General features: G+C 41.5%; 4 protein-coding genes across 5 annotated transcripts in view; 3 read left to right on the forward strand and 1 right to left on the reverse strand.

The window, feature by feature from the left end:
* Positions 1-7,053: 7,053 nt before the first annotated feature.
* LOC308086507 (mitochondrial coenzyme A transporter SLC25A42-like) lies at positions 7,054-16,465 on the reverse strand. The gene is made up of 8 exons (XM_080430062.1): positions 16,099-16,465; positions 15,050-15,196; positions 11,656-11,767; positions 11,402-11,427; positions 10,383-10,549; positions 9,514-9,630; positions 8,909-9,060; positions 7,054-8,739 (listed from the first exon to the last, which is right to left on the reverse strand). The coding sequence occupies exons 2-8, from the start codon at positions 15,167-15,169 to the stop codon at positions 8,414-8,416; spliced, it is 1,020 nt and encodes a 339-aa protein (XP_080286188.1). The 5' UTR covers positions 15,170-15,196; positions 16,099-16,465; the 3' UTR covers positions 7,054-8,413.
* A 1,392-nt stretch (positions 16,466-17,857) lies between these two features.
* LOC308087443 (MAU2 chromatid cohesion factor homolog) lies at positions 17,858-30,604 on the forward strand. Its single transcript, XM_080431301.1, has 18 exons — positions 17,858-18,126; positions 20,072-20,155; positions 20,295-20,390; positions 20,853-20,947; positions 23,648-23,675; positions 23,902-24,057; positions 24,389-24,535; positions 25,034-25,124; positions 25,280-25,383; positions 25,665-25,742; positions 25,975-26,040; positions 26,167-26,250; positions 27,356-27,405; positions 27,978-28,055; positions 28,248-28,359; positions 28,655-28,745; positions 28,984-29,111; positions 29,240-30,604. The coding sequence occupies exons 1-18, from the start codon at positions 17,893-17,895 to the stop codon at positions 29,312-29,314; spliced, it is 1,797 nt and encodes a 598-aa protein (XP_080287427.1). The 5' UTR covers positions 17,858-17,892; the 3' UTR covers positions 29,315-30,604.
* A 3,976-nt stretch (positions 30,605-34,580) lies between these two features.
* Positions 34,581-74,170, forward strand: gatad2ab (GATA zinc finger domain containing 2Ab). 2 transcript variants are annotated; one of them, XM_080429810.1, is made up of 11 exons: positions 34,581-34,767; positions 57,032-57,340; positions 65,137-65,260; positions 66,194-66,325; positions 66,673-66,744; positions 67,065-67,181; positions 67,401-67,601; positions 68,203-68,446; positions 69,076-69,530; positions 70,050-70,290; positions 71,310-74,170. In XM_080429810.1, the coding sequence occupies exons 1-11, from the start codon at positions 34,601-34,603 to the stop codon at positions 71,441-71,443; spliced, it is 2,196 nt and encodes a 731-aa protein (XP_080285936.1). In that variant the 5' UTR covers positions 34,581-34,600; the 3' UTR covers positions 71,444-74,170. The 2 variants fall into 2 exon arrangements, with proteins under 2 accessions (XP_080285936.1, XP_080285937.1); XM_080429811.1 differs by lacking the exon at positions 34,581-34,767 and having other exon boundaries at positions 57,039-57,340.
* An 11,997-nt stretch (positions 74,171-86,167) lies between these two features.
* Positions 86,168-144,179, forward strand: part of yjefn3 (YjeF N-terminal domain containing 3) — an 86,724-nt gene continuing 28,712 nt past the window's right edge. Inside the window, exons 1-2 of the mRNA XM_080430352.1 lie at positions 86,168-86,285; positions 94,476-94,557. Coding sequence (XP_080286478.1) covers positions 94,499-94,557 — 59 coding nt within the window. The 5' untranslated portion in view covers positions 86,168-86,285; positions 94,476-94,498. The remainder of the gene's footprint in view (positions 86,286-94,475; positions 94,558-144,179) is intronic.

Consider the following 144,179-nt stretch of genomic DNA (forward strand, 5'->3'; position numbering starts at 1 on the left):
ATACTGGCCAGCACAAACACACAGATTTAAATGTTATTGGCAGAAATCATTCATGCAGTGAGTTGCTGGTTTAAACAAATGTTGTTTAGATCATGTATATAGTTGGGTAAATGAACCATCTTGAGTGCTATGATGCTTAACCTCTAAATCATTCCAAATAAAAAGGTGTTACTGAAAACTTCAAATTGTCTCTCCTTTCTTCTTGTGGTGGAATTTCCATTTGTGTGTGTGTGTGTGTGTGTGTGTGTGTGTGTGTGTGTGTGTGTGTGTGTGTGTGTGTGTGTGTGTGTGTGTGTGTGTGTGTGTGTGTGTGTGTGTGTGTGTGTGTGTGTGTGTGTGTGTGTTACTATATGCGGGCACATAGTGCTCTGTGGAGAGGTCATCTCCCTGGCATCCATGCACTGAACTTGGTGGCCCCCCCACTGGCCCCCAGACACCAAATAAAAAGAGCAACCTCAGTCCAGAGTTTGCACAGAGGAGCAAGTTTAGGGTACGGGGGGCTGTCAGGCGGGGCTTGCAGGGGGAGTCACGACATGGAAGCATGGGGGGGGGGGGGGGTGCAGGGCTTTAGGAACTCGGAGCCCAGTTTGTCATGCTAACCACGGCAGTGGTATTGAATGTGGACACAGGGAGCAGAAGGTTCACAGGACCCCAGCCATTCTCATGCAGAGTCTGGCAGGGCCTCTGCCTCCCCCCCACCCCCACCCCCGCCAGCCTTGACTATACTTCTATGAGAAGACTTACATGCATGTTTATAAATGGACCCCAGATTCATTGAAGCGTGCTTATAATAAGGGCTCACATATAACAACAGGGGGATGCAACAATGTTCTGTGGCCTATTATGTTGAATTCCAAAACTGATTGCCATAAAAGAAATATCACCACTTCTCACACAAGAACATCACTGCATGAAAACAGACTGCACCATGTAAGAGCTATGTGATTATTATTATTATTATCATAATCATAATCATTGTTGTTGTTGTTTTTATTTATTTTAAAACAGAGAACAAAATAGTAGAGTACCAGAGTAGCCTACCCATCACTAAAACGCGCATGCGCAGCTGTCACTCGCATGCTGTCTGTGTCTAGGTACTGATGTAAACCGGTGGAAATGAGGGTTGCCATGTCCGCTTATTATAAGCGACTTTGGGCTTCTATAGTGCAGTTGCTTATTTAGGCTTGCTTCCAAATTTTATTATTATTCAAACCACGTGGTTCTCAAATATTTTCATGAAAATGTTTTGTGCCAGGGAGCATTTGTATTGTTAGAATGTTTCGAAACATATTCCAAATATTCCACATTTTATTGCAAGAGTTTTTGGCCTATAGCTGCTTCTTTTGGGCTTGTTTTCCTAGACCTGGTTGCTTATTTCTGTCACAAAGTATGGCAACACTGGTATAAACGCCCAACTTGCAGGACCCTCAATACTTCCATGTTCTTTCTTGCCCTCCAGGTCAACGATGTCCGATGTGCAGGTGTTTCTTGTTTCAAGGACCCATCAAATAATGGGACGTTAAGTAGAAAAGTTTAAGCTTCTAAAACTAACTCACAGAAGCAGGGCTCTTGAATGAAGCTTTCGTGCAATTCTCTCTCGTGTTCGGCGTGTAAAAGCAGAAGATTAAATTCAACCGTCTAGTCCAGTGTTTCCCAAACAGTGGGTCGGGACCCATTTGTGGGTCGCAGACACATATTTATGGGTCACGAGTAAATTTCAAAACATATTTTTTTTGAAAAAAGCAAAATGTATCATGAATTAAAAACACTAATAATAGAAATAAATAAGTAAAAGAAATCAAAGAAATTCCATAAATTAGAATCAACCCGTTGTCTGCTATTTTCACTATTTGGGGTCCCCGGCAAACGTCTAATTACTCTTTTGGGTCTTGAGCTAAAAGGTTTGGGAACCACTGGTCTAGTCGACCTTAAGTTTATCAGGAAAGTTCATGGTTGGCAGGGAAAAAATGCATATTGAAACATAATATTTCATTCATTTTCGAAATAATGACTCAACTTCTTGTTTGCCAGTGAGACCACCAAAACAGAACACAGATTTGATAGATAACAGGCAGTTCCATGTTCTGGCAGATAATGTGCCAGCCAGGCCTTGTCTTTTATTTATGTATTTTTTAGATATTGAGGAATTAATATAGTTAAAATGAATGGGTACATAACAATTTGGGATTAAATCGTGTGTGTGTGTGTGTGTGTGTGTGTGTGTGTGTGTGTGTGTGTGTGTGTGTGTGTGTGTGTGTGTGTGTGTGCGCGTGCGCGTGCGCGTGCGCCTCGCGCGCATGTGTGTGTGGCATTTTTCTCTCTCGGGTTAAATTAACACTCATTTCCAGGCTGACTGTAATATTCATTTCAGTTCCAATCTGTCACATATGTGCATATGACATGTTCCCACAAACACAAATTCCATTTAAAATTCTATTTTAGGGTCTGTGTTAAATTGATCTTCCTTCCCAGTTGTGCTAGTCTGTTCCTATAATCTCCTCCAGTCACCTATCATCTGTTTCACCTGATCCCCCACAGACTCGGGAGCTACATCTCATTTACGGTTGAGTTTGTTGAAATGCCAGGCGGTGAAAATGTCACCCATGGTACAACCACATACACCTATACATTTGCTCTCTTTTTTTAATGCTTACACTCTATGCAAATGAATGTTTCACCCCTCTAGGCTTGAATGAGTGAAGTATGGGGCTAAGACTGTGTGTGTGTGTGTGTGTGTGTGTGTGTGTGTGTGTGTGTGTGTGTGTGTGTGTGTGTGTGTGTGTGTGTGTGTGTGTGTGTGTGTGTGTGTGTGTGTGTGTGCAAATGCAGGCATTTGCAGACGTGTACATGCCCAGATTTATGTGCTCAGATTTATGTGCCGTAGTATAGTTTCACAACCAGGGAGTGAGAGAGTTTCCATTTGTGTGTGTGTGTGTGTGTGTGTGTGTGTGTGCGTGCGCGTGTGTGCACTTGCTCGTGTGTGTGTGCCCACCCGCCCTCATCTGCGCTTGAAGCTGCCGTTAGGAGCCTGCATTTGATTGAGTGAAGCCCAGTGCAGCTTGAACACTCCCTCTAATGGAAGAGAGGGGCCCAGCAGCTCCGTAATGCACTGACCCCAGAGCTTTTACTACACTGCCAGCTGATAAGTGGCAATATGGTGGATCTTATAAAAATTAACAAGACTGAGCTATGGGAGAATGGGATTGGAGGGTAGACAGGAGACAGAGGATGACGTCCCAGGCCCTTGTAAATATCAGCATGTATTTATACACACACTGTAAACTGTGTTAATCTAACTCTGAGAGTGTACAAAACATTTACCCTAATGGATCTGTTACATTTGTGTACACTCGGTTACAAATGGATAAATTAACATTGAGGATTTTGCATGCACACATGCCCGAGTTACAGCAACACTTGAATAAGAGTTTTATTGTCATCTGTGAGTGATTTGATATTGTTGTCGCTCAATTTTGGGAACATTTTACAGGATGACCTTTACGGGAAGGTTTATGTTAGCCATAATGTCTCTCAAGTCATTTTAATGCTGTTGAATTTATGAAAGCTGCCATAGATACAGGTACTGAACCCTACATGTTTGTCATCAAGATGACAGCAGCAGGGTCCTATCCAGCACAAATATTTATGTACAAATCCATAGACAATGTATGTATGTATGTATGTATGTATGTATGTATGTATGTATGTATGTATGTATGTATGTATGTATGTATGTATGTATGTATGTATGTATGTATGTATGTATGTATGTATGTGTGTGTGTGTGTGTGCGTGTGTGTGTGTGTGTGTGTGTGTGTGTGTGTGTGTGTGTGTGTGTGTGTGTGTGTGTGTGTGTGTGTATGTATGTATGTATGTATGTTTTTATGTGTGTGTGTGTGTGTGTGTGTGTGTGTGTGTGTGTGTGTGTGTGTGTGTGTGTGTGTGTGTGTGTGTGTGTGTGTGTGTGTGTGTGTGTGTGTGTGTGTGTGTGTGCGCGTGCCTGTGCCTGTATGTGTATGTGTATGTGTGTTGTGTGTTCAGAATATACACACTACTGTATGTTCAGTACTCTGTGTATATATACACAGTATATGTGCGTGCGTGCGTGCGTGCGTGCGTGCGTGCGTGCGTGCGTGTGTGTGCGCTTTCCTTTGTTAAGCTTGCTATGTGGCAAGCTCTGTCTACACAGTAAAATACCCAGAGTTCATTTAACTCTGAGAGTGTACAAAATGGACCCAAAGGATTTTACCGAGTACAATATCAGCCCAAAGTCAAAGAACAGTGTCACCCCTTAAACTTGGTTACGTGGCGTTCTATTGTGTTTGAGAAAAATGGACCCTGAGCCAGCCGGGACAGGGTGTTTTGAGGAGCCTTGGACTATCACATGCAAAATTGTATCACGTTGACACGCATCTTCTGTCTTAACGCATCCAAATCACATTCATTCCTGATTCAAGTCATTATTCCTGTGTGCCTCCCAGCACAACCTCCTTCACCTTTCTCACACAGAACCGGGTGCAGATTGTGTGTGTGTGTGTGTGTGTGTGTGTGTGTGTGTGTGTGTGTGTGTGTGTGTGTGTGTGTGTGTGTGTGTGTGTGAGAGTGTGTGCATTTGTGTCTGCTTATGTTAGTGTGTGTGTGTTAGTGTGTGTGTGTGTGTGTGTGTGTGTGTGTGTGTGTGTGTGTGTGTGTGTGTGTTTGTGTGTGTGTGTGTGTGTGTGTGTGTGTGTGTGTGTGTGTGTGTGTGTGTGTGTGTGTGTGTGTGTGTGTGTGTGTGTGTGTGTGTGTGTGCGTGCGTGCGTGTGCGTGTGTGTGTATTTGCACACGGCTACATTTGTTTGTGTGATTGTGTGTGTCTGTGTGCGAACGGCCATTGTCTGCTGCTGTTCCAGCAGGGACTCCAAAGTGAATTATTCATGCAAGATTTGAATACATGCAAATGGCTTACTCTCTGCTCTTGGCACAATTCCAGGTTACCTATGGCAACCGCGCCTTCAAGAAGCATCTTTCCCCTCCTCCTCCTCTTCTTGGGCCCCCGCCCTCCGCCCATGCTATCGCTCTGCCCAATGGTATTGTTTCGATTGTCGCAATACCAGGCTGGGTGGCTGCTCACTGTAGGGTGGCAGGCTATCCCACAATTCATAGTCAAGGTCAAGGGCAGAGGGGAGGAGAGACAGAGGGACAGTTGGAGGCAGAGAGGGCAGGGTGTCTCCATCCTTCCATCAGTCAGTAAGTCAGAGGATGACACTCTCACCACCACTGGTGGGGAAGAGGGGTTGGTGATGGTGGGTGGGTGGTGTACTACAACTCTGAGAAGGCACAAATTACGGGTCCATTTGGTTACATTTGTGCCTTCTCAGAGTTGATATACTGTTACATTTGTATACTCTGTTACAAATGGATCATCACTGTATCATGCATGCACTGCTACTGATTTTTAGTATCTCAGAGTTCATGCGCAGAAACGGACATGGATTCAGAAACAGGATAAGCTTTGTTCTCTTATTTCATCTGTTTCGGTGAGAATCCTGTATACCAAACACCTTTTTATTAAATGTATTTAAATATTCAGTGGAACTTTTATTTTATGAAGCTAATGTATATGGGATATGCTCATATTTATTAGTTTGGGGTTTTCACAAGCGCATCTGTAATACCTATACTTTCAGGAAAGTTACAGAGAATACTTAATGTCAAAATTAGATCATAATGTTTGTGTAAAAGAAAATGTTCTAAAAATGATATATGTATTATAATAAATGAATAAACATTCACCAATGAATAAACATGCGCCAACAATATGACACATTTGTAGAATTATGAAGTTAATGATTGTCATTACAGTGCATAGAAAGTTCAATGAATGTGAAGGAAATGGCAGTAAAACTGCCACAGTGAGAAGCTAGCAGAGGTCAAGTTCAGGGCATGGGGTGCTCAGAGACCTAACTAACCTGCATAATGGGTCTGCTTGCACAGAGAGCTTGACCCAAGCAGCTGCTCACTGCTGCCATCTACTGACACGAGGCAGACAGGTAGAACTCAGCTAAATGCATTCAAACAATTAAATCAAATTTCTATATCACAATTGATCATAAGTTATTTTAGTTACGGTCATTGATTTGTCAAAAGATTTTCAAGTTCACATTTGAAATAAATTAATCTCCACATTTTTATATTTTGGACCCTGGAAATGTTCACATTTCACGTGTGCACAGAACATGCACTCACTCAAAATACATTTTGGCAAATAGTTTGCGAATATATATATACTAGAGGTTCGGGCCACTACGTGGCCCTCATACGTTGCACTGCCGATCCGACCAATATGTCCGAGTCATAATAGCGTTGGGGGCTTGGTCAGAATGTCTGTTGTTCCTGTCTGTGTCCCTTTTGTGGTCATATATGGAGATGTCTGTTTATGTCTGTCTACCAGTGTCCTTTTTATGGCCATATAGAGATATCTGTATCCGTCAGTCTTTACCCCTTTTATGCCCATATATGGAGATCTACTCGATGGCAGGCACCGCACTCCTTCGAGTCCTTGCCGCTGCCCGCGCCGAGTTTGAAGTCTGTCGGTCCCGTATATGCACATGACCATATATGGTCATAGTGGTCGATTCTGTGGCTCTGGACAACTGGATCTCTGTATGTCAGTCCTTGTACCTTTTTAGCCCATATATGGAGATCGCTGATGTCATCAGTATATGCCCATGCCCCCTGTTCTGCCCATATATGGAGCTGACTGATTTGTTTGCAGCTGATGACATGACAACACATTGTTATAGACAACGTAGCTGCATTGGGAACTCCTTATATGGCTATGGCTGAGTCAGAGTGACGTCAGAGGTCCACCGCCCTCCCATTAGCCAATTTTAATATAGGATAGGATATAATATATATTAAACTTTTAAAAAATATATATATTAAACTTTTTTTGGGTATTTTTAAGTCAATACATTTCTATTTGAACAAACAGCAATAATGTGGTGCTGTACCGCTTTGCCATCACATGGCTCCCTCAAGAGGACAAATTAATTCAGTTGAATGTAGTGATAAAACATCTTTATTACAGCAAATTGTCATTTTGCTTTAAAGCAGCACAAAGCAAATAGATCTCTCATTAGAAATATTGTATTTTGATATTTAGGTTTACATTGACAATCATGATTGTTAATACTTTGAATAGCTGAAGTGAGAGCTTTGGCATGTCAAGATTTTCAGGTGAACAGTGCCAGCAAGCAACATCATGAATATCATGGATATGCTCTCTACAACAATATAAGCACAGTAGGAAATACAAACCATATCTCAATATATACAAACTCTCCTACATATTAATTTCTCAAATAGTGGACACATAAGACAAACACGTTGGATTGATATTGTACAACAACAGTACCTCCGCAGCCCCGCTGACAAGATCCCTGACCCAACAATCATTCCAATTCATTCATTCCTCCTTGGCACCTTGATCAAATGGAAAATTAAAACACTTTCCTTCATTTATCTTTGTGCATTGTACAATAAAGCAAATGGGAGCAGTGCACGATCACCGTTTCTCACAGAAAGATATAACAGGTTACTGATTAAATGTTAAGGTATAACAGTCAGCTTGAAAATCCGAGGTCACTATAGGCTATTAAAATAATCAAAAAGACCAAAAGCAGCAATATATGATAATAAAAGGGGGGACGGACAACACAAAGATACAAACATAAAATCCACTTGAAACTTTTTTGATCTGCTCATAGTCAAATTAAAAGGCAGGTGCATTGACTCATTAACCACTGTCAACCTGGTGTCCCTATTTAGGGCATGTATAGCCGATTTACACAAAAATAGTGAGAATAGCCGATCTACGAGCTCAACCCATCGCGCTGCAATGCATTATGAGCTGGTAAACCGGCTATTTTCACAAATTCCGTGCAACGCCATTGTACGAAGTATAAAGAACGGCTTAAGTGGTTACCGCAACACAAATTGTCCTGGGACTATCATGGAACCATCTTCCACAGAATCCACACAAAGTAATTTACTCTTCTTCATCAATTGAATTAGTGTGATTGTACCATTATTTAAAATAATAACTTAGTTTTAAGTCAAGGGCCTTTGAACATTTAACAATCTGAAGCCAGTCTGAAAGTCTTTGTTTTTCCATCCATACACACAACCAATTAGTGTGAAACCTGGCTGTAGTGTCGATGCACGTAGCAGAAGCTGTATATCTGTGTGTACATATAGACCCCTGACCCCACTGTCCATGCATACCCAGTCCAATGTATCCTGTCGAAACAGAGTGCAGCAAAAATACCCCTGCAGTGACCGTCCCTCTATGTATGACTCAACCTCCACTGATACCTATAAGACACAATGGGCTCATGGGTTTTCTTTTCCTCTGGCGCCCTCTGCTGGCTCAGTGAGTGAAGAAGCCCATCTGGTGCAATTTGTGCAGGAGGTTGTGTGTGAGATCAAACGTGGTGAAGCTGACCCCCACGGCAATGGGTCCCTTAAACCAGTTCATACTCAGGCCTTTGTAGAGTCCATGTATTACTCCCTCCTTTGTCACTATCTCAGACATGGTGGACAGAATTGTACCGTAGGACGATCCGGTGACGCCGGCAGTCTGCATACGCCGGCGAACCACATCTAATGGGTAAGAAGAGGACTGCCCAATCAGGCCGGCGCATGCTCCAAAAGCCAGTCGCTCGTGTGTGTACGGTTGGGATCTCTTTGTCTTGTCTAGAAAAGAATGGTGGGAGGAGAAACAATGACAGACGAAGACATTTAACTCGGTGGCGATCACAAAACAATATATGCAATCGTTCAATTTAATAATCTCCTCTCTGGGGCGTTTACAGTAACAATTGAAAATTCCAAGGCACTTGACCAACACTGAATGCAGACATACCTGCGTGTAGTTTTTTCAGGGTCTCGTAGGTGAAAAATGTGATGCCTGCGTATGGAATCACTCCCAGGATGGTGGGGACGAAGCCTCTGTAAAGGGTCTTCACACCCTCTTCTTGAGAGATTCGCACAAATACATGCAGGATATTACTGTACCTGTGGGGAAATACATTTAGAATAAACCAGAGTTGGTGTAGTTATAGTGTATGTAAATTGCATGCCCTGCATTTGTATTTTTTACTGGTCATGATATATGTGAGTGTTTACTCAAAATAAGTTCAATTAGGGTCTATAGATGACAACTGGAGAGGCCCATGCTGACGATGAAGGTTCAATGTTCTTTTATCTCTGGTGACCCACCCATGTCTTTCTTTACAGATTGTGACTTTGTGTTCTTATCACCTTCTACTACACCAACAGTACACAGTAAAGTCCTCAGTGTTTATCTAATTCGGTGTTAAAAAAAAGTCAATTTCGTCAAATGGACCTACAATATACAAATGTATAAACTGACACTGTAGATTTTACTGTGTTACTGTGTGTAGTTTTCCACAAAAAGATAACAGTGGTTGTTTCTGGGAAAGTAACAGTGATTGATTGAGTGCCTACATTTCTCTGGCAGTGACTGCCATCCTGGCTCGCACCATGTCCAAAGGGTACGTTAGCATTGCAGCTGTGGTGCCAGCTAGCGATCCTGCCAGGAAGCGGGGGAAAGGTGGCAGAGCTCTGGAATGGGCACACAGATAACATGTAAACACATGTGCCCTTCATACAATAATAACAACACACAATACAAAAAACGCACAGTTACTGATTTTGCAGTTATATAGCATTCATCTTAAAATCTAATACAAAAACGATTACACTTATAACTATTACAACTTATGACAATGTTAACGATGTAATTTAATATTGTGCATAAATATTAACACATTGAATGCCAGTCGCGTAGATCTACGCGAACCTATTTAAAGCCGCAGCGTGCCAGTCGCGTAGATCTACGCGAACCGCCGATTCCCATTGAAATTGCCCCAGGTGCACTTTCAGAATTTTTTTGATCCATTTCCGTTTCCGGTTTCCGGTCGGAAACAGAATTATTCGGGTTCCGGTTTTTTCGATCGTATCCGCTTCCTGTCTGGGATCCTGTTTAAAACTCGATTTTCTCGGTTGTTGTTTTTCTCCTCGCTGATCACTGTTTAGCGTTGATCCACTGTATCTTCAAGATGGCGGCTCGCATTTGGAAACTATTTTCGCTGGCCGTTTCTCACAGATCCGCTGTGTGTTTAGAACCAAATGAACGCGCACTTTTAACTTATTTAGCGAGGTCTGTGGCGACATGAAAAAAACAAAAAAACAACAATAAAACGCTGGCACTGGTGAGTACATTATGAGATTAAACTCTGGCATGGAATGTGTTAATCTTGCACATTATTATTACCAATATTATTATTATTATTATTATAATGACCACCACTCACTTTCCCTGATAGCCGTAGTAGCTCCCCAGAAGTTTTTTATACTCTTCATGGGAGCTGAACTGGATGGCAGCATAGGGGATGACCCGCACCATGGTGGCAGAGTTGCCCCTCCACAGGCCGAGGAACCCATCTTTCATGTATGAACAGTAGATGAGCCGGAATGCTTCCTAAGTACAATAAAGTTGGGGAAAGGGGAGATTGTCACTTAGCTTTCATGGACATAGTCAAAATGTATGCAGAATATGACCACAATAATCAAATGGGGTGGGGGGAATCCAATGATCAGAAGACAGTGAGTCAGTGAGTGAGTGAATAGCTGTTTGTTGGGCAGGTTGGACTATTGATTGGAAGGCCGACTCATTGTTATTGTGTGTGTGTGTGTGTGTGTGTGTGTGTGTGTGTGTGTGTGTGTGTGTGTGTGTGTGTGTGTGTGTGTGTGTGTGTGTGTGTGTGTGTGTGTTAACATATCCTATCCTATTTGACTATTTGATTATAATCAAATTACAATGATCAGTAGACAGTGTGAAAGGCACTGTGACTGATTGAAACACTGAGTGAGTGAATCTCGTTGTAATCTGGTCATCTCTTCCAGCATTGTTTCTTTTACTTTATTTCTTAGATATGATAGTCTAGACTAGAGAAACACTCGCAGCTCACAAGGAGCACATGGTCTGTGGCTGTGCACTAAATGGCCAAGCCACCAGGCACCACTGGCGGGTGGCAGAAAATGTACAAAGGAAGGCACATCCAAATGATAAACACCAGGTGCTGTACAGCGCATGGGGAAAAAGACAAAAAAAGAAAAAGAAAAAAGGAGTTCTGTACACCAGACAATGCTCCCATGGAAATGTGGTGCTGTATACCAGTGGTTCTTATTGATACTTAAATTATTGGTACTTTTAAAAGTAATACAACAGAAATGTTAATATTGATTAACCTGTGTTTGTGTACTGGCATCTGTTTAGTTGGTACATCAGGATTAAATGAAGTATTCATATGTATAAATGATCTAAACTCACCTTAGCAGAGAACCTCTTTGTGGACACTGTGACAGAACAAGAGAGAAGGCGTTAAACCACATACTTTCCCACAGGCTAAACATCTACTAAGAGGATTAGCAAGTACTCAAAAACAATCACAGCAGTGAGTGCAAACTCCACCTATTACAAATACTGTAAAGACTGTAAATTAGATAGTTATACTTAGTCTATAACAGTTTCAACAATTATGGAATTCTGTGCAAAATACACATATACAAGTGACATGTGCTTGCCTTGGAAAATGATCTTGGTTCGATCCAGGGGAGCAATGATGGTTTTGGCCACAGCTCCGGCAAACGCACCACACACAAGGGTATCCAACACTGTCCATCTTCGCGTAAAGTCCTGCGTAAAGTACGTACACAAGGCACAAGGACAGACATATATTGTATTACTAATACTTAGGATCATTCCATGGACCTGACCACAAGCCTAATTTTAACCCTAAGCCTTATTTATACTCTGTTGCACACATACAGTGTCTCTCATCGTAAATGATGCATTGCTAGCGTGAAAATCAGTCAAAGTCATTTTTGACAAGTGATAGGCTGGCTTCATCCATAAGCCAGCCCTACAGCAAAGGTCGCCGAGATCGGGAGTCGAACCCGCGACACGCTGTAAAACTGCATCACCAGCATATGTGGTATGCGCCTGGACCACTAGGCCAGCGGACGCCCCAAGCCATCCCTATTCTAAACCTTAGAGTACACAGAATATACAGTGTGGAGGAGTTCCCCCATTTTTCTATATTTTATCAGAGAAGACAAAACACATTAACACACATACAAGAAATAAAACAGCAGACCATAATATAAATTAAAGTGTGTGTTTTAGTATAGTGTTAGATGGGGACAGTACCTGCAGGCAATTTATTTTACTGCCAGTGGAACTTGACCTGTTTTAGCACGTAGACATAACCCACTTCCCATTCAACTGCATTAATCAGCTCTTCTGTCAATTTATGGTTCAAAGCCAGTTCCAAAGTTTCTCATTATAGGGCAGCATCATTTGGAGTAATATACACCACTGGTTCTCAACGTGGGGTCCAGGGACCCGCAGGGGACCTTGAAAGGGTTCCAGGGCTAAATGATTGATAGTTACAAACCATGTTAATTGATCATTACAGGTTTGTAACTCAAAGTGTACAAATGGAACAAAAAAGACCCTCACAGCCACCAAGGTCCATTTGATTCCATTTGTACACTCCCAGACTTAGATTTATATTGAGGAGGTCCCAGTATCAAATGGGGGTCTGAGGCCTAATGCATATCAAACTGGGGGTCCTTGAAATGAAAAAGGGTTGAGAATCACTGGTGTACCACACTCAAAAACGACAGCAGCTGGAAAATCTGCACGTGACTCCAAGGTACAGCAACACACCCCTGCTTGTGCCACAAGTGATGACACGTCTCCCACCCGAGGCATCTTCCTTAAGGGTTTGTGCCAGTTGGACCCAATAAACAGGCCCGTTATCTGATAAGAGAGACTTGACACACATTTCAAAAACATGTTGTTTCGTAACTATCGTTATTCGGGACAGCTTGTGCATGACCACAGCCGGAAGTAATGATTCTTTTGTTTTCTTCCACAGCTGACACGACTGGAGGGATGATTTAGGATTGCATTACATTTTATATAGCACGTGCTGTAATGCAGCTTATTATGTTATTGATCGGATCGGTGTCAGTAGAGGTACAGTGAGGTACTGGGTACTCCTTTGCAGCAACACCCTGCCATATGCTCACAAATACAAATTGACCTCAGGTAGCTGCCCAATACATTAGCGGAGCGTTATACACATTATGCACATCAGCAGAGGGGTTAACACATTTAGACCTGAGGCCGATTCTAAAAACGCCTTCTAAATCCTGACCTAAGTTTTCTGAAAAACTTTAAATATTTATTAAAAAATAACAAAAAAATTATATTGCTATATACTGTACATAGCAACAACAACCCCAAAAGGGGTTCCCGGATTGAAAGGTATACAGTAGTTAAGTATGGGGGTTCCCGGTCTAAATGGGTTAAGTGCTAGTCATAGTTTGAGACAAGTAGAACGCACACACCAAGCCAAGATGACCATCCCCCAAAACAAACAGGCAGTGACATCCAGCAATCTAATGGCACCACCAAGCTGTTATGTACTGAATCTAATCTCAAGGCTATTGCTGCCCTTTATGCAACTTTTAGATTTACTCATTATTAAGTAGTTAGATGTCATTAGTTGTGAAATATTCTAAAGTCCTTAGTTGCTGCAGTCATTCACATTCACCCTTAAGAGAACTAAAAGGTCAGCTTTGACCCTATACTGTAAGTGCTTGAGAAAACCTTCTAATCTGCTTTAACCAAAGCTGCCCGTTTCTCCACAAACTGATGATAGACCAGTTGATTATTGGATTATGAAGTACTTCACTGAGTGACAGTTCCAATAATCTAATAAACCATGTCAAAACACATAACATCGCTGTCGGGTGGCAACCTTGTAGTTCCAAAACTGTTACTTTTCAGAAAATGGATCATATCGTTGCTGTCAGGCAGAAACCTCTTATCTCCATGTTTTTGTGTTCTTTCAAAAACAGCAAATTAATGCCCTACTTGACCATTCTACAGCGTCACACAAAAGTAGTAAAAGTAACAACTCTACAAGCTCGAAAAGCTGTGCGAAGCGGCGCGTTTTGAGCTTGTCGATCAGCTACTTTTGCTGTTTTTGAATTTGAATCCTGAAAAGTAACCGTTTTGAACATATGCGGTTTCCACCCGACAGAGACTACATATTATGTAGTTATGAATTAATCACAAGCTCGTTTACACTTTTCATTCGTTTAATATATTATGAAACCCACAGTCAGACTTCCTACTTGGTGAACATTCGCAACAACGTCATACAATGGAGTATAAAGTAATGCAGTTATTAAATTGGTTTCTGCCCGACAGCAACAATATAAGGCTACTAACCCTCTGTGTATACTTTCAGCATGTGCAATACTTAATGTAATGTATTTATCTATCGACCTACGCTACATTGTACATTATATAACTTATATAGTTTCTAGTGCTTGTCTTTATATTTAGAGTAAATTATTGAATTGAAATGTTTATACTGTTGCTTCAGCATAATGCACCAACCTGACCTGAGACAAACCCATTGCATGTGCATTGCGCAAACAATAACTGTCAATAAAAAAATTATTCAGTCACAATAACTGTATAAGTAATTATATCGACATTTTTCAATTTTCAATACTTTTACTTCTACTCCACTACCTCTCAGAGACAAATATTGTACTTTTACTCCACTAATTATTTGATAACTTTAGTTACTAGTTACTTTGTAGATTTTGATTATTATTACAAAACCACTTATACAGTATATATACTTTGGCAATTTGAAAATAGCCGATCTACAAGCTCTTGTAGATCTGCTATTTTCAAAGGATTATTATAAATTTTACACATTTGAAAACTTGTGAAATGTTACCTTCTGCATAATAAGTACTTTTGCTTTTAGTACATTTTGATACCAATACTTTTGAATACCTTACTTTTACAGAGTATTTTTTACATTGCAGCATTGATACTTTTCCTTAAGTAAAACATTTGAGTACTGGTAGAGAGAAATATACTCACTTTTGCTTGACTGGAGGGTGGCAGAGACAGCACTGTGGCTGGAGGTACTGGTAATGCTCTCTGGTGCTCCTGCACACTGTGGGCCATATCATTTGTATGTGCCCTTGACTGTGAACTCATTCAGTCAAACACAACCAGCGCGAACCCCTACACAAAAAAATAGAACAGAACAGAACAGAACAGAACAGAACAAAGAATGAAGACAGAGTGTTTCAACTAACTATTTCCCATCTGATGCTATGCTCACGCACCTTTATATCTCATCTCAGGTCCTGTATGGAAATATGTAGATCATTTGTTTGTTGTATTTGATTGCATCACCTTTGATTGCATCTCCCCCCCCCTCTTTTTGATTGCATCTCCCCCCTCTTTTTTGGGCTATATGTGAGGTTTGGATTTTGCACCCCCCCAACCCTGCGCTGTGATTGGCCACCAGTGTACCCCCCTAACCCTGCACAGTGATTGGCCAATCACAGTCTATTCAGGACTGTGATTGGCTAGTGAAACATGACACATGTGCATAGCCCTATAAATAGGACTATGCACTTAACTTTTTTAAGTTAGGGGTGTACAATGGTTGGTCCACAATATTACTTTTCTTTAAGTGAACTTCCATCACTGTGATGACCACTGTGACCACACCGCCCACTTCACACTGGGTGTGATTTTTTTCTCCTATGTAAATAACAATACGAAAACTAGTTTCACCCACTCTTTTACTTCTGTGACAATAAAGCTGATTCTGATTCCCTAATGGCAGCCCGTCTTGTAAACATGGCATCACATTACAGGTTAAGACACCATTGTTTGCTCTGCATAGTCTACACAGAAACAGGGTAAAGCATTTACTCAGTTGACGAACAGGAGGACAGCTAATCCAAATTGCCCAACTAAAAAAAACGCACTCAAATGAATGGGCTGCTGGGTGGTGATTAATTAAAGCAGATAAATCAAACTGCGCAGCATTGAAAGGATAATCACACAAGAGGCCTTTATATGGTATCACTATACTAAACATTAGATTATTTTGTTGTCTGGACGATCCTTACCTCTTGATTCCGTGCATGGAACAACTGTGTTTACAATCAGTCGTCAGTCATTCAACGGCAGTTTGTTTGCAGACATAGTTGTTTTGTTTGCTTTCTGGAGGCTCGTTAATGTCTGTCTGGCAACACGCTGTGTTGTGTATATATAATAGGCTATATTACCACGTCTTGCACGGTTTTTGGTGGTTTTCTTTTAAGACGTTTTCCTGAAGGTGATCTAAAATGACAGATGTCACCGCGCTGCCACGGGGAAGGTGACCTATATTTAGACGTCCAGTCCACCGCACAACATTTCTGCACGGAGTTGCTGGCTGGCTGGATATTATGAGCACCAGGCAGCTCCAGCTTGTTTTGGTTGGCTTTCAATGGCTTATCGCCAGAACCAGTGTTGCCAGATGTTGTGAGAGAGATAAGCAACCAGGTCTGTGAAAACAAGCCCAAAAGAAGCGACTATGAGCATACCTGTGCAGCTGTACACATCAGCTATTTGAAAATAGCCGATCTACAAGCTGAAATAAAATGTGGAAGATTTGGAACATTCTAACAACTCAAATCTGGTACGGGGCTCCCTGGCACAAAACATCTTCAGCTAAATACATTGTATATTAATGTGTGGGTCCGTGACGAAAATGTTTGAGAACCACTGATTTAAACAACATTTAGGATGGAAGTCCAAATAAACAAGACCCAACTATAGCTACTTTACAGAGTAAAAAGTCGCTTATAAGAAGCTGACATGGCAACACTGATCAGAACGAGGAGCACGTAGGCTTCTGTTTTGGACTACAATGCCCAGGAACAAATGGAGTCGTTATGAACTATCGCGTGGACAACTACAGTCCTGGGTTGCCAGATTGTGGTTGGCGATGAAAGCACAAAGCAGTTATTTATGTTAGAAATAAATACACTATCATTTAAATCCCAGATGTGTTTTCTCACATAACGGTACACGTGAATGGGCACATGTTATTGATGCTGTCAAAGTATGTTTCTGTATTTTTTTTCTATGTACAGTTGCCTTTAAGACATGATTGAAAGTCCTTAAAAAAATCTCAAAAACCCTCGTCAGTCGATTATGTGCACTGCACATATTCAAAATAGAGTCACAATTTCTCCCTTTTTGTTCCGTACATATAAAGTGCTTATCCCATGGCAACGGATGTTAAAATTATGTACGGTTCCTCAGAAATACCCGTGTTTTCCGTATTGTTCAATAAAAAGCATTTTAATCCGATTGGTGGCCATTTTTACCGTATGCTTTTGTCTACGCGACCCTATCAGTTGGGAGGTGTATTGCACTCTGATACATTATAACTCTATGAGAAAATGACCACCAATCGGATTAAAATACTTTTTATTGAACAATACAGAAGATACAAGTACTTCTGGGAGTCCGTACATCATTGTAACATCCGTGAAATTGGGGTGAGCACTTTATATTTGAAATCTAAACGCTTATGTAGATGTCCGGACTAAAAAGGGAGAAAGTGCAAACACTATTTTGAAGATCATCCAAGTCTCGTATCAAGGCTAGTGCACTGCATGTATCCTTCCGTTGTCCCATCCCTTCAAGATGGTGCATGAAGAGATGCACACTGCTTCAAAGAAATCACATTACAGGAAGTAATAATAAAAAAATAAATAATGCAATTATATAATAATAAAAACAATCTCGGTAAGAAAGTTTGCAATAAACGGAGACACCTCTGTTGGGGGGGGTTTATGTACGGAGTCTGGCAACCCTGGCCTGGAAGCTCGCCACAGCACTGAAAACTTGTTGTTATATCGGGGGGGAAAATGGCGTCCAATGTTGAGGCCCCTGAGCCTTGGTACCTCGCCCTTCTAGGTTTCGCAGAGCATTTCCGAACGTCCAGTCCGCCCAAGATCCGACTGTGTGTCCACTGTCTGCAGGCCGTGTTCCAGTTCAAACCCCCGCAGAGGATCGAGGCCAGGACGCACCTCCAGCTGGGCTCGGTTCTCTACCATCACACCAAGAACAGTGAGCTGGCGAGGAGCCACCTGGAGAAAGCGGTGAGGGAGCCTCTCTGGGAAACAGCTAGCTCTGGTCCAGAGCGTTAGCGAGTTCTCGCTAACGCTCTGTTAGGAGCGGGTGCTATTCCCATGGACTGAAAATCCCACTACCGTACGAGGTCTCCAACTTTAGTAAAAAATAACGGAAAATAAAATGTGTCCGCCAGACGGAAATTATTTTATTTACTCACCTGCGCCCTCTACAGATCTGGTCAATGGTAATTTATATTGACCAGATCTGTAGAGGGCGCAGGTGAGTAATTAAAATAATTTCCGACTGGTGGACAGATTTTATTTTCTGCCCAAAACGTGTATTATACAGAGAAGGTGGGGTCCTTTGACGTTTCCCACCGCGGAGAATAGACTTTCAACAACACAAAACTACATTGGTTTTGATGAATAGGGAAATTGTTGTCTTCATTTTTTACTAAAGTTGGAGACCTCGCACGGTAGTGGAATTTTCAGTCCATGGGAATAGCACCCGCTCCTAACAGAGCGTTGGAGAGAACTCGCTAACGCTCTGGACCAGCGCTAGGAAACGGCGAGGATGGAGGGGGCTAACATAGGCCACAAACAAAAACAACAACATCAGTGATGGAACATTTTTTACACGACTGATCCTCTTTTTAAGGGAGAATCTCGATCAGTGTTGCCATGTCTGCTTATTATAAGCTACTTTGGTCTTGTTTTTCCTGTAAAGTTGCTTGTAAATATTGGTGGTTGCTGTTTTTTGGGCTTGTTTATAAAGTGTAGTTGCTTATTTGGGCTGCTTTCCTAAATGTTGTTTAAATGAGTGGTTCTTATACTTTTTCATGTCTATCTTCATGTCAAAGGACCCCCCAAATTAACTTGTACTTGGCCACAGATCTGAAAATATTTCGTGCCAGGGACCCCATACCAGATTTGTGTATTTAAAGGATCTACACCATGAATTTAAAACAAATATTTGATATTTAATATCATATGGTGTATGTCCCTCAAACCTTTTTCAAAAGGTTTGAGCCTAAATCATCACTCAGATATACTCATCCCAAGTCAATTGTCTCTGGCTTATACAGCACTTTCAGCTGCAATACCAAAACGTCCTCTTGGGCAGGGGGGGGCTACTGAGCAATTCTGTTAATAAAAAAATATATATTAAAAAAAATATATATATGGAAAAATTCTGCATAAAAAGAAGCATCTAAGAAAAATACAAAATCGAAAAAAAAACACTTTGAACATTTTTGAACAATTCCACCAAGTGTTTGAGGTGCCTGTTTCACCCACTTCCGGGGGGCGGAGCCAAAATCCGAGCCCGAAGTATTTGTTCGTAGACCCCCACTTAGGGGGGGTAGAAAAAGTTTCGGAGCGATTCGGGCACTTTTCATTTAACATTGGGTTTGCCATCAAAAATGTTTGTGACATCATAAACATTGCCATTCTGAGATCGCCTGTTCAGACACGCCCATTCTGGAAATCCATGAAATGAGAAGGAATGACTGAATTTAAAAAAAAAACATTTTTTTGGGTACAAGAGACACTGGGGACCCCAAAAAATACAAAAAAACAAGAAAAAAGTGATTTTCATGGTGTAGACCCTTTAAAATGTTTCAAAACAAATGTTTCTTGGCGTTGTGAGCTTGTAGATCGGATATTTTCAATTGGCTGATTCAAAGTGTTCATGTGGCTTCTTTTGGGCTTGTTTTCATAGACCTGGTTGCTTATTTCTGCCACAAAATCTGGCAACACTGATCTCGATGCAAAATACATTAGTCAGCTAGCTTTTTTTGTAGAGCTGTTTGCAAAACAATACTGTCTCTCACTTACAGTTCAACTAACACTGCCCTAATGGCTAAAGCAGTTGTAGAAAAAGTTGTGATGACAGAAGTAGAAAATGAATGCCTTTGTGTTTTGACAATGATATAATGCAACTAATGAATTGTCTGTCTTCTCTGTTTTGCAGTGGTTCATATCACAACAGCTCCCACAGTTTGAAGATGTCAAATTTGAGGCTGCCAGTATTCTATCAGAACTCTTTTGTCAACAGGTAAACCAGTCTGTAAATATTGCACACACACAGCTTCCCCTAACACTGTTGGTGACGTAAGGGGTTGTTCATTTTGACTTTTTATTGTGTTTCCTACACATACTGATTAGATTCATATTTAATGTTTGTTCATTTTCAGAATCTGGTGGATTCTGCAAAGCCTCTCCTGCGCAAGGCCATACAAATTTCTCAACAAACACCTTATTGGCACTGCAGGCTGCTGTTCCAGTTAGCGGTATGCAACTACAATTAATTTATGTGAAGAGATTCTGGGAGGTGAAACATAAGACATTTCCAGAGCGTAGGAGTGACAGGACTGACTGAGCATTAGTCCTTTCCTTGTGCTTTACTGTCTTCATGAAGCAATCAACAAATACCTTTATTTGTGTTTCACTTCCCAGAATTCTTGCAAATACTATGTTCTATTCTGGAGCCCTGATTTACTCATTTAGTTTTAGTGTACTTGCATGTATCCATGCAGTGCTTTAGTAACTAAAGAAAAGCACTGCACGGGTACAATCCACTCAAGTTTAGTGGACTTTAAATAAATCGATGTTCTTGACAACAAAGTCTCACTGTAAGTTTATTGAAAAATTATTGAATTGCAGGTTTTTTTGATTTGAAAGTTAAGACTCAAACGACCAAAGAGAAGATCCATCGTCATTATTTGAATTCAAATCCTCCATGTCTATTACAGCAACTTCATACACTGGAGAAAGACCTGGTATCAGCATGTGACCTGCTTGGGGTTGGAGCCGAGTATGCCAGAGTGGTGGGCTCAGAATACACCAGGTGATTGATTTGTATTATTGATTGTTGTTTTAGCCCTGCTAATGGCAGGGCTCTAAGGAGGCAATGTGAGATCTGTCTGTCCGCCAGTTCCACCACACGTTGGTCCCAAACAAGATGTCTCTAAAACTACCTGCTAGATTGCCATGGAATTTGTAGAGTGACTTCATGCTCTCCAGTGGATAAGCTCTACTGGTTTTGGTGACCTGGCCTTTCCTCTAGTTCCACAGGAAAAGTAGCCACACACTTTTAGCTCTGATGCAATAATGTATTAGGCCGTGTGCAACCCTTAGTAAAAACTTTTCACATGCACAGAATATATATAAAAAATCTAAGAAGCCAATTACTATGAAACTTACAGAAACACGACCTCTAGCATGGCAGTTAGACTCTTACTCTTGTTTTATGTTGTGATTATTAGTGCATGTCATTACAAAATGCTATATCACCATTCCACGTGTGAGACTGACGGATGGTCTGACTGACCAACATTGTTCATCATTACTAAAATGTTTAGGGGATCCAATTTTTACATCCTGTGACAAAAGTCGAATTATTTGTTTTATGGTATAAATTGATTCTAATAGTAGCCTGTTTTTTCCAATGTTTGACATATCACTTTGGAATAAATCAGTCACTGCTGACATTATACGTTGCTGTTGGGCTGCTTTCATTTTCAATGAGAAATGAAAATGAAAAATCACCATAAACATGTTTTGCAACGCTACATGTCAGTATTTAAAATTATTGCTCTCTTGACTGCTTTTCATTGCAGTATGAGCTTGTCAGCACTCTAAACTTGCACATTTTGTTAGAGTTAGGCCAGAGAAAAGATAGGAAAATTAGGTCCAGGTTGACATTTTAGCCACTGCTAAACGGTAAACACATGTTTCTGCAGCAATGCTGCAAGTTGTGTGCAATGGCTGTTATGGCAACTGACGTAGACAAACCGCAATGGGGTAAAATACAAATTATATCTTATTATTTTAAATCTGACTACTTCCTTCTTATTTTTTATTCTTGAATACTAGCTGTATCTCTGTACTCTTACCTGCATCTGTTTCATGCCTGCTGCAGTTCTGCTTTGACACCTGAATTTCCCTCATGGGATGATCAATAAATGTCTGCCTTTGCTGCATTCTTCAGATTTGAACATTTAGTGCCCACATTTGACAGAGATTGGGTAAAAAGGAAAACTTCCAATTATTTTAGCCAGGATTGCATGAATTTCTTTTAATTCTTGTGATCACAGAATTCTCGATGGATTGATACATTGTCTTAATTTTCACAAATACATCACAAGGACAAGGTATTAATGTAGAGGACGGTTGCTTACTCTTACTAAACTGCTCAAAAAAAGTTCGGAAACTTAACTTCGGTCAATAATATCCCCTCTTTAATAATACCAATTGGTAGCGTGTTTTATATCATTGTTATCGTTGATTAGTCACCTTTACAACAAGGTACAGCTTGTAAGGATCAGGCATTCGTGGAATGAGCAACACAGCTGAATGAGTGGGTAGCGCCTCCAAAAAATGTGCCAAAATCACCCAATATGCTTCTGTTGGTAATCGCTCTTGTTTTGAGCAACCTGCCAGCACACACCTGCTGAGAGGTGTGTGCCAGTAGTCACAGGTGTGTGACTGCCTCACAGGTGAGTGACTGGCACCTGAACATGGGTTCTGCACCTTTTGTTGAGTTGGAGTGTGTATGCTCCAAGCAGCAACACTGCCCCATGGAAAGATGCCACGTTTGTCCCTTCAGGATGAGGCCTGTGCAATAGGGCAAGTGAAGCTGGTGTTCCGTTATCCAGAGTGACAGCATTATTTGGTGTCAGCCCTGGTACCATTTGCAAACTTAGGACCAAGTTCTGTGAGACTGGTGAAGTCAACAAGGAAGACAACAATCCAAGACCCCTTGCTTCACTGAGGAACCATAGATTTAGAATCAGAATCAGTTTTATTGTCACATCACAGGTTTACAAGGTAAAAAAGTGGGTGAAATTCGTTTTTGTACATCGTTCCCATCGTTTGTACATCGTTCCCATTTACAGGCCAGATTTGCACAACGGAACCGAAGACGGATCTCAAAGTTGCAGGGCCCATGCTCAGGGGCCAGTCACACCTGTGACTGGCACACACCTGCCTGCAAACGGTACCAGGGCTGACATCAAATAATGCGTAATCTGCGTAACGGAACACCAGCTTCACTTGCCCTATTGCACGGGCCTTATCCTGAAGGGACAAACGTGGCATCTTTCCATGGGGGCAGTGTTGCTGCTTGGAGCATACACACTCCAACTCAACAAAGGTGCAGAACCCATGTTCAGGTGCCAGTCACTCACCTGTGAGGCAGTCACACACCTGTGACTACTGGCACACACCTCTCAGCAGGTGTGTGCTGGCAGGTTGCTCAAAACAAGAGCGATTACCAACAGAAGCATATTGGGTGATTTTGGCAAATCTTTTGGAGGCGCTACCCGCACGTTTAGCTGTGTTGCTCATTCCACGAATGCCCGATCCTTACAAGCTGTACCTCCTTGTAAAGGTGACTAATCAACGATAAAAATGATATAAAACACAATACCAATTGGTATTATTAAAGGGGAGATATAATTGACCGAAGTTAAGTTTCCAAACTTTTTTTGAGCAGTTTATTTGTTTTACATGGATAAAGTTCCTAATGTCTCTTCTGCTTCAACAGGGCATTGTTTCTCCTCAGTAAAGGAATGGTGAGTAACCTATAAAGTTTTTGGGGCAGTGAAGTAGTGTTGAGCATGCTTTGTTAGGCCAATCAATGTTTTATTGTTAACAGTGAATGCCCATGGATAGCGCATTACATGTGTGCAATACAATGGAAATACAAACATTTCCACCTCTCACAGTACATTAGAATAATAACTAACTAAACACTTTAATAAGTAATAATGATAGTGCGTGCTATGTTCTTGTTTTCAGCTGCTGTTGATGGAGAGGAAGCTAGGTGAAGTGCACCCTCTGCTCACATTGTGTGGAACCATTGTGGACACCTGGCAGGGAAGCTCAATCCAGAAGGAGTCCCTCAGGGTCTTCTTCCTGGTCCTACAGGTCTCACACTACCTGGATGCTGGACAGGTAATGAATTGTTTCATTACAACGTGTCCTGTTAAGGACAGGGAATTAAGGACGAATTGACAATTTAAACAGCTTATAGCGACATTTTTACAAGGACATTAGACCTGAAATGTAATGCAACAGGACATGAAAATAGAGGTTTGTTATTTTGTAGTATATACAGTATATTTCTATACTGTATAACAAACAAACACACGCGCACATGCACACACACAGTATCGTGTATGTTTGTTTACATTCCGTATTTGAACATTATGGCCTATAGTATTAATGTCCCTGCAGGAGGAAGTGTGTTATGATCATTTCCTGTCATCTGTGTGTGTGTTCTCAGGTGAAGAGTGTGAAGCCATGTCTGAAGCAGTTGCAGCAGTGCATTCAGACCATCTCTACACTCCACGATGATGAGATCCTGCCCAGCAACCCAGCAGACCTCTTCCACTGGCTCCCTAAGGAGCACATGTGTGTCCTCGTATACCTGGTAATCAGAACTTCCTATTCATGTGTGTCCTTGTATGCCTGCCCGGTAATCCCATTTTCCTATTCATGTGTGCCCTTGTATACCTGATAATCCCTATTTACTATTCTGTACTGCTTGTGTGCACAGAATGAATGGATTTTGTGTCTTTACTTACTGCTTCACAAGGAGGTGGATTATTAGTTTGGAGAAGAAACCCTTTATTATGCTTAGTCATACGATGGTGTCAACTAAGCTCACAACATGACGCATTGCGTCGCGTGGGCTTGTGAGCTTGTAGATCTGCTATTTTCCGTATTAGTTTGGAGAAGAAACCCTGTATTATGCTTAGTCATACGATGGTGTCAACTAAGCTCACAACATGACGCATTGCGTCGCGTGGGCTTGTGAGCTTGTAGATCTGCTATTTTCCGCATGCAACACCATCATATGACGGTGTATAAATTAGGCAGTACTCTGCCATATGGCTGTCATTACTAAATGTATTTTACTATTCTACAGGTGACGGTCATGCACTCAATGCAAGCTGGCTATTTGGAGAAGGCACAGAAGTACACAGACAAGGCCCTCATGCAGCTTGAGAAACTAAAAAGTGAGTTGCATTGAATTTGTTTCTGTCATTATCTCCTTATCCAAAACAAATCATTTAAGAGGCTTGAACATTGGAGCTGTTGATTTAGAGCTTAAATGATATCCATTTGACACCCTTCATCATAAGCTTTGATCACAACATTCCTGCTGTTCTAGTGTTGGACTGCAGCCCCATCCTATCGACCTTCCAAGTCATTCTACTGGAGCACATCATCATGTGTCGACTAGTCACCGGTCACAAGGCTACAGCATTACAAGAGGTATTACGACTATCCATCTTCATTTTGGGAAGATTATTTGTTTTCCCTTTTTGGTTGATTATGTAGCCATCTGTGAACGGCCATATTTCAGTGTGTGAAGCCTGTACACAGTAAAATGTGTTAATTCATTTAACCCAGAAGAGTTAACCAAATGGACCTGTACGTACTGAGAATTTGTACGACTTCAACCAAACCGCTTTTCTTCCATCATGTTACAAAGAATAAAAATGCAGGAACAGCACATGAAAACATTGCTGACCTTTTGTCCCCTTCATCTCTAGATCTCCCAAGTGTGTCAGTTGTGCCAGCAGTCTCCCCGTTTATTCACCAACCATGCTTCCCAGCTTCACACGCTGCTAGTGAGTACTTTGAACCTACCACTAGCACAGATGACACAGCATATCCACGTCCATGTGTGCAGTTGCATGCATTTGACAGGATGTTGTTTATACACACCATAAGGCTGAAAAAACAGCAGTGTCTCTGTACACATGAATGGGGCATCTACAGTATGAATCCAAATAACTAAAGTACTAAAAAGATCATCAACATAAGCGACATGTCTTATCTTCCTCTCCGTCCAATTTCTAGGGTCTGTATTGTATCTCGGTAAACTGTATGGACAACGCAGAGGCACAGTTTACCACAGCTTTACGGGTGAGTGTCTTGTTGGGTCTGTTCAACTGACCGGGATTTCCAAGTTTATTTCATACAGTAGGACATTTTTGATGAGGGATTATTTTTGTATGTGTGTCTGTTCATACATTGATATTTGTGTTCCAGCTCACGACACACCAAGAACTTTGGACGTTTATTGTTACCAACTTGGCGAGTGTCTATATCAGAGAAGGAACCCGACATCAGGAGGTTAGTCTGCTAATACTGACTCACAGCTACAAAGTAAAACAATGAAGAAGTAGTGTAATATGAATGGACCATATAGTAAATGCACTTAAATGCAATTTTCTTTCAGTTACATTTTATTTTATGTAAAACCATATCTAAGAAATGACTTGCAGATTACCACAGAAGACTGATGAAAATGTAAAATAAGATCAAAATACATTTAAATTGGTTGGTTATGTATACTTTACATAACTTCTGACAATGTTTTCAAAGCACATTATCTTTTTCTTTTTAGATTTTGAATGTTTTTCTTACCTTCCAGGAAGCCATTGGTTTCCATTCATTTCAGTACAGTATGAAAATCAACTTGCAGAGGCTTGAAACTTGCTTGATATAGGTAATAAAGAGTGAACTCTGTGTCACCTTCATTTTTAGTTAATTACATTATCAAGGCACTGATTCATTTTTAAAGTCTAGGCATGGCAAGTTTATTTGTATAGCACATTTAATCAAAAGCAAGTCAGAAGTATTTTGGCCTTAAACCAATGAGTGGTCAAAGACCTTTTCTGTTATGTCGACAAAACATTCAGTTTTCGTCAGCAGCAAAAAGGTATCATGGAATTATTTCAGATATCTGTGTCTTCTCAGTAGCTGTCACTGTAAACTCACACAGTAGATTCACAGACCTCACAGTTGCGCAGCGCCACAGCAAGCCAGTCGTTGTATAGCACGTCAAAACTCTTCTTAAAACATTTAGGATTACAACCTGGAGAATTGTTGAATATCGTAGCCATTTTGGACATGCATTGTAGAACTTAATTAATCACATGTCAAGTTGGCTTGTAACCTGACAGCATTACCGGTCCCGCCACCATTAATTTTCACCTGCACTTGGTGGGTTGACGTGGCTCCTGTGGTTTGCCAGCATGTGTGAGGCCAAGGGTGTGTGTGTATAGGGAATGGGATGGTGGTGAGTGAGTGTGTGTGTGTGGGTGAAAGGGCATATGGGTGTTTTCAATTCTGGCATTTACCCACAAAGAAATGGCGTTAACAGTAAAACTGATGCCGTTGCAATATTCTATGAATCTAACTTAAGGTGCAAATTTTCCCCCTATTTGTTCTCCAGCTCTACAGTCTTCTAGAAAGAATAAACCCAGACCAAAACTTCCCAGTCAGGTAAAATTAATAAGAGCATATCAAGTACATTTTATTTATCAGTGTGTCATTTTCTTCCTTTATTTCTGACATACTTTCAACACGATACACTCAGATCTCTGCAGGCAGGTACTTAAGACTAGCATACATAATGCAGTAGCACAATCTTCTGTCCACGGCAACAGTATGCGTTAAACATTTTAACTCGCGACGCCTAAGAGGCACCCTGGTGGCACAACCAGTTAATGTGCATAGCACATTTTCTTGCTTTCCTGGTTTCTAGTCTGAGTGCCCTAACTTGAAGCTGAAGCTTGCAGTCTTTATAGACAGATGACTGAGATCTTGCGAGATCTGCTTCTTAGTAAGGTTACAGAGGCCCAGGGCCTCGCGATGACAAGTGAGGTAGATTATTTTCTATTTATTTTTTATTCAAAACCTTATTTTCTTTACTGTCAAATCTTGGTTTATTTTTTTATATTTGACTATTATGTTCGAATTTGGAATATTTGTTGACAGCCTATCATGCATGCTTTGTTAAAAACATTAAGAAATGTACAATGCAAGTTGAACCTGTCTTGTGTTTTCCATCCAAGCTCCCACTGTCTCCGTGCTGCAGCCTTCTATGTCAGAGGACTCCTGTCATTCTTCCAAGGACGCTACAATGAGGCCAAGTATGGACTCACCAGTCACCACATCCTATATTATTGTTCCTCTCACGCAAACCAAAGATATAACTCGAAATTTGTTCACATTAAATCCTCCTTCATTTAAAACGGCAATCAATAAATAGTTACTGTAGCCAACATGCTGAATGCACCCAATGTTCTTGGATTTTTCTGCATCGCATCGTGCTTATGTTGCAGACGATTCCTGAGAGAAACACTGAAGATGTCTAATGCAGAGGACCTAAACAGACTGACTGCCTGTTCTCTGGTTCTGTTGGGTCATATCTTCTACGTTCTGGGGAACCACAGAGTAAGACTATATACACATCATTGTACACTGATTTTACATGAATTGGCTCGGCTATAAACTTCAGGTGACCTCTGGCACAAATTGATAAAATGTCAAACAATTATAGAACAGTTCTGTTATTGACTTCAATTAACCCTTTCAACTAAATTATCTGTTAAGATAAATACTGTATCTCTTTGCGATCAATCATACTGTTCTTTTTACCTCTCGATTTGCAACACACAGCAGATCTATTGCATCTGTGATGTTCCCTACCAAGTTTTCCCCCTGATAAGATATGTTTTCTTCTATCCAGGAAAGCAACAACATGGTTGTTCCAGCTATGCAGCTGGCCAGTAAAATACCCGACATGTCCGTCCAGCTGTGGTCCTCAGCACTGCTTAAAGGTGGACTATTAACCCATTATTTTCTTACAGACTTCTAATTGACTCATTTTGTATATCTTTCTCAGTTGTGTAACACTGGCTTGTCTCTGTCAATATCCTAATTACCAGCACTTATGGAAATGTTGTTCAGATTATACTTGCGTTTCTTTGCCACAAATTCCTGTTTTCCACCACTGAATCTAGCAAGAGAAATTGGCTTTAGATAAGGACAGATTTTAACCATGTTTTGTCTGCACAGATTTAAATAAAGCCCTGGGGAACAACATGGATGCTCATGAAGCAGCTCAGATGCACCAGAACTTTTCTCAGCAGCTGCTGCAAGACCACATCGCTGCCTGTAGCCTCCCAGAGCACAACCTTATCAGTGTATGTACAAGACTTGCTTCCTTTCCATTTGAATAGTTATTGCTTACCTTTTCCTTTCTTTTTTTTTCACTCAATAGTCTGACTGGATGGCTGAATTTCTTAATGAGTATATTTCTCTTGTGTTACAGTGGACGGACGGCCCTCCTCCTGTCCAGTTCCAAGCCCAGAATGGCCCTACCACCAGTCTTGCCAGCCTGCTATGAGGGGATACTTCTGCCTCATGCATGACCCTAGCTGGTACCTTAACACCACACAGATGGATGCCTAATAACCTGCTATCTGGACCTGATATCTGAAAGGATTCAATCAAAGGATCTTAACATAGTTCAGGCGTACACTTTATATACAGGCTTCTCAAAATGGCTTTCTGATCATTTCAGAATTATTCTAAAAGAATTGTCACTACTGTTCTGTACCTATTCCCTCGTCTCGGTTGTCCATTAATGCTTATTTTGTGAAGGGGCAGGGGCAGACAGTCGATTGGAATGGCGAGGGACATGCAACACATTCAAGGGCTCCTTTGCGTCAGATCTTGAGAATTGTGTTGGACTGGGTTTCTTTCCTTTCATTGGAAAATAAATGGTGTAGTTAGATGGACAGTAGAAGAAATTGTAGCCGTCATATAATTAATTTATTCATGTTGATATTTTTTTAACTGATGGTAAATATTTTACATGTTGGCTTTTCTTTGTATGAATGCAGTTTTTTCTTCATGCATGGATGTTACTGATGTTGACTGCCCTATACAATTTTTGATAACCCAATTTGCTATAGAATTTCACCCTTACTAAATAATTACTTGCACATGGTCAGCATGAATTCGATATGTTGGAAATATGATGACTTTATTTTCACACAAATACTGGTACATTACGTGCAGTTCTTTAAGGAACCAGACGATGTCTCTGTTGAGTCATCTATTACTATGAACTATATTTATATTCTTTATATCATGGCCACTGTGAGAGAGCCAATGTGCCCCTTAAATACACATCAACTCATGTATAATTATTTTTAGAGTTCTACAATATATTAATTCCTATCAACACATTCAGTTTTACAGATATTCACACTTGAGCTTTGGAGCTTACAGTAATCTTCAGATATACAAAAGTGGATTTTATTTTGTAAAACTTTGTCTTAACTTGTTAAATGTCTTTCTTTACATGTATAGATTTGCGACTTGCTAAACCTTTATTGTACAGTGACATTTTATAAAGTCAGTTTAGTAAAGTGTGAAAGGTATTTTTAGCTATCCTATGTAGAACTCAAACTCAGTGATTGATATTTAAGGCACACTGTAAGTGTAAAGACACAGTTTAAGCTTGAATACTGGCATATTCTATCCAGTTACTATGTTTTTATCACTTACATTGTTTTCAACAATTTTCCAATATATATATTTTTTAATTACACATTGGTGTGTGAACCTTCTGTTAATATGCTGTTATTTTGTTATTTGCCTCATTTCAATAAAAAAAATGAAATATGGATTACCATGTGATGACTAAAGTATTTTTCATACTAGACAGATTATACTAATCAGAAAACAGTGATGTACACATCTCTGAGCACGAACACATTCATTTGTAAACGAGCATGTTTACTGAAGTAGGGAAATATTAGTATGGTAAATAACTGACTGATTTGATTGTGAATAAATATATTGCATGGCACTATTTGTGCCTGTAGTACAAAATATAAAAATAACACAACATCAAGTAAATCAAAGTGGGTATGTGCACAACTAAAAGTTAGTGTCTTACCGGGTGCGCAGTCTAGGAAGATTCTTTTACCGGCAGGATTTGCAATCAGATTATTTTATTCAGTAGTATCTGAATAGGCTAACAAAGGCAGCAATGACAACAGGAAAAGCTTTTAGGCTTTGTTCTGAAATGCATATGTTGGGGGTGTTTACTGCCCATGCCTATTAAATAAAAGTACATGAAGGACATTTCCATGAGAGCTTGCAATGTCTTTGACCACACCATACTCCATACTCTTAATTATAAATTGGTAGAGAATATATTGCAAGAAAAAGTGACTCACAACATCAATCTCGATCAATGACCTCTCAAGGTGTACAGCAAGGTGAACTGTAAAGATCTATTGCTACAATGTTGCTGTGTCTAGTTTGGTTAGCGAATAATTTTATTCTGATACAAGAAAAAGTAGCTGTAGTATCAAATATTTAGTTTCATTGGCAAAGTCAAATGTAATGGTATTGCATAATGCATACAATCTGTATTCACTTCCCACTACCTGACCAGACTGTGTTAATGCATTATGTGAGCATTCTTGACCTGGTAACCTGGTAGATAACTTAAAGCAAAATGCCCATATTTACTTTACCTGGGTTCTTAGATTAGTTCATTAGCCTATTTAGATGTACTCTTTGAAAATGTTAAACAATAAAAAGGCCAAAACAATACATATAAGGATTGTTGTGGAAATCCATATTTTCAAAATGTTAAACTTCTCAATTGTTTTGATTTGACCAATACATGATCTGACAAAGGTAACAAAGGTACATTATTTGGAGGAGGTATAGGTGCAGTGGTTGGAACAAAGTAAAATCTGTGTTCATTTAACTCTGAGATTGTACAAATGGACCTGGGTCCATGGTCCACAAGGTGGCATTGGGGTTACTGGGATGTCCTGTCATGGAATTGGGGCCTTTTTTATTGTATTACCGTATTAGTCCTGCGGGGGAAGTTCAGTTTTCAGCTTCACCCAGCCATAGGCAGATTTTGCGACAAAGGGCCCCTGGACACAGACTTGTAAAAGGCCCCCCAGCAGGTACAATGACTTGCAGTCAACACCACAATAACTATTTTCAACTGCAAGGGGATCTACGACGCACATGCACGTGCATAGGCTACACTGAATGCCAACACCATATTAACACACCTGGCTGCATCTGAACAGGATGTTACAGCTTCCAATGCTGTTTTGCACTTGTTTTTTGCATGCCCCTCTAAAGTCCTATAGACAAACTGGCAGGATAAATATGGACTAAAAAGGTATTATGATGGTTTGTGTATTTTGTGTATTTATTCGGATCCCCATTAGCTGTGCCCTAAAGAACCGCTAGTCTTGCTGGGGTCCACATATAAAAACATTACATACATTTAAAACATAAATTTAAAAGACAAAACATAAAGAAAAAAATACATTAAACTTTAGAACACATATAAGACATGCATTAAAAACAATCTAGAACATCCTACAAAAAATATTTTCCCAGGTTTACTAGCTTTTTGAATAGTGATTTCTGTGTCACTTCGGTCATTAACAGTGGTAAAGAGTTCCATGTTTCCATTTCTCTGTATTCTACTGTGCGCTTTAAATAATTTGTGTTCGCCTTGGGAAGTGAAAACCGGCCTTGTGTTGCCTGTCTGGTGGCATATGTATGTGACTCTAAATTGTGTTTCAGCTGACTGTGCCGAAATTATGGGGTTTTGGATTGTAAAACCTTCCATGTTGAGAGTAGCAGTGCAGCAGTCATTTTGTCTTGAACCTTTAGCCATTCTAAATGGAAGTGCATGGTTTCTTTCTTGTGATGTCAATGTCAATGTTTAGGGTATTCCTTCAGTTTTTCAGTAGGACTTTTGGGGCTCTGTGATTGACATGAATGACTAACCCTGTTGAAAAAAAAAAAGCAAAGCTAATAACAGCGACAATTCGGCCCTGAGTTCTTGGGCCACTGGGCCTGGGCCCGGTAGGCCCATGCGGTAATCCACCCCTGCACCCAGCTGATGGCTGCTCAGATGGTTATGATGAGTGCTCAGGGGGGAGCAGTTAGGAGTTAGTTTCTTGCACTTAAGAACCACTTAACCAGCTCAGTGGCCTTGTGAATAGTATCCATCCTGATGATTTGTTTTTCCATGTGGCACTCTGAGATTCCTTGTGAATGAAAAGTGCTTTACAAATAAAATGTATTATTATTATTATTACCTGATCCGAAGGAAGCCCGGAGCCATCTTCTGGAGCCAGGCCCAGAAGAAGGGCTCATCAGCTCGTCAGAAAGCGCCACAGCCTGAAGAAGTAACGTGGCCACTTCTCTGTCTTGTGGATCCACCACTCACTGGAAGGGGGTCGGGTATTCTGCTTCTCTATGTGAAAAAATGAAGCCTCCAGGGGCCAATGAATATTGTATAATAAAGAGACTACAATACCCAGAATCCCTTTGTATGCTGCTTAGCTGTTTCCAATGTTCATTTGATAGCTGCATAGGTTCTTCTCAGTTTGGGGGTAGCGTCTCTGTCTGTAGGTCACAAGGTCCCCGGTTCGAGCCTTACCATATGCAGGCTTCATTTAAATTGCCACACACAAAACATGACGTATCAATTAATGCATGCATACTTTTTAAAGATAACATGAAATGCTACTTTGAGGGTATTTATTTAATTATAAGGAACACAATACAGAGATACAATATCCACAATACCTTAGCACTCTGCTCAGCTGTTTAGAATGCTCATTTGTTAAATGTACAGGCTCCTTTCTCTCATGTTCAATCCATTCTGTTTCTATGGCTTGTTGCATAATTCCATTTTCACATTTCCTGTTGCATTCCTTGGCCCCCGTATCGCTACTTGCAGCTATATTTATTATTAATTTTTTTCACATATAGCCTATGGGCATATCTGGGGTCCGGAGGTGCCACATGCGCAAATCGGTGTTGTTAGGCAACGGTTTCTGTTGTGTCTGACATAAAAGGGGCACACGCCTCGACAATGGCCTGCGTTGTTAGGCAACGGTTTGTGTCTTCTGACAAAAGTGCATGTTGTTCACCGACCATCAGGGGCCCATATATGGAGAACTATGATGTCATCATTTGAAGTAAACGTACGGATGTCATAGTCTGGCCTGGACTCCATATTTGGGCATGGCTAACACGGAACTCCATAGCCTATATGGGCATAAAAGGGACAGTGTGCGCCTTTTATGAAACCATTGCCTAACAACACAGATTTGCGCATCTTTCACATGCTTAGAAGGTGCATCAGTGAACTGACCGCGGATGTCACAAATATAACTTATATATAATATATAAGTTATATTTGTGACATCCGCGGTCAGTTCACTGATGCACCTTCTAAGCATGTGAAAGATGCGCAAATCTGTGTTGTTAGGCAATGGTTTCTGTTTGTGTCTGACATCAGTGCATGTTGTCCACCGGCCGGCCCACCCACCCATTAGGTGATTTTAGGACTGAGGAAAAGCATTTTCTGTTTCTGCTTTGGACCACTTGGAAACCATTGGCTGTAAACCATATCAAGTATTTTAGTAATATAATGATTATGTTTTCATGCCTTATCTCCTTGCCTTCGCTTTTCTATTTCTATGGTGGAAACTGGAAAAGTGGGAAACAGAGTGAGCCGCCTCTAAAAATTCCTAGTTCAAAGAACGCAACATTCGCCACCGAGCCTGTTGTACCGGAAACTTCCCAGTTGTGATGTGGATTGAACGCAGCATGACGCCGCATGTGTGTTAGTGGCTCATTATCTGGCAACCGAAGTGGCAGCGGACAGACAGAGAGGGGATCCCCGGGATTTTTACACCGAATTACGGGTGTAGCTAGCAAAATAATACATCAAAACAATTGGAAAAAAAACTCGGGGGAACCCTGGTCAAGCTGCGCCTACACGCTGTAAGTTAACACATCCAATAACGCCTTTGAAAACCAATGTTTATCTTTGGGATATTTTGATTTAATTAAAGACACGACGACGGGAAGTTTCCCCCCTGTCGATGTTAGCGCTGCTACAAGATGCTAGCACAGCGTAGCTAATGGCTAACATTAAAGGCTAATCCATGTACTTTAATGATCGGGCGACCCTTTTTCGCTCGACAACAATGACGTATTTTCAACTTTAAAAAAAAAAGTTTGTACGTGAGAGTCGCGTCGACACTCAACTTTAGTTGGAAATATTCATTTTTTTAAATTATCGAATGACACTTGTTATTGAAGGGGTCGCGCAACGAAGTAACGTTAGAAATGAAGCTTCACTCAGTTGTGGTTTGTGTTTCGGATAAACCGCCTCAAAAAGTACTGCAGAAATGCTATAACTCCAAACTTTTGCTCACGTAACTTGGCAGAGGGGATGCTTCAAAACACTTAAGATGGAAATGTACTTTTGGTTGAGCTGCTTTTAGATATATGAACCGATGCCAAAACAATCGGCTTGTTGTATTAATTATAGTATTATAGTAAAGTCCTGATGATGTGTGTGAATCCTAACAGACATTCTATCGGCGAGATGAGTGTCCCAAGGAGTTAACGTTAGCTCGCTAACGTCGTTAACGTTAGCAGTGGTGTAAAGTAACTAAGTACATTTACTCAAGTACTGTACTTAAGTACAATTTTGAGGTATTTTGTTTACTTTACTGGAGTATTTCCAATTTTCAGTACTTTTACTTCTACTCCACTACATCTCAGAGGCAAATATTGTACTTTTACTCCACTACATTTATTTGAAAACTTAAGTTACTAGTTACTTTGTAGATTTAGATTATGATCACAAAACATACATTAACTACTTCAGCCCTATATACACTTCAGCCATTTGAAAATAGCCGATCTACAAGATCGCGACTCATTGTGAGCTTGTAGATCGGCTATTTTCAAAAGATTTTTAATACATTTTATACATTTGACAACTTGTGAAATGGGACATTCTGCGTAAAGAATATATACTTTTGGTACTTTAAGTGTATTTTGATGCCAATACCTTTGTACTTTCACTCAAGTACATTTTGAATACCGGACTTTTATTGTAACAGAGTATTTCTACATTGCAGTATCGTTACTTTTACTTAAGTAAAAACACTTGAGTACTTTTTCCACCACTGAACGTTAGCCGGCTAACTGAGCTAGCTCGCTCTAGCCAGCGACTCATCGATATATATGGCATCGGTTTAATTGTCTGCTGTACTTGTGTATCGCAATTTGGTCTCTTATGATGATCCCAACTTGGCTGAATGTTGTTTGTTGTCATGCGGCGTAGATGCATGTGTACATGCTTTTTGTCATGATCTTTGTGCTGTTAACCCACTGTCAGCAGTCAGTGCTGATTTACCTAGCGTTGTTAGCTCCAGGCTTTTAGTAGACTAGACAGGTTGTTGATGGCAAGCCAAGTTAGCTTGAGATAGCTTGTTGTTTATGGGTTAGTTCAAAGAAGTGTTACTCATGACGAAGTTGCACCACAGAAGTTCATGGATTTTGTAATCCACCCTAGGTGCAGGGTTATTGCAAACACGAGTATTTCTCGTTGACTATAGAAGATGCTCTGCGACTTGGCGAGAGACCCTGATCTCAGAAATTGGTCAGATTAGCTCAACCATGAAAAGCCTTTTTAATGGAGGCGTAATGGTGGACGACGGCTATGTTCCCAGTGGTGTGTAAATGAGCGAGTGAGGACTTTGCACCGTGCATATCCCAGACGGGGCCAGCGGTTATCATCCACCCACAGACATTGGGCTGTTAAGCGTCCACCCGGTTTAAATGATCCAAAAATACTAAATCATTGTAGGTAGTGATACCAATTACACTATTGTAACTAATACTCAACTATTGAAACATAACTAAATATATTTGTATATAAGCAGTAGTTTTAGAAATATCTTTGGGATCAATAATCTTATCTATAATCATCACTCAATTTCTTAATTAATCTAGGCCTTTCAGTAATATTACAATAGCCACTGTCTTATTGTAGAGCTAATATACTATAATAGAACAACCCACAGAACATTCAGGTGTATTTTGGCCCTAACCACAGTGTTCCATCTTATCTGCCAAGAAACTACCCTACATTGAGCCCAAGCAGGTAGTGTACACCCTATGCGGGTGACAGGGGACACATGTCGCTTTGCATAATTTCATGATGGGCATTGGAGCTGCATAAGGATTGTGAAAACCCCTCCTGAGAGACAGCGATGTGACCAGACATGCATTGATACTGACTTGATCCACTTACTGTAGGTGCTACTGCATGGCTCTGCAAAAGGCCAGCGGTGTATGATAGGGTTTGTGGGTGTCTGCCCGGAGCTAATCTTGCTGATACGTTTATGCTTTTTGAAACATTGAACTTTTATTTGGTAATGGAAGTCAATGGGGCTGTGAGTGTGATCGCTCTAAAACATTGCCCAAATTTGGAGTCATACATAGTAGTTATAGATGACAGATGTGATGTCACTAGGCTGGTCACATGAAGTCCGAGCCAAGTGCAAGATCCACATTTAATTGATCTGTTTGTTAGTGGATCTGTTCTCTATCACCAGTTAAGAACGTTAATTTTTTTTTAAACCAGAAAGTGACAAGTATTTTGTGCTTCTATTCTTAATGTTCATCTTTCAAGCTTCCTTTATACAATGTGATTTATACCAAATTATGTATTTATTTATCTATTTTAAATAACATGTTAGACTTGTTGAGCCAAAAAAGAAATATAGATTTCACACATGCTGAGGAGCCAAACCTAACCCGGTTCACCTGGAATTTAATAGCTGAGAAGCCAGATATTTCATGGATATGTTTCGGCTTTTCACCTTTTATAATGCTTCACACTGAAATCTGGATTTAACAGTCAGAGGCCAAAGGTCGCCACAGAGGAGTATGCTGTAGTAGTTATTGTTTCCATCCATCCATGTCTGACTCTGAAGTGTTATCATAATAACATCTCTGCAGTGAGTGTCTGTATTCCACCATGAGCCCAAGCCTAGAATAAAGATACCAAGGATTTGTCTGCAATGTCACAACTACGCTTCATCTTGTGGCAATACTTAAGACTCATGCCGCAAAATTACACCATCATCAGGTTAACCCATTTTTAGACTTGAGCAAAAAAGCATTATTTTACACACAAAAATAGAGCAGATATACAAGCTCGTAGTGCGGCACCGAGGGCCGCGCTACGAGCTTGTAGATCTGCTATTTTTGAAAAATCTAGAAAATGTGTGCAAATCTTTGAATATACGGTATATATATATTTTTAAGCGAACATTTGTAACTCAAATCTTTGCTTCTGGGGGTCCCTGTAACAAAATATTTTGAGATGGGGGTCCGCGGCCAAATACATATCATTTTGGGGGTCCTTGACATGAAAAAGTTTGAGAACCGCTGAGCACATAGCAACATACGTTTTTTCAAAAAACTGTTAAAGAGACATTTTGTAGAATTGAAACCTCAGGCCTTAATCGGTTAAGGCTTACTTTATATTTATCGTGACATTTAACTGAAAGTGGCCATTGTTTTGAAATGGTCACCAACCAAGTATAAATTAAGACTTGTTATTATCAAGTCAAGGCCTCATGAAACTACAGGCTAAATACACACTTTTGACTGTTTGTCATATATCATCACTGTCCTGTCTGGCATTTTAATTCGTAGAGCAGCAGGTCACAGCTCTGCTGTGCAGGGTCCGCCATTAAGGTTTTTTCCTACTTGCCCTGCAGGTCAAGTAGAAATGTATATAAGGGCTAAGTAACTGCCTAGGGAGTACTGTTGACTCAGATGCTCGAATGTTTGCTTGTAGATATTTGTTTGTGTGTCTCGTGTGTGTGTGTGTGCCGATGTACTGTATGATCCTGATCATTGCACGCAACTTGACCAAATGAGCGCATCAGAATGACAACCTTGTTGTCACATGACTGGTTTACAGGTGTAAAGAAGTGGGTGAAACAAATTTGTTTTTGTGTAAGCTCCATCATTTTTGTTGATTTCCAGAAAGGGAGGAGAAGAAAAAGGAGGGGGAGGGGCGGAGCAAAATGTCAAACAAATAAGCAGGCCAAAGAGAACATAAAAAGATCAAGAAGATATCTACGTATTATATACACAGCATAAGACCAGCAGATACAGTTTGTACATGAGATTAAGCATAAGGTGAGAACGTGGCAACACATTGGTATAGCGGCATGTCTATTGCATGTGAGGCAATTCAATTGAATTCTGAAACTTTATTGGACAATGGATATATAGTGGCCTGAAATTCATTTTTCAAAATGAAAAGAGGGGAATTTCCCCTATGCTTCACATAGGGGAGATTTATACACTTTGAGATTGTACTTGTGAGGATAACTTAAGGTCTTGTGTTGTCTTATCTACTTTTTCCTCTGGATCTGCCCTGTGTTCTAACTGCTGTGCTGTCTCTGTCTCTCTCTCTCTGTCTCTCTTTGTCACTTTGTTCAAATTTAAGGGGTTCTTCTAACTAGTACTGAACGATATGGAAAGAAATGTATATCTCGACATTTATGGCAAATATTGATACAATATTCGATATTACCGTTCCAATTCATTTCATATTTGATATTTTAAGTGTTGCAACAGTGAAAACTAAGCATTCTTCAAAAAACAGCATATAATCAAGTCAATATCACTCATAATTTTAAGTACTATTGGGTTCGCACACTTGTTATTTTATATTCTAAGTGTAGCATCAGTGAAAAGTAAACATTCTTCAAAAAAGAGTGGGAAGAATTTATATCGCCCATATCGTTGCCTTTTGAAATATTGATATCCCGCATGTTCACAGATAACGATATGATAACCAATGATATATCGTTCAGCCCTACTTCTAACTACTGTAGTTTTCTCCATGTTCTATTCTTGTACTCTGTCTCCTCTGCTTTGTGTTTCTCTTTGTCTCTCTCCTGTGCTTGGGTCTTTCCTCTTAACAACATTTTTAAGTTAAGATTTTTTATGCTCTGTCAAAAGTACGACAAAGTATGATTTGGAAGGAGGATTAACAATGTTATTGACAAAACTGGTCCTGTTATTAGCACCAATGCTTTTGGAGTCGGTGTTTTTTTCAGAACTGTCTTGGCAGATAGTTGTTGTACTTCTTGAAGATACCGATACGCAGAACGACCGAATGCTCAGTTAATTGGTAAATTGATTTAATCAAGTAATTTTTTTATCGGCAATTCATCAATAATCAATAGTCAATTGATTGTTAACGTCACTACACCATACCATACACAACATACACATGTACAAGTGTTTTATTGGTGAACATGCAGCAGGGACAGACCAGCCTAATGATCAGTGCAATCACACAAATGCAATCTTGTGCAATGTTAACATACGCACTTATTTTGGTCGCAGTGTAGAGCCCTGCTCAGGCAGAGAGGTTCAGAAAAGGCAGACGATGGCAGCCCGTAACTGATAGACAGGTTTCACTTGACTAGAGATTTTTTTCTCCTTACCTCTGGAAATCAGGCACCCGTTATGTTGGACCCTGCCATGGGGTCACCAGAAGTAGGGTTTATCCTGCAGACTACCTGTTGAGCCCATTTCCCACTGGAATATCGTAATATTAATAAAACAAATTGCAGACATAGGCAGTGGATAGTCATCCCCACAACCCTCAATGCCCTCGGCCTCCTTTAATGGTGGTGACTGTTAACACATTGGATGAATGTAACACGTGTATGCCTTTTGCACCTGAAAATGTTGCACACCATGTAGGGCTGCATGGTCATTGCCAAAATGATTATCACGATTATTTTGATCAATATTGGGATCCCAATTATTTATCACGATTATTTATACATTTTGTGTGGCAAAAATATTTTTTATTGTTGTGAGGTTGGCGGTGCGCATTAAACCGGCTTTCGAGACCAGCGCGTATTCCCACAGGATTTAAATTACAGGATAGAAATTAGCAGTAGAATACTTGCTGTACATGCCATTTCCCCATGCTCATTGGTTTGAATATATAAGACAGAGCATTGAGCATAATGATGAGTTTTTGGGTAGTGAGAAGTGATGTAATTTTGGGATGGGTGATATGGCACAAAATAATATAGACAGACAGATGGATAGATACATACTGTAGATGGACATCTATTAGATACAGATCTACATTAATGCATACATATACTGTAGATAGATACATACTATAGATAAATATGTAAGCTATTCGTTTTTATGCTGCTGTTCTATCATGTGACATTCGGTGTAGGCTACAGCTGTGTTGGAAAAATATTTGCGAGTGAGTAACTTGTAGGAAGACTACTGAACAACTATTTTGAGCAGTCTCATGAAACCCCAATTTTCAACGGTTTTACTTTTACCATACAAACGCTCAGTTGCCTGTTTCCAGCTATTACCTTTCTCAAATACCGTTTAGGCTGTGTGCTACAGCTGTTCTGTTATTTAGGGACCAACTCCTCTGTGTGTCTGTCTGTCCATTGATTGATTGCTACTGCCGCTGCGCTACTAACAGCAGACAGCTTTAAGGGGGAGGGACCTCTGGATGGACGCATGAGCAAAAAGAACAGAAGTGTTTTTTAAGAACGGCACCGTCGTGCGATGGAGTTTAAGTTATGCTATACAACTGCAACTCATAGAATGTGCACTCGCTGTATCACAGTGTATATGATCTCTCTGAAAAGGCAGATCGTGGGGACATTGTAATCGTTCACGTTTTTTTATCGTCATATCGCACACCACTACTTATAATCTTATAATGGTTGTAAACTGTCATCATTACCAAATGGATTACCCATTTCAGCTTTACCTGTTATCATTTTGAATCAATTAAAGTGACGTGTGATCCAACAAGTTGTGTACATTCAGTACAACATTCTACCGAGTCAGGGTTTGTCTGCGGTGAAGTGTCTGTGGATAGTGGGGGAGGGGCATAACTTGAAGCTGTAGTTTGCTGTTTCTCAGACTGATGGTGCAGTGATGTCAGCAGCAGCTCAGCAGCTGTCATGTGGACTGGGCTTCCTAAAAGTCTTAAATCAATGGTCTCAAAGGACAATTTTAAATCTTCACACAAAAGATGGCTGAATGATAGCAGGACCTATTCATAACTATGCCCTAATTGTAACATCATCTAGATATATCACTTTTATATATATATTACTGTTGTGTATTGAACCATCTTTGAAAGGACCACAATGGGAATAAGCTGCTTTGTAAATATACAGGGCCTCATGAGAACTTGCATATTATTTTCTAAATTAAGTAAATACGTTTTACAGTCTGTTTCTTTTTAATATTCAAATATAAATTTCAACTTGTATTGTTGGGGACAGAGTTTCTGGACGGATGGTTTGAGAGGCTCACCAAATGACCTTACAGCAAGCTCTCTGGTGAGCAGGGCAATACAAAAAAGAAGGGTATCTATGGATGGAAGGAAGTGACCTTTTAAATTGCGAAATAAAAAATGTTTTAAAACTAAAACATTGTGGCTGAGTGCCTGCTAGTTGTTAATGTCCTGTGCCGGGGCTTGTCAGTATATGCCATCATTGTCAAGAAGTTAACAGGAAATGGCAGCGGGACTGTAAGGGTTGACTTAGTCCAATCAGTCACAAGGCTACATTTGCCGGCATGCATCTGGCCTTATTGTCTGAAACTGAAGATATGAAGCCTATTGCAAGCTTGAGTCAGCAGGGAAGATATGTGAGCTTTCTGTGTGGCGCTGAATAAAGCCACTGGATCACTGTGTAGATTAATAAATATGAGACATTCTCTTGGTGAATGATATGCTTTCTGTGACTGGGAAGCCTCGTTATAAGATCAATTTGGTCAGTCACCCACTCAGAATGTCTGAGATAGAGACATGCATTGTAGTCATAGCATAGAGCTGCCTGATTGTCAAATTAGATGCAAAATTGAAAGTTTCATTGCTCTATGAAGGAAGCAGTGGGTGGAAAAGGAGTGGACCCTTATTATAAAGGCCATACCAAATTTCAACATAGTCTCACTTGTAAACAGTTTTGTTGGTGGATGAAATTCACATGTATTCAGTTCATTTTCATTATGGAAATGCCTATTCATCTTAAAGGGGAATTTTGGACCACGGTTTTCTTACCTTTTCTATGATGTTATGATATCTTAGGATGAATGGTACAGTAGAAAAATGTCATAACTCCATCACAGGTCCGCCACAGCTTAAAACGTGCGCCAATAGTCCTTGCGCTAGATCGCATATTTTAATAGCTTTTTTTTTTTTTTTTTTTGATCTGACGTTCATAGTAACAGAACACTATGCAAAAAAAAATCTCGTCTAGCGAGACTTCTGTTTTTTTTCTCGTTTTTTTTTTGTTACATTTATGCTTAAGAAAATATACATTATTTGAAAGCATATTTAGGCTCAACATTGCAGAACAGCAATGTATGTAGACTTAATACAGAAATAGTTTTAGCCTACTTCAGATGACGTAAAAAATGTTGACAGGTTTTTCAGTAAATCTTACCCTACATTTGATTTCGTTCATGGATAAAAGCGTCTGCTAAATGACTGTAATGTAATGTAATGTTCATAAAATATCAGTTTGTTGATGTGGTCTGGGAGCCGTCTGATATCCTGTTGACCCTGAAGTAGGCAGCTGAGAACACCCACAGAGGGAGCAGATACACAGTAGCGTCTTGCCAGTGCTATCAGATGGAGAAAATGGCGTTGACTTAACACCAATAGGGTTGTGTCCAGGGAAATTTCTCTCATGCAATGTTGGAACTAATTTTTACTGGGTGAGAAAACTCATAGCTCTGGGCATTATCTCTACTTGGCCGATGCCCGTTGGGAAACATGCCAGTTGAGAACGATGCCTGGTTATGCAATACCTGTTGTACCCATTGTCATTACTTTGAGGCCAGTCTATGAGATCAGTACTATGATGTCAGTACTATGATGCCATATTGATGACATCAGGGATCTCCATACATGGGCATAAAAGGGACACAGACAGACAGAGATCTCAGTACATGGGCATGGGCCACCCGCCCCCTTGGCCTGAAAGAAATAAATGTACAAATGTTAAAACCCAAGGTCTGTACCTCTGAACCCTAATAAAAAGCTTTGAGGCCAGCTCTACTGTGTTAATAGCAGGATAGTAGGACTGTTGGTAGTTGAGCTGGTCACAGGATCCCACCCTAAGGCTGTTGTTGTTCTCAGGTGTAGAGAAGGCGGAAGCCTCCAGTGTTTGACTGACTGAACAATTTCTTGTTTACCTCTTTGGACTTAATATTGACTCAAATGTGGGCACCATGTTTACAGTTAGGCTAACCAGTGTTGAGATAATTGGAGGTGTGTGTGCAGTCTACATGTGCGTTTGGATAAATAGGCAGTTGGATGAGAGTCTAACCTCTGCAAAGGGTGTAACTGTACTCCACAAAAAGAAGTGCATTTGTGTTGAGGCCCATACTTCAAAGTCTGCTGGTCACAGCACCATTAACACCCTCTCCAAAATCGTGATGTTTGTTATAGCCTGAAGTCCAACAGCCAGCTAAATAGTATTCAAACGGCTTTCCTTTTTGTGTAACTATTATTTGGCTAATGAGACTGCTTGCTTTCAACATGGAGCTGTGAGTCTGCTGGCCATAATGTCATTGTATAGGTCTTGTTTGGTATTCCTTTGGGAAATAGCCACCTGTTGACCAGGTCCACCACATGGTTTATAATGAGGTGACCCTTCTAAGAAAAAGGTGACAATGGTTATTGAGTGAGTACCCTATTTATTGAGTAATTACTTTTGAGGTACATTAATTACTCTCTCTGACTTGGGGATAATATATTCACCTTTCACTTTGAGCTTTGCAGTTGAGAGGGTAAGTTTAATAATATACTATGCGTCATGAGGCTAGGCTTATTTGCATTCAAACTATTGAATGAATAACTGATCACATACCACAGTAATTAGTATTAGTGTGAATACGCTGGCACATAAGCCAAGGCTCCAGACTGAAATATATATATATATATAGATATATATAGATATATATAGATATATATAGATATATATAGATAGATGTCTATCGTAAGCGATAGCCGCATATCTTCTGCATCCAGAAGCCCAGAAAGTACAGTAGGACTATCAGCTATTTTCCTGTTGCACATATTCAAGGTTTTTAACTATAGTCTTAACTCATTCAGTGCCACAGCCAAAGTTCATTGTAAAAAAAAGTGCTTAGGAGCCGAGATACAGCCTTTTTCAGTAAGAAGTTAAACAAAGAGTGAATGGAGCAGAATATTTTCAAATCATGATATCTTGGGTTCTGAACATTTTTTTCCAAAACAATACAAAATAAAACAAAATAATTTCGTTTTATTTAACACATATGCTAGTATTATGCTTACAATGCTTACAAGAAGAGTCTTTTGAATGAGCTCAGGCCACAGTGCATTCAGAGGACAACAGACATCACCTTGGTTACACTTCGACGCAGTAGGCTAATGATATTTTATTATTGAAATTCTTTATTAGGAATAGCCCCTTATGTAGCATCTCGTTTTTGAGGGGATCCTAGGTACATGATACACTTTATACAGATTTAAAAAAAAAAAAAAACGAGGGAAGAAATAATTAAACAACAAAAAGCAATTACAACAACCAAATCAACAAACAATATCAGATATGACAAAACAAGTAAACAACAAGACGGATGACAGGATACACAACAGAACAAACAGACAAGACAACAGAACACATAAAACAGAACATGTAAAGTATAAAAATGGATCATTAAATCAACACAGAAAGATCAATGTCATGAATGTCAAAAATGTCATGATAGTATACAGTATATTTAGAGTTATTATTAAAGGTTAAATGACAATGTTATAGTTATTAATTAGTTATAGACATGTACATACACTCTCAAAATAATATATATTATATATATATTCTCATTTATTAATCTGATGGTGTTGCTCGCCAAAAATGATCTACTGCGTCTCCCGCACAACGTCGTGATGCTTGTAGATCGGCCATAGCTGAATGGGTAGAGGTGCTGCTTGGGTCCCAGTTTCGATTCCCGGCCCCGAAAATATGTTGAGGTGTCCCTGAGCAAGACACTTGAGGTCTACTGCTCCCCTCTCTTCCCTCAAGTCTGACCACTTGGGCAGCAATAAGCTGGGTGAAGCTGAAAACAGAATTTCCCTCCGCAGGATCAAATGGGTCTTCTTTATAGAAGCCCCCACCCCCCAAACCTTCAAAACCGATTAATCGTTCAGACTTAGCATGGAGTACTGCGAAACAGGCATATATTCAAGTCCATCCTTTCCACAACAACAGTCTTGGCGGTCTGTATTGTCATATCATGTGTGCAGTCTAATTGAGACCGTGTGGAATTTCAACTGAATTCTATTGGGCTCTTCCATACTTTAAGAGGTCAGGGGCATAATGGTATGGCCTAGATAAAATCCTGGTTATGAAAGCCTTATATGAAAGTTCTAACTAACCACAACCCTGAATGTCAGGGGATTGACCCATTTGTTGTGTTATTCAGCAGCAGTCAGCAATTATGTTGTCTTGATACACTGTATCAAGACACTGTATCAAGACTGTTTTCCTTTGCACCATTTGGGATCCCCCCCCCCCTGCTTTTCTGGTCACTTCCTGCTTCTGTCCAATTCCAAGAAATGCAATCTGATAGGAGTCTTCATGTGTCCTGGCCCACCAATTTGTTTGTGGGTATGGAGTTCTGGTTTGAGAGGATTTTGTGTGATAGGCATTTGGAAGCAATTTCACTGAAATGGGAGATTATGCCTGTCAAGGATAGTTGGAGAAGTTTAGCTATTGCTTTACTTCTGTCAAGTCAAACATTATGTTTGAAAGCCTATCCCATGATTTTGAGATTAGAGGGTCAAAAACACAGAAGTTGTAATTTAATGTTTAATGTTTATTATGATCTTTAAAAGGCTACATACTTGCCGTCCTGAATCCTATCGTTCTGTTGCCACTTGCCAGGAATTTGTGAAAATCTGACATAACTTCACAATTCTTTATCTCGTGAGCTTGCACATTTTCACCTTCTCACAATAGAATGCTCAGATTGGGGTTGACAATCAGTGAAGTTGCCCTTTAAGCTTGATTTTGTTTTCAGTTGATGGAAGACTGTTGAAGTTCCCCAATTCTATTTGTTTCTATATTTCCATCTATATTTCCAGTATCTTTCCAGTATCCTTACTTTGATATAGTCATCACAGACAGTGATGTTGATAATGATGGTTTATTTAAAGTTATGTTGAACTTTGGTTGAACCTTAGGCTGTATAGAAGTCAAAATAGGTTAAATGCATTGAATTGACAAAAATAAATAGAACAATTGTGATTTGCCATAGCTGTGATGTAATTATTTTGAGACATAAAAATCACAAAACCAATGTTACAGCTGCTAAGCTTGCCTTCGTCAGGGCAGGTTTTGTGACTTGAGTTATAGGATGTGTATGTGTCATTGCAGTGGAGTGATGAGTGTACACAAATATTTCTCTATAGGTAGCTGGCCATAATGTATGTCCAAATATGATCGTCTGTTGTTCCTTTATTCTGTGAGCGAGGAACAGAAATAGTTTTCTCCCCCGCTTACCTTTTAATCATATGTAACAGAAACTGATCCAAAATCATACTTTCAGCACATAAAAAAACAGAATCTTCCCAAAAATGGTCCAGTTACATTCCCCCCTGTCTGTTTTGACTACTCGGCCGTAGCTGAATGGGTAGAGAGGCTGTCTGGTAATCAGAATCAGAAGGTCGCAGTGACTCACCGATTCACCTCCCAGCCTGTGTCAAAGTGTCCCTGAGCAAGACATTTTACCGTAACAGCTTCCCCCAAGCGCTCATCATGATCATCTGAGCAGCCATCAGCTGGGTGAAGCTGAAACAGAATTTCTAGAGCTCAGATCATGAAATGTTAGTTGACGATTAATTGTCTTAGAAATAATTTTGATTAATAATTGTATTGTGTTTTTGGCATTGCACACTGGAACTTGTAAATAAAGTTTGCCTTTTAGGCTTTGTAAACAAAAAATGCTCAGGGCAGATATGACAAATAACTTAAATGTACAAAACCTATTACTGAACTATACAAAGCTTACTGAAATATACAAGCACATGGATGCTTGTGTTTTTGTCCCTAAATAGAGATGCCAGGTTGAACATTGTTAAGAGATATCGATGTGGAAATAATGATGGAAATATGATATTGCTATTAATTTCATCAGGCAGTTTTTATACAGATGAATGGAAACGATTCTAACCATTATGCTAAATAATAGCCATTTGCTCAAATACTTGAGATCGGGTAATTAAGTAATAATTGTGACAGACTTTTCCCAACAGGATTAACAAATGCCCCCCCCCCCCCCACCCCTCACTGGTAAGCGAACATTACTGTCCTCGTCACTCATGTTACACAGACATTGAGGACCGATCGATCTGGCTCTGGGGGTCTTCTTTCAATTTCAAATGGTAATATAACATTCATACATACACCCATTTAACTTTGCCCCAAATTAATTGGCAGGACAGAATCCAATTCCTTTGAATTCATTTATATAATATAGTGTGACTTTGAGACCGGTGTCATCATCCAATAACGGTCAATGCAGAGCGACTAAAACACAGTTCTGTGTTCCCCACTAAGACTGTGCAGAAGTAACTGGCATAGATGATTGACAATATTTGGACTCATGTCATATCAGGCCCACTTAGTTATACACACCCCAGCGCTTCTGCCAAAGTTTAATATAAAACTACTACTTGGACAGTTAAATTTGTTCATGGAAATGATGGTGCAATATAACTGTCGGCTGCACTTAATTTATCTATATCTACTAAGATGACGACTAAAGTTAAGTTTTAAAATGTCAGTGAGTGAGGTAGGCCCTGTGCTTCTGTGTGTTAGCTTGGTTCATGTGGACGAGTATGCGTGAGCGAGCATGTTGGCGTGTGTGCTCGTGCATGTGCCTGTTTTATGTGACCGTCTGTGTGTGTGCGTGTGTGTGTGCGTGTGCGTATTTATGCATTCCTGTGTGCTCACGTGCAATGGCCTGGCTTGCACTTCCTGGGCTTGCTGCTGTTGTCGTTGTCACGTTGCTGAGGGGGAATCCAGGTGGAGCCACATAGACACAGAGGCAGACTGGCAGATTCAGGGTTAAATGCTTCCATTTTGTTAGGTAACACCCTAATGGTCTGATCTGTCAGTGGCGTTAAAATGGCAGGGGCTTAACCCTTGGCGTTCAGGACACAACCAGTAGGGGCACAGTCTCTACGCTGGCCTGGACAGCAGAAGAAGAACTGAGGGTGGATTGGGGGGGGGGAGCGGGGTGAATGAGTGAGTGAGGGTAGAAGGAGGAGAGAGAGAAAGAACCAAGAGACAGAGTTAATGAGTGAGCAAGGGAGGGGTAGAGGGAAGGAGGGGGGTGAGTGAGCGAGTGAGTGAGAGAGAAGAGGAGGAAGAATATTTTACAGTTGGGCACAGTAAGATATGGCTCGCCAATCCACGCTCCTCTTTCCGCCCCTGTTCCCTCCCCCAACCATGGCACCTCGTCAGCTGGTTCCCCACCCCCACTCCCAGCATGGTGAACACAGATTAGGAATAGGTAGTATGTTCTCCCAAAGGAAAAGAATTAGATGAGTGTCTTCTTCATTTGATAGCTTGCCTATTTTGTGTAGGAGATTACATTGTGCCAATTATGAATAATGCAGGAGGAGTAGCCCTTTCTTAATGTATAGGAAATAATCATGTGGACTTATTGTTGTTATTATTTAATATAATTTTGTTCTGTTCCCCTGAAGGGAATTTTGCCGGGTTTAGCCAAGAGGTCAACACCAGGGCACATTAGCAACATAAGCAAAAGGGTCATCGCCTCCTTGTTTTTTTTTTATTAGGCAGCAATAATCCATAGCTCTATTGCTTTTATTGGACAGCATGTTGTTTCCTCTCTCATTGAACCCCATGGATGTTGTTGAAATGCCTCAGTGTGATATAATTGTTGTTAATGTGTTGGCAGCCTGGGTCCAGTCCCAGTGGAGAGATCATTACAGTGCAGCAGATGAGAGGCTAGTAGTAGTAGTACGCTACCTGAAAGGGATGAGATTTGGCCATTGATCTGCTTTTCTCTATGAACAACTATGAGACTACTGGACTGACTGGTTGGGAATACAGGGCTTGACCTTGCCATTTGCCCAGTGGCCTGATGTTGTCAGTGCTCTGGCAAATAATTGTTTTTACTGGTCCATTAGGCCAGTGAAAAAAAGCATAACAAAAATGTATCTTCTGCTAAAAAACGGTAACTAACTTTACTGAAATGTGTTCCACTATGAAATTAAATGTTATTTGTACTCGCTCTGTAAGCATTTTCATTTTTGCGCATACTTTTTTTGTGTTGAATTGTACTTGTGGTTTGAATAAGGCCACCAGACTGTACTAGTATTAGCAATATCATACTTCAGCATAGTTACTTCTAAATCCATGTTTTCCAGCTCTCATGTTTTCAGCCATGTAGTACAATCGCTGATGTGACTTCGGTAGGGTTGCCGCCTAAAAGTCGAAGATTTTGAGTCTTCGACTTTCTTTTTTTCTTTTTGACATTATTTAAAACGCTTTGCCTATGACATCCCCAAATAAGGATTGATTATTTTATTAATGTATCAATTCTTTTTAATAATGAATGAAATTGATTAGTTCAATTAACCTTTGCACCCCTATGCTGAATTCATACTAGCAGCATTATTCCGCTTCCGCATTATGAGAAAGTAGGGAGGTTCCATGCTTTGTCTATGGAGAAGAATGACCGCCGCATTCCCTGCTACAGCAGGAGCCCAAAAAAACTGCGTTGCGTCAAAGTGGAGGAAAGTTACACTTGTCAACTGCCGCTTAGACTGCCCCAACGCTCCTGATTTCGTGTATAGAGGGGCGGGTGTATAGAGCCGGCGAGAGATTGCGCCTGATCCCATTGGTTCACCGATCTGTCCGTCAACCCCCGCCCCGTTAACACAACATTACGAGCGACGCCCACTGCACTCTGGTTGGTTGGGAAATGAAACACTTCCTCATACCGAGTACACCGACTCGCTGGGCCAGGCTTGTATTTTTTAGCAAAACTAAACAATAAAAGCCTGGAGATCGAGGCTAACTGCCGCTCTGCAGCGAGATAAATTGATCAACCAGAATTGCGTCGGGTCTGAAACGGTTGTTGTGATGTGGGTTTTTCAGATGTTTTGTACACAACCATTTGGTGTGTGAAATTGGCGTTAGACCCTCAGGCAGGGCCTTCCAAAGCCTAGGTGCCTGGGCTGCAAAAGCTTGATACTGCCGCTATTGCCAGGTAATGAGTTTCAGAGCAGGAAAAGGCTGATAGCCGATTAATCTGCACCTAGCCTATATGCCAATGGCAATCGCTGTAATTTGAATGCTGCAGGAAATAGATATTACATCGGTTTTTTTTTGGGGGGGGGCTTCATCTTTTCTCAAATGCATATTTATAGCATTTTTCTTAATTATTTATAGCATTGTTCTTAGGAAGTAATTATGTAATTACAATATAAATCAATTTAGGAATGATTCAGCAGATGTAATGCCAAAGAGTTGAAATTTGTTATCAGAATCAGTCAATCATGAGGACATAAAACATGAAAAAATAATCAATTACAATTCACTGTTGATTTCTGACTGAAAATGCTAAATTGGCACGTTGACCTAAATTTTAACTCTGGGAATACACACCATGATGTCAATCCAGCAGATTGTTTCTATCCCATTTTAAGCAAGTTCATCCTTTCCTTTAAGGGAAAACCAGCAGATTGTTTCTATCCCATTTTAGACAAGTTCATCCTTTCCTTTAAGGGAATGAGATATAAGGCTCCATTCTAATTTGTTACTGGCTGAACACAAATGGACTGTACGAGTGTCCTGTATGATACACACAAAGGAAAGCAATGTATTGATTCACAGAAAGCCTGAGATGAAATGTTTTTTGTTGTGATTATGATTTGGAACAGTGGATGCTTATTCCAAAGGAAAATACAGTTTTTGCATGAATGTGAAGGTGTGTAATGGACATTAGACATTTGTTTCTCTCTTAACATGTAACCCTCTTACTTTCTCTCTCGCCAATCTCTGTTTCTGTTCCCTATGCCCCCCACCCACTCTTTCAAGCTCTAGAACTGTTCTGCCCTCAGGTCTTATTATTCTGAGCAAAAGGAGGAGAGGACATGTATCTAGTCCTCCTCTGTAGTCTCTGGAGAGAACACGCAAAGACCAGTAATCTCAAGATAGTGTTCTCTTCTCTTCTCTCTGCATTTCTCTCCATGTAAAGCAGTGATGTATCTTTGAGACTTCATGATTAGAGTCCTTCAATGAATTATATTGTGTAACTCCAGCATTAGGCAAATGTGTGGATGTAAATGTCTGATAATGGCTGTTGCGTAGATGTGGACCCGTCGAGCCAATGCTATCTAGTAAGATGAGAAGTGTGTAGGCTATTGTGTTTCACATTCAGTGCCAAGGTTAGTTGAAGAGTATATATTAGATGTACATGGTAAAATCCTCAGTGTTCATTTATCCATTTATAACTCTCTACTGGTCCATACATTAGTTGCAAAGGTAAATTAACGCTCAGGATTTTACGGTGTAGCAATGCAACTCTCCTAATGCAGTTTGCCACCTGCTGTGTGCCACCTCTTCACTAACCTGACAAGTGGCACACCTCCCTTCTTGTGAAATGGAGATGATTGTCGCCTTGCTCTCACATGAGATGATGGGCTGTGTGTGTAGCATGAATCAGAGAGTTGTGATGTGACAAGACTGGCGGGCTTGTTGGTCTGAAATGGATAGTAGAGTGGGCTCACGGACGGTCAAGCCTCGTTGAGCACAGCTTGCTGATCCAGGATCACAGGATCACGTGCCCCGTCCACTGCGTCCACCATCTTCTTCATTATAATCTCAAATGCAGAACTGATTGTAGAACAACTGTCACTCCTGAACTGCTGAAATCCCAACCTCTGTGGTCCTTTTAGCCCTTCTCCCAGTGGAGGTGCTGATGGACAGGCCATACATATTGGTCAGATTGGTGTGTCAGTCTAACTAGATCTTTCACAGGCTGGATGGATGGAGTTGAAGCTACATTGGTGCAGTCAGGAATGCCACTAGCTACGAGTGATTTTCAAAGTAGGCTACCTGATCTTTCTGTCTGGACAGGTTTCAGTTTAACTGAAGGCCTGGCCTACTGAGTAAAACAAGTCTTTCATAGACTTCACGTCTCAGGACTATTTTTAGGCGAGGGGAAAAGGGCCCACTCTTTTATCATAACATGTTTTCACTTTGAGCGCTCTAGACCTGTGTTTTCCATGTGAGTTCTCTGGACCTGTGTTTTTCCTGCTTGTCTCTCCTCAGTCTCCTGCCATCATCTATACTCTGAGATGTCTCTCCTACACTTATCTCTCAGCCACTGACAGCTTGAAGTATTGATGCCATGTTGGGTTTTTTTCTGCCATCCATCCCTCTCAAGTGTCACTGTGGCCAGGCTTGGATAGGCTCCCATGTAACCATTATATCTTCTCCAGCTGGGTCTCCTACATGCTTCTCATCTCCACTTGTCATGTAGTGCTCAATGTTAGCCTCTCACATGTACAGTAGCCCAGAGGTTACAAATGGCCCCATATTGTACAGCAGGTCTTGGTCAATCATGTTGCACAGACTTGCCAATGACTAGAAATTGTAGAAAATGGGCGCCAATGCGCTGGTGCCTCACGGAAGGCCAAGTGAGATGGAGAGTGATGGACCAATTTAGGACAGATGCATGCATCCCTGTTTTCCCCTTTGAGTACACTCACACGGCGCACACACTAGTTCTGTTTGGTTTCTTCCCTACTGTTGCTTAGCAGCAGGTCATACAGCACATTGAATGTTGGATCTTCATGATACCAGCCATCTCTCCTGGGACACCAGTAGCCATGTGCCTGGAGACACGCACACAAGCACAGGTAGCTCCTCTAAACAAGAAATTGCCTCTTAGAGATGATTACTCGAGGTGTTCTCAGGAGAGAAACCGGCACCCATTGCAGCTCTGGTATGTTGCATCAGGAATATTAACCAGGGTTGGGCAATAATCTGAAGTCACCACCAGTATGCAATCAGATTGGCACTTGGGTAGGGGTTGGGGGAAAAAATCAATACTGCGATATGTTGTCGTATTTTCCCTATGGGAACGTGCTATTGCTGATTTCCATGGTGCGCAAATTCATGGCACAAGACCACTGCACGAGAGCTATTGATCATCCTTTGTCACTGGTATGACTTGTAAACATGCTGTGCTATTTGAAGAGGATAAACACAGCACAAAAAGATGGAGAACAGACATTCCAATAAGCCCTGCAACAATTAATCGATTACGGTAAATAGATTAAAATCGATTTATTTAAAGGTAGGGTAAGTGATATTTTTGGGTTAAAACAAAAAGTATTTTTTTTAAAGGTTAAAGCACTATATTCTGATAGTAATCATTGCTATAGAGTGTTTGTTCAGTAACAGGAGTCTCCCCGTCTCTCCAGCTCTATAATAAACAGAAAATACATTTTCCGGTAGGTGTCAAAATCTCAGCCAATCAGGAGAAAGTACCACTTTTTAAGCTTAATTTTTATAGTGTTCCAGTTCCAATTTTGCCTGCTCATTTCTTAGTGTCATCACTTCCAATTTCACTTGTTTAATCTATATCCTGATTGAGTTCTCTATCCTGATTGGATAAAATTGGAAATGAAACAAACGAAAATGCATTTTCTGTTTTATAAAGAGCTGGAGAGACATGGAGACTCCTTATATGGACAGGACACTCTATAGTAGCGAGCACTATCAGAACATAGACCCATTTTGCAATTATTTGAATAATTGCAAATCACTTACCCTACCTTTTTAATAATGGTTTTAGTAATCACAAGACAGCTACCGTATGTCTATAGCTGCGTGCAGGATTATAGAATCGAGAACACAAAATATGGCTTGAATTTTAATTTTTTAAATGACATATTTGAGTTTAACCCTTTAGCCTGACACATGTGTATTTGGTCTGGTCAGGTGAAGATAATAATTGTACCACGTTTCCACTTCTAGTGCTAGCTGACACCAAGAAGTAGTAGTGTTAAGGCTGGTGGTGCTCACTGTAATGACATAGAACCAGAGCATTCCGCACTCACCAGTCTTGCAGTCCAAAGTAGTGTGCAAACTGGTTTCTAACTAACGAGTAGGAGCTTTGTGTGCAATGCGGGGCATCATCTACGCATATGCATCTCTCTCTCACACACACACACACACACACACACACACACACACACACACACACACACACACACACACACACACACACACACACACACACACACACACACACGCGCACGCTGTCATCCTTCTCAGATAGATGGCCTTTGTGCTCAGGGATGGTACAGCAGGGCACGTCTGTCCTTGTTATGTACCACACCGAGTGTCTCTGGGGCCCTGCACACTCACTGGGCTTCCTCACTATAACACCTGACCCAGCTCGACACATATACTCCAAGTCTAGGTGTTTTGGTTGTGTTACGTCTGTTACATTTTGGATTTGCCATGGTTTTAGTTATTGCCACAACATTACAAATCCTACAAAGACCTCTGAAAAAATGATCTTGGTGTAAGCTAAATGAGTGCGTGGATGATGATTTAGTTCACACTGCAGCCGTACTACAGATGCTGAGGTGGAGAACAAGCTCTATGTTTGTTTTTGTTGTATGGATTGTATCTTTATAGCGAGTGAAACATTCGGATAAGCTTAATGATCATTTGGGGCCCCATGAATGGCAGTACAGATGTTTTAAAACCTCTGTGATGTCAGGTCTTGACCTGGCAGAAGTTAGTCATGTCAGTGATGCTTAAGGTATGTTTTGGAATGTCCAGCAACGGCTCTTTTTCTCCCCCTTCGCTCCTTTGCCCCCTCCCCCCCTGTGTTTGAAGTGGCTGTGGCCTTCCCCTCTTCTTTCTTCCGTCCCCTTCTGCCAGTCTGTCTCTCCAGGGGTTAAACCTGCCCCAGCCTTCGCTCAACCGCAGACCGGTTTAAACCGGTTTTCAGGGAAGTGCTTTGTGTGTCCCATGGAATCTTGGGAAGGGTCATGTGGAGCTGTGGTGACGTCACAGTGTGGACTAAAAAGACCTTGAGTCAGCTCTCTGAATCAGAAATACAAGATGGTGTGTGGCGTGCACGACACGTGCATGTGTGTGTGAGATGGGATGTGTGAACGCACATGCACGCAGGCACGTAGAGTGCCTGCGTCTATCTCGGTTAGACTGTCGTTGAGCCCAAATCCTCCTTTAGACTTCCATAACTGTCTCCGAGCATTTGTTTGTTTTTAAAGGTGCAGGAACTGATACAAATTAAGTTGTATTTATCAAATAAAAAAAGAAAATGCAAATAAAAACACTGCAAGTTCATAAGGTGACGTGCACACCCCCTTCCATCACCCCCACCAACCAAGGACATACAGCTCTAAACTTAGATTTAAGCGTATACTCACAGTATTTATGTCGGTGTCCTAATACAGAGGTGCCTCTTTACTTTCTCTGTATGAATCCTGCATTGGTGTATTTTGGTCGTTATGTTTGCACTTTCTTGGCTCTATCTTTCTGCTGTGTAATAGGTTTCCCAACAAGTTAAGTGGGTCTCTCCATCCTGTGCTATTACTGTAATGAGTGGGATTTAGGTCAGCATCTAGGGAGCTAGGAGAAGCCTATACACCACTGGGTTGTCCCTCTTACTGTTGGACCTACTCATTTAATGAGACGGTGTGTGTTGTATAGTGTTACCTGGTTTTTATGCCTGTTTTTACATGAATAATGATGCAAATGTAGGAATCTAACAACAGCCACCGGACAAAATCTTGTAAAGCTTTGGCTTGTGTACTTTATCTGGCCTGAAAGCCACCGTCCATTACTGAGCATTATTTGGAGATGCTTTTGGACTTGAAACATCAAGTTGGGTGTTGAATAGTGATTGTGCCCAGTGAACAAAAAACATCTTGTATATTTTCTGCAGCAGTGACCTTATACCTAGATCTAGTGTGTGGTGTGACACAGGTCCTGTACCTTACTGTGTGCTTAGATATGTTAACATGTTTATGTATGTATCCTTAACCCGCCATTTCCCTCTTGCCTTATTACAGGGAGAGCACAGCCATGTCGGAGGAGGCGGTGCGTCAGACGCGCAGCCAGAAGCGGGCTCTGGAGAGGGACCATGGGGACCCTGCCGAGTCCATGGAGGAACTGGACAATAAGAGGGTGAAGCTGGAGAAAGGCGACTCGACAGCAGATCCCCTGTCGTTGGAAGGCTCTGAAACTGGGGGAGTGATGGTGAAGAGTGAGGAGGCTGCTAAGGTAGCAGCCAGTATCATGAAGACCGGGGAGGTGAAGGCCACTATCAAGGTGGAAGTACAGACCAGAGAAGAGCCTGTCGACATGAGCAAAACCAAGAGGTAAGATGAGGTTCCCCCCCAGAAATTCATGATCAGTTTGTCTGCTTAGTTCACATGAAAACAGAAAACATGGGGAGGGGACTTGCTGCAGGGCATTAGATCTGTTGGCCTTCCAGACCAATTGTTGAACAGTGATTTGAGTGTTTTATTAATATTGGTCACTATTACATTTGGGGTATTGACACTGATCCTAGATCAGCAATTAAATGCAACTTTTGCCTCAATATTATGCATCTTACTAATTATATGGCAGGGGAGAACAGTGCAAGACTATCACTTTTAAATGACCATGGTCTGTCATTAGTTATTTTCCTTATTCAAATATACCAGCATGGACGTCTTTCTTGACACACATTCACTGTGAAGACAGTAGAGAACATCAGGGAAACATTTTCTTTTAATATTGAGGAGTAGGTGAGTACAAATCTGAAGACAATTGAGCAACTGTATAGCCTAACACTGTGCTGTTTCCCCCAGCACATCTACACATCTACATGCTCACAATGCGTCTCATTACGATGCGTTTAAAGCTTGCATGCTCAAATTAGGGAGGCCAGATTGAAAGTGACAAAAAATCGGGACACATCGGCTGCATAATTGCTGATACCGATGTCAAAATATCTGTCTGGCTCTCGAAACACCACTAGCATTAGGCTAATGCTACTGGTGTTTCAATGCCTAGTTTTGCTCTAGCTAGTGGTCTGATGGAGGAGTTGTACAGGAAGTCATTGTGTGGTTGGTGGTAGTTGTCAGTCACTGCCCCATTTTGAGAAGTTTGGCTCCAGAGGCCTGAGTTTCATTTTCTCAGCAGCACCTGAACTTGGCCTCACACAAAATGAAGGCTATATGTCACAAACTGGTTCCAACTAGCTGTTGCCATGGTTTCCACGTTGCAAGAAGCAGTTGGAGGAGGGAGGGGCAGGCAAGATCGGTGGGTGTGACACATGACCACACAGAAAAATGTGTGATGTCATGTGACGTGTTTGGAAGCAGTGGTGGAAAAAGTACTCACATTTTTTACTTAAGTAAAAGTATCAACACTGCAATGTAGAAATACTCTGTTACAAGTAAAAGTCCGGAATTCAAAATTTACTTGAGTACAAAAAGAACAAAAGTATTGGTACCAAAAGTAGAAAGTACTCATTAGGCTGAATGTCCCGTTTCACAAGTTTTCAAATGTATAAAATGTATAAAAATCTGATCTACAAGCTCACAATCGTGACACATAGTGAGCTTGTAGATCGGCTATTTTCAAATGGCCGAAATGAACTGTATATAGGGCTGAAAGGGTTAATGTATGTTTTGTAATAATCAAAATTACAAAGTAAGTAGTAACTAAAGTTTTCAAATAATTGTAGTGGAGTAAAAAGTACAATATTTGCCTTTGAAACGTACTGGAATAGAAGTAAAAGTACTGAAAATTGGAAATACTCTAGTAAAGTAAAAATACCTCAAAATTGTACTTAAGTACAGTGCTTGAGTAAATGTACTTAGTGACTTTACACCACTGTTTGGGATAGTGATGATTTAGACACATACTGTGGTGATGGAAGGAGGGAGATGACTCAAAGTGTGGACTGTGGATCAGTTTGATTTCAGTGTTGATATATCACAAGTTCGCCCAAGTGTGACCTTTGCTCCTGTGTAACCTTTGGCATGTCGCGCTTACTAACTCTTACCAGGGATGTTGTTGGCCAAACGACTGACTGTCGAGTGTCGACGGGTTCTCCATGCCGACACAAAATATATTCCTTTTTTTAGGCTTTATACCAGGGCCGAGAAATAATACTTGAATTTATCAAATATAATTTGATTGTTCATATATTTTGCATTGAAAGTGATACACGTAATGCAGGTAAAATAATGGCTCACTGTGTTGTCCACCAGTCAAACTCTACAATAGGGCTGCATGATTCTTGCTAAAATGTGAATCATAATTTTCTCCCTAAGAATTGAGATTACAATTCTCACACGATTCTTCTTCTTATTTTTAAACTTAAATTACACAGCACTTACGTAAGTAAAAAATGCATCTCAGACGCTTGCTGTTAAGACGGGGCTTTAAACTGACAACATGGTAAAAAAATAATAATAATGATAATAGTTGGGTCAAATGTTTGTCTTGTGTGTCAATTTGTTTAGAACTACCTTCATTCTTTTAAGCGTTAATTGAAGTTAAAATTATTAGCGTTTAAAACAGTAAAATGTGTTCGTTCTGGAATTTCTCATAAATTTGCAGCAGAAGAAAAAAAGAGCTAAAAGAAATAAAAGTAAAAACAAATCTGTTTACTACTTTTGCTGTCGATACAGAGAAACTATCAACAGTCTGTCTTTTTATCGACTCATTTAGCGAACCTGAAGCGAACATTGTTCTTGTGAAGCTGTTTTGTTCTTAGACATGAAGTATTTATAAAGATTGTTAAAGCCACAATCCGGAACTTATTTGAATGAATACAATTTTAATTTGAATGAATACAATTTTATTTAACCAATCTGTATCGTAGAGTATGTTAATACAATACCTAGTACATCTATGGTTGGAGATGGTCTCCCTACTCCACTACTTCCATTGAGAAATGTAGACCCTGGTGTTGGGTAGGCACCTATTGTTTTACAAGTAGTACTGTCTCCCAAGGCCAAGTGGGGGATTGCCTCTTGCATGAGAGATAATTGGTCTCTCACGTGGGAGGCCCGGGTTTGAATCCCGGGTAGGACATAAAGCTTACGAATTGCTGCTTTTAAGTGTAATTTGGCCAAAGGAGATAACTTGACCCCAGACAGTAACTCCCATACAACATTAGCCGAAACAACCACAAGCTGCCTGTGGCAGTTAAAATGGCAACAAGTTAATCAATGAGTGCTCTGTATGCATGCACACTGGACATGGAGTGAGATGGGCTTGTGGAACTGATCACTGTTGTCTTCGAAAACGAGCCCAAAAGAAGCGATTAGGCCACATGAGCACTACTTTACTGTATTATTATTTGAAAATAGCAGATCTACAAGCTCAGGATGGGACACGTTGTGAGCTTGTAGATCTGCTATTTTCAAAAGATATTGGGGGGTGGGGGGGAATGACAAATATATGCAATATCTTTGAAACACTTTAAATACAAAAATCTTATATGGGGGTTCCGTGGCACAAAATATTTTTTAGTTCGTGGACAAATGCATATTAACTCATTGACTGCCAGAGTTAAAACCTCGTTCATAGCAGCCCTTGCCAGCGATTTTCGTGTTTTTTTGTTTCGTTATTTTGTTATTTAATTCACATCTAGAAATTCTGGCTTGACACTTGAATCGTTTTGATCGTTCCACCACTAGAGTGCAGCACATACCAAGCTTGATCGCCTCTCGATCACACTCGCCCCCTCCCAGACCCACTCACACAGTGAAACACATGAACCGGAAGTGAAATGTCTCAGATTCTGTTATCGGCGAAAATTACTTTGTGATACACAACGGGGATGACTGTTCGTCACCCAGACCATAGATTATAGGAGGGGAGGTCTCCGATCGTTTTTCATAGCGTGTGAAAAACCATTTGTTTCCCTATTATGGTCGAAAATGACTGGGGGGAAAAATGTAAAACCGAAAACGGAACCCAAGTCATGGAACCGGATGCAGTGGTGGTTGAAGTAAGTGGAACCCGAAACTTAGCCTGATTCATAACAGAATAGCGTGATCAGAGCATAAAGATCAATAAAGACCATAGATCGCATTAACGCGATCCTGGCGGCCAAGCGCGCTATTTATTAGATCGCGTTAATGCGATAATGGCGGCCAATGAGTTAATTTAGGTGGTCCGTGACATGAAACTGTTTGAGAACCACTGTTTTAAACTTTAAAAAAGTTGGAAGCCCAAATAAGCAACTACACTTTGAAAACAAGCCCAAAAAAACGCAACCCCGCAACTACCGATATTTACAAGAGACTTTACAGTAAAACAAGCCCAAAGTCGCTTATAATAAGCAGACATGGCAACACTGGAACTGATCCCCTTTTTCCACCTCAAGTCTATTTTTTCCACAAACCGCTCTCGTTTTTCACAGAACTGCACAGTAGAATAGTGTACACTGTAGATGGTTATTATAGCATCGAACAACTTAATCTTCTATTCAGCTTCTTTATAATAGGCATAGTTTTCTTAAGCTTCTTAAGCTAACCTAGGGATGGGACAATATTCGTTATCGTTTGTCATGATAAAAAACTCTCACAATAATCATATCTTGTAGATTTTAATTTATCGTGAAATTGTCAGTCATACACTGGACCTGTGCTGGCTCTGTACTTGGAGCTCTTTGCCAAAAATAGCAGATCAACAAGCTCACAATGCATCGCAATGCATTGTGTGCTTGTAGATCTGCTATTTAGCGTCTGATAGCCTAGTGAAAGTAAATTAAATTCGCTCTGGTCAAACCCCATTCAGCAGTTAATTCATTCTGCAGTTTTAGTGGCCTTGTAAAATAAAACCAGCAGAATAAACATCCTACATTCTGTCTTACCGTTCGTCAGTAGAGCTTAATTCCATACATTGCATTTATTAGATACATACATGATACACAGACACAGAAAGCACAATGCATTTTCGTCCAGGGGTTTCAGTGCTCCTTGTGTAGGATAGGCCACTCTTCCATAATTAATTGCACGACTTTGGGTCAACTATTTTAACTAAAAGTTCTGGCAGAAAACATGTATTTAGTCAAATATCTCCACTGTTCCATGATATTCACTCGGACAATATTGGTACGGGATCACACGATAACAATTACAATGCTGCCGAGATAATCTCTCCATGAAAATGCATTAAGTGTTCATATGGCTGTGCATGGAAGACATGTACCGGTAATAATATCGTGCTGTATTGCAGCCTTATCAATCACTAGAAAAACGATCCGACATTCATCTTGAGTAGCCTACTGCTGGTGATTATAGAGTGGGAAATTAGACTGGAGCAAGTGTCAGATAAATTATAGAAGTTGTAGTTGTAACTTGTAACTACTAGAAACTATTCACATGAATCACATCCCACACAAATGTAGGCTTTTGATAGGGAAGAATACACCCTTTGCCATGCACCTGTTACCATGCATATAGGCTCACATCCACATTCAAAAATTTCATTCATATTTATTGAAGTAATTCACATTTTAATGCTATTCATAACATACGCAATGTAATGTTTTCATATTGGTCAAGGTGTGCTCTCACAATGTTTTCATATTACCTCTGCATGTTTTTATAGTGTATGCGTGCGCGTGTCCGTGCGCAATGTGCGTGCACGTGAATGCATGTGCGCTCGCATGTGTGTTATAGGGGTGCTCCCCCACTTCTAAAAGTAGCACTACAACACTGCTGTCATGATACAGATTCCTGGTAAATTGAGAGGGGGTCATTTGGTCACTTGCACCAAATTCTAGCAGAAAATGTATAATTTTAGTGGGCCAATAATGCGGCCTAAGTCAAACACGATATTATCAAATATTGGCCAAAGTCTAAGCAGTCCCTCTTCGCCGGTGTCTTTGAAAAGAATGTCTGCACTGTGTCTTGAATGGAGTAGCCATTGTATAAATATCTGATTCATCATTACTGTATAGTCTATGTGATGCTTTGAACTTGGAAGTTGAGGCATGCAGAAACACTGGACCTTACATAACCACACTGGTGCGTGTTGTTGTGATGCTTGTATAAGCTGCTGTCAGCTGAGCAGTAGGTCACACCACATCTCAATGAAAGGCTAGTGCCTCTCAGTTTAGGAGAAAAAACGTCAAGTTTATTAAGTGTTGCTGGGACATCTAGGCTCAGGTCAGCTGTGGTTAGTTTATCCTCTTTGTTAAAGAATTATAGCCTGATTGTACAGTAGCTTCTAACTCTGCCATTGTTTCTGGTATGGGTGGCCAATACATTTTATAACCCTCATTCCCAGAGTGACTGCAACATTTTCTCTTACAGCTTTATTTGAAACTGTCCTGAACCCCTGTTGTCCCCCCATGATCAGTATCTGGGAGCATTATGCTTGCTGATGTCTGTGTGCCTGTCAAAGTACTTCCCACTGATCAGTGCAATGTATCATTTTTAATAGTTTGTTGTCAGCTGCTCATAGCTGAAGAATCACTAAATACTGTAAATCTAGTGAGTATTAGTTTAAAGCATTTTAAGTGGTTTAGCAGGCGCATTTCTCTGATCTCAGTATTCTGTCAACATCTACATTTGAGTGAGCAACTGAGCGCCAGGGACATTCTGTCTAGGAAGTTGTAGCTTAATTGCGGTGTCTCGTAGATAAATGGCATTTTAAAGAAGTATGGAAAACAACATTGTGCCAAAGTTTATTGGGATTTGTCCTTACTATAGCTTGAACTTTTATGTTGAAATTGTTGTTTGGCATCATATAAATTATTATGTAAACATCGGATAAGTATCGCTGGTGTCGTTGGTTTGATAATTTGCTAATTCCAGCATGCTAGTAGAGTCCAACCTTTTGTTTGTTTTCCCTATTCTATCCTCTTCACAAGTCACATAACGGTGTGTGTGCGTATGCGTTTGCATATATGTAGGAGGAGAGTATAGCAAAGATGAGTGAGCGAGGAGGACGTTGCTTATGGTGGTGGAGGAGGGTGAAGAATTGAGTGAGCAAGTTAGGGAATAAAAGGTGAAAGAGTGAGAGAGGCGGGAAGGGAGGGGGGGGTGCAAAGTGGCGACTGACTCAGTGGGTGAACGAGTGAATGTGTACACAATAGGTTGGCTCCTGGCCATGTATTCCCCTCCCCCACCCTGTCACCCTCTCCAGTGTGTCCTGCGGACTCCTGCTCCACTCTGCTCTGTGACTCTGGTGTCAGCCGCCGGGAGGGAGGGAAGAGCCGAGGCCCAGGCTGAGCCGATCTCACTAGGCCCTAGGTCCTTTTCTGGAAGGGAGGGGTGGAGGCCCTGCCTGGGTGGTAGACTAGGCCTTAAGCAGAGTTCTGACGCCCCTGGCTTTACAGGCCCTGGACAATTACATAACGGCTCCATGTTACTAAATGCACGCATACATAACAACTCCCAACATACATGTAGTCATGAACCCACTGAACCCAACATACATAAAGCCATGAACCCCCTGAACCCAACAAAACTTGTATGCAGCTTTAGCTTATCTTGTACCTCTCTCAAATGACAAAAAATGCTACCATAGCCTACCTAACCCGTCTCCCCACCATGGGACTCTACTTTTGACAAGAACAGTTATAGAGGTGAACTCATTTCTGTCATTTCACCACCACTATAGAACCTACACACCACCTCTACATAATGATGCATATAGTCTCCTCAAACTGTAGGAAAAAACACTGGAAAGCTACCAGTCTTGATTTTATCAAGGATTTGTACTCGTCTTTACTACTCCCGTTTAAAGAGCAACTCCCCTTTGGCCTCGTCTTGAACGCAGTTCGTGACTATGATCTTGCTATCTGTAGCGGAGGAGAGGGAGTGGGAGGGCTGTCTGTGTTGCCCTTTGCTGAAGATAAGGAGGAGAAGCACGGTAGTGTGGCTCTCACTCCCCACGCCGCCATTACAGCACTATTGATCTCTTTAGATCTGCCCTCCTCATGTGTCCCACTCTGCATCTGTCCCACGATTGTGCAGAAATATTTATCTAACGCCATCTACTGGACAAAGTACAAAACTGCAAGTTGCTGCATGGGAGTAGCACACGTGTATACAACTTTGAAGTCTCATTTAGTTGCACGTTGGGTGGGAAGATTAACTCAAAATGAAGCTGGTGATAATAGTAGTAATGATTTTGGTTTGTTTCTCCTCAGTGACGTAAAAAGAGAACGGCAGCCCCCGTCACCAGATGATGTGATTGTGCTGTCCGACAACGAACCTTCTAGTCCGCTCATGAATGGGCACTGCTTCATGAAGACTGACACAGATAAACTTATGGTAAGACCGTTGAATGTACACACAACTAATCTAAACACACACATCAGTCATATCTCTTATACGTCACAAAATCACGTGTTATCCCAAGCCTTATTTTATGATTGGTGAAATGCAGAAGCAGAATAAATACAAAAATGTCTGCCACACTCGCAAATTAAGTGCTCAAAATACTGGTGCTGTTTTGTTGACTGTCAGTACAGTACAACACGGGCACAAACAGAAAGTAGATGTTTTTTGTCATCTTGTTATATGGTATTGTTAACCTTTTCTGTACATGGCAACATGTAAAATAAGATAAATGTCATTTTTGGCAACATCTATCTCTTAGTTGCAACAGTTAACCTTACGTTTATCTCATCACAGGCTCATAATTGAGATTTCAACCTGAGAGTTAACCCAACATTGTGCTTGTTTCCTTATGAGATTTTAAAGGTTATTTAAACATTAACATTCTTCTTTACGTGCACATTTGTATGGGCTGACGTTATTATCAGGATGAATGCGTCCTCGGCACACAATGGCTGCTGATGAATTTTGATCTATTAGTCTGTTGCTAAAAGGTCAACCAGCTCCATCAATAAGAATTAAAATCTGTTTCACTGAAACTTCTTTCTTCTTTTGTTCTCTAATCGGTCTTTCTCTATTCTAACTCTTCTTTGTAACTGCAAATGTTGAGAGCTTGCACAAAAAAAGAATTTCACCCACTCCTCCACCTGTAATCATGTGATGTGACAGTTGATTCTGATTCTGAACTTCATGTGTGTCTGATAGACACCACATTGAGGAATCGAGCTGTCGGAAGGAGAAATACATAAAAATAGACCGACAGACACCTTGGATAAATCGGACAGCCCCCAGCCAACCTGAACATCCTATCTGTTGTGTGTGTGTGTGTGTGTGTGTGTGTGTGTGTTCGTGTGTGTGTGCACACAGAAGAGCAGTCCTGAGGAGAGGGAGCGCATTATCAAACAGCTTAAGGAGGAGCTGAGACTCCAAGAGGCCAAGCTGGTGCTGCTGAAGAAACTACGACAGAGCCAGATCCAGAAGGACAGCACAGTACAGAAGGTACATGCAGACACGTACAGAACAGGGTAGGAGTTTGATTATACCCGTTTTTAAGGAGTGATTCTAGATCAGCACCTGGATTAGCACTATGGATGAGTGTGATGAGCTGAAAGGTGACTCAACCTGAGATGAGGCCTGTCGTACTTTTATTTGTTACTGCGGGTCCTTTTACCGCGTTTGAAGATAAGACTGGGGTTATTTGGCCTTACGGGGGTACCACCTGCCCCGAGTCCCACCCTGTTGATTTGGTTTGAGCCGCTGTGAAATGTATTGGCATCGAACAACCCTTGTGTGTGTATAGAATGAACAAGTTGTTAACTCTTCATATTTGTTTTCTTGTTTTCCAGTCGACTGGCTCTGTGGCTACTCCTCCTCCTCTGGTGAGAGGTAGCATCACATCAGGCAAAGGACCCCTCCAGGTGACACCTACTTACCACTACAGCTGCTTATTGTCCCTGCAAACTCTCCCACACGGGACCATTTTAGTTACAATATTCAATAGTAGATTCTCTAGTTGTGGCATTCAAGTAAAAGCACGGATTAAGTTATGTGGTGATTTAATCTACATAGGCATTTGTACCTGTCTTCCTTTCTGACCTGAATATGTCTATTAATAAAACAAGAGGAGAGAAATTGAGGTGTAATAACTCTGCTACTTGCAGTTTTCTGTTGCATCAGCTTGGAGGATGTGTTTATTGTTTTGTTTTGGGAGTAATGTGATGTGATGTTATGTTTTCAGGTGTCAGGCCGTAGCTCAGGCACAGTGATCCCGCCACCATTGGTGCGGGGTGGGCAGCATGTCCCGTCCAAACAGACTAACCAGGTTGTCATGCCTCCCCTGGTCAGAGGGGCACAGGTTGGTGTCAGCTGATAATAATTGTTATATGGAAATTGTAATAACGGCACTAATGTCAGATTTTCTTTATTTGTGTTCCAATTCCACTTCAATTTTCATCCTTTAATAACATCTTTGGATAATGTTCATTGATTACAGAAAGTGATAAAGTTGACTTACTGTTTATCGCCCTGCCCTTTTTACCACTGCTATCTCATCTTGCTTTTGCTTCTTTGTCAGCCCATTGCGGTGACACCTCAGCAGATTGCCAGTCTGCGCCAGCATCAACATCAGCACAGTGGCTCTGGCCCTCCGCCCCTGCTGTTGGCTCCCAGGGCCTCTGTGCCCAACGTCCAGGTGCAGGGCCAGAGGATCATCCAGCAGGGTCTTATCAGGGTGGCTAATGTGGCTAACACCAATGTCATGGTTAACATCCCTCAGGTAAGAACACAACTAGTACCCTTGTGGAACACCATTTTCATTGCTAAAGCAGCCTGAAGACTATTAGTCTGGCTCAGTGGTTCTTCTCAATCTTTTCATCCGGTGAAATGTTTACACAACTAGCAGAGTTAAAACAAAACAATTTACTACTAATTATCAATTAACTCATTCACTGCCACAATTATTGCTGGCCGCGTTTGCCCACTGCCAGAGATTTTTCATTGAAAAAAAAAAAGTACTCAGGAGCCGAGATACAGAATTTTTAAGTTAACAAGGAAGTGGATGGGAGTCTAAATCTTCGAAAAATCATATCTCCTTGGTCTTTGGGTCAAATCTAAAAAAAAACAAAACAAAACAAAAAACGTCAGTGGCAGTATTGGTAAACGGGAATAATTACGTCAATTACGTCAGTGCCAGTGAATGAGTTAAAAGAAACTCTGGTGCTTTTCGTAGACTAGCTATTTTACCTAACCGCTGTTTCCCTGGTAGTTATGTTGTTTGTACTGCATTTGCAATAAAAAGCCCCCTGTACAATTTTTAAATCCCCTCCTTTTGTCTGTATAACCAGATAAGAAAAATATTATGTGTGCTTTATGTCTAGGCCTCTCCAACCAACCTAAAGGGCTCGTCACTGTCGTCCAACTCCAATGAGTCGCCAGCCAGCCGACAAGCAGCTGCCAAACTGGCTCTGCGTAAACAGCTGGAGAAGACCCTACTGGAAATCCCTCCTCCTAAACCGTCTGCCCCAGAGTTTAACTTCCTCCCATCGGCAGCCAATAATGAGTTCATCTACTTGTTGGGGCTGGAAGAGGTGGTACAAAAACTGCTGGAGATTCATGGCAGAGGTGGGTTGAGCCCCTTCACTCTAACAAACATCCCAGGGTTGTAGTAATTGGAAAGGCCTGTCTTCAGTTTGGGATTTTCAAGCCAAGGACCCCTTAGCTGAGAGAGAGATGAAGCAGTGACCCCCACTACACATTGTATGAAATAGTGTTACAGATTCAACTTTTTCATAGATTTCATAGATGGCTTCATAGACTTGTTTGACAGCGCTATCATCAGTGTTGTGTTAAATTAATGTTTATTTGTTTATACATTATCTTTTCTATTAATATGTTGGATTCATGTTAATGTGTAAACCTTCAATGCTTAGTAAACCTTACCTTTGGCTCTGTACTTGGTCAACTATTTTTGTCCCTGTACACCAAATCCCTTTGCATGAAATAGCCGATCTACAAGCTCACAACACGCGTTGTGAGATTGTAGATCAGCTATTTTCAGCAAATGTCCCTCCCAGAATACAGATGCTAGGGTTCAAGTGGTAAAGTAAAAATTGAAAATTTGGCGGCCTCCCCTGTAGTAATTCTGAAGACCGGGGTCCCGGACCCCCTGTTGAAGACCTATGCTCTAATGGAATCTGAGTTTAAGCTGCTTCTCCAATGAGCTCCTTTTTTTTTATTTTCTCATCACACAGGTAATGTGGGCCTGGCTACAGCATTGGCCAGCACTCCCCCCAAAGAGCCACACACCTGCGCTCAGTGCAAGACAGACTTTACCTCCCGCTGGCGACAAGAGAAGGCCGGGGCCATCCTTTGTGACCAGTGCATGTCGTCCAATCAGAAGAAAGCCCTGAAAGCTGAGCACACTAATAGGCTGAAGGCAGCCTTTGTTAAGGCCCTCCAACAGGAGCAGGAGATAGAGCAGCGCATCCTTCAACAGGCTGCCTCCTCTTCATCCCCTTCCGTCTCCAAAACCACCTCCTCCCCCTCAATGTCCAAGAGCGAGCAGCAGGCGCTGGTGTCCCAGCAGTACAAACAAGTCAGGGCTGCCATGCAGCAGCAGCACCAGCAGCAGCAGCAGCAGCAGCAGCATCAGCAACTGCAGCATAGAGGAACGCCTGTTTCACGCCACCACTCCACAATCAAACAGGTGAGTGCTGCCCTCAATACTCGAGTCAACAATTCAATCGGAATGATTTTTTTCTGAGGACAAACCTCCTGTGATTTAAGCGCTCGGGTGGCGCAGTGGTAAGGTCTCTGCCCACCATCACGGAGGTTGTGGGTTCGAATCCACCGTGGTGCATCCGGCTTTGTCGGGCGTCTATAAAAACACAATTGGCCCGTGTTCGGGGGAGGGAAGCCAGGCGGGGAAGGCGATATTAGTCATTGCATGTAATCCTACGGACTGGGGTGGCAGCTGGCACCTGTCAGCAGGGAGTGTTTGGCGGGAGGAGTAGGACGTAGGTTCTACGTCCTCCTGGTGGGGGCTCCTCACTGGCAGGTGAGTCAGTAGGATATGACAGCAGTGACAACACACACATGTGGCATAACAACTACATTGGGGAGAAAAAGGGGGTAAACTTAATTGGCTATTCTAAATAAAATAAAATAAAACTCCTGTTATTGAATGAACTTAATTTCCTGTCCCTTTCTCTCTCCCTCCCTCCAGAGTCCTGGTCAGCTGTCCCGTAGCATCCAGTCTGTGGTGAGCTCTCGTGGTACGGCCCACTCCTTCTCCTCCTCCTCCCAGCTGCAGAGCGCCGTGTCAGCGGCCGCGCTGGTCAGCAGGCCAGGTAAGCATGCCGCAGCACGCCCGCTGCAGCAGGGGGCAAAGGTCAGCGCCACCAGCAGCAGTAACCAGGGCAACATGAACATGGCTGCCTGGAGGAAGCAGAGCGGCGGGAACACAGGTAGATAAATGTGAGACCAGGCTAGCCTGAGAACACTCTCCACTCCGCCACCAGTTCACTCCTTCCGTCTCCCTCATGGGGCTGTCTGTCGCTTCCTGTCACAGCACCTTAAGGTGGCTTCCTTTTTGCTCTAATTTTCCCAGTCACCTCTCGTTCACCAATCCCTTTGCTCTTTCTTACGTCAGTATCAATGTAGTTTCAGATTGTACTGTATGTCTTTGTTTTTGATGTCCTAAACTCAGAAGCCGGGAGCGGTAATGGCATGTTTTTATTCTGGGGTGACATCTTTCTATGGATCTTTCAATCAGTAGAGACTACACCATCTCTCTCCACCATCTCTTTTCCATCGTCCTTTACACAGTAATGTGTGTCAGTTGTAGTGGTGTACCACCAATTACGTTTTTTTCACACCATATACGGTTTCTTTGCAGGGAAGAAATGCACAACAATTTTTTATAATCAACACATGCTCTTCTATAATCTCTTGTGCATAGAGTCCGATGAACTAGCTTTCTGTGGCAACACATTATTAATCGAAGCCACTGCATTTTATGAGTGTTTGCTGTGATCTCACCTATAAAAATGCTATCACTATCTCAGCCTTGTGTTCGGTAGTTATCTTTGTTTTGGTTCTCTTCTGTAAACTCTTCTCTTTTCTATGGTTAGGGGGTGTCGTTTTGTTTCCTTCAGTTTGGGCCTGCAAACCTGTTTCAGACTGTAACTGTCATTAACGGCTATACAAGCAAACTTGACCTCTGGAATACTACATCTGGGTGTATCGTCCCCCCATCTTTGGGAGCTTTTTATCTGCAATCATGCAAACAGCCTGTCCAACAAATGAGAGAGATGAAAGGTTTCAGGGCTTCGAAATTGCGCCCTTAGTTTTGGGTTAATGTTCATAGTATTTTCATATCGGACTTTTGCGAAAAAAGCCTTTTTAGAAAGAACCTCTGTCACTGTTAATTAGAGAGCTTATAATGGAAAGGTATTGACCCTCTAATGTGCTTCTTCTCTGTCAGGTGTGACCATGGCCTATGTGAATCCCAGCCTGTCTGCGCACAAGACCACCTCCGCTGTGGAGCGTCAACGAGAGTACCTGCTGGACATGATTCCTTCCCGCTCCATCTCCCAGACAGCCAACACATGGAAATAATACAACCTGATTCCTTATTCCCACCATTAACCGTCACCCCTCCCATTATTAATAATATCAATAATAGTCATTCTCATTATCAACCTAACGAACACTGCATCCTGCCAAAACTATGCTGGGGAGGATCGACTTTTTGACCAATGATTAAAAGAAAGAAAGAAAAGGAGAAAGAAATAAGTCTCTCCACCTCTCCCTTGCTCTTTCCGCCACCATCTTTCTTTTTATTCTTCTTCTGAGCCTTTCCTCCCAATATGGAGGCATATTGAGACAACTCAGGCCTCTGGGATACAAGGATTACTGTATGTCCTAAGGACTGAGGGTAACTGGAAGGCTTGACATGGACACATATAGTACATTCTCAGACCTCAATAGTGTTGCCACTCCTTCCTTCCCTCCCGGTATGTCAGTTTAACTTTGTTTGCACCAAGAGTTGTTGCAGGGTCACTGCCCTTCCCTGTCTCTGGTTCAGACAGGTAGAGGGTCACTATCACACACACCGTGAATGATTCGCCTTACTTCCTACTCCTCTCCAGTCTGAGATGGCTAGACTCAGGCCCAAAACGGTGGCAGGACCGAACTTAACTTAAGACCTCATGGCAGGGATTGTGGTGGAGCTTTGAGGACCATCCACGAAATACTAAGAACTGCTTCAGCTTTGCAAAAATGAATATAATCAAATGACTGTAAAAAAAATATTCTCTATCCGCACACAGATGGCCTCTTCTCTTTAACCTATGGTGTGTTAAAGTAGAGAAGCAGGCTTGGTGTGTCGGGTAATTTTGTATGGCTGAATGTTAGAATTTTTGTCTTCTTTCTTCTGTAAGTCATATACTGTGTTGAGATATTGTGCTCCCTGATATTTTGGAAGTGGCCTCTTGTTGAGGCCTGAATTGAAAGGCTAATGTTACTGTTGAGGTGGTTTTACATCTGCTGGGTTACGTGTTTTAGCCTAGTTTTAAAGAGTTTTCTAAGATGAGTTAAAATACAGATTATGGGTTCACTGACTAATGTAAAAAAACACAATAAAACACGGCCATATGTTTGGAGGAGTATTCTTCTTGAATATTGTAAAAACCTTCCAAAGAACTAGTGGAGCCCAAATGGAATCCCTTCTACTAGAAGGTTTCTAGTTTATTTTAACCCTCTCTGGATATAAAGATGAATTCATGCTAAACAGAGAGGGTGTAAGGAATGTCATATTTTATGACATTGATTTGCTTTTAGTCATAGGTTGTGGTGCATTATTTTTCTTCTATAGACAAACTCTGTCTCTGGGTTTATTTATAGGGTCACGTTAGTTAAGATATACGCTTATGCCCTAAGTTTGAATGGATCTTCACTTTAGACTTTGTTTTTCTTGTGTGTCCAGTTGTTCCTAAGCACCCTTTAATTGGTCTAAAAGAAGCTGGACAGCTTTCAGAATGTAGTTATGCAAAAACCCCTATAGCAACACATGACATGGATTTATTAGTCTTTCTTTTACATTGAAGTGTGTATGATTTTTGTCAGATCCTTAAAATGAGCTATCTATGCCGTTTCATGTAAGCTGTGGTTCTATAAGCAGCAGCACAGGATAAGCTAGTGGTGAAAATAAAATCTCTAATATATAGCAGTGACATACTCTATGCCTACAGAACTTCCTTTCTTCTTTTTTTTAGAACAGAGTATTGTCTTCTTAATGAGTTCAGATGTCATAGAGGATGTTCAGTTGCTGTATTCCCAACCACTTTCACACTACACTGACTTTTTCTCTCAAAGAAAAGCGATGGCCTAGCAGGAATAAAAGTCAAATTAATTGGTAATTATAAAATTTGTGTTGTAAATCAAGTTCTTAAACAGGCATTGTTCCGCTAAAACGTCTGGAGTTGTGTGATTGTCCAAATTTCAGATACAGCCATTAATTGTACTGACAGGGGACATTGTCAGTATGGAAGGTGTCTGCAGTTTATTTTTAATTGCACCAAGCTATATTCCATCTCTTTTACATTCAAACAATCATGCTGATCATCACCCATTATTTTATGACCAGAAACTTGATGTCTTTTTCTCCCAATGTCCCATTCCTTATGTTGTAACCGATACAATTTCACAAAGAACTGGGGCCCTACTTGTCTGCAGTGCTTGTAGCATTAAGGGCCATTCACACCAAGCACTATGTCATTCACCTCGGATGTTATAGTTGTGGTGTGGACTCAGCCATCCACTTGAGTTAGAGCAATTTTTAAAACAATATGTTTATAGTTATAGTGCTTGGTGTGGACGGCCCATTAGGCTCGCTACTAAGACACGATACACTGTAGGTATATATTCTTTCAAGTCCTGTGGTTTAACTCTCAATAAACCAGGGTTACATTGAGGATGGTGCAGCAGTGTACATTCTCAATAGAAATATGTTTATGTGAACGGAGATTGGATGAATTCAGCCATCTGTGCACTAGTTAAGTCTTTCTTTATGAAAGTGGTATCTGCAATATTCCAGATGATCTGTATATTGCATATTGTCTGCAATCCTACAATGCTGTGCCCTGCTTAATGTAACCCTGTGCTTTTCTGACTACTGCCTGTTGCTGCTGTCTGACAACAAGAACACCATTCCGTTTTCTTGGGGTGCCAGCACTGTCAAATGCAATTGCAACCCTGTTGAAAAAGAAAGTGTACAAGAAATGTTTGTTTTGGTTTTTTTCTGCTCTATCAAGTAATAATAATAAAACTAATTCTAACCCCTTACTTGTGTCTGCTCCATATGCATTGCTTTATAGCTTTTGTCTTCATGCCCACATTTCCTAACATTATCTTTGTTTCTGAGTCACAGGAGATATCGCAGCTTCCGGTCACATGCAAGATCAACCTCTGCAAGCCAGGGCTATGTTATGACGATGATGAACAATACATTTAAGGCCCCCTTATTATCTTTCAATTCATGAATTCATCTCATTGCTCTTTCATCGATGATGGAAGTAAATAAAATGTCACTGTTTGAAAACCGGTAGAATTTCAAAATCAAATGTCTACTTGGTGTCTAGAACGTCTCAACAGTGCAAGTTGTTTTTGTCCAGTAGTTTTACTGGCCATCCTGTTCGGTCCTATGTTCAGATGTTGGACAATGGACATGCTTTGACACTTTGGTCTCTATACAGTTTATCAATGCCAATATAGTAACTTGCCCTTTAGGCTTAATTTCAGAGGCTGACTATCTTTAAGTGCTCAGCATTTTTCAAAGTTCAAGACCGTTGGGCAAGCTCAACAAATCTTATTGAAACATATACAGTTGATCCAGTTGTTAAAGGTAGGGTAAGTGATATTTTTGGGTTAAAACAAAAAGTATTTTGTTAAAAGGTTAAAGCACTATATTCTGATAGTAATCATTGCTATAGAGTGTTTGTTCAGTAACAGGAGTCTCCCCGTTTCTCCAGCTCTTTAATAAACAGAAAATACATTTTCCGGTAGGTGTCAATCAGGAGAAAGTACCCATTTTTAAGCTTCATTTTTATAGAGTTCCAGTTCCAATTTTGCCAGCTCATTTCTTAGTGTCATCACTTCCAATTTCACTTGTTTAATCTATATCCTGATTGAGTTCTCTATCCTGATTGGATAAAATTGGAAATGAAACTGAAACTGAAACGAAAATGTATTTTCTGTTTTATAAAGAACTGGAGAGACAAGGAGTCTCCTTTTACTGAACAAACACTCTATAGCAATGAGTACTATCAGAATATAGAGCTATTTAACACTTATTTTAACCAAAGAAAATCATTTCAAATTACCTATTAATTATAGCTACTATTTAAGGTTGTTTTCCATTCAGGTCAGGGTGCTGCTATTGTGCATGTTGGCTAAATGGAAAGGCTCTGCTACACTGGATCAGAGTCTTAATATTAGTATCATTGGTAACACCTGTACAGGACATAACATTCCCATACTATTTATGTGGCTGCCCACACTGAACAACCAACAGGCTAGCTGCAGCATGTTTTATTGATTAATTGCTAGGCCTATTAATTACTGTTTCATCCCAGAGTAATAGAAAGGAGATTAAATGACCACTTCACCAATTTTCAAACGACCTTCATATAATTGCTACTCACTAATACTCATGCGCCTTTAGATGGCGCCATTTCTGTTTACTCGCTCTGTCTCAGCTAGGAGCCGGAGGGCTGTGGAAACCTACCAATTCCCCCTTTCCCCACAGAACAATGGCTTCTATTTCAGATAACTTTCCAGGAGGAGAAAGGCTGTTAATTTTTTTATTTTTTAAAAGATGTTTATTAGCTTGGTATCCCCATTTATGATGTCATTGATAGGCACTAGCAGGTTATTTTTTTCTGAACTGAACCCATGAGACGAGTGAGTAGAATAGAGTAGAGGGAAATTGTGCCATGATGAGTAGAGCAATGGTTAGGTTAATAACAAGGTTGAAAATGGATGAAGTGAAATTATGGATACACGTACACCACAGGCCTGCGCTGGGTATCTGTAATTCTGGTGATCTCCAAGCCATAACCATAAGTCATATGGAGAACAGAACCACTGACTGTACTAGGAGCACATTTTCACAGGTCGGTGTGGACGATATTGTTGAGTGAAAATGGCACACAGTGAACATGTGGGTAATCAATCAACGTCTTGGCTTCTTCCACTGGAATGACGTTGACTTCCTGGATCCTGGATCCTCTGGACAGGTCAGTTGCGCTCCATTGTTACAACTAGAAGTTCGGGCCGCTGCGCGGCCCTCACATCTAGCGTGACGCGTCGTACACTTCGCATCGCAGATCCACCTTACAGCCACCTCACAGTGTGAGCGAGAGTATTGCGTGAAAGTAGGGCAAAGTCGCTTATAATCAGAGTGTCCTGTGCTCCCCTCTGTCTCTGTCCCTGTGTGTTTGTCCCCCTGTCTGTCCAATAAGGTTCGGTCCCACATAAAATTGCCTAGTTGGGTTCCACCTAGGGCCCAGGTAGAACCCACCTAAAGCCCACATGGGCAACCCAGTTGGGACCCACCTCGGTCCCACATATAATTTCCTAGGTGGGGCCCACCTAAGGCCCAGGTAGAACCCACGTATAGCCCACACGGGAAAGCCCAAGTGGGCCCATATAGTTCAGCCCACCTTGAAACCATATGGGTCCCATGTCAGCCCCACATAAATTGCCAAATTGGGGCCCACCTAGGGCCCAGGTAGTACCCACTTAAAGCCCACATGGGCAAACCCAGTTAGGACCCACCTGAGTCCCACATAGAGTTGCCTAGTTGGGGCCCACCTAGTGCCCAGGTAGGACCCACCTATAGCCCACATGGGCAACCCAGTTAGGACCCACCTTGGTCCCACATAGAATTGCCTAGGTGGGACCCACCTAAGGCCCAGATAGAACCCACTTATATCCCACATGGGCATCCCAGTTGGGACCCAAGTGGATCCCGCTGACATTGCCGACATGGGGCCCATATGGTTTAGCCCACCTTGAAACCATATGGGACGCAATGGGCGTGCTGGCTGGGTAGGCTGGCGTGAAAGTGTATAATATTTAGAGAAATTGAAAGTTTCAAATAGGGAAGTAGTAGTAGAAGTAGTGAATTAGCAAACTGGAGATTTAGTGATTTAGACAGAATGTTTCCTTTAGCCTCATTGTGTGCTAATGCACGCAAATGTTAAGGCAGGTTTAATTTTTGTTGTCTCATAACATCCTTTGTCCGTAAACAACATAGGCGACCCGTCTGTGCCTTGACTTCACCCGGCCCCCCGCCCCTTTGCCTGCAGTGTGTGTGTCTCTCTCTCACACACACACACACACACACATACACACACACACACAACACGGAGAAGTTCTACAGAGTTCGAATGAATTAATAAGATAATATAACAGCGTATCCGCGCGCCTGGTGTAGCCGGTATCATTGATAATCACTTGGATCTAAACAAACGCGCTGTGCGCACCACGCATACGCTCGCTATGAAAAGTCTGGTGTAGATCGATCGGCCGTGTTGTGCCCCCCCCCCACCCCCCGAGTTTTTTTTTCTCTCCGTGTCTCTGTCTCTCTCTTTTGTAAATCGAATGCTAAAATTGCCATTTGAATGTAGTTTAAAAAAAAAGATATATATTTTTTAATGTAATTTTAATTGTATTATAGTATTATAATTTTTTTCCTGACCTACCAATGCGAAAACAAATGCTTTCATCATGTTTCCCCCTATAAACGTCACTTGAAAGTTACGTTTTAGAAACTTTAATAGTTATCACAACAGCGAACGCTGAAAATCAGCTGTGCAGCCTGTGCTTCTCCCGTCTGTCTGTCTGTGCAGTCATTGCGCACAGCTGTGTGTTGTTCCTTCATCATCTCTCTCTCCCCCTCCCTCCCTCTCTCCCTCCCTCCCTCTCTCTCTCTCTCGCGCTCTCTCTCTCACACACACACACACACACACACACACACAAACACACACACACACACACATGCTCTCCTTGTCTCTCCCCCTCCCCCTCCCTCCCTCCCTCCCTCCCTCTCTCTCTCTCTCTCTCTCACCCCTCCCTCTCTCTCTCGCGCTCTCTCTCTCACACACACACACACACACACACACACACACACACACACACACACACACATGCTCTCCTTGTCGCTCTCTCTCCCCCTCCCCCTCCCTCCCTCCCTCCCTCCCTCCCTCACTCTCTCTCTCGCGCTCTCTCTCTCACCCCTCTCTCTCTCTCTCTCTCTCCCCCTCTCCGTGCTCACTATCTCGCAGATGATTGGCTGTTCAAAACGGAACACCCGGAAGTAAATTGCGAGATGAAATATAGAGCACTTTATGATTATTATAAAAGGAGACACATGTGAAGGTGGAAAATAAAATAGAAGTACTTCTATACTTTTGCATGAGCGATTTTTGTAGCAAGTTGGGAGAGAAGTGGATCAGTGCTTTGGCCGTGAGTAGTACCTAAGAGGTTGAGGTTCCAAAAGGGACACCTCTCCATTTGTGTTGTGAGATGAATTGAATGTAGGTAGGCTACAGTTTGTACAGTACACCAAAGACCAGTGGTGGAAAAAGTACTCAAAGTAGCAATACTGCAATGTAGAAATACTCTGTTAAAGTACCATAAGCAGAAAGTACTTATTATGCAGAATGTCCCATATTTCACAAGTTTTCAAATGTATTGAAATCTTTTGAAAATTAGCAGATCTGCAAGCTCATAACGCGTCGCGATGCGTTGTGAGCTTGTAGATCTGCTATTTTCAAACGTTTTTTTAATACATTTTAGACTTATGATAATTGTGAAACGGAACATTCAGCATAATGGGTACTTTACTTTTGGTACTTCAAGTATATTTTGATGCCCATACTTTTGTACTTTTACTCAAGTACATTTTGATTACCGGACTTAATCTTAGAGTATTTCTATATTGCAGTATGGATACTTTTACTTAAGTAAAACATAATTATGAGAACTTTTTCCACCATCACTACTCAGTGCCCACTCTTCCTCAGGGCCCACTCTTTCTGTGACCGTAAAGGTGCGTGCAGCCGTGCACCGTGCGCGCGTCTCGCTTCCTGAGGGACGCTGCGCGCATTTACGCACGACAGAAGAAAGTTCTGACACTAGTTAGCAGACTCTCAATGTAAGAATGGAATGCGGAAGTGCTCTGTCTATCTCAATGAGATAGTTCCAATGTTTGGAACTACAGCCCATAGCGGCCCGCTTTGCGGCGAGATCAGAGCGTGACGGAACTCTCTTCTACACTGCATGCGCACGACTACCAGCAGGGAGAGCCCCACACACACACACCGCAGTGTTTGTTAAAGTTTGTAAAGACTCTTATTATAGTGAACTAAACAACTCATACTGTAACATTACTCCACATGGACGTCGAGTAGAGTTAACAGTGTTAACCAGGGAGGTGAAAGTTGCAAAAACACAAAAACAAGAGAATTATCCCCAAACAGGTGAGTTTTCTACAGGTGGTGTTAACTTGGCTTGGCTAATTAAGTGCTTAGAATTAAAGCAATTGATGGAATTGCGTGTAATTTCACGTTTATGTTACTTGGTTAAAAGCAACAACTATTCAGGATGCAGCATTGTTTGATGTGAAGTGAATATATATGTATTTTATTGAGATGTGTTTGTTTGTGATGGTGACACACACAGGCCTAGTCAGTGCTGGAAAGTAACAGAGTAGGCTACATGTACTCAAGTACTGTACTTTGAGTACAATTTTGAGTTTTTTTTTTACTTTACTGGAGTATTTCCAATTTGCAGTACTTTTACTTCTACTCCACTACATCTCAGAGACAAATATTGTACTTTTACTCCACTACAATTATTTGAAAACTTTTGTACTAGTTACTTTGTAGATTTTAATTATTTTTAAAATAGCAGATCTACAAGTTCACAATGCGGCGCCGCATTGCGAGCTTGTAGATCTGCTATTTTAAAAAGATTTGTATACATTTGAGAACTTGTGAAACAGGACATTTTGCATAATGAGTACTTTCTACTTTGGTACTTAAAGTACATTTTGATACCAATACTTTGTGGTGTGTGACAAAACACACACACACACACACACACACACACAGCTGAGTCAAATGAGCAATTGACATCACCAGCTGGATTGGAAGTGACAGATCAATTGTGTTGTGTTGCATGTTTCCTCTGTGTACATATGACATTTTAAACTAGTAACACACAAGGAATATATATATATATATCTGTATATATGTATATATATATGTATATATATTATTTGTATATATATATATATTATTTGTATATATATATATATTATTTGTATATATATTTATTTTTTGCTTTATTGTTAAATTATTTGTACTTTTTCTGTAAAGCACTTGTACTTTATTCTTGCTCTGTAAAGCTCTATAAGCTGCATTTCATGTCATGAAAGGTGCTATACAAATAAAGTTTATTATTATTAGATGTACCGGTACTTAAAATGGAGAATTGGAGATGGCGGGAGACGCCGCTGGAAGACTCAACCCGGGGGATGGCCTTAGAGATGGAGATCTGGAGATCTCGTTCTATCCATGGATTTGTCTGCATTCCTCAGCGCTGCTGACCCTGGTGGTCTTCGGTGGACATCCACTGTGGCTCGATTGCTGAGTGATCCAGACTTCCACGTGTGTATTCACACGTGTGTCTGGTCGCCCAACGGTGGTCTCCACTGGTGGTCTCCGCCAAAGACCTTGGCCCGCCGGGGGTTTCCTCTGAAGACACCTCAAAGTAGGAACCTCTTTATTAGGGCTGTCACGATTATGACGTTTAACTTGACGCTTGATTAATTGTCGCTCAAATAATTGCGATTAACAATTTAATTGTGTCATACTAACTTTATGAATAAAACTTTGTCTGGCTTTTTTAGGCTTTGTAAACAAAGCTGCACAGGGCAGATATGATGCAGATATATTGCATAATTCAATAATTTTATACTTAAACAAAAAAACATGAATTGTGGAAATAGCCGATCTGAGCTTGTAGATTGGCTATTTCCAAATGTTTGAAAATATGACACATTTTCAACATGGAAACGATTATGACGATTATGACTATTATCCCCCAGAAAGTATTGCGACTATCTCAAATACTTTTAGGCGATTATGTAATAATTGTGACGGGCCTAATTTTTCCTTTTCCTTTGCTGGATGCTGCAGCTGCTTCATGCTGCAGTTTGTTGGATGCTGCGTGCTTGTGGTGTTTGGTGTTGGATGCTGATTGTGTCGTATGTGTGCTGATGTGGTTAAAGATGTTGCTCTGCTGCTTTTTTTCCCAGCTTTTTTTTTCAGGTTGTGAAATCGAACGCCGACGTTGAATCTACGACTGTGTTGTTAGTGTAGGTTTTGTTTTCAGGTTGAATCTACGACTTAACGACTATGTTGGTAGTGTAGTTTACTAGTTTTTGTTTTCAGGTTGAATCTACAATAGTGTAGTTTACTAGTTTTAGTTTTCAGGTTGAATCTACGACTATGTTGGTAGTGTAGTTTACTAGTTTTTGTTTTCAGGTTAAATCTACGACTATAGTGTAGTTTATTAGTTTTAGTTTTCAGGTTGAATCTACGACTATGTTGGTAGTGTAGTTTTTGTTTTCAGGTTGAATCTACAAGGTCGTTTTTTTCAGGTTGTAGTACGACTATAGTATCATTCATAGTCGGACGTAACTACGTAACGAGCGCCGGCGCTCCTTACGTTGTCGTTTTTGTCTCCCCCTCCGTCACTTACGGCTCCAGGATTTCCTTCCGTGCAGTCGACATTCACCGGCAGGCCGACGTGCACGTTGACTGTAGTACCACTGGCGCCCGTTGGCAGTATAAGGGGAAAAAAGTTTCCCTCTGCCCCTCTTTCTCCACGTTGGTGGAAGTACTTGAGTAAATGTACTTAATTACAAAAATACCGTCGATCCATGGTCTGTGACAAAATTAACCCAGCCATAGCCATTCCCTAAAGTTAAACACACACACACACACACAAATAATATAGAGCACAGTGCAGTAGGGGTCGAAACTCACGTTTTGTAGACAACCATTGTTTTTGTCTAGTTTGTGGACAGCTCTGAAACTTTTATTGCGTTGTTTTGGCTAGATGCTACAATGGTAGCTTCATGTTGTTAGCTGCGCTGCGCTGTTGCCAGGTTTTGTGAGAGAAATAAGCAACCAGGTCTATGAAAACAAGCCCAAAAGAATCGACTATGCCACATCACATGAAAATAGCAGATCTACAATATATGTTTGAGAATCACTGGTTTAAATAATAATTGGCCCAAATAAGCAACTACATTTTAGAAACAAGCCCAAATAAAACCGCAACCACCAATAAAAAATTCCTTGTTTGTTTACAAGCAACTTTACAGAAAAATAAGCCCAAAGTTATTAACATTATTGGTACGTACATAGTCTCGCAACTGCCTAGTTGCGATTAATAGGTGTATTACGCCTGTACACTTTAAAATAAATAAAATAACCCCTAAATAACGTGAGCGACTATGCATGTGTCCGTAAAGAACGGACGGAATCCCTCACCCCGTGACGCACGTTACAGACCCATCTAGGGACTTTGAACGGGCCTTTAGTTGGTAGTGTTGTGGCTGTTATTTTGTGTGTGTGTGTGTGAGAGAGAGAGAATTTGCATTCAATATGTTTTTAGACATAAGCCTCTGTAAATCCAGGCCTGGACCTGGTCATTTCAAAAGGTCCAAAAGACCTGGTCATTTGAAAGGTAACTTTTTGGTAGGTCACAAAAGGTCACTTTTTTCTGGTGTAAAGTCTGGATGGGGGGAACTGTTTAAATCCGGGCTTGGACCTTGTCATCTGAAAGGTCACGTTTTGGTATGTACCAAAATGGGGGGGTTCTCACTAAACACATGACGCTGCTACATTTTAATCAAGACAATCTACGTTTTTCATTTAAAAGTTAAATTTCTTGCCCGAAGAAGAACAAGATCAAGATCATCATGTCGATGTGTTTCAACATACCTGAACTGAGCACCTGATTCGGATGCTATCAATGCATTGAATGGGACATTATCACCTTTTATTAGACCATTGAATGGGCGAAGTAGGCAACATACTGACCTACCCGCGATTTATCAGACCATTCATTGGGTGTTATCAAGACATACTGACCTACCAACGGAGATGACTTAAATAGTTCAGTTTCGGTTTTGGTTTTGGTTTCAGACCATGACAGAGGCTCGCAGTCTCAGGCGAACTGTCACCCCGTGAAGAACCACCGAGGGAGCTAAAGCGACCGAGTTGCTGTCCTGAACGGTGTGACGTTCGCCTGAGCCTACTCAGCGCCGTTGGAGTTATGTACCGATAGGCACAGAATCGTAAATATTGTTGTGGGGACTGCTCCGCCTCCAAGTAGGTCTGACAAATCGCGGGTAGGTCCGTATATCGCCTACTCGCCCATTCAATGGTCTGATAAAACGTGATAATCTCCCATTCAATGCATCGATAGCATTTGAAGCCGGTCAACTGAGTCAACGAGATGCACATTTTGAATGGACAATTTCTAACCAATGGAGCAACTATTTTTGATTGCTCACCCACCTTTGGAGTTACATCATGGCAAGGTACAATCCAAAATCAGAATGTGGTACTTATGATCATATTATTTTATGACATCATGGCAAGGTACAATCCAAAATCAGAATGTGGTACTTATGATCATATTATTTTATGAACAATCTAATAAGCATTTTTCTTTCTTTCTTGACCCCGATCTTAAACACAAAAGCCAACACCAGAGTAGGCACCTGAAACGTCCGAATACTGTTCCAGTGTGGTCGTATGGACCAGGTGCTGAAGACGATGAGAGATTATCGCCTCGACATACTAGGCGTTAGTGAGATGAGATGGACTGGGTAGGGGCGTACCACAAAAGGCATACCACACATTCACACACTGATGGGGGTTGGCAGCGGAAACCATGCAAAGCACCAAATCGGGAGTAGTTTAGGTTTAGTGCCTTGCTCAAGGACACTTCAACACTAACACAGGGGGAGTCAGGGATTGAAGTTGCTGCTCTACCTCCTAAAGACCACTGCTGCCCTCCGGAGGATTTTCTGATACGGAGATAACCCACACAGGCAATCAATTTCTCCATTTAATTGCTGTGCATTCATTAGTGTGTAATGTAAAAGGGCTTATAATGATTGCATAGAAGAATTTGAGTTTCCCAGTAAGAAAAAAAAACCTTTTCTATTCAATAGAGGTGGCATTTTTATTTAACTTTTTTTATTTTATGTCAGACGGGCATATAAAAGACAAACCACTTAAATACTAATTCTGGAGTCCCCAAGGGTCCTACCCCCCTCTACTACAGTGGTTCTCAATCTGTGGGTCGGCACATGACAGTAAAGTGACAATTTAAGGATTTTTACTGCATCAAAAGTAATCAACAAACGACTAACTGGTAAAACTTTGGTCAAAGAGGCAAAAAGTTTGAAAAAGCTGATCTACAAGCGCACAACGCCTTGCGTTGCGAGACGTTGTGAGCTTGTAGATCGGCTATTTTCAAATATTTATCTGTGGAACTTAATCAAACTAAATGTAATGCCTCAACTCCTACGATTCCAAGTGCTTGTTAGGGCGGGGGGTCCCCAGTTCAAATATGATTATTTTGGGCAACATATTGCAACAACTTATAGATCTGCTATTTTCAGCAAATGTTTACCCCAAATTAGGGACACTAGGGTTCAGTTGGTTAAATGCCTATAGTTTGTGATGCTTGAAATGCTTCAAAAGTAATTCTAGCACAATACTGTCATCGTTCTACCCCCTTGAAGAAGGCCTTGGTGTCCCAAAACGTTCTCTTGTACTGTGTAAGTCGGGCAGTGTGCGGGTGCCTTTATTGTTCTTCCATTGTGTGCTTCACCGCCTACGCACCTGTCACAAAGACAAAGTACCTTGTGAAAGAAAGCCTTGCAACAGTAATGTCCTGTATACAAAATAAAGCATGGACTGGCATGCACTTTCACAATGAAGACAATAGAGAACATTATGGAAACGCCACACCAAAGGCCCCACACACTCTAGGCCTAGGATCACCCCTCATGGAATATGAATTAAGACCTGTTTCATGCTCGTTGTAACATAACAAGGATATGCCTTCTCAGACCACCGCTGACCCACTACCAAACCAGCCATACTGGATGATTTTACAGGCAGCCGATGGGTTCTCCAGACTTTGTATCATGCCTGTCACATGTGCTCTCATCTGTGAGGAGAACGGGGCAACACCCCCGCTGCTGTGAAGAGAACGGCGCCAATGGCGAACCTGCCAATTCTGTACAGGTCCCACTAGAGGACGTCAGGCGCTCATGCCACCCTCATGGAGTCTGAATAAGCAGATTATAATGCATGCATAAAGTATGTTTATGCATTATAGACAGGGACTTCATAGAAAGTGTAGCCAAACTATCAAACTGGGCAGTGCTGATCAAATATTAATAAAGATTCTGTTGTACTGGCAATTTCTCGCCTAAAATATTTTCATAAATATATGGGTACTGTTTAGCTATGAAATGGGATCGTTTGTAATGCAGCAGCGACATTGGATACAGCACTACTCCCTGGTGTCTGTTATAGCCTGGTAAACCCTCCCTCCAGAAATATGAGATTTCTGGAGGGAGGGTTTACCAGGCTAGGTGTCTGTAGCACAAGGCCTACTATGAATGTGTGGAAGATTGATTGACTGGTGGATTTTATATTATTAGTTGAAATTGGTTGGCATGTGTTGGCGTAAACATGCTGACATGAGTTCTTGCTGTGTTTTATAGGAAGAAATTATGCTCGGATTTTGTTTTATATGAAAATACACGAAAAAATGATAAAATAAATGGCCATATAATGCATATATTAAAGTGTACAATATGATCTAATGTGATCTAAAAGGGCTAATAACAAATGTTTCATTTTAGCTCGACTTTAATAGCCAACGTTTTCATCAGGGTTTGTGGCATACAATCCACACAAGCACAAGATTTATTGAGTTCATTCAGGTGTTCTCAATCAGCTGTGAATTAGCGTTCACACCCATCAATTACATCATCATTCAGTATCCATCAAAGAAGCACTATTTTCCGCATCTCACTGTCACAATTTACACATAAGTATCCATCCATTTTGTTTGCACTGTTGGCCTGGGGATGCTGTAGAGTGGACTACCAGAGTCACCGGCTACATCTTTTCTCCTGACAGCAAGGAGTTTCACCAGGAGAACAGACACTCTGACAAGGACAGAATTCCATGGCTTCCCATCCAAACAACACCAACTGTGTTCGTTGGTGCACCTGGCTAAGCCAGAGGCATCGCTTCCAGGAATCAAATTCAGGACTCTGTGCATGGTAAGACTCATTAGACATCAGTTGGACAAAATTCAACATTTAATCTCTTAAACCCTATTGATTGGGCTCCCCCAGGGGTCTATACTTGGGCCAGTTGTTTTTTCCCCTCTACACCAAATTTCTTACGCGTAGCATTGTGAGCATTCGCCAAATGTTTGACCCAGAATAGGGATGCAAAATTTCATGTGGTTAAGCCACAAGGAGTAAAAGTTTCAAGAATAAGAATCGAGTGGACATGCATGCCTTCTCAGTGACAAATTATCTATTGTTTGCCTCCCTCCTTGGGACTTCTTTCATGTCTATCATAAAATTAAGCTTCTATGAAATGAGCAGGAACAGGTTTAACAGTACACACTACAGTAGTGTTGCCATTCTCTTCCTGATTTCAGGCAGTATTTTTTATTTTATTTTCCAATATGTATTTATTGTAATGTCATCATGACAATAGGTTTGGATGTACTTTGATCACTTGCTGCTGCACATGTATCGTCAGATCGTAACCTAATGTGCCATCATTGCCCCATGTGCATAAAGACACATTGGGAAGGAGGTTGGTGAAAAGCAGAAGTACCCTTGTCACGACAGCATCAGGAGGGCAGCTTGACTGCAAGGTGATATGGGTAGACACATTTCATAAACTTTTACATTTAGGGAGTGTGAATGATTCATTCTGTTAAAAGTGCAGAGAAGGGTGGACCGGATGACTCTTGTGTAGCTCAAATATACCACTTTGTGTGGAACATGAATTGATGGCTATCATTTTTGTGAGGTTTTTTACCTATACACATAAATACACATACACATGTTCAATATTTAGACATGCTCAAGCCTCAAATTTTGAGGATGTTTGTGTTGAACATGCAGTGTTCTATTTCACTGTGCGCACACTTCACATTTATATTTATCAGCCTGTATGGGAGATGGAGTGTGTGATTTGATTTCTTGGATGATTGGATTGCTTGCAATTAATCATCATCATTGGATTGCTTGCAATTAATCATTGGTGATGGTGATTATTAGTATACTGATCTATACAGTATAGAACCAACAGATCAAAATAAACGATTAAGAGCCGACAGCTGCCTCCTTCTGCCTTCATAAAACAACCAGGCCTGTAAACTGAAGTGTTACGAAAGACCAGCATGGCCAGAGTTTATAAACTGAATAAAATAGAAATTATTTCAAGAAAGTGCCGATAAAATATTCTTCACAGTAATGTAACTAGATAAAAATGAACCTAATTTTATTTTACAACTGCATACTCTAAAGGTTCTGAAAAGATATAGACTACTGTATTATTTACAGTTCTCTTAGATATAAAAGAATAAATAGGTCATAAAAGAATAAATAGGTCATAAGCACCCTATGTCCATGTTCACTGCCTTCAAAACAAACACAAACCTGTTTGAGGCCTCCATGGACTGATTAATTATTCTGTTTGTCACGGAAGCACAATGTTGCTATGAATGGATTACAATGTTTATTGTACACATTTATGTCTATGGTTTAGGCATTGAGAAAGTACAGGTAGGTCTCCTGAGGAGACTGGGGATGGGCATAATTGTTACTGAGAAGGGAATAACTGGATTTATTTTCTTAACACTATTACTCCTCATGGTTTAAATAGGGCTGCATAACTTGAGGGCCTACTATAATGACACCATGTCACCATTATCGTAGTGGTGTGGACTCTGCCATCCACTTGACTTGGAGCGATTTTTAATACTATACATTCATGTTAAAGTTATAGATAGTGCTTGGTGTGGGCGGCCCTTTAGGCTTATTGAAAGTAATAGAAAATCATGATTCTAGGTTGCATAACTATGTAATCATGAAACTTGCTAATTCATACAACTTAATGGGTCAGCTGTTTGTACCCATTAACTATGCCGAACAGCTCAGCACGGGCACTCGCTCACCTAGGGGCTCGCTGTGGCAGGACTCACTGTCGAGGCACCCGCCTTGTTGTCAAGTGATGTAAATATCACAGTGATGGGGGCATGCTTTTGTTGAACTGGGGAATATAGGACAGTAAGGACACTATATAGCCTAATAAATGTAAGGGATGTTAAAAAAAGAGGTAAAAAATAAATCATCTGGGTGGCATAAACATAAAACACTCCACTGCAGAGACCAGTAACAAAGTATACACCCCGGTCAAACTATACCCGAGGTTAAAGTGGGCTAGCCTGTTTTATACCCAAGGGTATATTCTTCTGGGCTAGTCCAGTTTATACCTGGGGTATAAAACAGGCTAGCCAAAAATATACCCCTCTAGCCCAAACTATACCCCCCTTGTGTTTTTCATTTATTATGTTTACATCATAATTATTTTAGTAATGCATTATTAAGTCAAATCTCTATAACCCAGACTATACCCCCTTGTGTTTTTCATAAATAAGGCGCAGAACTGGAATTAATAATATACTGGATTTAGAGTTAAGCAATACCCCTTTAGTCCAGATCAGAACATATCCAGCTTCCCCAACCCTTTTTGTTAACTTATAGGTGAATAATACACTAGATTTAGTATTAAGTAGTACCTCTCTTGTCCATATCATTCCCCCCTTGTGTTTTGTCATGAATAAATCTGTGTTTCAATGTCCAGAGGTACCCCCCATCAAAATATATATTTTAGGTTTAAACCAGATATCTCTCCTGTCCAGTTTATACCTCCTTGTGTGTTTCATGAATAAGGTAATTTGAGTGAATAATGTGCTGAATTTCTACTTCTCTAGTCCAGGTTATACCTCCTTGTGTATTTAATATTTTTTCTACACATCATAATTATTTAAGCAATGCATTAATAGGTTACATCTCTCTAGTCCAGATCCCCCCTCGTGTTTTTCATAAATACATCTGTATTTCAATGTCCAGAGTACTGTAATATAATTATGATATACTATCAAGATAATATATTATCAAATAATAAACCTTTAGTCCAGACTAAATAAGGTGCAGTAACTGGAATGTAACTGGAATGAATAATATACTGGATTTCAAGTTAAGTAATACCCCACTAGTACAGTACTCTGGACATATTACCGTAATTTTCGCACTATAAGCCGCACCTGAATATAAGCCGCAGCAGCTAAATTGAATGATTTGTGCATATATAAGCCGCACTGGACTATAAGCCGCGGGTGTAAAATCCATAGATTTAGGAGGTCCCCTAGTGGCCATTAGCTGTAAAAATCCATAGATAAGCCGCACCGTTATATAAGCCGCAGGGTCGAAAAATGGGAAAAAAGTCGCAGCTTATAGTCCGAAATTTACGGTAATACAGATGTATTTATGAAAAACACAAGGGGTATAATCTAGACTAGAGATTGTGTTTAACGTGTTACTAAAATAATAAACACAAGGGTGGTATGGTTTGGGCTATAGGGGTATATTTGGGGCTAGCCTATTTTATACCCCGGGGTATAAACTGGACTAGCCCACTTTAAACCTGGGTATGGTTTGGCCGGGGGTAAACTTTGGGCTGTTACACCGGATAAATTACCCAGCAGTGGTGCCCCCGGCTTGTCCGGGCATACCAACGCACACAATTGGTAGTGTTTGCGGGTGGGAAGTGGTGAGGGATCATGTGATCATGTCTCTTTTGCTGCACTAGCCCTATACTGGTTGGTTGAAGTTTCTTTTCAGTGGAGAGGAGAACTGGGCAAAAGACATGGTTTGTAACTGTATTGGAGGAGGCACATGTTACTTTACCTTTTCTAGACCAAAACAGTATAGGGGTTGACCGCAATGGGGGCATCCCTATGTTTCCAGGGCCCTATGTTCCCCAGTTCTGACAAAGGGTCCTATGATCCTAGGGTCCTACTGTATGTTCCCCAGTTAAGGCCTTTGCAGACAGGGTACGATTTAACCAGCAGTTTTAACCGCATGCGAAAAGACGCACAAATCGAACTGGGTTCTATTGAAAAAAATAGGCACAGCAAATTCGGAGCCGGTGTGCATGAGGTCATAGAGAACCATGTGTTCTTTAAAAAAATTATATTGTCCGTTTATTCCGTGCGAAAAATCGCACCCTGTCTGCAAAGGCCTTTACATAACCAGTCCCCCATCACTGTGATTTTTACAAAACCTGGCAGAAGTGGAAATAATTCATGAGTTTTAGGAATACAAGATATTGGGAGTTGCTCAATGTCAAGAGAAAGAGTGGGTCCTGCCAAGTTAAAGGGATGGTTCAGCCAAATATGAATGACCTATTCCTTTTTCACACGACACACAAATGAGTTTGCCAGCAAAAAGCCATAGCTTTCTCCAAAACCACTGAGTTCTCTGGGCATTGACCAGGTAACAATCTCACTGCAACGTGTGCCTTTTCAACCAAAAATTTCAAGGAACTCAAGGAACTTTTACCTAGGGACTGCAGGGTTCTTGAATTTCTTTATTCCTGTATTTTGTTTGTGTTGCCTTTCGACTGCAGTTCAAGAGCTGTGAAGAAAGGTTTAAGTAACTCATACATTTGCAATAGTCAGGCTTGAGATACAAAAAAGGTGTTTATTTACTGTTGCGTGACTGTGATATTTGAATAATCTCCATTGCTAGGTTATCCATTATGCGCTTCCATAATTTATATATATCCTACTTAGCGAAATGTAATACAGCACATTCAGTGCTTGCCTGCAGTGTGTGTGAATGATTGCTTGTTTTTTATTAGTGTCAAGGTACTATACACAGTGATCTAAACTTAAATGAAATGTAATTTGTATACTATACACAATTTATATTCACATTTGTCCCCTCCAGGAGATGTACAATATTGAATAATAGAAGTCAACTTCAAACAATTACTGCCTCTGCCAAGGATGTCATGTTTTTGCTCCAATCTGTTGGTCCATCTGTCTGTTTGCAGGATATCTCAAGCCGTTATGAACAGATTTGTTCCACTTTGGTGGAAAGTTTGGTTGTGGTCCAATGAATCATGTTGATTGGCCAAAAGTACTAGTGGGCATGGCTTGTTGCATAAATGGACATATTGTACTGTACCTTCTGAGCAGATTCATTTAACCACACCACAATACTTTAAAAAAAGGTTTATCAAGGTTTATAAAAGGTTTATTTTTCCTTATAGACAAACTGCAATCCTCTGATACACATGAATGTGTGTGGTTTTCACCTTACAGTGAGGAGTTTCGCCAGGAGGGCTTTATGCATGACGAGAAACACAAGCTAGTTCTTCTCTCTGCTGAACAGGCACCCTGACCACACTGTAGTGCAGCAACAGAAATCACTCTCCCCTGCTGGCTTTCCACCCTCAGACATGCTCAATTGTGTTCAATGGAGCGCCCGGCCAAGCCGGATGCACCACAGAGGATTAGGATCCCTAGTCTCTGTGGTGAAGGGCAAGAAATGTTCCCCTGCACTACCCAGGATTCAGATATCTTTTGATACAATTCCTCATTTCGGTCTCGTCTCCTCCAATGCAAAGTAGCGATTGTACCTTTTATTGGGAAAAATGCATATACTGTATATGAACATATATTTGTATCTGTCAAAGGGATAAAACGCAATTAAGTTTGAGAGCTTGCGATCAGTGCAACATTTGCAGCTGCTGTTTTCCGGGTGGGAAATTATAAAACATTTTCTCTCACACCTTACTGGTCAAATATCTACTGCCACAAAAACCCTAATGGGCCTAATCCAAAGGCAAACCACAGGTTTCTATGGTTTCCTCTCCATAGAAACCTGGAGTGTTTCCTCTCCATAGAAACCTGTTGTAAAGAAACAGCTTATCGTGGCTAAACAGGACTAAATCAATGACTTACTGTAGGAACACACACTTTCTCTGATTCCTCCTTACTGGTCATACATTGGTGGTCATAGGTTATTGTTTTGGTACATTTAAGCCACATTTTAAAGTGTCCCTCTCAATCTTCTGTTTGTCCATCTAAACATGGCACGTGCATGTAATAAGGTTTCTTGTCAAATAAGTCCTAGTTCTAGAACCATTGTCTAAAGGGGGTTATTCCTACCTCGAGAGCAGACTTGTTATGCCCCATGCAGAAACTATGCCCCTTAAACCAAAATTGAGTTTGATTCCTGCTGTTGAAAAGAAAAAAATATACATTTCAGGGAAAGTTCCTTAGAACTGGAGAAGATCCTGCGGTCAAACCGGCTGTGACACTCCCAAATATAAACACAGAGTCATAGACACTGTACAGTACACACACAAAGAGCTCTCTCATGAGTCTGCAAAACGTCTATAAACAAGACTTTAATAATGGAATGACTTCATGTGACCAGTCCATAACCTCAGTGATCTATGATGTCAGTCGTCTCCATATTTGGAGCCCGGTTTGACTGAAATTGATTGCCATGCATACATTTTTAGTTTAAAAAGTTAAATATATACTGTATATATAAAAAACTAAATTTAAAAGAAGTTCCTTCCTTTGCCTACTGGCAGCATGCACAAGGAAATGTGGCTCTAATCGGTCCAGAAATTAGGCCCGGATAGACAGACAGGCTCTCAGCTGAGTCTGTCTGAGATGGCTCAGCCCCTAGGTGCCACGTGGTAAAATGTTAAGTGCTTGCTAAATATGTCAGATTTGTAATTCAACGTTATTTTTGGTTTGTGTGTGCCATTGTTCAGGCCTACTTATCTTCCTAATTAACGCTTAATTAGCTAATTAATTTGTAAATGCACTCTTGGTAATAAAGTAAAGTAATAAAGGTAACTGTCTTACTAATTAAGTTGAATGTTATTTTGATGTTAAATCAACTTACATCAAACTGAGCCTTTGTTTGTATCCCTTAATAGTAAATGGTTTCCATTCAGAATCTTTCAATTTCTCTTTGTGTAGGACCAGTTTTACATTCACTAGCTGTCGGTGGCAATGATTCTGTAAGACCTCTAGGTGGCATATTGGACCAACAGTACTTAACTGTATGCTTTATCTTTTTGTGCAATATGTGATTGTCTGTCCATAATATAGGAATTCGGCTACCAAACATGTTGGTTCACATAGCCCAGCAACTTAGAAATCATGCAAAATATGTTAATATTATCAGCAATGCCATGGTGTGCATTACCCTGCTGCCATAAATACAAAATAGAGAATTGTAATGAGTTGTCATGATGGAACCTTTGATTCTGGCTACTCATACTTGAATACACTGCTGAGTATCCTGGAATGTGGATTGAGAGAGTAGAGGGGGAAAACCTGAATAAAAAACTGACCTTTATAGAAGAATGTGAGCTATTGTTTGTCAGCACGACTCATTTAAGAATTCCTTGGCAGCATCTAACTGTGCCTGTGATATCATTTTGTGTGTGTGTGTGCGCGAGTGTGTGCGTGTTGTGTGTGTGTGCGTGTGTGCATGTGGATTTATGACTCATTGTGCATTCATGATTATGCAGGAGCCTTTTTTCCTTTCATCTTTTTCTCAGCTGTACAGTTCATTATATAGATCCTAATTATTTTTAGTAAATTCCAATAATTCCAATCCCATTTATGTTACAGCACCGTGCGTGCATATCCTTAATAATTTCATAAAAAACTAATCTTGGGCACATATTTTGTGCCCAAGATTTGTTTGTAGTGTTAATATCTGTCATTTACCTCTCCTGACGATCAAAGGTGTTGCTGTTTGGTCTTTCTACTCTGTGATTTGTTGAAGCAACAAGGGGATGTGTGTGTGTGTGTGTGTGTGTGTGTGTGTGTGTGCGCGCTGTATGTCTGTGTGTGTGTGTGTGTGTGTGTGTGTGTGTGTGTGCGCGCTGTATGTCTGTGTGTGTGTATGTGTGCGCTGTATGTCTGTGTGAGTGTTTGAGGAGTGGGGCGCACCCCTGCTGACTGAGTTGTTGTGATCATGGCTGAGCCAATCAGCTGGCTAGCACCATGACTCCCTGCTCCTTAATTGGCTGGTTTTCCTGGCGAGGGCTGCTGATACACAGAGCCAGACGGTTTTATCAGGGAATGAGCCAGAGCCACGGGGAGAGAGAGATAGAGAAAGGGAAATATTGAGGAAAAACTCTGAGTGGGAAACAGTCAAAAGCCACCACCTAGGGTTTGCATCAATAGAGAGAGAGCGAGAGAGAGAGGGAGAGAGAAAGGTCATTATTATTCACAGTACATTCTAGAGCAGACAGAGACAGTGTGCCTTCAGTCAGAGAGGAAACGAGTGTTTTTGCAGAGAGACAGTACAGCTCATCCTTCTCCCGTTTGCTGAATCCAGTGCCCTGAAAACAGACGACCAAGATGAACCACAGCTCCACTGAAGCAGAAGCAGTGACTGCTGAACCGCTGCGTTACCTCAGGTAAACTCACAGTTTCAAACTGTTGAATTCTGATGTGTTGTACTGTGCTGTTGCACTCAGACCTCTTGTTGGTCTCTATTCAATCATGTTGTTCTGTTATCCTCTGCCCTGTTTGGATTTGTTCTGTTCTGTTCTGTGACCTGTAGGATGCAACTCAATGTGCATTATCCGCTCCACTCTCCATGTATCTGATTGCATCTGAGTGTTTGTGTAGAGAGAGAGAGAGGGAGAGAGAGAGAGCCAGAGAGAGAGACAGAAAAAGAGTTATGAAAGAGGGGGCAGAAAGTGGTTTAAAATCAGGTGGTTATAATAAAACGCCAGACACCATGTGAGTGGTGATGATGATGGTGCTTGTTGTTATTATGGTGATGGGGATGATATGGGCATAATTGACCCTAAGTAATTGTTGGCATTCTTATCCATGCTTTCAGTGTCTTTCTGTGGTCTTTTCTCTGCGAAGAGAGATTTTAATTACATATATGATTCATCAATGTTATTTGAAGTATAATTTGATGTTATCAGGACCCAGGTTGACGGCTGCTGCAGACATTGTGTGTGAGTGTTGTACTGTATATTAGAGGCTTCATCAGAGGTTTGTTCCCCCGGGAACCTGTCTTGGGAGACCTACAGCATTAGATGTTATTTTCAGAGAGACAGACGGCAAGATCAATAATAAATGAATGAATCTCCGGATTTTACCGTGCCAGAGAGAGAGGGAGAGAGACAGAGAGACAGACAGAGAGACAGACAGAGAGACAGACAGAGATAGAGAGAGAGAATTTCACTGGGTGTTTGGCATGTATGCGTAGTTGCGTACTATATAAAAAGGCACACTTTTCTTTCTTGGACACAGGTACAAACACCAATGCACACAGAGTACACACCATGCACTTGTAAAATCTTCTATATAGTGTGAGCTGAACTCATCATCATCCAGGCATAATGTACGGATGCTGGCTGGATTGTGGTCCTCTGTATCTCTGCTGTCACTCAGTGGCCAGCAGCATTGATGGGCAGTCTGTGCTCCTTTGTTCCTTGCATTTTAATTTCCAGACTGGTGAAACTACTTCGGGGACCACACAAGTTCGGAATGATGTAAGTGGGGAATGATGCAAGTTGGGAATGTATTCCCCACACGGTTATACAATACCCATTGTACCCGTTATCAAAGTACTCTCTGTGCCCGTTGTTAGAGTACCCAGTGCAGTACCCACGGGAACCGGCCTACTCTGGAAAGTTGGGAATGCATGCCCCACCTGTTTATGCAATGCAATTGTCCTTGTTGATAACCTGTTGTACCCGTTCTCTGAGTACCCCGTGCGGTACCCATGGACTACCGTACGGCCGATCGACTAAATATGGAGATGGGGGAACCCTTATGTCGTCAGAAACTGCTGACGTCATGTTGATGACATACATGAGCATACGTGAATGGAGTTCCATTGTACATGCTTCCATGCTTCCATCCACACACAAGTTTGAAGTCATTTGTTCGGATGGTTCAGACAGACAGACAGACATACCACAGAACAGACAGAGATTCTGTGAATTTATAGATAGTGTTGGACCACACCATAACTTTGTATTATTTGTTTGGATCTTTCAATAGGTAAACAATTCCCTAAGCCCCTTTATTTCATTGCCTTTGCAGTACACACTTTTAGGTTAAATGTGGAAAATGTGTATACATTTGCCATTAAAAATACAAACATATTTGTATATACTGCATATATTTATTTACAGTTACAGTACATATACATTTTCCACGGTTACTGTAACATAATAGTACATCCTCATCTGTGTTAAATGTCAGTCAACTTTCATCTTTCCATCCGGCTGGTTTACTGTAAGCAAGGCTTGGCAATATGTGAACCTGGAAAGATTAGATGAGATTATATCTAATCTTGCTCAGTAATAGTAATGGATTATATAAAGCACACTTATTTATGTACAATGAAATTGTGATAATAAACATGAGATTAAATCACCTAAGTCATCCACATTGAAAATTTCCATAATGACTTGATTGGATTATACAGAACCTCTGGGTAATGCATATGGCTTAAGGAAACAGAATGTTATAAGTTATTGTAATTCATCCTCTGTAAATGGGACATCCCCCATGGCTGGCTGAAGTTGCATGCTCACACGCAGTCTGTGTACTTGTGACAACAATAGGTTCACAGATCACATCATGTATTTCACTCCAAATATAGCATAGATCTGCTATACTTGCTGTTTTCTTCTTTCTTCAAACATTGCTTGAAGAAAATGTTTCTTCAAAAATGTTGTAGTGAAAAAATGGTCTGTCTGTTGGTTTTTATAAATATTGAATCAATGAAAAGCATTAACAAGAGCTTGTGAATAAATGATAACTACATTGGATCGATTGGAACATACGGTAGGTTCTTCTTTTCCATTTTCTGAAAAGTAACAGTTTTGGACATGCAATGATATGAAGGGTGCAATGTTCTTGTGACATGTACAGTATAAATGGAAGGTTGGACCAACTGTACTGTACGTTTGACATTATGGGTTTGAGTCTTGTTTACGATATATCCACCCCGCTCTTGTTCTGACCCTCCACCCTCCATTGGTAACTTTGGCCACAATACAATGTACTGTATGTTTGTTGGGAAATGTCCTTGCTTTGGTGATTTTAAGTAGATGCCACTTCCAGTGGTGGACAGTAACAAAGTACATTTACTGGAGTAATGTACTTAAGTAAATTCTTTGAGTTAGTATTTTTAGATACTTAAGACTTTCGCTCACCTACATTTCAAAGACAAATATTGTACCTAATAAGGTACATTATGAATTAACCACTTAAAGGGGTAGACCACTCATTTTCAACATTGAACTATGTCTTTAATACACCTTAGAGCTGTTGTGTGGAAATAAGGAAAAAGTCTCTATGTTGCCTAAAACTGGATAATTGATTGAGGTCATGTGATCACTGACATATGCAGGGTGTACTTTTGACTGAGGGGGCGGAGCCAAAAGTACACCCTGCGTATGTCACTGATCACATAGCCTCGGAAACCCAGGCTTTTTTTTTTGTTACAAAAGAAAAAAAGCCTGGGGGAGCGATGCAGGAACGATGGTCTTGGACCTTGTTATCTCCTAACCAATCAGAGTGCAGAGGGGCGTCGCTCTAAATTTGGTGACGTCAGCGTGCTCCGTGCACAGGCCGAGGGGGGGAGGGGAGGGGAGGCGGGGACATAGATTGGTGAAGCAATAGGAAGCCACGCACAAATCCGGGCGGCTGTGTTTGGGTCCGCCCTTCAAGACCATGGATTGAGCTCGTAGCCTCAGGCTACTGATCACATGATCTCAATCAATTATCCTTTTCTAGGCAACACAGAAGGGGGGGGGGACTTTTTCTTTTTCTTTTCTTATTTCCACACAACAGCTCTAAGGTGTATTAAAGATATAGTTCAATGTTGAAAATGAGTGGTCTTCCCCTTTAAGCCGTATTTCAAATATATTGAAAATGGCATATCTGACGCATTGTGAGCTTGTAGACCTTGGAATATGAAAAAACGTACTGATCCGTCTTGATCAAATAACTACAGATAATGTGTACCGATTTCTGTGATGTTTGGACAGAATCTGGCCTGGCCGAGACAAAAAATAAAGTGTTGAAAGAATTGAGTTCTCTAGCTGCAGTAACAGCTACTGTAGGTCAGAGTATTTCTTCCTGTGCCATGGAGAAACCACAAATGGATCAGATTTGATCTCTCACTGTCTCTATCTCTTTTCTCTCATCTCATTCTGGGGCTCTTACCCAGAGCAGTGTAATAAAACATGCTAGATGTGGGGCTCAATTGAATTGATTTAAAACACATTAAATCACACGGACCCGGCCTAGATACTGTTCCCAGAGTTAAAGCAAAACATGTTGCAGCATTTAGTTATTATATGACACAATTGGAACAGACTTGCGCCAACTCTGACAACTTTTAAATCCGGGTTGAATGCTTTTATAAAAATAAAAAAACTTTTGACAATATATTTTTATGCAAAATGGTGAGATTAAAGTTGTGAGTACAAAATGGTGAAATTTAGGGTTGTGAATTGAATGTATTGTGCTGTAGGAAGAAAGGAAATAAAGAAACATGCATAGTAAAGGACTTTGGGCCATCAATACATTCAGGGTGAGTGTAAAGTGCCGAGGGGACACTAGAACATTCAAGTAATATTCTAGTCATCCACAAGCTCTGTTCAGAGTGGGTTTGTAAAAACCTTGGGGTCTGGGACTCCAAATAATGTTCTGGGAACATGTTAGTGTTGAACACAAAACAAGTAATGACATCTTGGTAAGTGGTGGCTGAGTAAATGTAAATGTTCTGCAATAATTCTGACGAATACATTTTATTGCTGATAGTATACGACTTGTCTGAGTAGTTGAGCAAGAACAACTATAATTGCACTTTGACCTTCTTTTCTTCTATAATTTTTTCTTTGCCTTTTTATGCCTAGCTGTATTTAAGGTGACATTGTCAACCTTAGAGCCCCATGCTCCCTAGTGGGGCTACAAATGAAAAAAGGGGAAAATTAGAAATTATTATTAGCAGTTAGCATTATGGGGTACTTTCCAAACCCCAATGCTGAACTCTGTGCAGCATTATGGAGTATACAATTCAATTCAATTCAATTCAATTCAATTTTATTAAAGTGTCAAATCACAACAAGTTGTCTCAAGACACTTTACATGTAGAGAAGAGACCCGACATCCCACCCTGAGCAAGCAATTTTGCGACAGTGGCAACGAAAAACTCCCTCTTAACTGGAAGAAACGTCAGGCAGACCCTAGGCTCTAGGGTGGCGGCCTTCTGCCTCGACCGTGTCGGGGGAAAGAAGAGAGAGAGAGGGAGAGACAGACAGAGGAGAGACAGAAAGAGATACAGTGCAAGTAGTAACAATAACAATAGTAGCAAGTATAATAGTGTAAGATAGTATATGATAATATAATATAGTACAGCAATAGTGTGTATGCAGTATATAATGGTATAATAAAAGAATGTTAAGATAATATACAGTATAGTGTAGTGGTATAGTGTAATGTAGTAGAAATCCACGGTCGTGCTCCATGGCAGATAGCCTCTAGTATTTTAAGTGCAGTCATTGTTCAGCCACACTAGCTGTAGTGTCTGAATTTGTGAACGGAAAGTAGATAGCCATAAATGTCAGCGGTACTTCTGAGCTAAAGGTCAGTGCTCTTTAGTCAACCAGCTGTTGCCAGAGATTTGTCCCAACTCACAATGTAGATGTGAGATGAAGGCACTTACAGTAGCTGCTGAAACGTATTTCTTCCCTTTTTTCCCTTCTTTCATTAATGTCCTAATAAATTATTGCATTGGAGCTATGAGGTTGTGGCTATACTTTTATATATTGTTATACTTCTTTGTTGGCTGGCACTGCATCACTACAGGTGAGCGTTACTGCGTTTCATCTGTTTGGACTTTTCCTTTCTCACAATAACATTTTTTTTGTCGTCTTGTATCGTTTTTTTACCCCCAACTTACCATTGCTGCAGAAAATTGGAAATACAACTCTTTACTGTCCCAAGACGGACATTTGGTGTCTAGACATGGGTTAAAATCACACATTAACTTACAAAGCATATACTTTATGAACAAGCAAAATAAAAGGATACCATTATAGGACATCAGGCGGAGCCACAACATACCCTATACAAAGAAGAAACAAGGCTTTATATAAGAGAATGGTATTTTTCCAGGGATTGATTATATTTAGCATGTTAAATTGAATTAACCTAAGCGACATGCCATTCTCATGTCTTTATCTCATTTCCTGGCTGTTCCTCTCACTCCCTCCGTCTCCTCTGGCACAGTTTCTGTTCTCCACCCACCATCACCCTTTCATCCACAACTCCTTTCTGCCTACCATTGGTTCTTTCCGTCTGTTGTTTTTTTCTGTTGTCTTTGTCTGTTGTCTGTGTCTATTGCCTGTCTCATAAATGTTTCTGCTTGCCTCTCTGTCTGACCATCTGCCTCTCTGTTTGTTGGTCTGTTAACTGTTTACATGTCTGTCTGTTCATCATCCATTCTTTTGGCAGTCTGTCCCCACGGCTGTCCGTGTCCCTAACTTCTTGTCCTTCCCTGGCTGTAATACCCTTGGCTTATTGCTATTCCTCTGGCTTGCCTCCTTCAACCCAGATCCCTGCCACCCTTCCCACTCTGGCACCTCCATTTAGCCGTGTGACAGCAGAGACACTTGTATATAGGCCATCTATAATGATGAAAGCAGAAAAGAAGAAGGGCGGAGAGCGAACACGAACACAGAGAAGATTTGTTCCCAGGCAATGGTTCGATCCGCACAGTTACTCCGCTATCAAAGTCCGATTAGCCATGAGAGCTCTCAATTTGCCATGTTTGGAGTGGGTGTGCGTGTGTGTGGGTGACAGAGGGGCAAAGTGAGGTGGGCTCAATTGAATTATGGGCTCTCAGCTCGACATCTTTTATATTTTTTTATGCTGCTTTACATGGATGTGATGAGGAGGATACAGACAAACAGTGATAACACGCCCATGCGTAAAAGCACACATGCAGGCACATTACGTGTGTATGGGTGGGTTCCAATAAGAGAGCTGATGGAACACACACACACATGCACATGTACATGTAGTTATTCAAGGCAGTGTCCCTAGTTTTTTGGCTGTCTTTCTGCTGAGCTGCGAGCTTTACTTTTTATTGCGTGGTAGTCTTTGATAGCTCTTTTATTCTCACTCTGACACAGCTCTGCTGACTCATGATTAAATTAGCCTTCCACAAGGAGCTTGTCCGTGCTTTGTTTCTTGAGGCCAATTTGAGAAAGGATTAGAGACCATTGTATAGAGAGTTATATCCTCATTATATTCCCAGTCGTGATGTTGTTCATTTGCAATATTTATACTAGGCGTGGTACATTTTAGAAGAGCTTCTCAAGACTAGTTTTGCTTTCCCATAACTCTGAATCAAGATAATTAACAAACAAAACAACGTGTTTACCCAGTAGTCAAGAATAACTTTTCATTTTATAAATAGCACATATACATACATTTGACATAATACAAAAAAATAAAATAAAATAAAAAATGATATGATTACAAAAATGTCATTTGATATTCTGGTTGATTGATTAATTCATTAGTATTGTTTAACCCTGTGTTTATAATTTGTGTGTTGTGTTTGTGCTTATTTGCTGTCTCAGTCAGTATCCTCAAAAGGCATCTGTCATGGTTCTGTACTATTCTGTACATCCCAGTAGCCTGCAAGGATCCCAGAGTCAGTAATCCAAAGAAAGGAACATGTTGTATCCGGGTCAAGCTTGGGTTGTGGAGCCTGATGGCTACTGACACAAAGGACTGACCAAGTTGCTTTGTGGTGTGCCGTGGGGTATTAGCCTCATCCCTACTTGCACGTCATAGAGGGGAGAAGAGGAGTTCATCAGGATAGTGTCTAGCTTCCTCCTCATCCTTCCCTCTGGAACCACCTCTAGGCTGTCCAGTTCAACTCCAACTACTACGGAGCTAGCCTTCCTCACCATTTTATTCAGTTGGATGGCTTTGTGTTGATGTTACACCCCCCCCCCCCCCACCAAACAAACTGTGTGTGTGTGTGTGTGTGTGTGTGTGTGTGTGTGTGTGTGTGTGTGTGTGTGTGTGTGTGTGTGTGTGTGTGTGTGTGTGTGTGTGTGTGTGTGTGTGTGTGTGTGTGTGTGTGTGTGTGTGTGTGTGTGTGTGTGTGTGTGTGTGTGTGTGTGTGCGGATCCCCATATCTCCCTTAAGTATGTGTAATGAGTGTTTGCTTCACAGAGACCTGGATAATGATGACGACGAGCATGTATGTGTGTGCGTGCGTGCATGTATGCGCATGTTTCTGTGTGTGAAGACTGTTGAACCCTGGCTGTTGCTGTGTTTATGTATTTTTTATCTTTTATTTATTATTAAGTTATTTAGTGAATAAACCAGCAGCTTTTGTGCACACTGCACTTCACATCCTCAGAAAGTGAATGTGATTGAGATGAACTTCAGAGAATATACTGTACCTACTCTCTCCTATATTCATCTTCACCATTCTCTGTTCCATTGTTAGCACACCACTTCCTTTACAACCCACTCCCTCTTCAACTCACCGGGCTCTCTTCATTCTCCATTCTGTTTAGTATAGAGAAGGAAAGAGGAATCTATAATGGAAGGATCCTCTCTGGACTCTTACGTCCTTTGAAGGTTCCTTTAACAAACAAACAAACAAACAAACAAGACTGAGGGACCTATTTTTGCGGGTGAGGGTGTGCAGTGGACGGACAATGTGGTGTGTTCTTCCCTGCCTGCATGTGTTTGGTATTGGCAAGACTTGCCGTGTGTAGGAGGAGAGGCACAGTAGGGGCTGTGTCCATTGCAAATAAGAATCGCAATGCAATTTTGGTGTCAACAAGGATCACAATTTGCACTACCCGCCATCCTCATTGGACCATGTGCCAGACATTATCACTGCATTTACAATTTAGGCATTTAGCAGACGCTCTTATCCAGAGCCACTTACAATAAGCAAGGTAATCACATACATAAAATGCAGAGACAGTAGTGCCTCAGTAAACTAGGATTGCAGGTAAGCCAGGAATCTATAGCATCATCTAAACAATATACTGTCAAAATAATATGAGACTATAGGATACCAGGTAAATAATGAACATACTGTAGCATGTTGCTATGTAAATATATATTTTTTAACATGGTGGTCAAGAAAAACAAGCTTAAACAAAAATTGTCATATCTAGGTCAGTCGCTAGCATCAATCAAACAGAAGGTGACAGGAAGGGGTACGGGGAGAGTTAAGTGCTCCCCGTTCGTTTCAGAATTGATCTTAAGATTTTATTGTTTGTTTTTAAATCACTGAATGGTCTGGCATCTCAGTATTTCTCTGAACTTCTAGAAGTCTATACTCCCCCAAGGTCATTGCGGTCTGCGGATCAGTTGAAACTTATCATTCCAATGACATGTTTAAAGACCAGAGGTGACCGAGTCTTTTCAGTAGTAGCCCCCAAATTATGGAATGAGCTCCCCTCCCATATCAAACTGGGCCCCACCGTTGATCTTGCCTTTAGTCTCTTTTTGTTTCTTATTTTACTGTGCGTATTTTTTTGTATGTAGTGTATGTAGTGTATTTACCTTTTTTAGATTTTCTGTGCAGCACTTTGGTAACCTTGAGTTGTAAAATGTGCTATATCAATAAAGTGGATTGGATTGGATAAGGGCTGAGGTGGAGTCTGAAGTGGTGAATTATGTCAATTAGTTGTACGAGCTCTTGTCTTATTGGATCTTGTTTATTCGATACACTTATTTGTTTTAGCTCTTGCTCATTTGATTTTCCTATTTGTCTCATCTGTTTAAGAAAGTAGGTAGCTGATATATTGCACTTTTACCTTAGCGCTAGGTATACTCTTGGCGGCTTGTTTTAGAAGAGAATGCACTTAATACTTCTGGTGATTAGTGGTTTCCTTGCCTACCTTCTGTATGTTGAATGCACTTACTGTAAGTCGCTTTGGATAAAAGCGTCTGCTAAATGACTGTAATGTAATGTGAGTGTAAAATTTTTATTTTCTCGCAACATCTTACTCTTGGCTGTCTGTTAGAGGTGCCGTAGATTTGTTGTTGACAATTCTGCGCCTCCTGCGCAAAGACATCTGTTTGCTCTTGGGAGAAATTATGTTTCAGAGGCTTTTCTTCCATGACACTTACCAGTACACAGTTGCACTGAGCACATTGCAATACTTCACTTGTAAAGACCACACCTTCAAACAATAACATTGATTCTAGTTGTTTATTTATTTAAAATGAAAAGCTTATGTGGTGATGACTTGAATACAGTGAAATGGAGAGAGTGAAGGGATGAGGTAAATGGATGATGAATGAATGAAGTGGTGAGAAGTGATGAGCAGATAGAATGCTGTCAGGTGATGGGTAAGAGATATCAGATAGATTGGTGTCAGCCTCGAATGAGTGGGAGAGGAGTTATTAGGTGAGATTAGGTTAGCAGGGGAGGAAATGTTATCACATGAGATATTGTTATCAGGTATGGGCTTAGATCCTGAACATACATTACTCCAACTATATAAAGGTAATGAAAAGCATTTATTTGATTGGTCATGATGATAGAATCCCCCTGCAACACTTCACTGATGATAATATATTCAGCCTAAAATCCAATCCACCTTGGCACTTTTCTGCAGGTAGTAATGAAGGCTCTGCTCCATTCTGGTCAAACAGAGTCAGGGTGCTGATATTGTGCAATTTGGCTCACTGGAAACAAAGTATGGTACAGGTACCCTCATGGTTCCTTGAGGGGGTTCCAAATAAGAGGCGTGTAACTCAGAGTGTACAAATGGAACCAACTTACGGGTTCATTTGGTTCCATTTGTACACTCAGAGTTATGGGGGTCATTGAAATTAAATAGTTTGAGAACCACTGTGTTTCACTAAATGAAACAGAGCTTTAATTAGTATAATTGATAAGACCTGTGAAGGAAGTAAAGAAGAGGCCCAATTTCTTTCCAATAAGGCTGCTGTGCATAGAGCCTATTGCCTGTTTTTCAAAAATAGGGCGCATAGAGTAGAGGCGCCAGTGCCACTAACAGCCCCATGCTACTCTTTACACCCAACTGAAAATGTTGGCTGAAGAGTGGTACTAGAGGAAAGGCCAAGGGATCACCAAAATCTGTAGCGTAATCTTCTGCCAATTACATTGTTATTGTGAAACTTAATTTATTTTTTATTAAAGGTATTTTATTTTTTATAAATTGTGACAATCATCAGACAACTACACAATAACAATACTAACACTGACAGTAACCAAGATTACACAAGACCCAACAATTAAGGTGCACAATATATAAAAATGACAGTAACACAAATAACTACAACTATAGACCTTCTTGCCATGCTATGACACCAGCCATAATGCTAAATCAGTGTGTATGGTGAAATGACAGTGGAGTATGGTGAACCTTTACTGGAAATAGTTTTTGATAGTTGGAAACCCTTTTCTCATCTCGACTACCTGTAAAGTTTTGTGACTGCATCTTGCACCGTCTCTACCACAGACATACACCTTGTGTGTGTGTGTGTGTGTGTGTGTGTGTGTGTGTGTGTGTGTGTGTGTGTGTGTGTGTGTGTGTGTGTGTGTGTGTGTGTGTGTGTGTGTGTGTGTGTGTGTGTGTGTGTGTGTGTGTGTGTGTGTGTGTGTGTGTGTGTGTGTGTGTGTGTGTGTGTGTGTGTGTGTGTGTGTGTGTGTGTGTGTGTGTGTGTGTGTGTGTGTGTGTGTGTGTGCGCGCGCGCGTGCATGTGTGACAGAATTGTCTGAGCAGTGATGCTGGCTGAATGCACAGCAAGCTCTTATAAACCTTAAAAGTAAAATAATTGGGGGATATTTTTATGCTTTACAGAAACTTTAAAGGGGTGCTCCACAGAGCGCATATCTCCGCCAGGCTGGGTGGCCTACCCAGGGCTGTGTAAGTCCTAGGTTGTGGCCCTCAGGACCCAAGGAAGCTGCAGGGGGATATAACGTTTTTATGACACATTGATCAACTTTTCTCATATGTGGTGCCCCTTATGTGCCATAGTGAAATCACTTTTGGAGGTGTGCTCTATAGAGTGCCCCTCAACATGCCATTCCAATTTGGGGTAGATTGGATGTTGTGTTAATAATGTGGCATTTATTGCAAAAAAAACTAAAGTATGATCTCCATGCTGGCTTTGACATACAGCTTCAATTGTAAACAAAGTTGACTTTTGAAACATCCTAGAAAATTGGTGACCCTTTTCTCTTCTTTTCTTTTCTTGGGTACCCTGGTGCTGTATTAGGAATGCCACAAAACATGACTCATACACAGGGGTCATGAGGACCTGAGGCTCAAATGAAATGTGGAGGTTGACAGAATGGGGACGCCGGCCTCTCCTCTCAGCACATCTGCTCTGCACGAAAATGAAAAATGTATGTGGGGGCAGAGAAATGCAGAGGATGCTGGGAAGTAGTGGATAGTAAGAAAGGTTGATGTGTGAGCTTCTATTACTCTTTTGTCAACTGTCAAGATGAGTCACCATGGAAACCAAACATATAGGTCTGTTACCCGGGGAACTAGGAATATCAACCCACTCAAGTGTAATGACTGTAGATATGCTGTACTTCTGCTTGTTTAACCTTAGTACACAGTAAAATCCTCCTGTTAATTTGACTCTGGGAAGTGTACCCTTACGGGTCCATTTGGTTACATTTGTGCATTCTTAGAATTACAAATGGATGCATTAACACTGAGGATTTTAATACTTAGGGGTTCATCACTGATTTGAATTTGCTCTCATTTCGAGTATTATGCTGATGAAAGCAACAGTACAACTTTTTTGGACTACAGAGTTCTATGGCTTTTGAATATGAGGTATATCTGGTGTTGGCTAATTGAAGTTTGAGCCACACATCTGTATTAACTACTTGGACCCTAGCAACCCTATTTTGGTAGCGAACTGACAAAAATAGCACTATGTGCTGTGAGCTTGTAGATTGTCTATTTTCCGCTAAGATATTTTGTGAAGAGCAAAAACAGGATGGGACTCCGCAGAACTCCAGTAAATAAAGTATAATGCAGTTAGTGACAGTGTATCTTGTTTTGTAAGGTGATCAGAAAGGGGGAGCATCTTCCAAAATATAAAAAAACAATAAAAAGGTAGCTGGTACCACCAGAAGGCAGAGTTTTACAACAAAAGAAATTATATCACTCCTACAGATTTTGCTGATTTCCGAACATTGCTGCCCGATGTTATCCTACCTGACCTGGCGGAGACCTTTGCTTAGGCCTGTCACAATTATTTTGCATAATCGTCTAATCGTTTCCATGTTGAAAAATGTTCATACATTTTCCAAAAATAGCAGAAATAACAGATCTACAAGCTTACACTCAACTATTTCCGCGATTGTAAAAAAAAATTAAGTATAAAATCATAAAATAATGTCAGTTATTTCTAAAAGGCAAACAGAAATTACATTTATATTCATATGTTCCAATATTCAATGCCAAAAACACAACTAAATCGTTAATCGCAATTATTTGTGTGACAATTGATATGTCAACTTAAATGTGTAGTCGTGACAGCCCTAGCTGTGCTCCGAGGAGCACTTTTTCGAGTTATGTTATGTTTTCACTCATGTGAGTCTGTCCGACCGTCCGTCTGCCCGTCTGGTTGATTGTTGTTTATTGTTTGCCAGTGGTGTAAACAAGGATGCTGATAATGGTTTTGACATATCTCTCGCAAGAATACTGTTGATCCATCTTATACAGTAGGTGTATGCTCTATAATATCTATGGGAAATTACACTAGATGCTATAGGTGCATGTATTTAAGTTTATTTAATTGCCTGGCTACAATGCTTGTGCATGCATGAATACCCATTTGTGCATGTAATTTGCGAAGGGGTTTATATGAGACAGGGTGTGTACCCTTGGGCATTATCATTTGTTTGTTACTGTGTTTGTGGGTGTCTGCAAGTGCAAAACAGAAAGGCTTTCCCTGGTAATTGGGTTCACTCTCTTGCTCCACTGAGCACTGATGGTCTGTTTGGTTCCTGTCCAAGGAATACCATTGCTGAATTATGCAACAGAACAATGAATGATTATGTAAATGAATGTCCTGTCTTTCATATCGCATTCTTATTCCCAAGATCACTCTGGTTGTATGGCATCACTGTTAAATGCCGCTATGCTCTTTTCACAGGTAGATTAAAGTGGATAAAAGTTATTTGTTTTCCATGCTAATGTGTCTAAAGAGATATATTCACATTGACACAGTACAGACTCATTTAAACCCATACCAAGGAATTAAATGTGGTGGTGCGGGGGAATTCTAATCTCCTGGATGCTTTGATTGACAGTTTCTGAGGTCAGAGACCCCCACTGGCCAATGAGGCTGGAGTGATGGTGATGTGGTAAGACAGACAGAGAGACAAGAGACACAACACAATCTAGTCACTTAGTTAGGATTCCAATCAACCCACTTGGAAAAGACAAACAATCACGCACTCTGGCAAGGAGTAGAAGAGAGCTAGGTGGTAGTGATGGTTGGGCAGAAAAGGGGAAATAGAAAAAGCTGTAGAAAGAAGAAAGAGGTAGAGGTGAAATGAAAGTAACCAAAAGAGACAAGAGCTTAGTTTATATGTTGTCACACAACGGAAAACATGTTCGGTGGGCAGACAAGCCACATTTAAAAGAAAAATAAATTGGCTGAACTGATCTGAACTTGCTCACGGCCATTGACCATTAGCATATGCAGACAACGACGACGCCTGTTTTCCACTTTCCTCAAAATGCGAGCTGTTTATTAGCATTTCTGTGTAAACACCGGAGATTCTGAGTTTGGAGCTCGCCAATCAGAGGCAGTAACGTAGGACGCGCAGCTTGTCAGTCACAACGCGGGGAGGCGGGACATGGGAAGTGGAGCAGAGTGTGAGAGAGGAGCTTAAGTTTTACTAAATTATAAAAAATGTTAAACGGCATCTCCGATCCGTGCAGATTAATGCAGCTTTCTGGCGCGCTACTACTGCAGCTCTGGGTACCTTTGAGAAATTTCTGCAACTTCTAAGCGACGAGATATTTGCCCGAGACCAGACAGTGGTAGCCGCGAGTACGAGAGAGAGTGGTTTGAGCATCAAGGGACCCTGGATACCGCCTTCCCAAATACAAAAAAGGTAAACAGGGTCCCGAAAGGGGCTAACAGCCTTTTATGAGCGGAGATCCGCTTTGGATATCATTTTCCATAGCACTCTCATCCAGATTGACATGTGCAATGTGCGAATGAACGTCGTCGTCGTGTCATTACTTAGCACAAATAGCTTAGCTGAAACAACATAAACATTACATGGACTCTTCTCATCAGGTAAAAATTGCCATTGTAGGATTCAAGTCGGCTAACACCTTCTTGGTCTATTCAATATCAATATGAACAACGCGTCAAATGTGTCCATTTATTTCAAAGGAGTGTCAGAGACAGAGAGAACGAGTGAGCTGTTTTGTTTGTCAGTGACTAAATGAGCACCTACTGTGTCCTTGACCAGTACTTCTCTTGTAAAGCTTCCCAATTGCCTTGGTGATATCTATTGTTGTGATTTTGGTTGACCAACCATATGGTCACTTAAGAGTCTCCCTCTAACTATGGGTGGTGAGTGATGTTTCAGCTGAGTCGCGTGCGCGGAGAACAAGATGACACCAGGCAGTATCACACGGCAAGCTCTGAAGTTTAATACACACGTAGGGAAATCTATATACACAGTATTGGACAGTGGACACATGATGTGACCAGAAGATATGGACAAGGGCAAGAACAGAATGGTTAGGAATAGAACATGAATGATATGAGATGCATGTTCTATTAGTAGTTCTAAGTAGTTGATGGTCATCGTATCGCGGGTATCAATTATGCTTATGTGATTCACCACGAGTGTACTGGGTCAAGCAGATAAAGGTCATAATTCATGTCCTCTATAATTGTTAGGATTTAATAATAATTTAATAATAATAATAGTAATAATGGTGATATCTATGGGCTTCAAATGCAGTCTCATCCTCAGTGTGGGCTTCACAATATATGAATCAATATTTGACCTTGCTCTGAAATGTACCAGTCAACATCATGGACAGTGTAAGGGATAGACTCAGAGCAGAAGAAGGCGGAATAAGTAAGCACAAGTACTATAAGGAGCCAGCCATGTGGCCTAGAGGTCATGAGTAGCGGCAACAGGCCCAGCGCCAGGATGAAATGATTGCGGGGGCAGTTGAAAATGACGAGGGATAATTTGTATATTGTAAAACAATATGTTATCAGTTTGTTATTCCTGTTCATTGATTTAACAACACAATAGCCCCTGAAAAGCTAATCTAGAAAGACAACTATTTAATTCACAGTGAAGAAGCCATAAATCTGAGTCTTCTCATCCTATCCTTATATTAAAATTGACTAATGGGAGGGCGTGCCAGCGCATCAAACGTCAGGTTTGATGTTCCTCTCCTCCACAAGTTGAAATGGATTACTTACTCTACGCAGCTGTGTGTGTGTGTGTGTGTGTGTGTGTGTGTGTGTGTGTGTGTGTGTGTGTGTGTGTGTGTGTGTGTGTGTGTGTGTGTGTGTGTGTGTGTGTGTGTGTGTGTGTGTGTGTGTGTGTGTGTGTGTGTGTGTGTGTGTGTGTGTGTGTGTGTGTGTGTGTGTGGACACCGACTGCCCTTAACCTTGAGTGAACTGATCGATTGACTGCCAGAAGCTATCTGTGGTACTGTAGAAATCTGGCTTCAGCTTCCTCCTCCTGTCGCTATGACTACATCCATCAGCCTCTCTGCTGCGCACCGGTCTCTGGATAGTACATGTCCAGTAGCATTAAAGTCTGATTTATTTATTTTCGGCAGCAAAGTGTCGTGCAACGTTTCACTAGCCAAAAAGAACAGCTTTTCAACAGAAAGTAGTGCTACCATAACCTTAATGGCAGTGTTGCACAAATGGACAAATAGAAAGAGCTTAAAGGAAAACGTTGCAGATTTTTCAACCTAAATCCCATTGTTCTGACGTGAGGAGAGATCAATATGTAGTGTGGCAAAACAAATGGCCTATCTCTGTGTATGTCTTGTGTGTATTTCTCTGTGAAAAACTGACTTTACGAAAAAATAAAATATGTCAAATGCACCGTTTCACACCATCAGGTGCAAGAAATGTACGAAAATGGATGGGCCGATTTTCTTGAAAGTTGAGGTTAACACATTCCATGCCAGAGTTTAATATCATAATGTACTCACCAGTGCCAGCGTTTTATTGTTGTTTTTTTCATGTCGCCACAGACCTCGCTAAATCCGTTAAAAGTGCGCGTTCATTTGGTTCTAAACACACAGGGGATCTGTGTGAGACGAGCAGTGAAGACCGCTTTCTCTTCCAGAACCTGGCAACTCGGTGTTGCCAGGGAGAGAAACAAGCAACCAGCGTTAGCTCGTTCGGCATTAGCGTTAGCTTGTCAGGGACTTTCAGTGCATGTTTGAGTATCATGAGACTCTACAATGAGCAGTAGTAGAGAAAAAAATAACTTTGCATCGGTTATAATAGATGAATTTCACTCATACACGGGCTCCCATTATGCCAACGGAGGGGGTCGAAAAAATGACGACAGGGGAATCGCTGGAAAAACTCAACGCCACTTTCTACGTCGGTGAGTGACTAACGACACATCAAAGATAACACTTAAAATGTCCGGATCTCTCCTTTAACATTTTATAAGCCCAGCCAATCCAAGGAACGTGTCTGAAAGTGGTTGCAACCCCATGCTGAAGTGCTTAGAGAGCAAGGCAGGGCTCGGACACACACACACACACACACACACACACACACACACACACACACACACACACACACACACACACACACACACACACACACACACACACACACACACACACACACACACTCTCACACTCGACCCTGACATCCTTCATGTACACCCTACCTGGCTGTCTGAGTATTTAAGGTTTTGACATTCTTGCATGGGAAATGCCATGTGCATACATTATAGCTAAAGTTATCAGGCTGCTTCTGTGAATACACGCAGTGCTCTGTTAGGGGGAGGAAAAGCAATGTGTGTAAAGGTCGGTGGTAGCCTGAAGTTAAGGTTAACCACATCTTCAACAAACAAACGCTTGTCATTGGAAAGTGGTGCTGAGGTGTTGCACAGCTCATTGGCATTTCAATATCATTTTTTGTAGTCCTGAGGCTTTTACTAGAGCTTTACAAGGTTACTTGTAAAGGCTGATTAAATGCGTCCCCTTAAATTAATTCTTCACAGTCTCCATCCCAAACTTTTCGACCGTCTCTCTATCAAGGGGTGAATCCGGATTTATACATGGTGTCGCACACCAGAAATAGTCTTAGCACGCAACCAAGTATAAATCATGGGTAACAATGTTATTGGTGTGTCATACCCAGTGTTGTGCTAGTTACTGAAAACCAGTAACAAGTTACCATTACTAGTTACTTCATTTAAAAGTAACTCAGTTACTTTACTAGTTACTTACACCAAAAGGTAATGCGTTACTGTGAAAAGTAACTTTTTAGTTACTTTAAAAAAAAAAAGGGCTCCCATTATTGCCCTTATAGCCTTCATTTCAGTACTGTTATTGCATTGGAGAATAATACAATCTGTTGATCAACTTCGACATGCATTTGCATCACTGAACTCTGCTAAGCAATGTGGTCTATACCAGGGGTCTCGCTATAGGATTGTAATCTGCTGGTCCCAATGTCCGGAATGATTCAAATTTATCAGACATCTGATAAAAAATACCGGTCATAATTATGTTTAAGCATTAATTACAAGCAGGTGCGTAAATACAGCCTAACACTTAGGCCTACAGCATTATATTTTGGATTGAGCTATTTGAACATGATGAACGAGTAATATACACATTTTATATACAGTAGCAGGGTCATCTTCTTGCACAAATACATTAATTACCTACACTACCATTTGCGCCTGGCAATCTCTGCTTCTCACCCATTGACTTGCATGTTAAATGATGGCTTTTCCCCTTAAAAATAATCGATCATTTCAGGAGCAAGAGCTTCAAAATCTCTTCTAAATCTAGTCAACAAGGCCAGTAGGCTATGAACTGGACATGTGCATGACATTATTTTAATAAACTAAAAACAAGGGAAATGTTAGAGGGAGTAATAGCCATGGATACACGACGGTCGACTGTCACGACCGTCATGGATGAACTTCAACCTGGTGTTTGCGCTTTCTCCATTTATGGCCCATACATCTACTGTACATAAACGTTCATATTTCAAATATAAAGTGCTTATCCCATGGCCACGGATGTTACATGTATACGGGCTCTCAGAAGTACCTGTATCATCCGTATTGTTCAATAAAAAGCATTTTAATCTGATCGGTGGCCATTTTCTCCATATGCTTTCAACTGAGTGACCCTATCGGTTCGTAGGTGTATTGCACTCCAATACATTATGAGAAAATGGCCACTGATCGGATTAAAATGCTTTTCATTGAACAATACAGAATATACAGGTACTTTTGAGAGTCCCGTGCATAATTTTAACATCTGTGGCCATGGGGTAAGCACTTTATATTTGAAATCTGAACGTTTATATAGATGTACGGACCGTAAATGGAGAAAGTGCAAACACCAGGTTGAAGGTGATCCTTGACTGTAACAGGAGTTTTCATGTACCGCAGGGACTGCAGTAGCAGTTAATAAATAGACGAACAAATGAATTAATATACTTTAACGTGCGGAATCCGAAACAGGCAGAGCTGTGATTCTGAATTTTGTTACGATTACGGTGATTAGTAGCCTATTATTGACACCGTTAAGCTGTGTGTGTTCAACAACACAGCCATGAAGCCTTGCAGTTTAAGTGCAGATTTCAGCTTGGGAAAAGCAGCCTCCAACGGGTTTGTGTACGTGGTTCATAGTCACCATTGTGTTATCGTGGTATTCCTAGTCCCAGAAACACACACAGCGCGTCTCCGCATGTGACACAGACTGGTGTAAAGTAAATAAGTACATTTACTCAAGTACTGTACTTAAGTACAATTCTCAGTCACTGTTCGCCTCGCTGTATATATAAATACTATATAAAAAATAACGGAGTAACGCACCATGTAGTAACGGTAACTGAGTTACTGAATTAAAAAAAGAATGCGTTAGAGTACTAGTTACTGAAAAAAATAACGGCGTTACAGTAATGCGTTACTTGTAACGTGTTAGTCCCAACACTGGTCATACCAGACACAAAACACTGGATATCTCACAAGTTACTGGTTTGAAACTTTTCTCCCTCTCTCTCTTTCTCGCTCTTGCTACAATTTACAATTTAGGCATTTAGCAGACGCTCTTAATCCAGTGCGATTCACAGTAAACAAGTAAATACGAGGTAATACTTCAAATGCATAGAAATAGTAATCTAGGATCATAGGTGAACTAGAGGTTACGAATGTAACCCCGGTTTTAGTAGGTTCGGAGTTTACTACTCACTATGGGATATCAGCGCCCTCAGGCGATGAGACAGAGCAACACACACGCTCCCGGTGCCAATACTGATTGGCTAAGGGTATGTCACGAGTCCGGAAGACCCGGGAGTATAAAGCTCCCTCGTGACGTAGGCTCTTCCTCTTAACATTCTCCTCTCTGCATGCCAAATGCGCACAGAAAGGGGTGTCTGGTGAGTAGTAAACTCCGAACCTACTAAAACCGGGGTTACATTCGTAACCTCTAGTTTTACCACGGTTCTCCGTTTACTACTCACTATGGGATTCATAAACCCCCCTTGAGGTAATGAGCCACACAACCCTGACAACCCCGCACGCCCCTCAGCCCCTAGGTCACGTCCCCCCTGGACGTGACCTAAGACCCCCAGGCCATAGGTCGACGACCTTACGGCCCCTGGGCGCCCACCGGGCTGGGGTGCGGGATAGATAATAAGAGTAGGCCCTGACAGACTCTAGAGTCTGCCTTATTCTCTAACAGGCAGACACAGTCCGCCTCATAATAATGAGGAGCAGGGCCCTATCCCCAAGACACAGCCCTGCTGGTCCCAAGGAAACCTAAAGAGGAAGTCGAAAGATATGGAGAAAAGGCCCCAAGCCTACTCCCTATCCTCCACTGACCTGGAGGCAGCAGCCACACCCAGGACAGCGTGCGCCATTGATGACGCCGCCACGTCCAGACTGTAAAAGGCCGCAAAAGTCGATGGTGACGACCAATTTGCAGCCGCACAAATCTCCTGGATCGAAGCTCCCTTGTAGAGAGCCCAGGAGGTAGCCATGCCTCTAGTAGAGTGGGCCCTCAGACCCCCCGGGACTGGGACACCACTGCTCACATAAGCCAGCTTAATGGCATCACGGATCCATCTAGAAAGCGTCGCTTTGGTGACCGCCTTCCTCTGAACCCCCACGCCAAAAGAGACAAAGAGTTGTGTCGATGAGCGACTGGCCGCCGTCCTCTGGCAATAGAGCTTCAAAGCTCTCACCGAGCAGAGGCAATGTAACCGCCTGTCCTCCGCCGAAGCGAAGGGAGGCGGATGAAACGCCACCAATTCAACCGGATCTGGGGCCACCACCCCGGTCTTTGTAACGAACGCCAGGTTTGGTTTAAGCAAAACCCTCCTGTCGTTGTTCAGAAAATTCATGCACTCCGGGCTCACCGAGAGCGCATGCAAGTCACTGACCCGTTTAGCCGTGGACAGGGCCACCAAAAGGACCGTTTTTAGACTAATGACCTTCAGATCCATAGACTCAAAAGGCTCGAACGGGTGACGGCACAGTGCATCCAGCACCACCGTCAAATCCCAGACTGGGAACAGTGGCCTGTTGACCGGTCTAGCTCTTCTGGCGCCGTTCATAAATCGGCGCACGAAGTTATGCTGACCCACCGTCTTGCCATCGTCGAAACCTAGGTGGCAAGCCGAAATGGCCGCCAAATACACTTTCACCGTCGAGAAGGATAAACCCTGATTTAGCCTTCCCTGTAGAAAAGTAAGAATGCTGCCCACCGGGGCCTGGACAGCCACCACCACTGGTGACTGCTCCAGACACCAAGATGCGAACATATTCCATCTGACCTCGTAAGCTTCCCTTGTGGACATGGCCCTCGCACCCTGGATGGTAGCCACCACGTCAGGGGGGAGGCCACATGAAGTGAAATTCGCCCTCTCACGGGCCAAACCCATAGGTCTAGGTCCTGAGGGCGCTCGTGGAACAGCTCGTTCCCTCCCTGCCTCACCAGGTCTGCCCTGGGAGGGAGGGCCAGAGGCGCATCGTAAAGGAGCGGAGCTATCTCCGACCTCCACGTGCCCCATGCTGGAGCCACCAGCAACACCGACAACCCCTGGAGCCTGACCCTCTCCAAGGTGGGGAGGATCAACTCCATTGGCGGGAAGGCATAAAGCAGTTCGCTCGGCCAACTGTGTGCCAAGGCGTCCATGCCCATGGAACGGTCCCCCCTCTTCACTGAGAAGAACCGATAACACTTCGCGTTCTCTTCGGAGGCAAACAAATCGACCTGTGGGCGACCGAATCTGTGCCAGATATGTGTGCAGCGGCGGAAGGCGGCGTCAGCGTCGTCGCCGCTAGCCACTTCATCTTCGGCGTCGGCACCGGTGGGGGTCCCATGAGTGTCTTCTCGGGCGGCACTCCTGGGGTCCCTGTGCCGGTGGCGGCGGAAGCTCCGGCTGAGTCGTTCCTGACCCAGCGGACCAGGGTCTCTACCCTGTCCAGCCGGGCGTCGAGCTGCTGGCTTGTGAAGGACGAGCACCCTGGGCACTCGTCCCTCTCGCCCTGGCGCTCCTTAGCGGTGAGCGCATGGTCGACCCCCAGGCAGTAGATACAGACGCGGTGGGGGTCGTCTGCGGCGACGAGGAGGTCGCAGCTCGGTCGTCCGCAGGTCCTCGGTGGTTCCATTCCTGGTCTGGAAAAACAGCGGCCTAACTTTGGCTAGTAGCACCTAGCTAGCTGCTACCAGTAGCCTAGCTGCTGAATGAATGAAAAAAGCTACCGGCGATTTTCAAGGACCAGGAAAAGGGAAAACTGAGAGGATAGGTAATAATAATACTTAATAATAAGTTCCGGGAGAAACTGATTTGCAAGGATTTTCCCGTGGGGAGATACTCCGTATTCCCTCGTTGGGTTTAAGTTGAAAAATTTCTTGCTTCTTGTGTGTGAATTTCTGCGCATTCGCTTGCAGAGTGGAGAAAAGAGAAAGAGCCTACGTCACGAGGGAGCTTTATACTCCCGGTCTTCCGGACTCGTGACATACCCTTAGCCAATCAGTATTGGCACCGGGAGCGTGTGTGTTGCTCTGTCTCATCGCCTGAGGGCGCTGATATCCCATAGTGAGTAGTAAACGGAGAACCGTGGTAAAACCAAGAACCTATCATCAAGGAACACGGCCTCTGTTGTTCGACTCTCATTGCCATTGCTTTTACATTATGCAGCCCGGGTTAATATTGTCTTTGTCACCAGCCTTGTTCTCTGTGCAGCTCTCGCCCACCACTTGCTACCACATCAACACATGCAGGAACAGAACACACACACACACACACTCGCGCACGCACACAAACAGTGAAACTGTGAAAGGTTGTCAGTGTGGGAGTTGGTAGATGTGAGGTATCCCTGGGTATTCTCATGACCACCACCCCCCACCCCAGTGCTGCATCCATCAATTATGTACACTACAGGCACTAGTTTGCCTGCACCTGGTGTGTGTGTGTGTGTGTGTGTGTGTGTGTGTGTGTGTGTGTGTGTGTGTGTGTGTGTGTGTGTGTGTGTGTGTGTGTGTGTGTGTGTGTGTGTGTGTGTGTGTGTGTGTGTGTGTGTGTGTGTGTGTGTGTGTGTGTGTGTGGGGGTGGATGCTGCTGTGTGTGTATTGTAAGAAACAAAGTGTGTGTGGCCTTATGGGTGTGAGGACTTGTGGCTGAAGTCAAGGACGGAACAACAGGCGTGTGGGTGTGATGCATGTTAATGCATCATAATCTTGTCTTTTAGTTTTGATTGATTAAAATAATATTTGACAAAAGGATAAAACAGCTTGAGAGCTTATTTCCGCAACTTTAATGCCACCTTTAAGATGGCCGACATCAGTGGCATCAGTAACAAGCTGTGTCAACATCAGTGGTGTTAATGCAGTTGTTAGAGGAATTAACTGGTTGTATTGATTAAAAAAAGGGGGGAAAATGCAGTGGGAATATTTATTGACGTATTGACGTTTTGATAAAAATGACCATGAGATACTACTAAAATGGAAGAATATAGTGTCAGAGGGGTGGCTTTTGATTGGCTGAAAACCCAGTGGACCGTACACCAATATCACCAAATTCCTGTTTCTTTCATGTAACATGGTGTGATAATAGGCGGTTAGGACATTTTTTGTATTTTTAGCCGCACTACTGAGAATGCAGATTTAGAAGGCCAGTTCGAACCACTTTAGTCTGGTTGGATGTAAGGGATGTAAGGGTTGACAAGTAATGCAATTTACTCTTCAACAATTTAAGCTACACTTGAAATGCTGTTGTCTAAAAATGACATGATTGTGAGTTACTATGTCTGGAATTTAGGAAATCTAGGATCTACTGTTTTGTAATTTATTTTATAGGTGAATGTGGAGATGAATCTTCTACCTCAAATTCAAACTCTGAGATCTATCTCTGCTCACTTTTACTTTAACCTTTAACATTGCCTTTATTAGAATCAGCCTACTTAATTTTCGTAGAGTGGCGTGACGAATGATGTCCAATCACAATCGTATATGCAAAAACAGATGATACTAATCTAATTGCTTCACACAATGATTTCATTACTTGAATAGAATGTGTTAATGATGAGCTGTCTGTTGTTTTTAAATAGTTTCAATTGAATAAGCTTACTCTCAATATTCATGATCTTTAGTAACATAAACAAACCATCACTCAAAGATATACGTATTTAGAATATTTGTTAATGGTTCAGAAATTTGCCAAATACCTCATACTAAAGTTGTGGGTGTTATTATAGATAAAAAAACATTGTAATATTGTTTAGTCTGCTGCACTAGCCTCTAAGATATTTAGTGGGTTGGCTTCCTGAAGTGGGGCTACCTCTGTTGGGCTGGGGCTGAGTGTTTACCTCAAACCGAGCGAAAAAATGTATCCAGCTCACAGAGGAGGGACATAGCGGGGCTCTCTACACAGCACAGTTGGTTCTCTCTGAAATGTGTTATTGTCTGTTGCCTCACCACATACTCCTCACATCCTTACTCCTCACAGTTGAACTGATCTTCCACTCTATTCATGTACTCCCACTTGGCCTGTATGATGGTTCTACTTTGTAACAGAGGTCAGAGCGGGATTTCAAATAATCCGTTGTATGAGCTCAGATAGAGCTCAACTGATGGCATAGGCCTACGTACACTGTCTGTACACCAAAGGGATCGTGTAGTTAATGTGAAGAATTTTAGAGAGAACCGAGTAGAGCATGGCACATTTTGCATTATTATGAAAATGCAAATGATGTTATGCACCTATCTTTAGCTTAGCTCTGAGAAAAAGAGGAAAAGATAGGCTTAAAGAGGGCACATATTTTATTATGGATTTGCATTCTCACAGTAGCCTGTGCCTCAGGATCAGAATGTGGTCCATGTACTTAATGTTTTCTGATGAACACATTAATAACTTGTGCATTAAACATTTTGACTGTAATGTTACGTTACTCTGTTATCCAATATCAATGTAAAAAAGATACAAGACAATTGAGTCTATTTATGGTGCGGCCTCCACCTCTCCGTCGTGTTCTGAAAGCGACTGGCTTCTCATTCCTATTACTGCATTTCTTTTGTTCGTTTACTGCAATAATATTTAGTTTACTAGCTAAAAGACCCTATTTTGTATGCTTTAAAACACAGATTAATTGTTCTTCACAGACAAACGTGTCTCTATGGAATTCCTTTGTTCATTAAGTATGCATCCCAACAATAAATGAGACTTGCTGTGAATACTGTACCATCCTTCATAATGAGGATTGATTATGTCTCATTATTAATCATTGTCAGGACTCGCTGAGCTGTGAATTTAGATTAGCTTATCTCCCTGTGAGTGGGGGATGTTTGTATTGTTTAAGCAAGATGATCAAGTACAAGTCTGATACGAAGTGAGTATGCAGGTATGAATGATTACTGAATGATTTGATGAGCTTGGCTGTAAATAAACCCTATACTGTAGACTGCCCAGTCACCAAATCACAAATCGATGATTGGAAATTCTAGTTCTGCACCTGCGACAGTGAATTCAAGTCCTGCAAACTGTTGTTGTATCACTGACATCCCCAAACAAACAGCATTGATTTACGCTTGGACATTGTGTGAAGTCCACAAGATGGTCACACATTTCTGCAGGTCACCAATTTCACCATAACACTGCGATGCTGGAGGACAGGGGACGGAGGATTTTAGTGTTGGGATCTGGCTACAGAGTGTTACAGCTTCGGCTGGCCGGTTAGCCTAACAATGAACTAGCCAATCGCAGAGCAATCATCGCTCCAGGCTATGGTATGTACCGTAGTCTATCCTCGGTTGCGTAACAACAAACTAGCCATTCACAGAGCAATCATCTCTCCGGGCTACAGCATGTGATGTAGTCTATCCTCGGTAGGCCTAACAATGAACCTGCCAAAGGCTTTGGGATAAAAAAAGGCTTGTGCCAAAATAACAATGGCAGCTTGTCTGGATACCATCTCTATTTCACCTACAGTCTAATAAAAACAGATTTCTGATTAAAGTTGAAGTGAGAAATAGGCCATGTAGTTGCTCAACCTTGATTAATTTCACATCTACAACAGCTAGTTTAAAAGTTTGTTCCCAACAAACTTTTAAACTAGCTGTTGTAGATGTGAAATTAATCAAGGTAAGGTAATCAAGGTATTCCTGTATCTCCATACAGGAAACAGTTGCTGCCCAGACCGAGTGGCCTAGTGTTGCCACTTCCTGTATCCATCATGTAAAATGAAAAGCCCCCCAGCATTTCATAGACGTGTTTCTTGTATACAAAGATTGCTGAGTTTGCGCACATTTAAAGGGCAAAACTGCTTTGCCTGCTGCTCACTTTTGCTCATTTTGGAAAAAGTTAATTTGGACTTTCTGTAGATTTATAGGCAGACTTCAAAATAACTTGAAAAAGAAAGAAGCAAGCACTCATCAGACATGTAGTTCAAAGTACAAAAAAGGGTGCACGGTTCAGGCAGAAACAGTTTCTTTGAAAAGACTACCAGCACTCACTTTCATCTATTTAGGATCTTGTTTTAATTGAAGTCTTATCGCCCCGAGCAGCACTCATTTACCGGACGTTTCGGCCTCACACCGAGGTCCCCTTTATAAGGTGACACTATTGTGTATGCTTCACACACGCTAAGGAAGGCCTGTGAGGCCGAAAGACTTCAATAAAAACAACTAACAATAAAAGTGAGTGCTGGTAGTCTTTTCAAAGAGACTTCAAAATAAGACATGCATGGATTAATAATTTGTGAAACTTGCAATTTATGATTAGCTAATCAGTCTGAAAGTCCACAAAGTCTCTCTTTCTTAAGGGTACGATCACATATTATGCACAAATTAAATATTCACCTTCTGTTCAGAGCTTCTGTTTGCTAAGTAAATTCACATCTACTGTCAGTCTGCAGGGTCATGTGAGGGGGGTGGCCAGGGGTGCTATTTTCTTTATGTCTATGGCGTCCATGGCGATTGCAATTGGATGCTTCCCTTCATAGGATAATCATAGTACCGTCCAGAGGGGTGTGGCGAGCGTGTGCAATGCACCAAAGAGCAAACGGAGCAAACAGGTACTCACAGAACCATAACACACACTGATTGAGTGAAAACTGTGAAGAATGTGGTTTCTGAGTGTTTGAGTGACATGACTGTCAGGTCAAGTCTTTGCAATGACTGTGTGATTGTGCCTTCGCTGGTAGACTACTCTGGACAAGAGTATCCAACATGTACCTGCATATAACAAAAAACAAGGTTGTACACACAGGGTGAACTAATATTCATTTGAATGCATTTCAGAAGATACAAATGGAAATGATGTTCGTAAATTAACTGATATCAGAGCGCTTACATTACTGAGCATATGTTACAAGTGTAGGTGCATGAAGAAATTATGGAGGTCAAGCTATATTTCAATAACACATCATTATCAAGCAACACCAGCAGGGTGTAACTGTTGGGTACTTTAAGAAAAAAAAAATCTCTACTTACCATTGGTTCCAGGCTTCTTCATGGCTGAGGGGTTCGTAGAATAATTTTTGTGACTAGCCTTTATGGTTGCGATTTGGACTAAATGATTTTATTATTGGGTCAGAAAGAGGAAAGAATTCTGTATCCACCAGTGAAAAAGTAAGTTGATATCTTTTTTCATTTAAGAGATTTTAAGTTTGGAATCCTATGATTACCCTGGCTTAGTGAGTATATGCAAATGTGTGCCAATGTCTAACTGTCAAAATCAAAGTTTTTGTCAACAGATTTTTTTTCTTCACAGACCATTTCTATTAAGTCAACAGAACAACATAAAAGTCCTAAGAAATCCTAGTTGCGGAAATATGTTAATTACCACCAATCCAAGATGTCCACCAATTATTGTCAAAAATCCATATAAAATTATGGTGAGTCCAATTTTTTGAGGTGAGGAATTTAGATAAAATACAATACTGAAGTGCAAGGCTTTTGTTTTGGCATGTGCATCTCTGGCTTCTTGACAATAATTGGTGGACATTTTGGATTGATGCCAATTAAACATATTATTTCCGCAACTAGGATTTCTTAGGACTTTTAGTGTGTTTAGTATGTGACTTCATAGAAATGGTCTGTGAAGAAAACATTTCTGTTACAATTACTTCGATGGGAAACTCAAGTTTGCCTGGACTAAATGGAAGATATTTATGATAAGAAGTCCCACCTCATTCTTCTCCCATTGGTTAAGGGATTATTGTGAATAACTCCAGTTTGATAATAACACTGAAGGACATAACATGGAGCACTGGCCCTATAGGTGACTGGAACGTATAATTGGGGGTAGATATAAAAGCTCAAAATATGTGTAATCTTCTAGATAAGAATTCTTCCCCACATAAAACTGACAAAGCATAAATGTGTCATGGATTTTTGTTGTGGGGCGTAAAAGGCGATAGCCCTTGTTTGCGTTCTTAGTATTGAGAAATGGCCCTTGTCATCTCTGTTTTGGATCTTGGCTATAGAAGAGTTATGAAGAGTGCTGCTTTCTGCCCCTTAGCTGTATGTGTCCCTGTGATGATGTTGCACAGAAACCCCTCTATACACAGTCCAGCCAATTTTTGTTACATACTGTATTTATTTTCTTTATCCCATCACATCTTTCTCTCTAATATTGTCCTCTCTGTTGCCCTGTAGCTAACCAGCAGTGATATCTGGGGTTAAGTGAGTTGGAGCTGTAGCTTTCACCTCGCGGCAATTACAAACCATGTGAAAGGAAAGCAACAGATTTCAATTGGTCTTATCGGTTTAAACTATCACCCCCAGCAGGTCATTAGCTACATGACAATAGTTGTGCAACATCAGATCACACATGAAAGCACAATTCATTGTAGGTCAATGACGGTGCTATATTAGTTTAGACCTGCACAAACAGATAGATGAAGGATGACACTTATAGGTCTGCTAGGTTGTCTTCGTAATGGCAGGGTTTTATTAAATTGATGGGTGTGTTTATATGCTCTGTAGCACCACTGCCATTTGTTGTCTTGTTCTCCTCTCCTCTATTCCCCCTCTTCTTACTCCCTTACTCTGCTACAACTCAGACACAGACGTGACAGTGGCTCCACTTCTGTTCCCTTTTTAGCTTTCCCTCAGTTTGATGTTGCCATGGCGATCCAGCCCACTTGCTGCATCACCGCCAGGCTTCAATTTTTCCTCACTTTATCGTGCCTATCAACTATGTTGTTTCTACACTGCTTTGATTGTAAGTCCTTGGACGTTGGATGCCACAGGCACACTATTGCTCCAATCTGCACCAACCTTGACACGAACACTGTTCAGGTGTCGGACATGGCAATACCCACAGACACACTATTGCTCCAATCCCTACCAAACTTGGCACAAACACTGGTCAGGGGTCTGTCATGACTATACTCATACCAGGAGCCACATGTGCCCCCCCAGTGGCCAAGTTAGGGCCCCCGGGGGCCACAGGTACAGTGTTGCTCCAATCGGCACCAAACTTGACACAAACACTGTTCAGGTGTCCAGCATGACAATAGTCACACCAGGGGCCACGTCAAGGCACAGGCACACTGTTGCTCCGATCATCACCAAACATACCACACATTCTGTTCAAGGATCTGCCATGACAATAGTCACCACAAAGAAAACTAAATTGCACACATATGGGGCACTACAGCAGTGTTACAGCAGTGTCCAACATTTCAACCCAGATTTGGCACAAACAAGGGAATTAACTCTTTCTCATGCTATTCAACAAAAATGTGGAATGCCCTACCCAAAGGAGTAAAGGAGTGTAAAACCCTACTCACTTTCAAAACTGCCCTAAAGAATCACCTTCAGGAGGCTGCAATTCCAAATTGGCCCCTGTCAAAGTCTTAACCTACCCCCCCCCCCCTCCCCTCCTCCTAAAACTGTCTATTGTACATATTTCTTGTTTTTCATACCAGTAACCTGTAAGCTGATTGTATGACGTTCTGCATAGTAGTGTATATTTGTATGTCTTCTTAAATGTCATCATGATTTGAGTGCACCGGGGTCTCATTTTAAATAAGCCAAGTGCTTTTATGAGCGATCCAGTTTAGAGGACCTTGTATTGTGAATTGTACTTCCATGTACTTTTACCATGTCTTTCTAAATAAAGTATTCAATCAATCAATCAATCAAATGGCCATAACTCAGTGAACATGCTCTGATCAGCACAATATAGGACTGGATTTGAAGGCAGTAGTGGCCTGAAAATCTAGCATATATATGTATATATGGCCACAGTGGCTTCAAGACAGAGGTTTTGCTTAATAAATTGGAAAAGTGCACTCCTCGCCGTGAAGACACATGGAAGCTTCGGGGGGAAATAGTTTGTACGACAGATGGTGCAACTGTTTATTGTTCAACTGGTAGTTAAACAGTAAACACTGTTGGTTGCACAAACAGATGTCTTTTTCTTTTCGTGATGCTCCCTACGGACAGAAGTGAAAGCGGTTTTGGAGGTGTGCTGTATAGAGGCCCCTCAACATGTGATTGCAATTTCGGTATGATTGGATGTTGCGTGAATGATGTATTTATTTTTTTTCTCTTTCTAAATTAATTTATAAAGGCCAATTTGTGAAAGCAATTACAAATGGTAGGCTATGGATTATCAAAACCCTGTTTGAGGGTCATTGTCTTATGACATACAAGGCCATTTGTGCCTAATTAGATGGGGGAAATAATTGACGACCTGACCTGACCCGTTCCATTCATTTTATGAATGGAACGGTGGACCCCCCCCCCCCCCGACCCTTACCCATTATAATTGCGTCTGAAGCTGACCCCAGCCCACCCGACCCGTGGGTCAATGTGTTATGGGTTATGGATTGACCCACGCATCAGCAGTGCCTGGTGGTATAGAGGCTGATTTGAAACATTTGGGGTTGAGTGTCTTCCTTGGACTACTGGGAGTGTGCATGCAGAGAGTCATGCCGATCGGTCCAGCGGTGTCCGAGATTAGATGAGCACAGGCACAGGCACACGCAAACACAAGGCTATGATAGAAGAAGGTACAGACAGTCCACGGGCCCTAACACACACACATACATGAACACAGACAGGGGCCAAATCATAGTCTTCGCCTCCTGGCCTTTCGGCCTGGCGAAGGCAATTAATATTATTGGTAACAGCTGTACAGGATGATGCAACATAAGTATTTCTGTCAATTTGGCTGCTGTGAAAAAGGGCGATGTATGTAATTTATTTTCCAACACACTTCTGCGCATAACCACCACACCTCCGGGTCATTTTGTTGGCTGATCTGAATGTTCTACCCCAACCACAAACCTATACAACTAATCAGAGACACCAATTTCAAACCCAATCATTCCAACTCCAATCAACTGGTTTCATGTCCACCATTTGTCCCCAAAGGTGGCCTATGTCAAGAACACACACACACACACACACTCAGACACACACGCACTGTCGCACACGCACACAGATATTCTGCTTGTTCTGCTGCCATTCTCCACTATTCAGTTATTAAAATAAGCTCTTTAACAATGGTGCTTGTCTGGAGGCAGAGCACTGTGAGTGAAGAGGAGAGTGTATGTCGGTAGGGGAAAGGGGAAAGAGGACAGTGATGCAACTAGCTGCAAGACAGAGGACAAACATTTAATGAGAACAATCTTTGAATAGTTCAACTCATTTACCATGAAAATTGCAGAAAAGGCATGCTTTTTATTTTCAGCCCTGCTTCACAAAGTTACAATTACTGTACACATTCACACCTGAGAACTATAATGAGTGCAGTCATAGTCTTTTAGCATTCGCCACTCAGCACCTTTATTGGAGTAATTAGGGATAAAGTGGCACAAGAGCACTTTTATGACAATCACCACTGACAAGGCTTCATTCTTTGCTAGGCAGGAATGGCTGTTGGGGATTATGTTTTTGCCCCTCTCCGTCTGTCTGTCTGTCTGTCTGTCTGTCTGTCCGTCTGTGAGCAGCTAATCTCGGGCAGCGCTGGACCAATCGACATGAAACTTTGCACACACACTTCATGTTTTGGCCTATAACTCTTGAACCATAGGTCGTGCAAATTTGAATCACATATTGAGGGGCCTCTAAATAACGCACAGACTTTCACCCATAGAGGGCACCAGAAATGCTACATATGTCAGTTTGTTGCAGAATAGTTTGGTCAATTTAGGTACACATTAATCTGAGTTCCCAGAAGTTTTCGCCAGCTCTCGCATACAAACGGGAGGGGCGAGGAACTTCTGGGCCAAAGCCCCTGTATTTGTGGGCGGGATGTAACTTACGCTCAGAATCTGAGTGGACACGCCTCTTACCGGTCTGAGAGCTGTGCAACTCGTCTAAAAAGTCCGACGAGAGGCAAACAGCAGTACACAACAATGGCGGCCGCAATTTCTCAAGGGAAAATTGCTTCCCGTCGCTTCTATTTACATGCAACACCCACTGTATGTGGATCCCGCCCCCTTTTCTTCATTGGCTGTTGATTTGAATCAGAACGCAGTGGCCGCACCCCTGCTGTCCAGGCTTTGAGCCGAAGCCTCCCAGACTAGGTACACATTGTCTCATGAGTCATGTGACAATGACGTCAAATAGGGGTTTGATACTCCACATTGTTTGCCTGTAATTAGATCCACAAAATTGTGGGCGGGGCCTATTTCTTACAAACAACGCCATATGAACGCAATATCCAATCATTCCCAAATTGGAATCGCATGTTGAGAGGCCTCTTTACAGTGCACATCAAAAGCACTTTCATTTCTGCCCATAGGGGGGGCGCCACAACCGCGACCAGTTGTCATACCAGCCTGTCATACAAATTCTATTTTGCCTCGCAGCTTCCTTGTGTGCTGATGGCTGAACCCCACGACTGACAAAGCCCTGGGTTGGCAACCTGGCCTGGCAGAGATCTGCACTCAGAGGAGCAGATCTTTCTACTGTTTCCACTGTCCCCACACTTTTTCCCCTTTTTATCTGGGACTCAAACCCGATTAGAAAATTATTGTAGAATTTTAGATGCAGATTGAGGAACAAGTGTGCAATTTGTGATGATCTTTACACAGATTGTGCAGCATGATATTTAATTTAATTTTATGTGGAACACAAATTATTGGTAACGGCTACAAAGTCCACCATGACTTTTAATGCATTTAAATTCATGTTAAAACGTTACATGTCCTCTCAGCCAATTAGGACACGGGGATATGTAGTATTTTGGCAGCGCTTGAAATGTTATGACCAGCACCGGCAGACCAACCAACCAACAGAGTGGCTTACTAGCACTACGTTAGCATGGCCGCAGCTAAAAAGTGTCAAAAAGAAGAGAGAAACTTGAGACACAGCCATACATTTGCACAGCAACACAAATGGAACCATAATGGTCAATATTTAAACTTTCAAGATTTTACTGTGTAGCCAGAAGCAGACTGAGCTGCACCTCACCCAAAGGACAGTTGATATATTGATGTTATTAAGCTTTAAGTCTGCCAGTATGGGTCATCAGTTGTCTGTGTTCAGGCGAGTGAACACATAAATTGTGTTAGCCATCATGGCCCTGTAGCCAGAGGATCAGCCCCCTGGCACAGTGGAAATGAATGAAGTGTGTGACAAGACATTGGCCTGTAATCTGTTTGCTTGCATGATTTCTCCTCTGGCCTGCGGCTGCAGAGAAGGAATAATGCAGGGTGCTAAAACAGACAGATAAATGGATGCTCAGTCAGGATAACTTAAAAATAATTCATGACCAATGAGGGACCAGCACAGGACATCTGTGCTGTGCGTATATTTGCTTGTTTTTGTGTACATGTGCTGAAATTGATGGACAGAGGTTCTCTATTTTTTTTTACGATGTAGCTCTGTAGGAGGCTAGCAGACAACTAGAGGGTCTGTCTGTCTGTCTGTCTGTCTATGTATTCAGAGCTAATCTCGCAAAACCGCCTGACCAATCAGTGCCATCTTGCACGTTGTCAATAGGCCAAAGAGTGTTGTTCACATATGTTTTATACTTTTGAAAATATATAACTTTAAGGAGGGGCTTAATGTAGTAGACCCAGAACACCTAGTTTCTTGAGACAGACTGTTGCCTCACACAATTTTCAAATGCTTCCGTCATACAGTACAGTCTGTACAACGGAAGCGCTGATATGGTTATGTGATGTGATCCCCCCACACACACACACACACACACACACACACACACTTCCGTTCTGTATTTGACTTAATCCTTTTTACCGTGTTGAGGGGCATAGGGCGTTCACCAGAGCTTTCCATCTCACTCTCCTTGGCTTTTACTTCCTGCCAGCTGAGCTCACTACGATGTTCTTTAAGTCATGGAGGGTGTTTCGTCTTTGCAGTCGCGTAATACTTCCTACTTTAGATCAATTAGTCGAACCATAGCTTGCTGTTTAACAGAAATGGAAATTCAAAAATATGTTGTAAAGATCAATCCAGACAAGCCATTGCTCTCGAAAGACTTGACTCCATGCAGCGCCTGTGCAGCTGTAGTGAATGTAGGACAGTTGCTAAGGGAGGCTATGGAAATCGGTCTCTGTCCCTCGATTTGACTCGTGGTTAACAGAGGTGGTGGGTATTTTACACGTGGAAAGATTGAGTTTGGAACTGCCTGATAGTCCCGTAAAATGCTGTGGAATATGGGGCCCAGTGTTGCAGCACTTGAGGGCTTGATGTTGCAAATGAGAAGTGGTATAGTGTCTACCATGTTGTACTATGTTTGTACTGGTTGTGTTCCCTTTTATTGGTTGTTTTCTTTCTTTCTTTTTTTTAATTTTTATGTTTTTGTGGGACGGAGTGGATTATTGTTGTTTATGTAATTTTGTTGTTGTACCTGATATATTGTATTCATATATATATATATATATCGTATATATACATTGTTGCCATGGGGATCCTGAGATTCACATGATTCCTTTGTGGGTGTGCAACTGTGCATTGTGTAAAACATTGCATATGCCTATTTGTGTGTGTGTGTGTGTGTGTGTGTGTGTGTGTGTGTGTGTGTGTGTGGTGGGGGGGGGGGGGGGTGCGTGTGCGTGCATGCACACTACCTGCTGGAGGGAGCTTCATCCAGATAAGAGTTGTCCTGCGGTGCATTATAGGCAACTGAATAGGCAGCTGAGAAAGGTTTTTCAGTGGAGCATTCACATGATATCTGCCTATTATAACTGGTCTTGAAATCAGGACTTAACATTAGATATTACCCAAATTTAACCATGCGCGCACACACACACACACACACACGCACACACGCACACACACACACACACACGCACACACACACACACACACACACACACACGCACACACGCGCACACACACACACACACACACACACACACACACACACACACACACACACACACACACACACATGTAATAAAAGAGGAAATGAGCTTCCAGGCACCTGTGGCCTAAGGCAATGGGATCATGTTCACCACTTACAGGCCCACAGGTGCATCAGGGCTGGAAAATGAGATTAATAAAAGAGATTAATAAAAGGAAAACGCAGGAGACACCGGGCATTGATTAAAGTTATCTGTTGGATGTCTGCCTCTTCATGCAATCTGCAGACAGTATGAGGGGAGCCGCTAAATTAATCGCGACTGAATTTAATTTAGGGTGTTTTGGAAGACAGCGTATGGTTGTAATTGCTTCTTGTATTTGCACTGTGCAGATATACATGAGGCGTGTGTGTGTGCACGCCCACACCCGTAATGGTCCATTTGGTTACAGTTATACACACTCAGGGGTTACAAATTGACAGATTAACTCAGATTTTACTGTGCACTTGTCACATACTTCTCTGCATACTCTGCAGGTGGTCTACACAGATGTTTGTGGAAAATGTATTCTACATTCATGTGTAATAGATAGACAGTCCGTATTCTATTGAGTCCAATAGCATTTCAGAGCAACATTAATGTTTTATTTCATCTGAATCATAATGAGCTCATTAGGGGGTCAAACAGCGCCCCCTGGTGCTGGACCGAACAGAACCGCGGATCCATCAATATGCCCATATATGAATAGGACCAGGACAGATAGATACAGAGATCTCTGTATATGGGCATAAAAGGGACACAGACTGACAGACAGACAGACAGACGGTTATTGCATAACCGGGTGGGGAAAAATATTCATTCATTCTTACACAAACAACAAAACAGCCTTCCATGAGTGCAAGGCCATCGGCCATGTCTGACTGTCTAGGCTAGAGACTTGTATTTGAGGGCAACACATTTGGAGGTTCTTTCTTTCTTTTTCCTTTGTTTATTCAGGGAAACCCATTGAGAGCAAGCTCTCTTTTTCAAGGACACCCTGATAACAAACATTTGAATCACATTACAATGTCACAACTAAAAAAGTTGGTTTTGGATGCAGGGTATTAAGACACCACAAAAAAAGTATTTTGAAAGACCTCAAAAGTGTGGGAAAGTTTGATAGATACAGTACTTGGGATTCAAGGCGTATCACCCTGAGGGGTATTAGGCAGCAGCATGCGCTAGACAGATTATCAATAACAGTAAAGCACTGCGACTCCCTCGATGATGATGCCTACTGCATCTTGCCATAGGCTAGGTCCTTATACTGTACATTTTAAGGTCCGCGTGCACACTGATCTGATACAAACAGAAGACAATGGTTATGACCGTAGATGAATGAGTAAATACATGTATTTATATACACACACACACACACACACACACACACACACACACACACACACACACACACACACACACACACACACACACACACACACACACACACACACACACACACACACACACACACACACACACATCACACACCACTTCATACAATACAGCCAGACGCATGTGTCTGCTTGTCTCTGTGTCACATGATGGTCATGATGCTGGGGTCAATTGACAAGTGCGTGCTCTTCCAAATTTAACCACAGTAGACCTACAGAGTATGGTCTCAGGCATAAACACAGACAACACTACACTCACAGATTAATTCCCAGTTTCCTGTTTGTTTGGAGGTTGTCTGTGCTTTGTAGACAGAAATATTGTTTTCTTAAAAAGCTTTCTCTGATGCATAAATCTGTCCTTTGGCTAGAAGCCTTTTGGGATACTTGAGTTTTGTTTATCTGTTTTGTTGGAGCTGTGTTTGGAGAAACTTCACTCTTGCTAACTACCCCTTTTTTAAGAATAGCATGTCTTCCTCTGTCTCTCTCTATCTCTCTCACTCTCTCACACACACACACGCGCACGTAAACATCACACACACACATTCTCTATTTCTCAGTTGTTTCTATGTTAACATCCATCTAACTCCTCTTCTCTGTTCAGCCTCGGCTTAATGCACAGACTTTAGGGGCTGCAGCCGCGGGCACCAAGCTCTGGGGGGCACAAAATGCCTGACCAAAAATGAAACAATGTACTATTGCAATTGACAGCGCCGAAATATTGTCGTCGGTCTGCTGAGGTATCGCGAAAATGGTGCAGAAACCCCCCGAAACACACTTTTCTATTTCTCTGTTGCTCTTCCTTTCCCTCCCTTCTACTCTACATCTCCACACATCCGGAGGTTGCAATACCTCCTGTAGCTACACTAGAGCTTATGGGATGAGGAGAGAAATCCTTACATGAAATGCACATCAAATTATTTCAGAGAAATGACAGACTCACTCACACACCCACACACATGCGCACGCACGCACGCACGCACGCACGCACGCACGCACGCACGCACGCACGCACGCACGCACGCACGCCACGCACGCACGCACGCCATGCACGCACGCACGCACGCACGCACGCACGCACGCACGCACGCACGCACGCACGCACGCACGCACGCACGCACGCACGCACACACACACACACACACACACACACACACACACACACACACACACACACACACACACACACACACACACACACACACACACTATTGAAAGGCCTATAATGATCTGGTTATCATGATAGGCTTGGCCAATCATTTGTAACACTAATAGCAGTAGGACATATTTAAAGGGCATGCCCATTAACATATCACTCCATGATGGCTAACCCAGGAAGCTCCACTGTGATGATGAGTGCTGAAAGCAGTACTTATTACACTCATAAGACTTTAGCAGATGAGGGACCTCTACGCCTTCTCCTTCCTAAGTGGTGCTTAGCTGGAATATTCTATTTCACCAGCAAGACGCCAAACTTATGGCCAGAGCCTTTTAGCTGGAAAAAGGATGAGCAGCCACAATGCGATTATCTTTGTGCTAATGGAGAAGGTTGGGTTTATGACAGCACATGATGAGTTTGAAGCCCTGCCTTTAGTTTTTTCTTGTTATTCTGTAGCTTTTCTCAAGTATAAATGTATTCATCAAGATTGAAAGATTTGATTTGTCAAATATTCATACGTGTACACTGTACAGTACTGCCAGACTGCTACAAGTGATGTCCAACACACAGTATATAGTACAAAATACTTTATAATACAAGTAAGGTAATAAAAAAGTAAACACAAGTAAAGTACTACCAGTAGTACTAGTTTTTGAGCAGAGGAGCGCTTTGAATGTCATGTCCAAAGCGCTTCTTACTAAATGCAAGGATTGTTTGTTTATGCCCGCAACTTTCAAACCTATAAACCGTTGCTGTGCTCAAATGTTGTTATCTGCGTTATTATTATTATTATTATTATTAAACAACGGAAAACATGGACATGGATACTTGTGGTCATAAATAAGGTCATAAATGAAAAAAGTGTGAAAAAATCATGGGATAAAAATAAATTATATTAATTTAAAAAAAAAGAATTACCCTGCCAGGAGGATCAGAGAGGGGGGGTTGATAGATTTTAATTTGACAAACTGACATTGATAAGCAGCGCTCCTCTCCAAAAGTTCAACTATTTTCTACTTGAAGCACCCCAATCTGGGGGAAAAAATACAAAAAACCTTTGTTTTTGCCACTGGTGGCACAACCTCCTTTTTCGTGTTAAACAGGAACTCGAGTTGTCTCCTCCCCTTTTCAGTCCTTTTGTTCCTGGTGCTCCTATTTTTATTCCTACTAACAATAACATTTAAGGCAGTAGAATCCCTGCTAACCCTAATCCTTTTCTGTAAAATGTGTTTTTAAAGAGATTTAAAAGTGGTTACCGAGTTTGCCAACTTGAGGTCTTCAGGCATTTTTTTTCACAGTCTAGGGGCCTTGATGGCAAAGGTCACCCTTTTTCACCAACCTGGCCAAACAGCCAGTAGAACCGTATCGGATGACCTCAGGAATTAGGAGCTTGTTAGGTAGGTATACTGTAGGTGCCAGACCATGAAGAGCTCTTATCAATTATACATTTGACCGGCAGCCAATGAAGTGCAGCTAAAACTGGAGTTATGTGTTCAGATCTCCTTGTACCAGTGATAGGTTCAGCAGCAGCATTCTGCACCATCTGCAGGCGATCCAGGGAGCCTTGGCTGAGAGACAGGAGTTAAAGGGCATTACAGTAATCTGAACAAAAGGAGACAAGGGCATTAACCACTGTATTGAGAGCTTTGGGTGGATTGGATACAAACAATACAGTCTTACAGATGTTTCTCGCGTGCAGGAAGTAGGCCGCCCTCAGCTGTGGAACTCCCTGCCTGCCGGATCTCAGGCAGGCAAATTCAGTGTGTCTACTTTTCTTAATTGATGGTATTGTTGTTACATTATTTTATATTGCATATCTTATCGTTTGGATTTTATTCACTTGAAGTGTGAAATTGTTTTTGAAAGGTGCTAAATGAATAAAGTTATTATTATTATATGAATTATTGTATACAACCCTCTTTAATTGAGCCTCAAAACAAAGTTCGGAGTCAAATAGAACATAAAGCCAAGCCTGTCTTGTATATTGGATCTGGAGCTGAGAGGGCCAAACAGGAGAATATCTGATTTATCTGAGATAACTTGAAGGAAGACTAAGGAAGTTATGGGACATCCAACAGCGTAGATTGGCTAGGCAGGCCTCAAGGGAAGCTAGGCAACTGGGGTTGGAGTTTTTGAGTGGAAAATAGTGCATACACATATCAGTCAGTAGTATTATGTGGTGAACTATAACAATTCTGAGCTAGAATGTATGCAATTTATTCATGCAATTTACGCAAGGAAGTTGTGCAAGATATTGTCCAAAAGTACTGTATTTGCTCTGTTGGTGAGCAGGTATTACTGTAGGTTAAAGACAGTTGGGTCAGTTGGTCATTGTTCGGACCGCAGCGGCACAAACAATCCATGAATCCATTGCTGGGGTGGTTGGGGTCCTTCATAATCCTTCTAGCTCTGCTCCTGCACCATCTAGATTAAGAGGCCATGCCGGAAGGGCACTGAAGTCCCCATAGTGTGTCCACTCGAGTGCACCACCCTCTGCAGTGCTCGCTGGTCCCTGATGTGATGGGACCAGGTGTTGTTCAAACGGCCAAACTGCATGTGTGAAAGATCATATCCAATAGATTTGAGAGCTAAAAAAACAGGATTACCACCTCCCTGTTCACCCTGCTTGCTCTCTCCCAAACCTATCTCGTCCACTTCCTCTCATTCATCCCCTCTCTCTCTCTCTCTCTCTCTCTCTCTATCTCTCTCTCTCTCTCTCTCTCTCTCTCTCTCTCTCTCTTCTCCCCCTCTTTCATCATTCTGATGTGAGCCTCCATCAGAGCAGCTGTGATGGACAGAGGACAGGTGGTCGTAGAATAGATGGAGGAGTAGAGGCAGATATAATTATGGAGACGGATGGCAGAGGAGATAGATAGAGGTGAGAGACAAGGAATGACAAATAAAAGTACGTCAATGGAATGAAAAATAAAGGCAAAATGTTGTAAATAGCATGTAGAGTCTAGAATTCAGTTTCGCACAGTTAAAATACAAAACTGAAACAGAAAAGATAATGACAAATAGTGCAGAAAGAGGCAAAAACCCCATTGGGCTTTTTTGTAGTCTCCACCTAAATAATATAAAAATGTCACAAACAGAAAATCAAAATTAACATAGAGAAAATTTTATAGAAACGTAATTTGTGACGAGCTTTGATGATAACCAGTAGGCTTGCCTAGAGGTTGTGAGTGTGAGTTAGGATGTATTGTATGTACAAACCCACGCAACATTATTTAATAAATGCTAATTATCAGTGACACAGCTGTGTCATTTAATACATTTAGATCCATGTTAGAACTTTTCATGTTGCATGTCCTCTCAGCCAATCAGGTTTTGTGTTGTGGCAGTGTTTAAAACGTTTGGGCCATCAGACTGACCGACAGAGTGGCCTACTAGCTCACTGGTTCTCAATGCTGGGTCCAGGGACCACCAAGGGGTCCAAATAGACTGTTATGGGTCTGTAACTCTGAGAGTGTACAAATATGTTAAACTCTGAGGATTTTACAGTGCAGGTTGGGGTCCCAGAGATCTTTTAAAAAAAAATCAAATCCGTGGCCTAATGCATATCAAGGGGTCCTTGAAATTCAAAAGTTTCTTTTCTCTTATACATTTAGACTAGTGAATATTTTTTATCTCCCCAATTTAGTTGTGCCAATTTCTCCCCAACTGTGTTGCCACAACACGCCCCTACTGACTCACCTGCTAGTTCTTTTTTTATTTTATTTTAAATGTAGAGTAGTCAATTATATATTATTTCTCCCCAATTTAGTTGTTGTGCCAATTCATTTCTCCCCACACATTTATGTGTTGCCACTAGTGTTCTACCCTACTGGCTCACTAGCCATGACAGAGCCCCCACTGGGAGGGCGTAGTAGCGCCTCCATCTTACTCCTCTCGCATCCCCTGCTGATAGGTTCCGCCCCCAGCCAGCCCGTAGGCATGCAGGGATAAATATCACCCTTCCTGCCCGGCTTCTCTCCCCCGAACATGGGCCAATTCTGTTCTTACAGACCAGTGGTTCTCAAACGTTTTCATGCCAAGGACCCCCAAATTCATATATATTTGACCGTGGACCCCCATCTCAAAAGGTTTTGTGCCAGGGACCCCCAGAAGAGAAGATTTATATATATTATATATATATAACTATACTATAATTATAACTTTTTCAAAAATGTTCAAAAAGAGCAGATATACATGCTCGCAGCGCGGCACAAAGCTGTGAGCTTGTAGATCTGCTATTTTTGAATAAATGGATAAAGTGGTTAACATTATTGTGTGGAGTTTGCATGTTCTCCCCATGTCCCCTAGGCCCTAGGGGACATGGGGAGAACATGCAAACTCCACACAATAATTTGAACCACTTTATCCATACCTACCCTAGGGCCTAGGGTAGGTACCCTCACAAAAACATGCAGTAATCCTGGTCTCTATACTGCCTCCCCCTGGTCAGCCGGGGCGCCTGATGGAGGGGAAAGGAACTGGTTGGAACAACGTGTTCCTTCCACACGGGGAAACTCCATCCTACCGGGGAAACTCTGTCAGGTGATAAGAAGCGGCTTGCTAGCTCCTCATGCATTGAAGGAGGCATGAGCTCAGTTCTTGGCTCTCCCCAGGCTGGCAGAGGGAGAGTAGTGCCCAGGATTACATAGACAATTGGCACTGGGTGAAAAAAATTGGTTACAAATTGTGGGGGAAAGAATAAACAAAACAAAACAAAAAAAAGATTGTGATGCTACAGTATATTAACTACTTTTGCTGGGGACCCCCTGGAACCCGCTCAAGGACCCCAATTTGAGAACCAATGTTATAGACACTCGGCCAAGCGGGATGCACCATAGTGGATTCAAACCCTAGACTCCGTGGTGGGAAGGTCAAAAGGTTCAGAATCACTGTACTAGTTGCTCAGTCGCAGCTAATAAATATCTAAATGGAATCTAGAGGAAACAGCGAGGGAAATGAGAGGCAATGAAATGCAAAAGATGAAAGGTAATTAAATTGGTATTTTGTACTACATTACATACTTAATGTTTGTAGTTAAGCGTCATTGGTCTGGTTATTAGAGGGGCTGTCCTGTAACTGAACCCACACAGGAAAGAAATGTCATATATTTCAAGATTTACTAAACACATACAAAAATGATATACAGTGGAAACATAGTGAGTGTCTCCACACTGTAATATATTTAGTGACAAATATATTTTCAAATATATTTTAAATTAAAATCTTTATCATGTGAAAAGCCATGTTTATATCAATAGCCTTCTTCTGCAAAATTGTCCTTGAGCAAAACATTGAACCCCTGTCTGCTTGGTCACTGTAAGTTGCTTCTCATAAGACTAAATAGACCCCTTAACAGACGACGTCACACTGGCTCCAAACGTCATACTGGCTCCAAATGAAACCCATTCTGTCAGGTCTCTCTAGGACACGCCTCACTAGCCAACACACAAGAGGGGGTTGGGGTGTGCTGAAACCAGCGCACCCCAAAACAACAGGTTGAGAATTGATTGCATGAAACAATCACCTGTGCATCCAGTCTCAATGTTAGTAAACAAATAATTGGTCTATAGTCAACTATCAACTTTATTTTTATTGCAACCTTCAAAATACAGTTAGAAAGTACTGCAAATTAAATAATACAAACAAAAGTGGTTTAAATGATGATACCGATTTTGCTATGATCTCAAAAACTAGATAATGCATAAATTATGTAAATGTTATTGAAAATGTTCCTTCAAGGTAGGGAAAGTTTAGCCCAAAGAGGTTGCTGTGTGGAAAGATGATGCTATTCATCAACTGAAAGATTGTATTCACAGCACCAACTGGGATGTTTTTAAATATTCTTTTACTAACTTAGATAAACCGACTTTCACTGTCTCGAGGGTGAATTCCCATTCAACCCATATAATTAACCCAGCTCAATAATTCCCTCAAGAATACTCTCAATCATAAAAAGCTAGCTCGCCACGAGGTGAGATTCACCAACAAAGAGATAAACTTAAGATTGGCAATTCTGCTTTGAGGGGAATTCAGGACAAGTAAAATGAGGTGTTTTATAAACGTGATTTGACTCCGTCCTGGCAGAGGAGTTGCACCTTTTACTTGAGTGGCTTCAGAATCAGAAGGCAGTCAAATTCAGATTGATGAAATGGATGTCTGGAGAACTGAACAGACAAAATAATGTCCGACTGCTGAAAGACTGTGCTTTGTTCTTGCGTGGCATATCTCTTTTTCTCATCTCTTTATCATGGAAGAAAATTCCCATGGTATGGAGAGAACCATTCAACAGCAATTGTGTTGAATGATTATCTCCCCATATGGCACTTACCTCATGAGTTATGAAAGAGTAAAGAGTAAATGGTTCAAGGTTTCTTTAATGTTACATCTTGTGTGCGGGTACATATGAGTAGAATTATTTTGTTCTGGCTCTTCAGACATTGTAGCAGCAATAATGCTATTTTCGCAGAGTGTTTGCCCCCAGAACAGGGACGGTAGGATTCATGTGGTTAACCAATTTAACCCGGGTGTCCCTATTTTGGGCATGTAATAAGTGAAAGTTTAAAAACAATGTTGAGATGAACTAGTTATAGGACTGTTCGTATGGGTGGATAGCTGGTAGCAGATTGGCCTGAGCACCGTCGGTCAGAACGGTACCCTCGTGGGAGTCTCGTGGGAGCTCTAGTAATCAGAGCTGGTAAGCGGGTCAGAGAGTTGGGTAAGTGGTTTGTAAGGCCCTTTACTCTTTCTTAGTTAGTTATACTTATTAGTTACTGAACTGAAATATCTCTGATCTGGCTTATCCGGCGTTGACTCAACCTTATATAGCAGTAGGATGTACTCGCTATATAAGGACGACCCTAGAGCATAGCCGTTTCATTTATCATCCATATATTGATATTAGGGAAGGCTCCTGTATGAGGGGAGCCTTCTCAACGAAATGTTTCTTCACAATCTTCAAGTGGTTAAGGATGCCTATTTACTCCTTAACATTGTGTTTGTGTGTATTTCCTGGGCCTGAACCGTCATGTAGACTTACATGTAGCAGCGCAAGTACAACATTAAAAGAGAAAAAGACAGAGTGTGTAGGAGCTCGAGAGACAAGGTTGAAGGCCTAATAAGTGGTCTATGCTGTGTTATTTTTCTCTCCTGTTAGGAAAGGAATCTGACTAATTAATGACCACCTTCCAGCACTTCAAACGATTGGAGCAATTCCACTAAACAACATGATGTGACTCCACTTTTGGAAACATTTTGGTTCCCATTATAGCTCTTCGTGTCTTAGCAGGGATGAGACTTGACAATTTGACATTAGATGAATTAAACAGTGGAGTAAGTGAGTGGAGTGATAAAAATAACATCTATTCTGGGCTCTTGTACTGGTTCTTGTAGCAGTGTTCCTCGTGACACTCTGCAATTATCACACTGCAAGACTGCAACTGTATTACTCACTGTGACACTCTATGGAGCACAATATTAACATGGTATATTAGCTGTCACTCTGGACTCCAGGATGCGCGTGTGTGTGTGTGTGTGTGTGTGTGTGTGTGTGTGTGTGTGTGTGTGTGTGTGTGTGTGTGTGTGTGTGTGTGTGTGTGTGTGTGTGTGTGTGTGTGTGTGTGTGTGTGTGTGTGTGTGTGTGTGTGTGTGTGTGTGTGTGTGTGTGTGTGTGTGTGTGAGAGAGAGAGAGAGAGAGAGATTTGGTGTTCATGTCATCATGTGCTTTTGGTGTGTGTACTGTAGAAACTGTTAAACAAACGTATTAATTTGTAGTGTAATATTTGTGTGTGTGTGTGATGTGTTTCTTGTTTGTGTGGTTAACGCTCTCACAATTACTTGTTGTGTGTATTGTTTGTTTGTAAAGTCTGTGACAATGTCATGTACCCCTATAGCACCTAGTACCTACAGTACACTGTGTTCTTTGCAGCCCTTATTATTTTGTAGCCCTTTAGTATTTATAGCCCAAGCAGAAATAATGAGCATACGGTAGATAAAAATGTCTTCAGTGATACTGTACAGTTATATTAGTGCATGGACTGTGTCTGTAAATTAGAGAGAGAGAGAGAGCAAGGCAGAATGGTACGTAGAGACGGAATTATGAAGTGGCGAGATGAGTAAACAGACTCATTAAGGGAGATATGATCACAGCTGAGCAGGGCTCCAGAGGAGGTTACATGTGGCCCGTCCATCACAGCTTGGGGCAATTAACTCATCCTCCTGGGAAGGACTGCTGGGACCTTGCAGCTTGTTACTGTCTCATCACAGCGTGACTGGGGTTGCTGCTGCAACAACACACACCTATATGCTCATGAGTGCCCTTACAATAGAACTCTCTCACACACACACACTCACACTCACACACACACACACACACACACACACACACACACACACACACACACACACACACACACACACACACACACACACACACACACACACATACACACACACGCAGATGTATGACTATAGCTTCTTCCATTCTAACTGTTACTGGATTTCCCCTTCGGAGCAGCAGGAGCTATTGAGTGTGGGAACATTCCAAAGGTTGCTGTGGATTTAACCTATAAGAGCAGAAATGTGTCTATTCAAAGATTGGACCTGCAGATTTTTCAAAGCTCTCCAAGGCATTGAAGGAATCCCAGAACCTTGTGGGGATTAAATGCTTGTTGCTGTTGGAATGGCTTGGCTTCCTTCTAGCTATAAGGATCAAAGGGGCTTGAAAATAGATAGTTATATATTGTTACTGTAATAGGGTCTTCATTCTGACACTTGTGTATGCCCTGTGCTGCTCCCTTGTGGCAATAGCACCTTACTAACAGTCTTGAGATGGAAAACCTTACTTTTCAGTGGGTTAAGAAAGGAATTAATTGTAATATCTATCTACAGTACCTGTAAATGCATGGAATCTTTATCTGTTCCCCCGCATATTGAACCATCTGACGATCGACTTCAAACTCTGCATGCATGTCTCTGAGGACCTGAGAGGGTGCGGTGCCCGGTGTGCAGTCTGCAGGATCAGCGCTTCTCCAAAAGATATCTATATAATCCATAAAAGGGACACAGACAAACTAGTCTTACCCCTGAGGAAAGGCTTTCAAGTAGGAACTGCTTGGTAGAAGTAGGGGGGGTACGGGTGGAGGTGGGGGTAACTCTTCTACCAAGAGTTGTGTGTGGCGGGCTATGGGGGTCTTTCAGTTATAGGAATTCCTTTCTAAACATGCAAAATATCTCCGTGTGAGTGTGTATAACTGTCCATTGCGTATTTAGGAAACTGTCCAAAACTATCTGTAAATACAGCATGCGTTCCCAACGGGCAGCGATGTCCCTCTCCAGTAAAATACATGCAAACAAACAAACAAACAAACAAACAAACAAACTACATACTAGTCTACTGTACCTGTAGAGTGTAATCAATGCCAGCTCAACAGCTTAACTGTATAAGCTGTCTCAGCTTCAGGGCTCAGACAGGAGAACAGAAAGCGAACCCTATGGACTGGGGTGAACTTTCCAAAGATCATCTTGTCACAGTAAGTCAGGAAAGCTCCCCGAGGCGAGCTGGGGACGACAGCTGCTGCTTCTTCACTGGCGCAGGTAAATGCCAGCAGCTGCAATCAGGCTGTGCTGTCTGTCTGTCTGAGACACACACGCACACGCACACGCGCACACACACACACACACACACCTGTAATAATCTTTGAGGTACAGCCTGTATTCAGAGACACTCAAGACAATGAAAACAAATACACATACATACTCTACACAAGAATAGAGAATAGAAAAGATAGAGGCTTATCATAATGATCACTGTAAATGTCACACATTCTGCTGAGGGAGATAATGGCTATCTTGAGGAAATATTGTTAAAGCCCCCCTTTTATACAATGAATGGTAGTGCGGAATGAATATATATATAGATACATAGAGACATATAGATATATATACAGTATATACATTACACTATATACTATATATAGTATAATACACGATCCTGACATGCATCTGTATTGAGGTTGAGTATCTCCACCTGGTGGTGATGCATTATCTTTCTAGAAAAGGAGAAAAGTCAATTGCATTACTGAATTAACATTTAAATTAGCCTTAAGCATTAAGTGTGCATCCTTAGCTCCAAGAACAAAAACTTTTTGCCTTATTGAAAGGACAAAAAAATTACTCTTTCGTGAGCAAACAAACTATTTTGGGATTTCCATTGCGTTTGGTAATCGATCTAACTGAAGCTGAACAACCTTGGCAAACGTACCTGGTATGGCCACATCACACGACATACCTCCCTGTCAAAGACCATCCTACAGGTGACAGTAGAGGGCAAGAGAACAAGAGCCTGACAGAGAAAGCACTGAAAGTACTGAAGCTAATCTAATAAAGTCTCCTCCTTGCTGTGCCTCTACTGTTTACCGTCTATTTGTCAAGTCATAAGGCTGTTGACAAGACGTTGATTGTGTTACTGGATATTGGAATGGAATATTTCAGTGTAGGCCTATCCAGTAGATGGATTTGGAGGCTCATGTGTGCTACTGCTTCAGAGAGCAGTGTCAGATTTGCTTTGCAGAATCCTGAAAGGCAGTGTAATTGTGAGAAATAAATGCGAAAAGACATCGACAGATTGATACATATTAAATATAATATTTCACATTTGTGTTTCAAACATATTCATGTAAAGTTTTGGAAACATTTTGGTTAGTCAATCATTTTTTATTTGTAATATGACCTATTTCTTGTCAGTATACACACACACACACACACACACACACACACACACACACACACACACACACACACACACACACACACACACACACACACACACACACACACACAATGGTGCACAACAATATTGAGACCATTCTATACAGGCTGCATACAAAATAGAAACATAGCTATTATTGAACAGCTATGTTCATTGGTAGCCTGCGGCAGAATTACTTTTTCTAATTAACCTTTTGACTCAAAATAACATGTTTCCTCATACTTCCCTGAGGGTTCCTGGAGTAAAGCAATGCGCTTCATGACAATTATCAAAAAGCTGTAGTTCTTATCGCCTCCAATAGGTGTCTCTGGTGTACTAGGAGTGTGCAGTATATGTAACTGGAGCACATCTGAGCCCATCTTATTTAGAGTTCATACTCTCTGAGTAAATAGGTCATTGTTCTGTGGCTGTGATCCTGTCACCTATCCAGTGCCAGGCGCCCTAAAACCCTTTCTCACACACACACACACACACACGCACGCACGCTTATTATAAAAACGGTAACAGCCTCCAATATAGTCACACTGTAATCACACAAAGAATTAATAGGACTTAAAGTGCAAAGCTGAAACCGTGCATTTAGAAAGAACATGATACAAAGCCAGTGAGTCACACGTTTTACACATGACATCCATACTGTGACTCAGTCACAC

The sequence above is a fragment of the Gymnoscopelus braueri genome, assembly GCF_963280865.1.
Source record: "Gymnoscopelus braueri genome assembly, chromosome: 6".
Classification (NCBI taxonomy): Eukaryota; Metazoa; Chordata; class Actinopteri; order Myctophiformes; family Myctophidae; genus Gymnoscopelus; species Gymnoscopelus braueri.

Excerpts from the sequence above, each read along its gene's own strand:
- LOC308087443 (XM_080431301.1), top strand. The coding sequence starts at position 17,893 with ATGGCGTCCAATGTTGAGGCCCCTGAGCCTTGGTACCTCGCCCTTCTA. Across the intron at positions 28,360-28,654 it reads ACGTTCTGGGGAACCACAGA|GAAAGCAACAACATGGTTGT; the intron begins GTAAGACTATAT and ends TCTTCTATCCAG. Across the intron at positions 28,746-28,983 it reads GTCCTCAGCACTGCTTAAAG|ATTTAAATAAAGCCCTGGGG; the intron begins GTGGACTATTAA and ends TTGTCTGCACAG.
- gatad2ab (XM_080429810.1), top strand. The coding sequence starts at position 34,601 with ATGTGTGTTAGTGGCTCATTATCTGGCAACCGAAGTGGCAGCGGACAG. Across the intron at positions 66,326-66,672 it reads AGGACAGCACAGTACAGAAG|TCGACTGGCTCTGTGGCTAC; the intron begins GTACATGCAGAC and ends CTTGTTTTCCAG. Across the intron at positions 66,745-67,064 it reads CAGGCAAAGGACCCCTCCAG|GTGTCAGGCCGTAGCTCAGG; the intron begins GTGACACCTACT and ends TTATGTTTTCAG.
- LOC308086507 (XM_080430062.1), bottom strand. The coding sequence starts at position 15,169 with ATGAGTTCACAGTCAAGGGCACATACAAATGATATGGCCCACAGTGTG. Across the intron at positions 10,550-11,401 it reads CAAAGAGGTTCTCTGCTAAG|GAAGCATTCCGGCTCATCTA; the intron begins GTGAGTTTAGAT and ends TATTGTACTTAG. Across the intron at positions 9,061-9,513 it reads GCAGTCACTGCCAGAGAAAT|GTACAGTAATATCCTGCATG; the intron begins GTAGGCACTCAA and ends ATTTCCCCACAG.